The 101942-nt window shown below is 41.5% G+C and overlaps 1 protein-coding gene across 8 annotated transcripts; it reads left to right on the plus strand.

Moving 5' to 3' along the window:
• Positions 1-3891: 3891 nt before the first annotated feature.
• Positions 3892-94751, plus strand: LOC130174297 (IQ motif and SEC7 domain-containing protein 1-like). Of its 8 annotated transcripts, XM_056384000.1 has the most exons (16): positions 3892-4583; positions 21402-21431; positions 28420-28527; positions 79258-79537; positions 79872-81151; positions 81754-81915; positions 82222-82344; positions 82788-82954; positions 83283-83422; positions 84634-84663; positions 86440-86565; positions 86697-86796; positions 87046-87207; positions 87589-87765; positions 89488-89537; positions 90889-94751. In XM_056384000.1, the coding sequence occupies exons 1-16, from the start codon at positions 4324-4326 to the stop codon at positions 91423-91425; spliced, it is 3732 nt and encodes a 1243-aa protein (XP_056239975.1). In that variant the 5' UTR covers positions 3892-4323; the 3' UTR covers positions 91426-94751. The 8 variants fall into 8 exon arrangements, with proteins under 8 accessions (XP_056239975.1, XP_056239983.1, XP_056239976.1 ...); XM_056384008.1 differs by lacking the exon at positions 89488-89537 and having other exon boundaries at positions 90889-91037; XM_056384001.1 differs by lacking the exon at positions 21402-21431 and having other exon boundaries at positions 3893-4583.
• The last annotated feature ends 7191 nt before the right edge of the window (positions 94752-101942 follow it).

The following is a 101942-nucleotide window of genomic DNA, read 5'->3' on the forward strand; positions in this document are numbered from 1 at the left end:
TGTATGTTGAAAACCCCTCAAGTAGCTGCTCAGTATAGAGTGAGGTTTAACAGGATTTTTTCAGCAAACGCATTGATCACAGCGCAATAAACAAAACTATAAATGCAAGGGAAGTAGTGTGTAAATGTACAGCTCATATTTACTTTTAGAAATTGGTGAATCTATGTATTGGCACTGACTGAACTCACATGTTTCCAAAAGCCACCACACTCTTATGCATTACAAACAAACAGAGGGGATCAGGGAGGGTGTCTTATTCTCCGGCTCCCCGAGGATGTGTAAAGGTCTGCGACCACTGATCAAATATCGCCCATCTGTCTGTGACACTGCTCTGGGCTGCTGTGGTGGGTCTCAGTCACCTAGCTCATTTGTATGCCCTCAGCAGCTGCCCGCATGTCAGCAACTGCTACACAAGCTCGAGTAGGTGAGCAGACTAGACTCTGCACGACGGAATGATTTGCAAAACATCACTTGCGGTACACTTCAGGGCAGAACCCGTCTGACTTGCTTATACGGATGTTGCCTGCATTGTTTTATTTATTTTATTGTTCAAACATTAACATTTTTTTAGTAATTCTAGGATCTGTCTTAATTATGGCTGAAACTGACAATTATCTTCATTATCGATTCATCTGCAGATGCATTTTTTTTTTCTTAAATAAATGCTGAGTCTGAAATGTCAAAAAATGTTGATTACAAGTATAACATTCAGTTGATAAATGTTGTATTGCAAAGGAAAGCAGCAGATTCTTATATTTAAGCAGAAACTAAGGAATATTTTCCATTTTTGTCTGAAAAATTACAATTACTCGATTTTCATGTCGAACTACTAATTGATTAATTGCCAAATCATTTCAGCTCTAGTATTATTACTCACAGGGGTCTGTGGAAATTATGCATACAGACACATAAAACCTACAAACCTGCACTGCTGCATATAAAAATAAAACGAAAGATCCTGTGTGAGACATATACAATACCAGCCACAATCTTTACATTATTTCCCATAAGCTTCTTATTTCTCAGAGGGGGTGTGTGGCAGACAGAGCTTCAACTCATGCCTGAGAGGTGTTTTATGAGGGAGCACACGAAGACCAGCTGTGTGGCTCAGGCCATGGCCACAACAGGAGCTCGAGGGTATTCTTAAGATGTTGGCTGGCCAGGGAGAAGAAAACATGTTAACTGTTGTGTAAGGAAACACCAGCTGACTGGCTCTCCACTTCAGCAGCAGCCTCTATGAGACAGTGGCACACTATGATTTACCGCCTGCTTTAGTTGAAATGTGTGGAAATGACTGTTTTTAAATAACTCCCATCAAACGATTGTGGCATGTTGGTTTTAAACGTGACCGAACAGCATATCTATAGCTCATTAAGGCACTCGTCCATGTTAAACTAAAATGACACTCAATTTATTCTCCCCATTAAAACACACTGGTTGTATAAACCCCACCTGTCAGCCTGTCGAGCTGAGAGCCATCGTGCCATGTCCTGGGCGAAGGGAAACCGCCACTGTTCCAGATGGCTTACTGTGCTGTCAGTGGAGGGGATCAATGAGGTGGGGCATTGAATGAGACCTGACAAGAATGGTAAGGCAGCTCCCACAGGGCCTTCAGGATGGTGGGAGAAGATCTGCCTGGAAAAGCAGTCTCTGTTTCCAAGTTTGGTTCATTTGTATCACAGTTGTAATGAATTCAAATACAGTAGATCCAGAGGGGTTTTCCTTGGTTATGAAAGGTTGAGTGGTTCCTCAGGAAAGAAAAGTGTGCTATGTTACGTTGCAGTATTCATAAAAAATAAAAACATTTTTAAAAAAAAGACAAGTCAACACAAGCCTAATCAAGCACCCTCTGTGTTACTGTTTTGATTTGTTACAGGGCCACCACTGAGGAAACTCCCTAACCTATTTGGTTTTGATATTTATGACTTTAATTATGTATTATATGAACATCAGAAAATGGATTAAATTACTTTATTACCTACAGTGTTCCCTCTAGTGTGTCGGCTCAGATCCATCACACAAATATCCATGAGGTGGTTGTTGGGCTCAGCAGAGACTATTTGGCATTCTCTTGGGGGGGGGGGGACTTTTCCACTCTGCTGGTTAAATGATTGGGGACCCTCTTCAATCACAGCTGGCAAATATTTTGTAGGTGCTTCCGAGTGGTTTTGCCTCAGTGCAAATATATGAGCAAATATATGCGCGATTTCACAAAATAAATCTGTCTTGCTGGCACCCGCGCTGGCACCAGCGTATGACTGGTCAGCCACAGAATGAAAGGGAGGAGAGAGAGAGCCGCCCAGGAGCATAATGAGGACAAGTCGTATGTTTTGAAGTGGTTAATATCCTGTGGTTGCTGGCATCCCTGATCCGCAGGTCATGAGTTCCGGTAAACTCCCCAAGAGTTTGAAGCTATGTATGACTGATGGAGCTGCATGGTTTGCTTGTGTAATTGTGGACTAGAAAACAGCATCCAAGCTGGAAGGCATTCAACAGCTCACTGAAGGACACCTTCACTGGTGTGATATGTGCTGACCGTGGGCCCTTCCAGCTGAAGGATGGTCTCCTTTCCTTCTCACACTGAGGGTAGAACGTGGCGGGTTTTGCTGTCGAATGGCTCACAGTAGGGATGATGATGGTATGTGCTGTTTCTAGGGGTGGGGTTGGGGTGCATCAGAAGGCGATGGCGTTTGGCAGTGTGGACATGCAACACCTCCCTGGGACTGTTGACTGTTAATGGCTGTGTACTGTAAATCCTTCTGGGTGGCATGTCAAGCCTCTAGCAGCCCTCCTTGGCCTACTGCCATATGGATTAGGAAGCCACAGAGAAAAACCAAATGTACTCCATCTGTACTCTATGTCATTAAACCATCTCTGCCTCCACGTTAAAACAAGTTATCTCAGATCACCTGAGTGCAGGTGGGTATACCATGAAGGTATAGCCCTCTATTTCATGGACAAAGCATTCATCCTCTGTCTATTTGCACTGTAAATGCATCCAATAATGCAGAATCTCTCAACTGAACTAAAAAAAAAGAGTCTTATGGGAGAAGTGAACATTGCAATGCTGTTACAAGATACAGCAGGGCAAATGAGGCCAACTGCAGTTGAAGAGGGTATTTGTGCATTGGCTATAGCTTTAAAACTTTCCATATTTTTTAGCTCCACTAAAATCACATACAACAATATCAGTTGTCAAACATTTTAAAGCCCCATCCTCAGGGCAGGCCAGATGGAAATGAGATGGGTCACCCGTGAAACTTGAACACCGGCCTCGTTAAACCACAGAGAAGTGCTGCAGTTTGCTCACATACACCCATGGGACACTGGCTGTGCAAATCTGCAGCCTCCCGCCACACATACAGATTTGAGTCGTTTTTGGATTCAAACGCGGACACATACTGCTCCTCCTATCTATCATGATCATTTCAGCCGGCTGGTGAAATGGCTTTTCACACACAGCATAGTAAACAAGTCTGCAGGCAAAAAAAAAAAAATGCAGCACCGCTCTGTGTCTAGCAGACTGTGCAACAGCATCCAACACAGACAGACTATTAATGCAACAAAGTTGTTTTAAAAAATATATATATAATGTTTGCCATATGCGCGCGTGCACGAGTGAGAGAGAAGAGGATGCCTTCTGATGTATGAATATAGTTACAGACTACAACATGCACTAAAAATGAATGAAGATATTATGAAAAAAAAAAAAAATAGTGCTGTCTAACTCCAAACCCCCTCTTCCCTCTTCTTCTCCCTCCCTACAGCGGCTGCAGAGCCACCACATCATCACAGCGCTCAATGCGACCTGCAGATTCATAAAACTTGAAAACCCCGCCCACTTGACAGCCAGCGTCTGTTTACGAAAAGTCACGGGAGCAGCATGGAGCCAAAGGTACCTCACAGTAAATGTCATACCGTGCTGCCAACAGGGGGAACAAGCAGACTTCACAGGGAAGCGGCTACGATCCCCTCTCAGTGTTTGTCTGTCACATTTGGTTGATTGATATTTAGACGCCCGCTGACATTTGCAGCTTGATACGTGATTAGGAGCGTGTGGTGTTGTGCTGTCGGACTTCTTCTACACGCGTGTACCGGCAGTGTTTTTTTTTTTTGTTTTTTTTCCTGACTAAATTATCACCCACACCGACTTAAAACAATGGCGAGGCGTAAAAGGCGCAACCCACTGAAGTGTTGCGCTTAAACCCAGTCTGGACTGTGGACTACATACAGACCCATCTCCCCGGCTTCTGCGAGACAACAGGGAACCACACAGCACAAGAAAAAAAGAAAAGAAAAAGAGAAAAGGGCCGTCGGAGCGACATGGAAAGCCCGACCGAGAACCCTACCAGGGCTGCGGAATATCTGAAGGAGCTTAACAAGATCATCGAGACCCAGCAGGAGTTGCTGGAGAGGCAGAGGGGAAGGATAGAGGAGCTGGAGCAGCAAGTGTCCGACTTGTGCACGGAGAACGTGTGTCTGAAGGAGCAGTACCAGCGGCACCTGGCAACCTGCAGGCTGCTGCAGGGCAGCAACAGCCTGGTCACACTGGGAGCCATAAAGGAACATATCACACAGGAAAAGTAAGCCATAACAACACCTAACATTGTTTTATCACACTGACACATTCTCTGTTTAACTATATTTCCGTCACGAGTCGTTAGCAAAGTTGAAATTTGTACTTATTTAAAGTATAATTGCGAAATCAGACCCCAACTAGTGCAAGTCCAACACTGCCTCACAGTGATCCGCAGCTGCAACTAGACCGCTTTTGCATCTTTTCTTTTTACTGATGTTTGCTGATGGAAAATGGGTCGATTACAGAAAATGGGTACTGTTGAATATCACAGAGCTTTCCTGACCACATATCTGGAAACGTGCAGCTGGGAGTTTGACCATAGCTCCCACCATCAACGTGCCTGATGATGACAAACCAGCAGTTTCTCCAGATACATTTTCAGCCCAGCTTTTTTTCATTTAGCCTTTAAGTGACTGTAACTGTCAGTGTGTAAGATTGAAATATCATGAGATCCAGTGCAGTTTGAGATATGCTGCAAGTTACACACTGGGACAGATTTGTCCACAGCTGCAAGGACTAAATCTGATATAATGTGGTCTTATAAATTGTCTCTGATGATTTCTGCTTTGTCATCTTCGTTTGTATTAGTTTGATATTTGTCTGGTTCTGTAACTTGAGCAGGTTGAAGTCTGAACTATGCCTTTTCCTATATAACCCCCAGTGGTCTCAAAAGAGGATTTCATGTGCATGGACTGGCACATTAATCCATGATATATGGAATGCAATAACTACAACCTCTGGGGAAAAGGTGCATACAAAGGATAGATCCATTATGCAATTATATTTCAGGGCTGGCCCTTTCTACAGGGAGTGGGTTAAGCCCCCGAGCAGAGCTGGTAGGGCAGATGTAGTAGAGCATTATATCAGCAGTGCTGGTGAGGACCTTGATAGTCAGATGTCAGGATTACCCACCCTGGACCAGCTCTGTGTTGAAATTCACACTCTGTCAGCTGTATCTCCAAAATGCCTCAGCATGCAGACATTTAACTCAGGGTCATGTGATTGTGCTTGACCTTTGTCTCTGGGGGTCGCGTCAGTGTCATGAAGATCAGTGGCAGCAAATCCATACTGATGACTCATGGACTGTATGTCTCTGCGGTCTGATCCAGACCAGACTCATGAGATTAGGACATACTGTAACACTGACCTTTAGTGCGCTCTCTTTATAAAGCTCACTCGGGCACTTTGGAGTCTTCTGTCTGATTTCGCTGGAAAATCACTCTGTCACCATCTCTCATTTTGTATGGTCACAGTGTCTGAGCACTATTTCAGTCCAGCTCTGGTAGACTGACACAGAGGCTACTGTGGAGCCTGTAATTACCCCAGTGAACCTGATGATATATGACAGCTGTTAATAATGTAAAGGGGGGTTTATGGAGGATACAGAATTTAAAATGTCATTTAAGTGTGGTGAGTAATTTAAAGAATGCAGTGGTCTTAAGCAAGAAGATCTGCAAAGGTTCATTTTAGCATATCAAAAAAGGAATTTAAAGTCTGTACTTGGATATTAAACTTGGTCATCAATTTTTTGCCATTTACAGAGGTCAGGGACACAGTGGCAACTGAGCAGCCCAGACAGCTTTTCCCAAGTAACTTTACTTCTGGTTTTCCTTAGGAATTCCCATGAATTCCCAGGCTGGAGGTCGTCTCCTAATCTGCCTTTCTCTGCATACTTCCAAAGGGAGGTCTTAGCAGCTGCTGGGAGGTTCATTATGTTTAGCCACGCTTGTCCAATACTTTGATTTAAGGACTATAAATTTCTATCAGTCCCAACTGTACCTTGTGTTTATCGCTAATTAGCAAATGGCAGCTTGCTAAAATACTAAACTGTGATAGTGAACACTGTAAATATTAGCCTACCTTTTAAGCAGCAGCATGTTAGCATGCAATTTAGCTCAAAGCACCGCTGTGCTTAAGTACACACAGCCTCAAATAGCAGCTACCATGACTGTGGATTCTTAGTCTTGTTGATATTTGATAGACAAAATTATTTATCAAAAAGATTGTAATTAAGTTGATAATTGTTACAGAGAAGCAGTAGCTCATGTAGTCTCAGTTTAAGCCTCTCATGTGTCAGCATACGTTCAAGTCACAGAGCTAACCATCAGATTCTCTAAAAGATTATTCAGTGGTGATGTTCGACAAACGCAGAGGGTGGTTTTAAAGCACTTACTGTTGTTCTGAAGGTGCTCTCCAAATCCTAAAAAAAAAACTCCTCCTCATCTGGATGAAAATAATGTTCTGTCTTCTAAATAATAATGAAAGATTGTTGACACGTTTCCAAAATTGTGCCTCTGTTTCCAAATCAAACCAGTGGTCTGTTGGCCTTCTGGAAAGAGAATGTTTTCTCATCCACATGGTTAGAGGAGTCTTTAAAGATTCAGAGAAAACCCTCAGAACAATGAAAAACTGAGAAGGTCATTTAGAGACACAAACATCGCCATTTATTTATCTTTTAGAGAAACCGATAGTTACCTTTGTGACCTGCATGCGTGCTAATGCATGAGAGGCACAGAGTAGGGCTCTGCTCATTGCAGCTTTCAGAACAGGATCCTCCTGTGTTGAGCAGAGAAACCTCAGTTTTGGTGCTTGTTTTGAGATGAGTCCCTAACATGTCCACCTGCTCACACCTTACCTGAACAGGGCTGTCTGTTTTTTCCTTTAGTGCTTTGGACATGGAAATGTTGGCATTCAATCTGACCACAAAACAAAACTGCTGAAGAGCAGCCTAATGCAAATCAGAGAGCACGTGCCTGAATATCAACATTATCTACAGACAGCAAACAGCGACCTTGAGTTTTGTTGACATGCCAAGAATGTGGACACAGCTCTGTTTGTGCTGTCAAGCCGGTCTTTTTTCCGTCTTACCATGGTGGTTGACTTTCTATGTAACCAGGAACTGATAGCACCCACTGTAAGGAAGCAGGTGGATGCAGTGCCACTTGCATAAAGTGATATGACAATATGACAAATTCCTTAAGGACAGGGAGGTATTGTTTTTAGAATAAGATGTTAGCATCTGCTACCTCGGCTCTCCATGGGGGGGGCTAAGGTTTTTTCCTCAGACTGTCATCACCACCTCTGTAGGATTTCACACAAAACTGAGGAGACATGTTGCATATTTCCATATGAGTGCAGGGATATGTTTTACTTTATTGACCTTTGTTGGGAAATTTACCAAATGTAAGCTAGCTCTGAGCTCAAAAGGAGGTTTGAACTTCAGACCATGCTGCTGTGAGACGAGAAATGGGAACTTCTGAGTAAAGATTTTAATCTCATTATTATTATTATTACGAGGTCATTTCTTGTAATTATGAGATTGTAAGTGATATTCATGAGATACGGAATTCATAATTACAAGATAAGGTCTCCAAAATATTTTCCTTTTTATGATTGCAATGTGCATCTGTAGCTGAGCTCCTTCTGAGTGTTACACTTTTTATTAGGAGTGAAAATAAACTTGGGTTGGGATTGTGGGAAGAGGACCATTTTTATAAGGTCAAATTATGTTTTCCTTTTCTTTTTCTTTCTTGGCCTATTTATTGTCAGCTCCAAGTGACCTCACTACAGCTTTATAGCATTTCTTTTGCTTTTTTTCTTGCCAGTGCATGCAGGCTCTCATTTAGTACGTATCAGATTTATAGACGTATTGTGTTTTACTTTCAGTAGGGATCTTAATAAAGTTCCGATATCCATTTCAGTTTGAATAGAAGCTTTTATTGTTCTTTGCTTCCCTTTTCTTCTCAGTGCTTGATTGTCAGCTCATGGTAAGTGCCTGCATGCAGGAACAGCATGATTTATTTATATTAGATTTCAGTTGGCACTTGTTTAATATGTCATCATTAAGTGACATGTTGATGGAAAGAAAGGAAAAGAAAAACAGTGTAAAACTGTCATACTCTGTTCCAGAACAAGCGACAGCAGATGCATTTTTTTTTTCTGTTGAAGGATATAGCAAGATAGCAGCAAACAATCATTAGATTGTTTGCTGCTATCTTGGGCTGGCCGCAAAGAAGGCTTTTCCCTGTGTATGGTTTGTATGGCTTCTTTCCTCTCCTCTGTTTTAGAAACAAAGTGCAGAGAGCAGGAAATGTGATGCACCACTTTACAGTGGGACCTGTAGTGCCAAGTCAACAGATTCCTCTGTGAATTCTGCAGAACAGGCTCCTGGGTTACATCATTGGTCATTGGAAAACTACTTGGTGTGCACTGACCCTGATGTGGATCCATAATCTCATCCACCCAGGTGATTGTAACCCCCCCCCCCCCCCAGGGGCTGGTTGAGCAGGAAAAGCAGCAAGGGCTTCACTCTGCGTCTTACTGGATCGGTTTCTGTAAATGTAAAGCTAAAACGTCCATTCCTGTTTTCCCTGTTTCTCAAGTTTAAGTCTGTGTAAAAAGATGGTTGATGTAGCACCCAGGAAAGAATTAGCAATCACACACATATCAGGTTTCTTCTGCTCATGGCTCCTGAGTTGCCTGCCTTGTCAGCCCTTTAGTCCAGCAGGGTTTATGCTGACCACATGCAGTTTTCTCTCCTAATGGTGTTTGTTTTTAACAGCGCTCTACAGTCACTTGCATCCCTTGTGCTCACATTGGAATTAAATGACAAGTAACACAAGTTGGGGGTTGCACATTTTGGCAGCACACAGTTGTGATAAATGACTTTTCATCAGCACTCAAGTCGAGACCGACTTGATATGTTTTAGCAGATTTTCAGGACAAATGTCTGGTTTATCTGGTCAGTGAATATAATCTGTTGTAGAGTGAAAACAAAATGTCACAAATGAATCTTTGAAGAAAACTGATGAAGTCAAGATGAATGTTTTTTCTCGCATGATGCAGTGGAGGCTGGTGGTTTAATCAGACTGGAGCCACCGTGATCTGAAATTGTCCTCTGGGTTTTGGTGTGAGTGTGAGTCTGCAAGTGCTTTGCTTTCTTATCTCGGTGCTGGTGGAGGCTGCAGCTGCAGATGACAGAGCTGATGTGTCATTTTCTCTTGTTTCAAGTTTTCAGAAATGCACCAAAGGTGTATTTAGAAAAAGAAAACAGGAGTGTTATATGTGGTGTTAGATTTGAGTGTGATGGCTGTGCCAGTGTTCGTGTAGGTTGATTGATTGATTTATTTATTTATTTTTTATGCCTTCGTGCCAGCGACAGCCTTGGCCAGAGGCATTATGTTTTGGGTTATCCGTCTGTCCGTCCCATTTCTTGTGAACCCCATATCTCAGGAACACCATAAAGGAACGATCAGTTGGACTCAAGGATGAACTGATGAAAATTTGGTGGTCAATGTTCAAAGGTCCAGATCACTGTGAACTCAACAATTCATACCCTAATGATGAGGAAATACACTAAATACTTTCTTACTTACTTACTTTCTTTTATTAAATTCCTTCCTTAATTAGTTTTCAGTACATACTGTATATTGTATGAGTTTGGACAGACATGTATGTAAACTGTTGGCGGAGGCAGACTATCGTCAGGTGGTAATTCTAATCATTTAAATTCAGTATGAATCCCAGTCAGTAAAGAAGCAATATTGAATGATCAAATATTGATGGTGACAAATCATTGCTAACTCCAGCGTTCTCCCTGTTAATGCTCTAATGGAGCTATTATGAATGTTTCACTGCTTATGAATGAGCAGCAAAACTTTTCCCGTCCTTATTTGTTTTCACCAGTGTGTGTTTGTTTATTTGTTTGTCAGCAAGATTACGCAAAAAGTGCTCAACCGATTTGCACCAAACTTGGTGAAATGGTGAAGCATGGGCCAGCAAAGGACTGATTAAATTTTGGTGCTGATCTGGTTAAAGGGGCAGATCCAAGATTTATTTATTTCTTTATCACTTTCTTAAAAATTGCGTTTTAACATTTTACCATCAGTTTCTCAGAAAATAATATATGAGTCTTGATTTAGAAAAAAAAACATATATTAATGGAATCGAGATCTGTGACTGTGTACAGTTTGGTGCCAATCCAGATAATAATCTTGATCTCACAGTCACGTATCCGATTGTTTGACCTTGGCGGAGCTATGCGCTCTACTGAGTGCCAGCCAGGATGTGTGCCACAACAAGGTCTGGTTACCATTCCTGAGAATAAAAAAAAAGTTTAATATTTTTGACGAGTTAAAACATCTGAAGGATTATGCAAATAAGAGTTTTTGATGGAAGATGAAAAATGTGTTTAGTTGTATTTCGAACGGTGAGCTGGTCATGTATTTTACTGCTCTTTCTGCCTGTTCAGATGCTGTTTTGCAGCTTTTTCATTTTCATCTTTAGGAAAATCTGAATAAATTGTGTTGGGGTGACACTGACTTGATTTAAAAGTTTCACACCTAGGTCTAAAAACATCCTGAGTGAATTGCAATGTTGGATTTCACTGTGTAAACTTTGCTTCACAAGAGATCTGAAATGATTTGCCGACAGAAATCTAATCGATTTTAAGAAATTTTTTACAAAACAAATGCCAAACAGTTGATGGTTTCAGCTTCTCAAAAGTAAGGATTTGCTGCTTTTCTGTGTTTTACATTGTAGTAAGACTGAATATCTTTTGGTCTTGGACTGTCCAACTACCTGACTTAGCAAGAAATTCAAGGACGTGAACTTGGGCTATAGGTATTCGTGTTGGATCTATTGTTGCTATTTGATAGACCAAGCAAATTGGCAGATTATTTTATAATGAAAATAATTGTTAGTTGTAGTCTTACATTATGATTTCTACAGATGCAGTTAAATGTAAACATATGGAGAAAGTTGGACAACAAACAAATATGGTAAAAATCAGATGCTAAACCCAACTGGACGAACAAAGAGATGAATAAACATAAATCTAAAAAAATGAATTTATTCTTTGAAATTTTTGCATTAACTATATAGGTTCATGTTTTTGGAGGGCTACAACTGAAAATGTGATTTTACAAGGGGTTGTACTTGTGTCAATATGATATTTTGTGTATTTACACAGTACATCTCTGATGAGTGTGGAACCAAGCTAGCGGAGTTAATAGTCAGAGGGTTTAATCAATAGATATTGAGGTGTTTGATAAAGGTTCTTTTAGGTTGTCGATTTTTGGCCTATGGTGAATTATCTCTGTAAAGTCACTGGTGGTTTTAAATTGCATTCTGTATTGGTTATAGTGAGTGAGTCTTGGCTTCTCTTCTGCTTTTTGCTGCCTAAGAAAACCTCAGCTGCCCTCACTGAGTCCCCTGGATGGAGCCTGTAGACTGGAGATTGGCAAGTTCATAAATAGTTCACCCGAAGCCAGTGTAACAGCTTTAGCATGTGTTTTGGGACCCCTTGGCAGGAAATAATATCATGATGGAGAAAGCTGCCTCTTGTGGCTGGCAGCGTCCACTCATTTACCCAGCGATCTGCTGAACAATCAGTGTGCCAAACCAAATTTATGAGCACATGAACTCCCTCTCTCCAGCAAAGCCCCCTCTAATGAAATACCTCGGCTAGATTAATGTCTACACAGGGATGATTTGCATTCAGACCCACCTATAAATCTCAAGCAATGGCCAAAGACAGTTTGCAACTCGCACTCAAAATCAACTGCGGGCTGCCTTCGTCTGTAATGGACCGTCCATCCTTGCATCTCAGTGTGGCTGCAGTCTCACTGGAAAGGAGCCAGGCACTGCTGACCTCAATCAGGCCTATTAAGACAGAGTTAAGGTTGTTTTTTTTTTTTGTCCTTTGATGTAGCTGGTTGTCCCACGAGAAAAAGGATAATGATGGCTTAAATGAGCACTGTTACTTCTATCTGATGGTGATACTGGTAAAGGCCACACCAAGGGGGGTCAGATGGTACATCTTACTATGAGTCAGACAGCCATATTACGTTTAAATCACCGAACTAAAACTCTGATTTAACTTTTAATGAGCAAGAGAGCAAGGAAAAGTCCTGATAATAATTCCTGTGACATTTGATGATACTGTTTTCAAGTTACATAACATTTGCAGGATAATGCGGCTTCATTTCAGGCATGTATTTCACAAAACACTGATCTTTAGATCTTTAGATTATGATCACTCTCAGATTCCTAGTTCTCAGCTGGAAAAAAATCAAGATGGTGTGAAAGCAGAGCCCTGTGCCTCATTGCTATTCTGCCTGTATTATCTGCAAACAGGAACTTGATGGATAAACGGCCGCTTACATGTGTAACTAAGGTGCATTGATAGACATGTATGGCTTTAACTAAAGCCTCAATCCTTAAATCCTTGTCGTTGCTAAGCCATTCAGTCTAATCGTGGTTTCGTTTCAGTGTCACTGTAAACCAATATAGTTGAGCCTGATTTACATCAAAAAGGGACTTAAATGCCCCCTGTGGAGTTTGTGACTGTAGTAGTGCTAGTAGCCATGTTTTTGTGAGTGGGTCCCCTGGTTTGTTTGTCTTCATGAGGACTCGAAAGTATTTACACACACATGTGAGTGACATGATGGCTGAGGCAGAGAAAAGAGGACTGCCAGCTAATAAACATGGACGAAAAACAAGCAGAGTTCAAATATTAAAAAAAATGGCTTTACAAATGTTTTCTTAGGAAGACGATTACATTCAACATGTTTGTTAGACCTAAAGAAACACACAGTGCATTTTGGTGAGTAACAGTGACTGTCAAGAAAACTTCACATTGGGTCCCTTAAATGATGTTAAAGTTGGGGTGTTGTACACTGATAGTGGATCAGTGGTTGAATTTTACCAAAGTTGGGTTGACAAACAAACCTTAAAGGAACAGTACGACACTTTAGGCTGTCTGGCTGAGACTTAGGTCGATACCACTCTTCATGTCTGTACACTAAATATGAAGCTACAGTCAGCAGCCGGTTAGCTTAGCTCAGCAGACTAAAACACAACTTGTCATTCATTTCTCATTAAGTAAATAATATGTTATAATATGTTATAATATATTAAACAGTGAGCTTTAGAGGTGCTGTCAGATTGTGTAACCTCTGGACAGACATAGTCTTGCCATTTCCCTAATCATTCAGACTGTATGTTAAGATTAGTTTTTTTTCCACATGATAGAGAACTACATGAGAGCTTTTATTTCTCAGTTTGTTTACACAGTAAATGGGTCATGGAAACAGGCAACTTTCTGTGATAGGCATGTATAACATTACCTGAACAGTTCTCAGTTTTTCTACCTTATCAGATTGCGAGGGAAAATCCAACAGAGAACAACTCTTACATGTATTCTGTGAAGTTGAAGCACACCTTATATTTAATTTTCCCCCTTTTTTACTTAAAGTCTTAAAATTTCTTTCAACCTTCTTTTTATCAGTACAAATTGCGATCAACACTAAATCAACACATTTGGTGAGTCCACGAGGCCGAAGTACAGTCGCCTGTTCATTCTTTCTTTCTCCACAGTTGAACCAATTATCCGCCTCGCAGCTGTCAAAACCAGCTGATGCAGCAGCTGAATCGAAGGCAATTTGTAGCATAGTACCTATGGAGAACTCTTTGAAAGACTGCCACTAGTTTTCTGCCAAATAGGAGTGTGGTGTGCATGTGTGAGTGTGTGTGTGCATGTGTGAGTGTGTGTGTGTGTGTGTGTGTGTATGTGTGTGGGGATCGCTGATGAGGTGGAGGCTGAGTCAACAGCTAAACACAGATGAGGAGCTACTGCTCACACATCTTCTTAGTCATCACGGTTAGATATCAAACACAGACTTCCTCACAGTTGGCTGGGCCTTTGACAACCAGTGTTTGGGTTGAAATTTCTGTGGGAAGTGGTGTGGACTCCCAAACATTACGCTTTAGTGGTTCGCAACATCTCCTCTGCAGTTGCTGTGCTGATGCTTTTGTCTCGTTTGTGTGGGTTTCAACATAGTTGGCATATCTGACTTCATTGGACAGAGAATGACTCGCTGGTTCGACTTCATTGCCTCCTCTCGCAGTGTTTCCACAGTGGCTGCCCGTTTGCACTGCTGTTTGCGCTCCGTGTAACCCTGACTTTACAAGAGATTCCTAGAGCCGCTCTAAATCCAAGCAATATGTTCAGGAATGCAGCCAGAGTGAAAGTGAGATTTCTCTGTATCCAGCCTTCGGTGTTAGGTCAGGTGTTTGCTGCAGTAAAGGCTGGAGCGGTTTACCTGTTCGGCATGAACAAGAGCTTTAAGGATCTGAGATATAGAAGTCAGATCTTATTAAAATTGGACTATTACATTTCTGATTGTGTTTTGAAAAACAGAGACAGAGGAGACGTTGGTTATTCACTTTAGGCGTCTTGGTCAGAAATAACAGACTAATGTAACTTTAGATGTTGGATTTCACCTTGGCGTGCATAACCTATATGTGGCCAAGACAGATGAAATGTCTTTCAAATGCTCATCAATAAAGACATCGCTCCCAGCTTGACAACATCACTGATGAGTGACACAGCCAGTGTATCAATTCTTAACGGTCCAGTTCCTCTGCTGGTGCATTGCATGCTACTTGGCATTTGTTTAAACAATATACTATATTAACTTGTAGGGCAACGTTAGCTGAGGTGGGGCAATGAGAAATGAAAATGGATGAAGGAAGCAGGTGGACTGTTTTGAGCAGTTGCTCTGTGTGTGTGTGTGTGTGTGTGTGTGTGTGTGTGTGTGTGTGTGTGTGTGTGTGTGTGTGTGTGTCTGTGTCTGAAGGACTGCCACCCTCTCTTTGTGCAGGGGCAGACAGCAGTGAGGTCACGCACCAGTAACTCCTTAGAGATACACAATTTGACAGCAGCATGAGAAGCAAACCACCACAGAGGACTGGACTGACTCATTAGATCTGCTTTGCCAGACACGTTTCTGCCTGTAATTAGTTGCTGATTAATACAGATCATTTAGGTCTCAGTACTATGGACACCAGAAGAATGTAGTGCACTGAGGATCCTAACACATGATGAATGCCCTTCATTTATTCACCGGACTGAGAAAAAGCCGTAAACCAAGGGAAGAAGGCATAAAGGCACGCGTGCATGTCATCGGAGAAGCAAGAACAAAATCTACATCATGAAAAGCTGCGTGCTTTGTCTCGACTGCTGTGTTCTTTTTTAGAAAAATGTATCTTATAAAATACTGACAGTAAATATGAAATACTATACAAGAGCGTCAAGCTTCACAGTGTTCCTCTGAGGAACCTGTCAGTGTGAGTGAGCTGTTATAGCAGACCGCAAGTTCAAGTCATTGATCATTTGGTGACACTGTTGTGAATGGAGGCAAGAGCCACAAAATTGCAAGATGTGCTGTCCTTTTTTTCTCTTTTTCTTTTTTTGATAGAAAGTTTTGTAAATGCAGCGTTACTTCGGATGTGATTTATTCTTTTTCATCACAGCTTGAAGGCGTTTGTTCGCTAAAGCTTGAAGCGTTTCATGGCTGTCACGGTTGTCGCCGCATGACAAAGTATATTCAGTAAACCCAATAACTGTTTGGGTAACTTTGGAAATAACTCTGGTCTAAGCAGTTCAGTTAAGGACTCCTTGTAGTTCATAATTAGTGATGATCTTCAAGCATAGTCAGAGATGAAGTTGTGTGTCCTGATTTTTAACTTGAAGGATGGTAAGAAAAAAATATTAGGAGAAAGGTATCATTGGTTTTTGTGAACTATAATCTCCAATACACACACATACTTAAAAAAAACCCCTGTTACTTTGAAAACGTGTCATCGGTCACACATCTTGGACAAACTGTAATTACCTGATTTCCTTCTGAATTAGGAAAAGGAAATAGCCACACATGTATTTCCTTTATTGCCTTAGCACTTTGCTTTTTTTTTTCTTATTGCCTTAATAAGGGCGGTAATGTGATGAAGTGCTAGAAGCCATTTCTTCATACTCAATATTTTACAGAGAAAAACAAATAATGGGTTTATAATTACACTGATGCAGGTCTTTCCTGGGGGAGGCGTGGAAAGTAAAACAGCTTTAAGGGAAAGTGTCCAAGCCTTTATGATACACGGCACTGTGTTTGAAAAATTACAGAAATTGTTATACTAAAAATAGGCTACAAACACGTTCAGAACAGGGGAGCATGGGACAGAGGAAATCGCTGCAGCTGTGTGACCTACAGTATATATGATGTTCCAGTTCATTTGAAGCAGGGCATGAGCTATGATTAAATGAGCAGACTCGTGCATTTCTGCCGTCGTGTCCAGTTGCACTTACTCTTGCAGAAAGGCAGACTGATAAACTGAGTCAGCATTTTTTTTTTCTTTTTTTTTTTTCTTTTTTTTTTGCACTGGGTGTGTGCCCTCTGTCCGGTTTCTCTCTCACAACAGGAAACAGACTGTCCTCATTGCAACAGACTATATCTGAGCCACGGGGGGATGAAAGGGCACAAATGTATACCACACGTACACATGCACACACTAAGGTAAAGGGCAGACTGAAGACGCAGACATGACAGTAAAGACAGAAGTGTAAGATTTGGTTTAAAGAAGTTTGAGTCTTAATTCTGCCATCGGAGATCTGAGTTCTCTGTTCGCCACTGTGGGAGAAACCAATCTCACGGCTTGTGGAGGCCTTCCTGTGGAATGATACCACCAATGGGATTTGACATTTCATGCATTATTTAAAAGGCTTGCACCTGAGTGAACCTTCGGTAGCCAGTTGTGTTTCTGTGCAATGCAGAAGATAAACACTTTAACTTGCATTCTAACTTTCAATCACATATCCGTCATCATAAGGATGATAGATTCTTCTTGGATAAGGCAATAAAATGTGGAACTCATTCGTTTCATGACTAGACAAATGAGCTTTGTCTAGCCAGAAAGCCAAATTAATTAATATTTCATCAATGTGCCTGTCTCATATATTGATACATTCTGAAAGACCTGTTTCCCTTTGTTATACCAAATATATAGCAGTTTACCTCAAATCCAAAAAAGCCCAACTCCCAGAGGTCTCTTGATTCTGTTTCACTCAAAGAAGCAACTCATGCAAATTGCGGCACTGCAGGTGTCACAAATTTCAAGAATAAAAGAAGATAAGTGAAAGTAAAGTGAGTCTCTGTTGTCCCCTGCAGCTTTAACTTAACAAGCCAGTGGCTCAGAGATGGAGGGAATAATGTGATGAAATTCTGCTTGAATACCAATGACTGATGACACCTCACACTGAGTAAGATATAGCAGACTGTCCAGCTGTCTTCTGTGCAGGTGTGACATACTGTTTGCAGAATGGACCAAATATAATGTAGGCATGACCCAGATAGTAGTAGTGTAGTCGTAGTAGTAGTAGTAGTAGTAGTAAGAGTTTTGCCTTTCTTCAGGACAGAGGAGCTGTCCAGGGTTCTGACCACTTCCTCTTGGCTGTGGTTTTTGCCCTGAGGACGTTCGGCCTGCATGGCTGGGTGGGAAGCAGCTGAAAATACACACATATCATTCAAGCACAAGATTTGTGAAATATTGCTTTCGGTGTGATCATTTTTTTTTTTTTCAGTGATGCATTGTATACACAGCAATCGATAGCTTCGGTAATTGCCATCAGATCTGGACTGCAGCATGTGTGTCAATGAATCTCATCCCACCGCTGCATTATATTGACCCAGCTCTAGTTTTCAGCTGAATTCCACAGTCGTAATGGGGGTTTGCTCTAATGAAAACACCAGTGGTGTGACGTTTGTTCTGTGCTTTATGGAGTAATTAAAAGATGCTTGGAAATCTTTTGCTGATACGCCAGACAATGGGAAGCAGATTTTTAAGTGATGCAAGAGATTCTGGAGTGAAGAGAAAACAGAAAAGAAAACAAACAAGTAAAGTACCTGAGAGGAGGGGGAGAAAAATCACCCAGCCAACTGAGAATTAGCCAAAGCATTATGCAATAGAGAGGATCATTATTTCCTCATGCCAGCTCAACATGAAGCTGAACAGTACACCCCTTCTCTGAGAAGAACCTTTGCAGCTACAGCACCTACTGGTATAGTCAGTCACTGTATAGTCTTCTCACCCTGAATACCTCATTGTTTTCTTCATGTGAAAAGAGGTAACAAGGGGGCTCATAAATTTGCCCTGATGCAGCCATGCAGTCGCTTTACTGCTCCCCAGTGCTATGGTTCACAGAACAGGCTACATTTTATTTCTCTGGTGTAAAGAGTACTTCCTGTGCTGTTAGAAAGCCATTTACTGCAGGCCGTCTCTAAAAAGGGCCTGCAAAATTTCATGACAGAAATGGAGAGCGCAGAGTGTATAACAGCAAACACACACAGTCAAAGATGCATCAGACTGATGGGTTGATGTGTTTTACTAGCGCTACATGATGTGTTAAAAAAAAAAAAAAAAAAAAGATAAAATAAAAGTTTGTTGTAAAGTATGTCCCCAAAAATATCCATATATATCCAAGTAAAGTGAGCTCTGCCATTGAAACACTCAGCACTGTTGGATCGACGCTTTATTGCACCGGTGTAACGTAATAGGAAGGGCACAGGGGTACTAGTAACCTTAAATACATAAACCGTGATAGCGTGACAGTGAGACGGCATGGAAAAGTTGTGACGTGGACGGAGCCACTGGTGTTTCCCCGGTCTGAATTTCCATTTCAAACGTTTCCTTTTAATGAAATGTTACTTAACACATAAACACAGGAGTCTCTAATATAATGTTTGGATTGTCATGGCGGACATATACATATACACATACAGTGTATACAATAACTATGAGTTTTGGTTGTCGTTGCTATGGAGAAGAAGCCAGTAAGAGGTCTGAGTGAGAGCGGTAGCAAATTCAAAATGCTTCATCGTTGCAGAATAAAACACAGCCCCAGCCTGTAGTTTCTTAATCCACCCAAAATTATCTCAGAATCTGAAAAAAATATATATATATTTTTTAAGATTGTGTTTTGTGTTTTGTTTTTTAATTTTCCTCAACAATATAATATTTGGCTTCCCTCTTCATTTAGAAGTGAATGTAACATAACAACCTTGGTGACAACCATGAACTTTGGTTATTAGTTAGTCATCCCTTTTTATGTTTTTTATGTTTTTAAGACTGTCATGGCCATCTAAGCCATGGAAGTGCTCCAGCTCTGATGCGTCTAAAATTGTCTATGGGGAAAATTAATAAGACTTCCAGAATCAAAGGCACCTAGAATAGCGCTCACCTTGCAACTCCACGACCCTGAAATGGAGGCAATTAAAATGGAATTCAGCCATCATTAATTGTATTATTTACACTTGTTCTTTTCCTACGGTGAGAAGTCAAAATATTTTTCATGAAAAGGAGCTGTTTAGTTGTGATGCATGAGACGATCGTTACAGGTGATGTTTTATTGGTGTAGCGGACATCCCTGGCCTGGCATGAGTCACAAGCCATTAAAGAAGGTCATAGTAAGGACATGTAGAGTCATGGACCCAGAAATGTCACCTTCCTTACTCTTCCCACCATCAAACTATCAAATGGCTGAAATTCACAATATACAGTTTAGGACGATATCCTCCATGTGACCATACTGCCAGCATCCTACACACAAGGAATCTGACATTAAAACATCCACAATGTTGTCTTTATTATTATTATTATTATTATTATTATTATTATTATTATAATCAAAGGGCTGCTGTGTAATCCACATTCATCTTTTATTAGTTTTAGGAAACATTTATTGTGTATGTGGGTCTAAGATTTTGAATGATTATAATATGATTTCCACGTTAGCATTGTTTCTTTCTTTCATTATAAGCCTTATTAGGAGGCAAATGCGTAATTTTTGTTAGTAAACTCCAGATTAAACTATTTAAATATTCTATAGAAAATTACTAGTTTCTCCAGTCTAGACAAAGCGAGAAGAGGGATACCGCCCTTGAAATGTGCCCCAGCCCCCGGGGAAATAAAACTACTGGAATCACTTTACATTTTGCATATTTTCCCTTATTTCCTTGTTTTTGTCCATGTGTTCCTTGTTCTTTCTTTTGCCATGTGCTCCAGGTTAATTTTCCTTTGCCTACACATGAAATCTTTTACTTTTACAAGGCAAGTCAATAGCAACTGCATCAGAAGACAAAAGTGCACCAGCACATTTTTGTAACTTTTAATCATTATTATCACACTTTTGTTTTGAAGATATTTGACAGTTTTTCAGTCATCTGGTTAATGCCTTTCTCCTCTAAAGTTATCTAGTGGTGGACACAGTTGCCGATAGCTACACATTGTCTCCATGGAAACCACCCTAGAGTAAAGAAGTTCCCAGCTTCCAACACCAACTACTGCAGGTTCCGACTATGATATTAACCAATAAATTTCTTAATTATTAATTTTAAAAAATGCGTAAATTTATTATAATTAATTTATTGATTAATTAAGTTCTTCCCTTGAAGTGGGAGGTGTTGCCCTGTCAGAGGATTTTTGGCCTTTAAAACATTACATTGGACTGCAAGATATTGAGAGGGGTTTTCAATGTTGCGTCCTGCCTTGTTTTCTTATGTATCCGTCACAGTAATTTCTCTTTATCCACCGCTGCTAACTGTGGCTTCAAAGATGGCCATAGAGTTTAATCAGCACCAAACCAATAAAGAAAGCTGTTTGTGTCTGTAAGGATGAGATGCTTTGTATTTCTAATAAGCACCGCGTTGGCAGAGGAGACATTTTTGACACGCTCAGAATATCAATGTAGATATATCTGAATGTCACATTTAAATTGTTGCAGTCTTTTTACGAGAGCAGTTTGATCTGCTTCAATGTGCCAAACAGCTAAATTTGGCTGCTGTAATGTAGTTGCTGAATCAAGTGATGGTGGTCAGCGAGTTGTTTTATATTACTGTACATGTCATTAGCTTCGTTACGGCCGTACTGCAGCATCCTTGTTTCTAACTGCTCAACAAAATCTTTGAACCAGTGTTTTTCTGTCTTCCAGGTCTGAATGTGACACATCCAGAATGGTCAGGTATGTCCAGCTTGAATAATATACTCCCTCCTTGTACTGCCTTCATCTGCTCTGGATTGTACATCTGCCTGTTATTATTCTCCCTTAAAAGTCAAACTGCTTGAGAAAATACTTTGGTGAAGACATGGTGTTATGTAAGTCTTTTGATTTGAGTGCATAAAGCTGAATAACCAAGGATCATAGTGCTATTCAGAGTGAGCTTTTCCTCTCTGTCAAGGATTGAGGAAGGCCTGATGTGTTGCCTGTTGTTGGAGTTCGTGGAGGAAATGATGAGATTTTATGTCACGTAGAGTCCAAGGTCACATTCCACCGTTGTTAACTTGTTGGCTGCGTGAATTTTTGTGGCTGGAGATTTGTAGGGGTGTGTCTGCTGACAGAGTTAAGATGTGGGCTGGTTGGAAACTGTAAAGTGAATCCATCATGGCTGAGTTGAGGAATACGGCTTGCATGTAGAGAGAGTTGATGTGCTTCTCTCAACTGGTAAACACACCCCTTATCTGCAGCTTCTCTCTTTAGGGATGCCTCGCCGTGGGATCCAAACAGCCTCTTCCTCTGCCTCTGTCGCACTGTGTATTAAGGACCCGACAGTGTCTAGACAAGTTGAAGAGAGTGCAGCAAAGCCTGTCCTGTGTTTTAGTGAAAGTTTTCCAGGCCATGCTTGTTCTTTCCTTAGGTGCTCCGCTGTCTGTGCTGCTCCCCAAGCCGCTTTCTCTTCTGCTCTAAATGTCCCATTACAAATTTGAAGCAAATCTACAGGGTCACAGCCTGGAGATGTGTGTCAGTCTTTGTCTTTGTACCATCCCAGTAAATGTGTGTGTGAGTGAGTGTGTGTGCATACAAGAGTGAGAGATGTAAAGTGAACTCAGTAGCATTACCACCAACAGTAGTGTGCCGTGAAAAGGGGAAAAAAAAAAAAACTGCCACAGAAAATAGGTTATATCAAAATTTAATATGTACTGTATGAAATCAGTTCAATAAAAAGATCTCATCAGTTTTTAACACTCAGTTACGGTGTTATGGGACTGCCAAATATAAACGCACTCAAAACAGCTGAATGATGTAATGAATGTTATTTGAAGATTTTAAAAGTTGGAGAGTGTTTTCAGTTACAAAACTTTGCCTCCGGTGAAATTGCTTGTGGACAATAGAGGGATTTTCTGAAATACTAAACAATTCAGCTTTCAGTAATGTAAGTCCTGAAGTGTTCTTTCACACTGGCAAATCTTAAACATGAGGCTTGCACAATCAGTTTCACTGCTATCACTGGCGTTCAGTCTTACTCTGCAGCTCCCAGTGTTTATAACTGAAAACAGTCAAAAAGTATATATTGGAAAACATGATCAACAAGAAAAAACTGTTCTTTTCCTGTCCTTTTTTTTGACTCAGTTTGTGCATCATGATGTGTCTGACACCCATGGAGGTCACTTAATGATTATTAGGATTTTTGTTATGTTTAGACCATTATCATCAATGGGTTCTTTAGTTAGTAAAACAAATAAATTCCAAGATTCAAGTCTTCAGGACAAGTCGCATTTCTAAGATAGAAATATCTATTATCATTTATTCTAATGCACAGAACATTATTTGGGGGTATTTTCTTTTCCCTGCATGAACAGATGTGATATAGAGTATGTAGACATCATCAGAAGATCTTGGGATCATCATATGTATTTTTTTCTGTATCTCTCAGCCCTAGTGCTGCTGCTGATGGTAGAATCTAAAAGCATAGAAACAGAAATGGAGGGCAAAGCTTCAGAGGCAAACAATCCCATCTCTCCAAAATTGATGCTTTGATGTGGTCGGAAACCTCCCAAACGGCTGCAGCGTTCTGTGTGCCGTCCTTGGTTGTGAATTTGGCCACCGCTCCTAGAGCCTTCCCTTCATTAATATGAAGCTGGTATGCCAGGACTGTTACTGTGCTAACTGTATGGGCTGAGGTTCAGTCTTCAAGTGTCACAGTTTGGATCATGTGACTCGATGGCAGCTTCATACACGGGTTGGATGCAAAAGCGGTGACATCTTTGACTTGAACTGTTGATTGCTGACAGACGGTGATGGCACTGATCCTGCACATCAGTGGAAAGACAAAGTGGTGACGCTGTAGAAAAGTTAGGCTGCTCAATATTTGACCCACCACCACAAGGACAAGAAGCACAGCAGTGAGAGCTCGCTGCAAATCAGCAAAGTGGCTCCTCAACAATAGTCCATACTATACTATTCATACTATAAAAAAACTGGCCCATATATTCAAGAAATACACTAATAACCTGACAAGTGCTCCAACACTGTGTTTTGAAGTTTTATAGAGGCAAAGAAAGGTCATAAGGATTTAAATCTTATGAGGAACTGAATACCTAATTGTGAAATATAGGCACAGCTGAACACTTCATACTTTATTCAATATCATTGAATTTATAGCAGTGAAATATTCCAATTAATTTGCGTGGTTTGAATTTCCCTCTTTGAAATTTCAGAAAGCTGATGTTAAGCATTATTTATTTATTTATTTATTTATTTACTATTCTATGCTGTTAAACTGTTCACTGTAGTATAATCCAGTAAGATTTAGTTAGTAATTTTCAGATCTAAAATTCAAGTCAAGTTTTAAAAAAAAGAAAATTTGCTCAAATTGGATTTGTGAAATTCAGACACAAAAACACGAAAATAATAAAAAAATTCCACCTTGAATAGCCGGGCTATCAACAATAAGCAAATAAGCAATCAAGCGTAAATGGAGTCAGTCAGATTTCTGTCCGATCAGTTTACGTTCTGTCAATCATGCGTTCCAATGGAAAGAAGTTCAGATTAGCGCGTGAAAATCCTGGACACTCGAATTTCGAAGTGGCAAAACTTGAAATGATCTGGGAATTTCAAGTTCAGATAGATGAGTTTCAAAGTGAAATAATTCAATGCTATGGTTTTAAATTTCAATGTTAATGTATTCAGTTGTAAATTTCACAATTAGGTATTCAGTTGCTTATAAAATTCAAATTATTATGGCCTCTCTATACTATGCTTCACTGAATGGAGCAGTTAGCCTCAGTGAAAACTTACTGCCTCTAATGCTTTCCCAATGATGTGGATACAGGCTAGCATATCTCTGTGTAAATATTCAGCAGCATCTCTTTAGCATGAAGCAGTAGCCAGTTTGAAATTACTGTGACTGTTACTGTGAATTTCTGTCACATGGTTTATCTTGGCACCGAGTTCCCTTTTGTATCGGAGCTGAGAGCTGTTTAAAATCGCTGCAACTGCCAGCACAGCACTCAGCTGACAACACACGGCAGACTTACAGTCACTTACATCTCTCACCCTGTTAATATGCCACACCATGACACAACTGAGCCCGGCTGTTCTAAAATTTTGTGTGTTACATGGCTTGGTAGGTTTCATTATCATTAATAATGGAAAAGCCACTGAACTTGGCACAGACGCTATAAATAAATAAGCCCTGCTCCCGAAGGATTTCTTTGCACTGGTTTGATAGAAGTGTGTGTGTGTCTGTGTCTGTGTGTTGAGAGAGAGAGAGAGATAAAGATTGGCCCTGTCTGTGATTGGGGGGGTTATTCTCATACACACTCCATGGCTAATGAGAGAGGAATAACAACATGGCGGTGTTTAATTGGTCTGCTCTTCTGTTATCAGAATGGATGGCTTCATTCAGATGTGATTAGAACCTGGGTGAGATAGGCAGGAAAGCAGGCACTCAACAGCCTCACTGACCTGCTTTTATTGGATTGTTCTTCAGTGAATGTCTGATGATAAGATGTTCTCCCACTCCCTGATGCACTCTGTATAGCACTCATTCATAAAGCCAGACTAGCACATGACAAAAAGCCTACAGCTGAGGAGTAGTCTGACACTTTATTACACCAATTGCTATGCGAGTGGAGGTTGAGAGTGCTCTTGTCTGCTGCTGAACAGTTTTTGAAAGTCCATTTGTGTTATTTACACCTGTTTACTTGTTCCTGGTGAGCTTATGTATTGTGATGGATGGGAGTCGTTTCATTTGGAGTGGCTGGCTACAGAGTAGCTAATTGAAAATTCATGTGGTTTGCAATGGTATATCCATGACTGCACACTGCGCACACTTTTTTTTAATTTTTTAAATTGAACATGTTTGGTCCGACGCATACGAAGGCCAGAGCAGCTTGTCAAAGAACTGCAGTATAGTGACTGACTGAAGGTATTCTGGAGAGCTTCTGCAGCTTTTATTTCCTAATAAAAATCCACAGAGAGTTGGGGAAACAGAGAGGCAGGGATTATAAAGCCCCCTGCAGTATTGTTGAGGTGACAATGAAGAGGGTAAAGCTGGGCTGTTGTTGTTGAGGTTAAAACCTATCTCAGAATGTGTCTCTAAAGAACTCTAATAAGCAAAGTGTTTCCAATCAATTTAAACATTAATTCAGGCCAACTTGTCATCATATTTACAGCAAAAGGATTGTGGGATCATTTATAAAGCACAATGACACGCTACAGGAATTACCAAATGCTTTTAAATGGAAGCAAAGAGGCTGTACTCATGCGACATCTTTTGCTTCTAACAGATGAGGTATTTTCTGAAATAGCTATGGAGCTGCACTTTTCTACCTGTAGGCAGGACATTTCTCTAAAACCGCACAATGTGTGGACTGAACTGTGTTTAATTCACACAGAAATCTAACTTAGAAAGAGCCGGCCGGTCCTCTGGTGCAGCGACAGTACGTGTCAGACCAGCTGAGCTGATATTTGTCTGCAGGGATGCGCAGTGACAGTGCTGTGTTCCAGGACCGGCCTAGTGCTGTCTTTCACCCTCAGCCTGCGCTCTCCGGAGGGATCACACAAACCTATCATCTTCTCTTGTGTCCTTCACCATCTCTTGTTGCTATGGATTGCGATGCTAAACTTCAATGAGTGGGACCGACCCTGCTATCTTTGTGCTTGTGCGAGTCCCTTTTGACTGAGCAGACTGCATTTCAGGTGTTCTTTCAATCGGGGCATTGTACAGAAAACAACTTCCCTCCACAGGAATTGAGCAAAACGCAGCATGACTGTGCGGTGTTTGGCGAAACAAAGCAAAGACAATGAGTGACATGGTTTTAAAGTCGTAGAATATCTATCCCTTGTGAAAAAGAACTGACATTTTTTTTAATAAACTGTGGGTGTCTGTGCATGAGTCATTGAACTGACAGGTCTTGAACAAGGCCTGACACTCTGCAGCACTGTCACAGTAACTAATGGCAGAAAATTCTGACTAATTCAAGGTTCACAGTTCCCAACTCAGCCAGAGCAGAGACATTAGCATTTTTGAAATTAATAATTCATTATGCCGAAACAGCAGCAAATAGCAGCAGCCATGACACAATTAGCCACTGATATTACGCAGGGCCTCAGTGCAGGGTTTTCACACAGGGGCTGAGTGTGTCAAAGAATGAAGTATAATTATATTTTTTGGTACAAATGCTTTTATAAAGTGTACAACTGTAATTTAAAGGATGAAGTCAAGTCCTATGTATATTTGAAATATGGTTTTATTTGGCTGGACAATTAGTTATTCCTTTTAACATAAATACGTGCATAGTTTGACTGTAGGACTATCATTACACGCTTGATGGCGCTCTGTATTGAGCCAGATGTAGCATTATGTTTTTGATGAAGACCTCATTCCCTGAGAGTAATGGGTAGGTTGTTGGTGTTTGACTGCAAGTTGATAGCCTGAGAAATGTGCCTGGCCTGTCGTGGGACAGCTGGCCCAAAGGTGGCACGGCTCAGTGAAAACCTTAACAAACAACAGATGAGAAAGAAATGTCTCTGCTGAAATGGTATCCAGTGGAAGGAGATGAGAAATTTCTGAACAATCAGGAGGATCAGAGCAGGACAAAACAGCTTTAACTGCAGTACACTGACCACAAAGTATGAAGTCGCACAGGCACTACAAATAAACCAACCACATGTGTAACCTTTACTTTTCTCTGGTCATTTCTTTGTAGCATATTTACATCTATCGAGCTACTTTTTACAAGTGGCCTTTTTCTTTCTATGTGTTTCTTTGCACCTGCCACTGGTTACAGAATCAAAAAACATAAACGGTTATGTTTGGAAACAAAATTGTGTATGGTAACATATTAAATGTATATTTATCAGGATATACAACTTAATAGTTTCTCAAAATAGCACATGCATGCACTTAATTGTAATTAAATGTAAAGTTGTTGCTAGCACATAAAATATATATGCTTACAGTGCGTTAATCATGAATGAACATACAATTAAGTACAATTTAGGTTACACATGAGCTTTGTAAAAAATATCACTCAAACCATTTACCTTATAAAAAAGGAATGAAATTTTAAAGGAGCTATTTTTAAGTTTTGCTATTGCTACGAAAAAGAAGCAAAACAAGAGGGTTGCTTGGCAAAAAAGTTTAAGTTTGATGCTGAACTCAAACATTTCTTCTAGACTGTTAAGTAATTAGCGGTTAATGCTAACGTTGGCTACATAGCAATACGAAAACAACTAATAAATAACACATCTAAATACATCTGAAATGTATTAAAACCAACAGGAAATACACATTAAAATCACACGACCACTGATCTGGTCTTTTAAGTATATTTTACTACTTTAAAAGCTCAGCTCAGCTTTACTTTCATGTATCATTAGTAATATTGTGTGTTGTTTAAGACCCTTGATACAGTTTTTCTCTCTTGTAAAGACTGCTGTGGAACTAAAAGGAAGTTACAACTCAGAATTTTATATCAATTTGATATGAGATGATTTGCCACATTATTATTTAATTATGATACAGCACTGTTGTAAAATTGTGAAAAAAAAAAACTGAGGTAAAAACACCAAAGTCACAAACACCCAGTGGGAACCCTCCGAGGGAAAATGGATGATTTTCATTCAGAGCAGTCGCTTCACATTGAAAGGTTTCTTTAATATCTGCCCTTGTATGTCAACAGTCTGAGAAGTTTGCCTTGGTGTAATACGTTTTGTCCTTCTGTAGGAGACATGCCTCCCTGCCTGTCGAAGTCACAGAGAATCCTGGGAGGGTGGTGTCTGCAGGCTGCAGAAGAGTCGTCCCCTGCCGCAAGTGGAAGTCGGCTTCCTTTGGGTACAGTAAGATGTTATCTTTACGATTACGTCCGTAATGTTTACTTTGTCCCATGAGCACCTCAGCATTTCCCGCACTAGGTCAGAGAAATGTTTTCCTTGTCTTGCTCTGGCCTTGTTAATGTTTAAAAGTCAGCTCTTGTCAGTCCCCTGCTAATTAGCCTTTGTGTGGCAGATGTATTGGTCGTAACAGCTCGACAGTTGCAAACTTTGCTGCGTCCTAATGTTCTGAGTCTTAAGCAGCTGTTCTACAATCAGCAGCTTTTTTATGACACAGCAGTTTTGGCTGCGGCAATGTTGTTTTCCTGACGTGTACAATGAACTCCGGCGGCCAAATGCACTGCAAGAAGAGATCATTTAGCCTTGCCTTAATGAAACATAATGAAATATGATCCCTGCGAATATGAGCCTTCATTGCTGCTCACCCATTACCCTGTGCTGAGCTTGGAGCTTGAGACATCCTCTCTACAAACGAGGAGAGATGAGCACTCAGTCGCATCGCTGGGACAGACTTAGGGGGCTTCAAAAGGCTGGAGAGAGTTTCAAAGACGCCTCCTACTGCTGTGTGCTTCATCATCAAAAAGCAAAGTGTGCCTAATCCATAGCCCACTTTTGGCTCATGTGCAGCCCAAAAATAAATCCCGGTGCATGGTGGGAACATGTTCTATTTTTAAAGAGCAGTGTTCCGAAGTTTTTGAAGAGTAGAAACATCTGTGGGTTGTTTTTGGACTTTGGTAACGTTGCAGAATTGAGGAATTTGCCATTTCTCGCTGATTAATGCCTCACTCATTTGTGCTCTCTCTATTTGTCTCAGAGTGATTGTTGCTCTGTAAGTAATTTTCAAGCACAGCTGAAAGCTAATAGCTTAAATGGATCATGACTGTAAACAAGATGATGGCTGTGATCAGAGGTTGATTGCTTTCCTCTCCAGCTCAGCAGCATTGTTTGCTCCTGTTTAGTCTCACACAGGCACACTGTTGCAATCCGCTAATTGCCAAATGATGACAGTGCAAGTGAACATGCCCCCCTCCCCAATCAACTACCTGATCATTTTGACTTTCAGAATTAATTTATTATTCCTGAGCTCCAGAGGTAATCATTAAATTAGAATAGTTCATTTCTGTTGATCTTTCCCTTTATTTGGAGAATATTCTGTGTCAAACACTAGTGGCAATTTAATCTTTATCTTTGTCTTGCTCATACTGTACGTTTCTGTAGAAATAGAAGGATGACAGTGCCCTCAACGCAAGGATCACACACACATGGAAACACACACTCGCACTCATAAGAAATATTAAATTATTGGGCTGAAAGAAAATGTTTTGCATCACTACATAACTCAAGCTGAAAGCAAATATTTATGATAAAGGCCTTGGTTACAGCTGTTTTTTGTCATGTTTGACTCATTATTGTGCATCATTTCCTTTGGCAAGACAGGAAGCTCACTTGACATAACATTACAAAGGTCCTGGGCCATATTTCAACCCAGGATGTTGTAGTTCTATGCTGTGCACTGTAGACCACTGAGTCGCGAGAAAACAACATTTTTCACATCATATCTGAGGACAAATGCCAAAAAGTGTTGGGTAATTATTCTCCACTGAAGCAGTGTGGCTGTGTGAGACTCTCTGTGAGTGATTGATCTCTGTGGTTGTATTTTTGTTTTTGTGGCACTAAAAGGAAGGGAGGAAGTGAAATATTAATTATTATGCCATTTGCGAGGTGCTGCGCCATGCCCTGCAGTAGTCTGAATCACTCCACTTGTTTTTAGATGTTCTGAATGAGCATATTGGAAAAATTTGAAACTTTAATTATAGGACGTGTTTGCGGTTGTAGCGTTATTCGGTAGAAACGTCTATCTTAAAAAAGAAAGTGTGACTTGCATTTTAGTCATTGCAGCCCAGTTATTCTTAAGCCTGCGTTATTTTCAGACATTGGTGAGATGCGGTCATCGTCTAAAAGGTTCAGTAATTCCTGCAGACTTTTGGAAACTGAGTTAAAGAAGGAATTGGGAATTAATGGAGTAACTTTTGGTGTTGAAGCAGGGTTGTTCACAGAGACTGGCTCACTCAATGTGCTTAATGCCAGAGCTGGGGCGATCTCGGGGGACAACCAGTCACACTCGGAGCAAGCACAGCGGCTGCTAGATGTAATAGCAAAAGCATACCCCAGGGATTGACTTCAATAGTTGCTTCTATTATATATTTTTCTTCACCTCTCTTTCCTTGTGTCAGCCCCTGTGCCTCAAGACCAATTTCCTGTTTATTTGTTTGCTGGGATCTGGGCAGTGGCTCATTAAGAGTGGTAGCTGATGTGACCGCTCACCTACACACTGTGTAATACTGTAGGTGCCCGAGCAGTCACTCTCTCTCCTCTCTGCGTTACTAAGTTTGGTTAGACTTTGGATGATTTTTGTACCTGTCCACACACTATACATATTGCTGATGAGCTGACTACACACTTAATTTACTTAATGGAGTCATGTGTGGTCTCCACATATTGTCCTTCCTCTGAGCCGGGATGTGACATCCTTGGTTGTGTTCATCTTGTATTACTCTGTACCTGGTCTTTCTTGCAGTCCACCTCTTTTCTCTGCCTCCTGTCCCAGCAACAAAACAGTCCCTTGCAGGGGCAGCATTTAATCAGCTATAGTGCTACACAGACACTGTAATAGCTTTAGATTTTATAGCTTATTTCCCAGGCCTGAACATGCATATATGAGTCAATGTAGTTAACTAATGATGCAGTTGTTGGACCGCTGGTTATGATGTTCCTGCCACTGAGCCTGCTAAGCAGAGGGAGCGTAGAGTAAATGAGCTCAGAACAACAAAAACAATAAGCCCACAAACCATTTACTTCACTACCACTAGAGTTGAAGAGCCAGCTCAGCCAAAGGTCTGGAGCACAAGAAGAAACTTTATTTTCATGTTATAGTTCTGTACAAAACCCCTCCAAACACATATAGTGCAGTAATCGCAGAAAAAAGATGATTAAAATCAAAGGGAAGTCTATTTTTTTTCTCTTTTGGTTTAGCAAGCTTTAATGCAAAAATGTGCTTGTCATGTTATAGATTTGTATCTGTCTTACTTGCAAATGTACTGGACCTGATGATTAGCTGTTATTCTGTTTAATTTCTCCATTTATTGCTTAGTCCATGAAATATCAAAAAGGTGATGCCTTCAGATGTCTTGTTTTTGATCAACCAACAGTCCAAAATGTTACCTGAATTAAATATGGCAAACAGCAGCAAATCTCTATTTTTCCTCATATAAACAACAACAATTTTTTAACAACAATGAGGCAATTATCACAACAGACTAACTGTTTTAGCTAGCTTCATTTAATTGACGGAATTGCATGTTTTATAAAAAAAAAAAGAAAAGAAAAAAAGAAAAAAAGGTTTGCCTAAACTGTGACTCTAACCCTGGTCCAGATGGTAGTGGAAAAAAATTTAGGGATGAAATTCCATTGGCTGCGGGATTCAGCACCTTGGACAGCGAAATGTTTCTGTTAATGTGACTCCAAGGTTTCACACATGAGTTAAAACTGTTACCATCAGCCAGTTAAATTACTGAGACGTAACAGGTTAGATGCTGCCTCCAGTGCAATAGAATATCTGAACCAGAACAGAGGTGGGAGATTATCTGACCTCTGTCAGAATAACCCACATCAAATCAGCAAATGCGTGCCTCAAGGTGTTTAATGTCTTTCCATTCTCAACTCGCTCGCACAGTCAATCAGCAGCTGGCAATAAAGCTGAGCCTTTAGAGCCCAGAGCAGAGAGGCGAAAATCCCTGCAAAATAAAATGTGAAGCATAAAAGAGGTAAATGTTAAGAAGGTGAATAAAGTGGAAGAATGTGAATTACTTTAAGATATGAATTATAAAGCAGATACTTTAATACTTTAGTTGCCATTAGGTACCAAAATGGCTCAACTGGCAGTATATGTAAAAGAAGTGAAAATGGCTTCTTGATCTGCTCCACTCCATCTGTAGTGCACACAATCAGAATAAAACAGTTACATATACACGAGCACATGTAAAAGAACGAATAGCAATAGTTTAATTAGAGTCAGAAATGTCTAACTATATGCATATGACCTTAATGTAAACAAATCTGTCATTTGTTATGTTAGTATGGCAAACAATTAGCTCATTCAAGGACATATTCAGTGTGAGGTTTTGATCTCACATTCTGAAACACATTAAGGAGAGTAAAGTGATTGCTCGGTTTAGACTGCGTATAAATCCAGAAGAAACTCCCGCCAGGAAACTGTAGTTCCATCAAACCAGATGCATGTGTCACCGTTGTACGCCACAGGAGTCTTGTCTGTGGGGTTTTGTTTTTGAGTTTGTTTATGTCCATGTGCAGCTTGCTTATCTACTTTGTTTCTAATTTTTCTCATTATCGATTAATCAGCCAACCATTGGGAAATGTCCATCACATTTTCCCGCACTGCTTGCTGTCCAACTTACAGTCCAGAATACATTTTGGCCAATATAAGGTCACTGCAAATATATCAGTATCGGCATTTATGTCAGCCGATAAGTAACAAGAAATTACATTCAACACATACATTACATAGTTTGTTCACCAGTGAGCACTAACATGTTGTTTTTTCACCTGTAAAATGTCCCACTCAGCACAATTCTTAAAAAATAAAAAAAAATTTAAAAAACATCACAAATCTGATAGAATCATAAAGATTGTTGTTTATGTTAAGAACAGTTGCTATTGGCTAATGTAAATATCAATATCAGTTGCAGTCACAAACAGTATTGCTCGGTGTGACGACCCCCTCTAAGCAGACCTCTCGCTGAAGGTGCCTGATGGGTGGAGCCGGTCGTCACGGAGATTCAACGCACCTGGTCTAGCTGGTGGCAGTCAGCCAGCCTCTCCCTCTCCCTCTCCCTCCCTCCCTCCCTCTCGCTCCCTCCTTCTCTCTCCTCTCTCTCTCTCTCTCTCTCTCTCTCTCTCTCTCTCTCTATCTCTCTCTCTCTCTCTCCCCTCTCCCCTCAGGCTTTCATCCTCTTTGGTTTTGTAGTTTGTTTGTTTGTCTTTAGATTAGTTTCCATTTAATTTAGATAAAAATTGGCTTATTTTTAGTTAGTACTCATGTGTGGTCTTCCCTCCTTTGTCCAGCCTTGTGCCGGGTTGTGACAAATCTGGGGCTAATCACACTCGGGCTTTTAAATAGATTAACTCAGCTTTAAAACATTGCTAAACTCAACAAATGGGGCAGAATGATATTCCCAAATTAGGTTGCAGAGGCTCCAGCTGGGTTTTCTCTGACTGGCAAATATATAAATATATACAGAGCTTTACATAGCTACCCAACCCAGCTCTCTTCTTTTGGAGGCTGTACGCTATAACTACTGAAGATAACATCAACATTACAACTGATAATGAAGTCATTTTTTTGTTCTTTGTCCTTTTATATTCCACCCTTCTCTTTCAGTGCCGATTATTTTCCATTGCCTTTCTCTTCCATCGTCCCCCATACTGCTGTGTAGGAGTCCATTATAAAAGGAAACCCTCTGTGAAAAATATCCCTTGTTTTTTGTGGCTGTTGTATTGCAAGTGGTTTTGTGGTTCTTTGGTTTCAACTGCTGTCCTGCTCTTATTATCCTCACATGACTGTTGTGTGTAGAGCGCTCTGCTGCAGCGAGAGGTGAGAGCAGGAAGGGTGTTTATGTCCGGTTGAGATAGTGAAAGTGGAGCAGTCAGCCAGGCCAATAGAGATGCAGAATTGCAGCTTATTGTGAGAGAGGGGTAATTGCTCTGTACGGTTTACAGAGGGGTAAAGAATCCCAATTTATCTGAGGGCATGTGGCTGCAACTCGAAAGAAAATGGCACAAAAGCAGTTTTATATGACCAGCTCTGACGTAGGAATTTAGATCTTAATCAATAGAGGAAAAACAAGTTACTTTATCTTTGGCAGTTCCTCAGTAATAACAACCGCATGAACAAAAAGCATGTTTTAACTGACTGGGGTACTGCCTGTGCAGTAGCTGCTGTGTTCATTGCCTGCAGCTGTCTTCTAGTTCAATCCTGTCCAGAGTTAAGACCTCTCTGCGCTGATCAAGCCCAGCTCAAGGCTGAATGAGTGCTTTTAAATACCCAAGATGCTCTCCCTCTCCTTTTTTCCTCTCTTCGCGCCTGTCTTTTGATTCCTTTTTTTTTTTTTTCTCCAGATATTCTCTTTCTTCTTCCACTCAATAAAAAAACCATCTGCTGCTCTGTATTCTCTGTTAATTGTACTGCTGCCTGTCTTGGCCAGGACACCCTCCCGAAAGAGATTTTTAATTCCAATGTCATTTTTTCTGGTTAAACCAAGGTTTCACCTTTTCTCGCTTTGTTTGTCTCTGTAATTAAAAATATTAATTAACAGACACAGGAAGGGGCTTTAGGGAAGGTAAAGGTAAGGCTGGGCGGTCATGGTGTAGCGTAAATCTTTCTACAAGTGTTAAACACCGACCCCCCCCCCCTTTTTAAAGCCCCCATGGTATTACCAAAAGGTCATTAAGCTCCAAATATTGCACTGGTGTATTTATTAGTGTTCTGGGTTCTGATGTGACCATTAGAACAGATCTGGACCAGGAGCCCCATTTCATGTATAAATAATTCAGATGCTTTATGATCTTCATTATGGTGAATGACTATTTCAGAACGGAACCTGTGATTATCTCCGGGCCCTCTAATAATACCGCTGCAGAGCCTGTATTGATTCATGGCAATGGCCTGCCTTCCCAGGACCACAGACTCCCAGCCTGCCTGCTACAAACAGCCTGCGTGTTATCGGCTGACGGTTAGAGGCAGGAAGGCAGCTCGTGAAGCTGTGATCTTGCCGCAGGGGTGAAGAGGCTGGACAAGTGACACACGCAGCAGAAATGGAGAAGTATTACCGTATGTAGGTTCTTAGACCTGAATGGCCGCTGTCGTGTGTATTCCACTGCAGCATTCCCTCTCTGCACGGCCTCGACAATATCCGAGGTCATTTAGAAGAGGGCTTAACGACACAGTTAACATTTATTGTATGTGGCAGCCACCAGTCCTTGGTAAATGAAGGAGCAGTTGTTGTGTGGAAGAGTTAGTGTTAGTTTAAAAAAAAAAACCTGCAATAAAAGTGCCTTCCGCCTCCCATAAAATTCAGCCAGTTGTATGAATTCTTTCTTTATTGGCCCCTTTTTATTTACTGCTGTTATTATTGTAAAGTTTTGATTTCACCAGATGGGAAATTGCAACTGCACAATGATTTTTAATAGGCCTATGAAACACAGGGCCCACTTCCATAATGTGTTTGAACTCTTGGGAAAGCTCTCGGTTGTCTTTGAAGTTCCCAGCTTCTGTTTCGTCATCACATTCTCTAAGAGTTAATTACAGGCTCCTTGCTGCGCTATGAAGCTGGATCACTGGAAACACACAGTTTTGAATCTGGCTTGCACACAGGCCATGTGGCTTATGATAAGTTGCTTTGACTCTAAGTAACGGAGGAGAATGTGAGGCTCTTTGTACTGTGTGCCTTTCACTTCGCTCAGTTGTGCTGTTGATCCTTTTTTTGGCCGAGAGAGAAAAATGCATGAATGTGTGTATTTGCATGCGTAGCTGTTCCTGTGTTTGTGTGTGAGACTTCATTGTTTTGCACATAAACAGTTTCAAGGGATCATGACACACTACAATAAAGACTGGCCAGCATTCAGTTGTTAGAGTGTTGGCTGTGTTTCATATGTATTTTGACTCCCGGTGCCATTTAAGGATTCTAGATACATTTAAATTCATACTGGACCAAAATGTATCACTGATGATATGATACCCAGTCACATTTAAGGGTTTCAGACTGTTACTCAAAACTGTGCTTTTGGCATTTTCTACTTTATAAACGTAATTGATTATTTGAGAAAAAAAAGGAATAATTATATGTTGCAGGCTCACACGCACAAGAGGACGTCATGTAATAAACCTGAGTAAAGAAGAATATACTGTTCACATTTATGTGGAAGAAAACATCTGATGATAAATTCCGATGATGTTACAATCCTCAAGGTCTGCCACCGCTTCGACTTGTGAAGACCTTACCAAACGTATTGTTTTCCTCAGATAATATTCTCTTCGGTTTATTCAGTGCTTATTGAAAGGCAAGAGCTGTGAATCAGAATGGAAGCACAAGATTATCTTGACTCTGTACGAAGCCATAATAACCAACATGTCCTTTGACGCACTGTTCTCACTGCGACGAACACACATCACACTAGCAGCTGCAAACTTAAACCCTTGAATCACACATCTCCCAGTAATCGGCCATGACATTATCTATGATACGGTCACGGCTGAAGGCTGTGCACACTTGTGAAGTATTTGTCAATCTTGAATCTTAAGGTGTTGAACAGCAGCTTGATTATTAGAAAGTGTGTATGTTTGTGCTCCTCTTTGGAAAGGCAGCATTTTGTGTTTCAGTCAAGGTTGAGTAAGTGCAATGTGCCTGTGGTCAATGTATCCCTTCAGCGGTAATGAAAAGATACCCAGATGTCTAGCGACAGAGCACAGGTGTTACATTTCACGACAAAATCGTGTGTGACATGAGTGTGATTTTGAAAGCCTTTATGTGATACAAGCGCAACCGAAGCCCCTCCACCGTTTGCACCTCCAGCAAACAGTGCTTTCCTTTCACTCTCTTACCCATTGCCACGTTCCCTGCTAAATTAGATATAGTGAGAGATTAGTGATACTCTCTCACATAGCTTATCCTTTCATCAGCTCCATGCCACAGTAATATCAGGCAAAAGGGCCTCCGAGTGCTTCAGATCTCTCCCATCGGTCCGAGAGGAGGCATTTGCAATTCCACAGCTGCATCGCCGGTCGGATCGAGCAGAGGGAGAGCCCACAGCGATGAGGTGTGGAAGCAGGGAGTCACAAACTTTTCCCCAGGAAATATCACTGGAGAGCATGATCGCTTGTTCTCAGCTGCTTTTTCAGCTCTAGTACTCAAGAGGAGGGATTTGTCTGTGTATATGTGAGGATATAATGATATACAAGATGCTGCTGCTGCTGCTGAATGTGTGATCTATTTGCGTGTGGAGGGTGTAATCTTCTGAGAGCGAGGAGCAGAAAGTGCAGATGACATAGGGATTAGATTGTGAGAATAGAAATGTCTTTTTTTTTTCTTTCTTCATGGGCCATAATGAGAATAAATGAGACATGCACGAGCGGCGCAACCTGCTCAAGGAGCTCTGGACTTGCTTTTCATTATGCCTTTGTATGTGTGACATTGCATATTGATGGCATAATAAATACTAAATCACCATCTCATTGGCATTGACTTAAAATTCACAAACAATACACTGGAAAATACACATTTAGTTTTTTTTGCTTCTCTGTACTGTATGAGTCAAGAGGATGCGTTAAGGGAATAAAGATAAATTACTTATCATTACAGCACAGAACAGTGGGGCAGAAACCCAGGCATTGATAAGGCAAGTTGATGGAGACAAGACGATATACCTGACAATAATCTGAGACCCCTGACGGTCGGGCATGCTGGCTAGAATTATCATTATCACTGACAGAGCGATAATAAACATATAGGGTGACAGTGTAATGGTTGGCCCAAAAGAGATAAAATTATCCAATATTGCCATCGAAAGAAAAGAAACTTTAGTGTAGTTCCCACTTGATTATTTCTTCTTTCCAACCACATTTATCATCTCACAGCTCTTCAGATTGTTTTTGTTTTTGAAGGGAGCCTGATCCCATCGTTGGGAACTTCACATCAGCATTACTGACATCAGCTTATCAAGAAGTCTAAACTTGTGCGATGGCAGAGGAGAGCATCAGCGGAGGCCTGAGGGGTCAAGAACCCGCTCTGTCTGTACTTCACAGTTCGAGGCAGAGAGAGAGAAAGCTCTTTGTTTGGCCTGCTATGAAAAGCTCGTCTGTCTTCTGCCTCTGATGTTCTCAGGCTTGAGGCCAAGTCAGTGACAGAAGGAGCCTTTTGCACAGCGCCATGCCCTCTGCCAGAGAGCTACAGAGAGGCTGTGCTGCGTTGGTACATGGAAAACCAGCAGGGAAAGTAAACCTCTCACCTCTCATCTCCAGAGCAGAGCGTATAGAGGTCACTAATCGCTGGGGAGTTCAGTTTTTCCAGCTGCTGACACCAAGAGGAGTGCTTAGAAAAATGTTTTTTTGTGGAACGAAAACTTTATATGTGTATTTTTAAACAGAGCCAGTTACTGAAAAGTGAACACAACAAAGCTGAAATAACTGTGGCTGACATGGGGTGTGATGTTTTTCATTTGAGCTATATTTCCGTTGTGATACGGCACATACACAGCACACGTTTGGGTTAGTTCACCGGAACTTGTGTCGTGTCTTAATTCTGCATATGTATTGCATGGCGTATGATTAATGTTGCTGAAGTGAGTGTGGAACATGCGCTTTTCCTCACTTGCTCTGTCACATGTGGCCTAACAATAACCCTCCTGAGGGAGATGTTTTCCCATCGTCTTTAATAGTATCGATCACCTCAGCGCGGCGTGTGCTCATTCAGAAGAGGTGATGCACTGCCATCTTGTGGTGTGCAGCTTCTAGTGCTGTAGTGAATACAACACACTCTCTCTCAGCTAAGGACAAAATAACACTTCCTGCTGTCGGGCGCAGACACTTCCACCACTACTGTTGTTCCTACATATTGTGCAGACGCATGCAAAACGCTGCACCCTGAACATACGGCTTCTTATCGGGTTCGAGCTTGATAAGATCCAAGAGGGCTAGCCAGTAAGAATGCACTTTCATGGGAATAAAGTGCTGCATCAGTTACCAGAATGTCAAGTGTAAAGAACATGGTGTTTTGTGACCTTTAACAGCTGCACATTTCTTTATCTGTCCGAATATCAGCCAAGGCAACTCAGCACAGACTGACAAGCCAATTCAGGGGGTCTCTTTATTTTCTTTTTATCTTTATTTTTTGTTTTTGTTTTTGGCTCTTCCATTTGTCCCCTCTTTATACAGAAGCAGCCAAACCAGTGTTTAGTCTAAGATGGTGCTGTAGTGCAGTAGAGCTGCAACAAGTAGTCAGTAATTGATTTGTTGATCAACTAAAAATTAATGCAGTTATTCTAATAATGGATTAGTCATTTCACTCATTTTTCAAGCAAGATCGCCAAACATCCTCTGGTTCCAGCTTTGCAAATGTGATCATTTGTTTTTTGCTTTTTTTTTTCAGTAAATTTAGTTTAAAAGTGTAAAGGTTTTACACTGTCCGTCAGACAAAACAAAATGGAGATGCCATTTTTTTCCCCCACAAATAAAAAAAATTTAAGAAAGAAAAACATCATCATTTTTCTGTGACTCGAATCTATAAATGTCAGGAAGTACTAAAAAAAATGAAATTACTCACATTGCAAGGGGACATGTTTTTTCTTGTCCCACCAACAATCTAAAATCCAAAATTAATCAATTTACTATCATAGAAGACTTGGAAAACCATTTAAGAATCTGGAATTAGTTCATTTTTAATTTTATGTCATTCGACTAATTGATAAATTGTTTCAGCTCTAATGTAAGAACATCAGTAAATCTTAGCTCTGCCCTTTTGATTTCTTTTCTCAGCTGGTTAAGATCCTTCTCCACTGACTGTTGGCACTCTGCTGCCATCTCCACTAAGCTTATTAGACTGCTTTCCTCATGTCCAGAAAATGGGGGCTCGCTATTTAAGTTCTGCAGTTGACTCCTTCTTCAAGGAGACAGGCATGAGGCAATTAGGTTGTAACTCATCATTTCCTGTGACAGAGACGGCTTTCTATACTGTACTGTATGTACGTGTGTCTGTGCTGCTGGGCCGGAAAGCCTTCTGCACGCAGTCCTGCACCAAATCCTACTGCTATAGTCCAACAGCCCCCATCATGCACCAGGGCCAGCAGGATTAAAAGGGGCCATATGGTGACAGAGGAGAGCGTGGAGGTTGGCACAAGAAGGCCAACGTATGCAATATTTGTACATCTAAAAGGCCACATAGCAGCATGCACTGATGTGTGCAGGGCCACACTAGGCCACAAAATAAAATGGCATCTTAAACGTTTACTTCAGTGTAATTGTGTGAATGCTTGTGTTTCTTCTGTGTGTGTGTGTGTACGTGTGTGTACGCGTGTTTAGGCATCAAAGTCTGTGCTTTTCTGTTGAAAAACGTATTGCTGAAACCATGAATTTAAGGTTATTTGTCAATTTGAAAGCGTATCTTGCTCACCGCTCTGCTGCTCCATCCGTGTGTGTGCCCTGATTGCTAACACTCTGCTTGGGGTTTTGCCAATACACACTCGGCGTATGTGGACAGAATGGAGCTCACCGTTGGCCCAGTCAGAGCCCCCCCCCCCCACAACCTTTCGCCGTGCATGAACACACAAACACACATGGTGAACATTTCCAGAAGAAGGACGCAGATTAGTCAACAGACAACCTGCAGGTTAAATTACATACCAGGCTTTGGTAGAATTGTCCTTGAGTTTAACTGGAACATCTCACTCATTAATTGTCTTTGCCGCCCTGTTAAGGAATGAGGAGTTAACGGGTCTTATTGTTTAAAGGTCCGCTAGTTAGTGTCTGCAAGCTTTAGTCCAGCCATTGAAAATGTCGAGCTGATATGTCAAACCCGAAGTTTGTCCTTACAGTCATTAAAATGAGGGTGTATCTTCCTGCCAACGTGAACGGTCTTTGTACATTTTGAGATATTTTTTGTAAGAAGTGGATTTCATGGCCTGAAGGGTGGTGCAGAGAGGGAAAGCTCACCGAGTCCCCAAATTGGAAAGGGGTTATCTCAGAAAACACAAAACTGGCCAGTCAATATGAGTTGATGGATGGTGACGGAGTCAAAAAAAAATATGCAGGCTTTCCGTACACGTACAAAAATGCACACGCTGCACAATTAAAAGTTGATGGGAAGAAGCGCTCGTGCTCAAAGGCCACATAGCCAGTGTAATTGCAATGAGATGACACACCGACACAATTAGCCACTACCTAAGTTCATTAACAAAAAGACAAAGGTCTGACAGTCACCTTGGCGTTAACACTCGATACATCGACAGCGCTGTGTGCCATCAAGTCTGCCTGGGATGAAACGCATCCTCCCCTGGAGACTGTAAGATGTCAGCCCAGGGTTCCTGCCTCTAGCCTTGTGTTTGTGTTTGTGTTTGTGTGTGTGTGTGTGTGTGTGTGTGTGTGTGTGTGTGTGTGTGTGTGTGTGTGTGTGTGTGTGTGTGTGAGCGTGTGTGTGTGTGGCTTTATAAACTCTTGATGAGAGCTCTCCTGCCTGTTTACCGTCCTGCTTTGGATGCTATTACCTGGTGAAAGTGTCAACAATAGTAGCATCCATTGTAACTGTAAGGAGCCATAACATACTGTACAGCATCTACAGTTTCATTTTGACCCATTTGAATTAATGAAGATGAACATGAAATCTTCAATAATGTTGCTTTTTTTCTACTTAAAATTTCACTTTTTTTGGTTTTGGAACCACTAGTGTGATGCAATGTGTGTGCAAGCCACATAGTTACTATTTTACTTACTTTGTGTGTCTGGCGATATAAAGAGCAGAACTATAGAAGGACAGTTTGTAACTCCTTTACCATATGACTTCCAGCTGATTACTCGTGACATATTTATTCGCACCCATTATCTCACCTGTGTCTTAGTTCTGTAGTGTTTCTTTTTTCTGCAGACATAAATAACCCGAGCCACGCAGCATCTTTAGCTGTTTGCATTTGTCGTTTGAGTGGGAAAGCCTTGTGTGTTTTTGAGAGACACTACAGAGAAAAGTGCATTGATTCCAGAAGAGAGGAAGATGGAGAGGGTGGGTGTGTGTGTGTGTGTGTGTGTGTGTGTTAGGGGGGGTGTGTGGGGGGGGGGGTTGAATATGTGAGAAGAAGAAAAATGGGAAAGGAGTGAGAGAGAGAAGGAGAGGAGAGAGGGAGTGAAAACAAAATGGGAGGGAGGTTGGAGAGAAGGCATGATAATGAGCCCTACCTCTGACACATCCTCCTGTTTCTATGGAGACCAAGGAGCCAATCATGTGGCCCTGCTGAGGACTGTACTACTGAGAGCAGATAAGAGGGTGGAGAGAGGCATACGCAGATGCTTCTGTGTTTATGAGAGGCAACTAAAATCTCCCAGCAGCTCTCCTGCCAGTTGTGTCCTCTTGCTTTTATTTTGAAGTGGCGGCTCGCCCCCCTGGCACTGACACTAGTAAAGAATTACCCACCATCAACCAGGCTTTAAAACAGAGGCTTCTCACCAGTGACAGCTCCTCTATCTTCTGGGCTCTATGACACTCCCTACCCCACCAACCCCCTTCCTCCGCTTCCTCCGCTTCCTCCATCACCATCACCAGCTTCTCTCAACCCCCCCCCCCCCCCCCACCAGCCGCCAGCCTCTTGGACGCTCCTCGTTACATCACACGCACTTCTCTGTGGCAGCCCGTGTTTGTGACTGGGAGGGAGAGGGAGAGTGAATGCGAGGGAGCCTGTGTGCGCACGCCGTCCCATCGTCGAGTCCCATTGACCAGAATACAGGATGGACAAACCAAGCGTGTGGCGCGCCGTGGTGAGCAGCACGGACCCCAGGCGAACACGAGACCCCGGGTCCCACTCGAGCAGACCGGGCTCTGCCATGGGTTACCGGCTGTACGACATGTGAGTAGCATGTTCAGTGTGAGCGGTGTTGGGCAGGCAGACAGGCGGGCTCGCCACCCTGGGCGGCACTGGTGGAGCTCCCATTCATGGAGACAGCAGTCGAGTGGGAGGAAGTGGTGGTGGAAAACACGGTGTCTACCTCTCCAGTGTCTATGCTGAGTCACCTATGGCATCCAGACATTGTTCTGTGCTCTCATGTTCCCTTCCTGTGCTCCTAGTAAACAACGTTTCTCTCCTGGGGAGGGGTGGCGAGATTTGTTTGTGTGAATGAGATGCTCCGATTTCTACAAGATCAATTAATACCATGTGTCTTCATTCAAAGTGATAGAACCAGAGTGTTTTTTGTTTTTTTTTATTCATTTATTTGAGAGCGTTGCATTATGACTGAAATCACAACAGAGTCATGTGAGCGATGGTTTTAGAGCCTCGGGCGGCTGAGGGGAAAATGACTCAATTCTGGATGATGCTGTGACAGTTTCTTACAGGGCACATGAGTTCCTCGCAGCTTTTGCCATACATTTGTGGGTGTTCTTGTGTGTGATTGGTACAATGTGTGTGTGTGTGTGTGTGTGTGTGTGTGTGTGTGTGTGTGTGTGTGTGTGTGTGTGTGTGTGTGTGAGTGTGTGTGTGTGTGTGTAAAATGCGGCTGGTTCTGGGCTGTTATTTTTGGGATAGCGATGAGTCCTACATTTTGTGTGTGGAAACCTTGCATCTCCTCTCCTTCAGTAAATCATGAGTCAGTTCTGCTGGGAGGAAAGAAAAGACTAAATTATGTCTTGTTTTTTCTTTTGTTTCTTTGTTTTTTGGAGTCATGTTAGGGTTTGTATTTTTGGTACAGTGTTGTACATGAATTTTCTGCACACATTCTGTCCTTACCCAGTACACAGCACCATCAGCATTTGGCTGAATAAGCATTCTTCTGCCTTATTTCTCCGCAGAGGCACATTTAAGTTTGTCCCCCTTGTTGTAGTGTGTGTCGTCTGCATCACACTGGACCCCCTGATTCCTTTACATCTCTGTAAGTGTAACCGTGTACGTGAACACTTTTTTTCACACATTTACTTACCAGCTGGTGCATAACGTTGAAGCTGAATTACCCTGTCATGTCATGATCTAATACCATACATGGGGATCAGTCATCTTAATGAATATGAGACCTTCACGGGTCTCCACTGAGTCCTTCACAGGCAATCTCCCACTGCCATTCACTGGTTTAAATCTCTGCCTTGTTTCTGTGTGTGCGACACACAGTAATGCAATGAATATAGTCCTCGGATTCTCAAGTTGCTTTAGTGTACCACTAATTATAATTTTGTTACATGATTGATTCTGTTTTTGTTGTTGCATAATAGGCAGTTGAACATTTCCATCTGTCTGTGGTTCTGGAGATAGTGGCTGATTTATTTCCACCCTGTTTCCTCACAGCCTCAGTCCAAGGAAAGCTTCAACCACAGAAAGTCACGTGACCGGGCCGAGGGCCAGGGTTCAGGAAGGTGAAAGCTTAGTGCAAATCAATGACTTTGTGAAACGTTCATTCGTTAGTTGTTGTTAAAGGACAGAGGAGATGTGCTGCAGACTGACACGAGTATGTTGCTTTTTTTTTTTTTTTTGTCGGTTTGTCAAACGGACCGAAACTCCCAGTGTCTGGTCAGTACTCCTTTTGATTAGGATCTGGAGCTGAGATGAGTCTTTTCTCTTGTAAATGTCATTTCATCATCACTGGCAGCCCCCAGTCCCTCTGGAATCCTAATGCTGTGCCTACGACTCTGGAAGGCCAAGAGCAGGACGTCCTGAGTGTGGCCTTTAAAGATACACATCACTGCTCTGGCCTCAAGGGATGCAGAGGTTGCCTTGGGTTGAATACTCTAAAGTAAAGTCAGGTGTATTGTGTTCAGTTTAGCACCGTAGAATTTGTTGTATATTTTGCATGCAAGTGAAGCTGATGATGAAGCAACGGAGGCATTTACTGTAAGTAATCAAACCGTGTCTGTTAATGTGCCGTCATGTGTGTTAGGCCATCTGACAGAGAGTTTAGGGAACTGGTTGTCATACAGTTTACTGGTGCAGAGAGACTGTACAGCTGGGCCTCACAGCAGGAGGGAGCGCACTGTATGTTAACACTGCATAAAACAAAATAATCACATTTGGTGCAAAAACAAGATTTTTAACCGCAATATATTTTGTGAAATAGAACAAAAAAAAAAAAAAAAGATTTGAATTGCAAAATCTGGTTTTGCCTGACTGATTCTCCTTGTGTCCTGGATGCGTAGACACTTCATGCACTTCACTGCATCAGTATTTCTGCCCAGCCTTGTTGTTCAGTAGTTGTTAACCTGGCTTGGCTCATGAAAAAGTAATACCTGCTTTCTAATAATATACTAATGTTTGTTATTCCATATCATGAAAGATGTGTATTGGAGTTTAGATGTGTACATCTCTTTTGAAACCAGATACTTGGTAAACCTGTTGTCCATGACATTGCTATCCAGGAGGTTTGATCTTTGTGCATGGATTATTTTTATGGGATTTATGATCACATTTCTGTTCTCACTGCACACTGAATACATACTGTAACACTACACAGACAAGGTGGCTAATAAACATCAATGGGTTTTACCCTTCATTTAGATAATGTCACGCATTCTCAGAGGGCGTTCATGCCATAAAGCCGTTACAAATTTCCTATTATTGGCTGAGAGGTTCTTAATGCGATGGCCCTGTTTAAGTGACGCCAGCTCTGATGGAAAAAAAGTGAGTGCGTCACCGGAGCTGTAAGGCACCGACAGCACATTCCTACACTTTGAGCCCGAGCCTTTGACAGCAGAGTGTGTGAGGACAAAGACAACTGCTAGCTCCGAATGTGCCTCCATTTGAGAGAGCAACTGCAGGATGCATCGGTGCTATTACATAAGACAACAACTGCATACAGTGCATGGCATTGCCAGCAACATGGGTTGGCATAGAACATGCTGTCAGTTCATATAGCATCAGTGGATGGGGGCGTAATGCTACAGAGCAGGAAGTGAGTCACTTAAAGCAGGGATACATGCTGGATCTATGTAAAGGCCTGTCATCATAATAACCCTTTAATTTTTCACTTGTCTAGTTACAGTAACTGTCCGCTGCCGTAAATGACGACAGGCATTCTGTAAAATGGACATAATTACGGGAATTACAACACCATGGTTTTTAGTTCAGTTATTATCCCAAGCACTGTGTAGCGTATTTATCGATCAACTGCTTGATCCCTCTCCTGCTCCTCCATCACTGACGTTCAGAGACGAACAGAACTCACAGATTTCAGAATCATAGATCATGAATGGATAAGTAAGGATTACACGAGGGTCACGAATCACCTCGCTGAGGTGTTTTGACATTGCAAGAGTAAAACGAGCTCTGGTAGTAAAGCAGCTTACTGTACCATTTTCCCCCACCCGGGCTACAGTGGCATTTTGGCTTTTGCCAAAATAGCACAAACTTGGCGAAGGCGAGCTCGGTCAGCTCTGAAGGCTGTCATTTGCACACTAAAAACGTCAGCAGCTGGACATCTGTAGGCTGGCACCGAGTTGGCTGATTTTGCAGCTGGAGCCGTGTCGGCCATGTGTAAGGATTATCAAACCAACGGCATCTGTTGGGCTCTCGAGGGCACATCTCAGTGAGTTCAAGTTTCTTCAGGGGAGAAACTAGTGCTGATGCATCCGTGGTTTGAAACAGCCCATAATAAGCCCCTGCCTTTGCCAATAGCAGCATCAGAAGCGACAGCACGGAGGAGAGTTGGTTGCATCAGAGAAGGATGCATCTCCAGAACATTTTGTTCCTCTGGCAAAAATAAAAACAGATATGAGGATATGTTTATATGCAACAATGTTATATAATAACAAGCAAACCGAGATATCACCGAGCGTGTTATCTGGCGTATTTATTCTTATTTCCACGGATTTAGATTCACTGTTTCATATATGAAATAAGCTGTCTCTGCAGAGTGCATATGGAATGACTCATGCTTATACAGTATATTCTTTCTATGCATGTTTTTTTTTTTTTGCTGTCATGACTCTGGCCTTTCTGCATGTGCTGTGTTTGCTTACTTCGTACGAGACATGCTGATCCTGTCAGGGATTTAAATGGTGAATCATAGCAATGTGACTTAGTTAGAAGCCTGTACACATAATTCGACAAGCCATATCATTCTTTTGATTATTAAACAAGATACGATCTTCCTCTATATTTCACAGGGCACTTGAGCCGTGTACTTTTTGGCAAATACTTCCGGCTCTGTTGGACATGTGCACCGTGCTGGTGGTCCCAGGTCTAAGGGTACCCTCTTTGACAGGGGAGACAGCGTTCCTCATCAGTTCTGCCTTCAGGTTTGAAAGGCCTTAAAGTAGCTGTCAGAGACTGAAGACTGTGGGATCCACCTCCAACCAGTCACAGAGGATGTTTTGCCCCCCCCCCCCCCCCCCCCCCCGTTTTGTTCTCTTTTTCTTTGCCTTGCTGTTTGTCTCTGCTTGTGCTTTCTCCTCTAATACAAAGCCAAAGCTGGAGGAGTGAGTCTGCTGTTATTATGAATCTCTCCCCTCCTTGTCCTCCCTGTCTCTTTCTTTCTTTCTCTCTTCTTGGTTTTGTCTCCTCACCCTCCTTCTCTTGTGTTTCATCCTTCTTTCCCCCTCCCCTCCACCTATCTTCTGCATGATTGCTTTCAGGCTGGCGGCTACACAGCTGTACTGTACAGTCTGTGTGATACAAGAGCTTGTGCTCATTCGAACTGTGCAAACTTTCATGTAAGATGATCTCCCTAGAACTCCTCTGTAAAATGATATTATCTGCCCTGTAGCTTAAACTAACATGCGACTGAGATGCTCTTGTGCGTCTGTGCCTCCCTCTTTGCCAATATTGGTATCTCCCTGCTCACTGCAGGAATTTGGTTTTTATCCCAAACAGAAGAGGAGGCGTAACCGTGTGTCACATCAGATCGGCACATATGCAAAGAGTTGAAATCTGACAGTAAGAATCAGTCTCATAAGCCACACATTCAACTGCATTTTCCATTTAGCAGCTATAAACTCTGTTTAATGATCTACAATCTTTTTGTGTAAACATGTCCAAGTGAGCCAGTAGAGGTCTGAGGTCTGCCATTTATTGAATGCCTCTCTGATGCAGCATGAATCAGAAATAAATGAATTTCCATCATGTGGTGTGTTGATGTGCTCTGAGTGAATCAGCATGCCTGTCAGACTCCTCATTCCCCTCAATCACATCATCTCATTGGCCGATGAGCTCTGAAAGCAATGGAAGCTACTCCAATCTACCACCAGGGGGTGAACTTTTCTAACACATCCTCTCAGAAAGGCTGTCCTTCACACAGACATTATTATGAGCTCATGTTCTATCGTGTACTTAGTGAAATCCTAGTTATCATGATGTCTTGATGGATTTTTAGTGCAGCGTACGTTTTAGTTTTTCCTCTATAATCTAAGAAGGTTATTATTATATCCTCTGCTGTCTTCACATATCTTCTTAGGTCCCCTTTTTTGAATGGATCAGTTCTCATGCAGGATAAACCAACGGTTAATGTCCTTGTGGGCAGGATGGAAACCCTGCAAACAAGTCAATCTTAAGGTCCACCCATCACAGGCATCTTCTTGCATGTCTGTACAATGTTTTGCATCTTTGCTGCATTATGCAGAGTGTTTTACAACCTGAATGGGACTCCCTCTCCACTCCTCTCCATTCAGCTCCATCATACAGTTGACCAGAAGATTTTCCGCAGCAGGCCACTTTTAGTGTTTATTGACTGTACATCTCCCACTCAGAGCAGGCCATGATGAAATCCTTGGGGCAGCTTATCAGTGATTGACTGGGTCAGTCGTAGGGAGAAGTGGACTCCCTGCTCTGTGATGCTCGATATCTGTCCGTGTCAGTGCACTACAGTACAATGCAGCAACAACAGGGAGACAATAAGTGCTTGTCCCGAGGCTTTTCACATGAGGTCATTTATTCAGATTGATGGCTGAGCAGATATGATTTTCTGTGTTTTATAGCCTTTTGATCTCTGAGGGAGTGTAGATTCATATTGATCCACCTGCACTGCAGCGGGGGATTTTTAGTCGGGAAGACAGGAAATATTTGTCTTATTTTTTTTGTATCCTTACTCTGCCTTTTTGTAATAGTTTTGCCTTAAAAATACATCCTTGGTAGCTTTATGCAACCCATTTGATAACTGACCTTGACTCTGACCTCTACACATCTCACAACTCTGACATTGGTTTTCAGGGTTTGTACTGACATCACAAAGGCCTGGGAAGAGCATCTGAAATAAGGGGAGTCCTGGTGGGAGGCACTTAACCATGTAATCATGTCGCTGTAATGTCTCAGATATGAATCCGTCGACTATCCTTTACGCTCATCTCTTCCTCCCATGTTTTCTTTTGCTCCCCACTCTTACATATTTCCAAAAATAAAAGAACTGATCGTGAGTAATCTGTCGCTGCAAACACAGCACCTCTGTCAAACACTAAAAAACGCTGCAGGTAATTAATCACACCAAGCAAAACTTAGGTGTAGGGTGGAGACCTGCATTGTGATAAGTGGAGAGAAAGTTCATTAAGCAGGCAGTTCTGCGCTCACACACACACACACACACACGCACACACACACACACACACACACACACACAAACACACCAGTTCACCACACGTATGGACATGCCAGTTGCATGCCATGTAGAAACAATCTATCTACTCATTAAATCTGATCCTGTTGTGCTTGTATACGCAGTCTCTCTCAGCTCTTTATCCTATAAAAACAAATAATGGCCTGTCATGTGCACTCGAATCAGAGACATCTGCGTTTAATGCCAGTTAGCGCTGAAGTAATTGCTCTTCTTTGCCTTTGACAGACTCTAATTCTGCTCACAGAACCAGTGGGGTTTTCACCCACACTCACCACTAAAGGCAACTTCACATGAATTAGAAAGAGGGAACTAAAAGGGTTCTCCATCTGGCGTGACCCACATGAGGAACAACAAGCATAATATGCGTTTGAAAGCATTGGGAAATGTGTTTTTTTTTGTAAGTGTAGTTGCTTATCTTTCAACTGTGGCCTTAATTGTGGTTGGTGGATATTATCTCCAGCGTTAGCCCCTATCTCTAAATATTATCTGATATAATCTGTGCGAACTTCTCTGAAATTCTGAGCGCAGAAAGTTAAACAAAGATAATCACACTTGTTATGTAGGGAGAATTTGTCTCGGAAAAGCTATTTTTCATCAAGGCAAATTGAGATGAAGAGCACAGATAAAAGACTCCGTCAGTGTGTGGTCATTTTCTGTGAGATGGGTTTAAATCAGGAGGCCCGAGTTGTGACAAAAGGCAGATGAATGGTGTGTAGATTAATTAATTCCTCGGTGTCCCTGCTGTTCACACAGTATAGCCTTTGTGCTGCTCTGGCCTTTCTATATCTTGGCTTGGGAAAACAGAGGAAGCGCATATTGTGCCAGGAGGTGTATGTGAAAAGAGTCATGCGGAGATGACTTGTCAGACGAAACAGATCTAACCATACCAATTAGTGTGTTAATGTGTAAATATGCACACACATTAATGCATGTTTGTCTATTTGTGTCATTGTGTATGCATAGCCGAGTCTGCTTGTTTGTGTAAATATGCAGCATTTTCAGTGTTTGTGTGTTTGGACACTGACAGAGGCTGAATATTGATGAGAGGCCCCTCCACACCCCTTTCCCATGACTGCTGGGACTGGGTGGCACTGCAGTGTGGCACTGCATCTCAGCCAGAGAAAGAGCAGCACTGTGCTTGTGTTCAAATGCAAAACCCCCCTTTACCAAGAAAAGACAGCAACAGCTTGTGTTTAAGTCTTATAGCCTTGCTAAGCACTGCAGCTCATTCCGACATGTTTCTAATGAGGACACACACTTCTTTGATTCAGGTAGAACACACTTCCCTTCTTATGCACAGGAACAGAAATATATCCCTGTACCATTCCTGTCCCGGCCTAACTATTTAATTCAGTTCATGAATCACGCTATTGACCGTAAATGAGCATTTGCTCAAGCAATCTGCAGTTGTAGGCTATTTTTCTTTAATGCTTCCATGACCTTGATGAGTCAAACAAAGCAGCGTTTACTCTCCTTTACTAGACATTGACAAAACATGAGAGCACTTCAAGCCCATATTTATTTGAACAAAGCATGTGAATAAACTCATGTGGTCATACAACATTGCAGCAGCCCCTCCCCGCTGAAAGGCCGACCAATCACAGGCAGCCCTGCTAGGCTTCCATTTGAAGCTTCAGTAGTATGGTAGTGTTGCCCAGCAACCAGAATCGGCACATTTCTGGGAGGTCCTGTGTGGATGGCAGCAGCTGTAAGAGGGAAGCAGAGAGAGTAAGAGGGAGAGGATCAGGAGAAGGGGACAGAGATAGTAGGAGAGAAGGTTCAGGATTTCACGGGAGGAAGGAGAGAAGGAGGGAGGAGGAGGGATGGGGTTAGGCTGAAACTAAGAGTGAGAGAAAAGATCCAGGCTCTCCTCCACTCATGAGAAAGTTTGTGCTTACAGTAAGAGGAGGAGACAGAAGAGGAGGCCTTTAATGATCCCTGTTGCGTCTGCGCCTGTTCAAACAGAGATGAGCGAGTTTTGGAGGATTCCTCCTCGTCTCGGCGCTCCCACACATTCCACTACCTGTGCCTGCTGGAGCGGTGCAGAGCCTTCGGATGTAGCCATGATGTCTCAGAGGATCCTGGGCTGACGCACTGTGTGGAGGGACCGGCACAGAGGACAGACTGACTGACCTGGATAGGAGCTAAAACGGAGCCGAAGCAGCCAATATAGAGCTTATTTTTGGGAGGTGGATCCCGAGCATTAATACTGGGTCCAGATCAATCCTATAGAGGGTTCTTGCCAGGCCTGGCTTTCTGGGTTGGTGATGACTGAGACAGGTCCAGGAGTGATGTGGTTGTTCTGGGCGGGTTAAAACCACTCAGGGTGTCGTCCAGCGGCAGTGGCAAGGCTGGAGCTCCAGAGGAGGACAGATCCGACATCCATGCAAAGGGATTCACTGGCTGAAGAAATGAGCAGGGTCCTGTGCTTCTGGTGCCATGGTGCCTTTTAATGTCGTTGGATTCCTCTGCTTTTCTGCCCTGTTGATTGTCTGAGCTGAGGATGTGGAAGTTTAAAGCATTTTGCCTAGATTACTGGCATGTGCTGTGTTTGCACCCACACAACAACTTTTACAAGAGGTACGTCTTTAAAACTGGTGGCACTGTGCCGCCACGTTTGGCTTCGATAATTTCTCAGACTTCTTTTGCTGCTAATTATCACAGAGCGCTGTCGGTTTGTTGATGCTGCTTCCTGTGTTGGAGTGCTCCTAACGTTAAGCAATCAGTTTGTTTTAAAACAGACTGTGGAATGACTTCATCAAGCATGGCTGTTTGATGGAGTAGCTGTTGTGGTGCTCAGCTCTGCACGCTGACATACTGGCTGACAGAGAGAGAGAGAGAGAGACATTACTCAGGAGTGCGTGAGCTGGCTGAGCCATTATCGATTTACTTAGAGAGAACCGGGTTACGGCTGTTATTTTGCAGAAGCACTTGGTTAAGTAACTTGGCGCTCCGAATGATCTTGTTTGTGTCGGTTGTCTGTTTAGCGTTGGCACCGCTGAAAACAACAAGATGAGCTGGCTCTGACTGAATTCATTCATCTCTGTCCCACTGGGACAGAGATGAATGAATTCAGACCTTTCCTCGTTCACCTTTCACCCACTGCATAATCTACGCCTGATCACCGAGTCTAGCTCCACGGCTCACATCAAGTTTGGCATCTGGAATCGATAGTTTATGAATCTATAATGTGTTTTGGGATTTAGTCTTCTTTCACCGCAACAAGCCGATCATGTAATCAGATTTGATTTAATGGCTTTTGGTGATACTTCAAACCTGAACCACAGCATTAAATCAGGAGGATGCAAAATCTACTGTTTAACAGCTGGAAGACCGTTGGTTCCCTTTTTTTTTTTGAACGCAACTTATTAGAGGTTTCAACACTTGCTTCTAGGTATGTTAAAAAAGGTGCGCACTCCTCTTTCACACTCTCACTCTCTCACACTGTGTAAATTACTCACCCCACCCCCCTGCTGCTGTGTTGAGACCATAAAAAACTCATGTGTTTTACTGCCTATCACGACACAGAGATCTGATGCTCCACATTCCGTACACTCATCAAACTGAGATGCACATTGAGCTGGTTAGCACAAAACAACTTATCTATTGAACATCTAAAGAAAAGCACAGAGGTGAATGATAAAGGTGCTTTAATGTTTGGGTGGTCTTCACTGTTGGCTTAATTTACCCTCTGTCTGATGCTCTGTAATCTCACATCTGTATTTCAAGCTGCAATTTCAGCTTCAGAGGACTGTAGTTCTTCAGAATTGCTACTTTCCTCTTATACAACATAATTTAGATACCAGGTTTTTGGAGTTGTACAGACAAGAGCTGCAGTATTCTTGGTTCCATTATCTTCCTGCTACATCAGAGAGATTTAAACCGGTTGTGTTTTCAGAGGTTTCCTCCGTGCACATGCCGCCAGGATGTGTGACAATCAGAGACACCTGCCTTCTGTCACAGCTCTATATGCTAATGCATGCACACATATATAAACATAGTTTGTCATAAGCATTAACATTCTGAAGGTGAGGATACAGTATGTCCATGATTCATTAATAATGCATCACAGATTTAGCTGGCAACTCTTCTTTGAACGTAGGCTTGAGGGAATCCCCCCAGCTGTAGGTGCTATACCTCATGACCAAACGACTGTGGTATTATAACCATCCTTTCAGTCAGATTTTATTTTTTTATTTTTGAGCTTTTCAAATCCCAGACTTAAAGTGTGTGGTTTACGTATTTCTAAATAATTAACTAAATCTTTTTCTAACTGCTGCTAACAGCTGATGTCAGTCTATGACTCACTGGCCTTTCGACATATTTAGGACTATTGTTGATTTTTTTTTTCCACACACTGCAAGCGACTCATTGCGTGTCTAATCTAACCAAGTTACTGGAATATCCTGGTCATTGGGCGTAACTCATTACATTGCTCTGGCTTCGATGTAACATATTCAGATTGTGTCCCAGGACTGGGGCTGTGTTGTTAAAGCGAGGTCAGTGTAGTAACTCGAAACAGCCTCTCCCAGCTGCTGAACTGGGGTTCACCCTCCCTCCTGCGTGGCCTTCCCACTGTGAACAGTGTGATTGTTGGACATGGGTCCAAGTATTACCATACACACAGGGAGTGAGAGCTCCCTTATGCTCTCTCTATCTATCTCTATCTCTCTCTCTCCCTCTTTCTCTCTCTCTTTTTAAAGTGACTTTTACATAAATAAGCACACATCAAACGCACAACATAGGCCCTGCCCATCAGCACTGGGAGCATGCATCATGGGAGCACCAGATGAGTGAAAGATTGCATTGGACGGCACAAAAAGGAACAAAAGGGAAGGGGTGTCTGCAGAGAGGAGAAAGAGGACTGGTGTGTGGTTCGTTGTGGGTGGAGAGCTTTTGTTAAGAAGAGGGATGATTTTCTTCTGCTATACGTACGGGGCCTTTACCTTACTTGGTCATCAGGCTGCTTGCTAGCAGCCCAACATAAACTAGGGCAGGGAGAACTTCGAAAAAGGCACAGACAAAGTAACTTTAGCAGCAAAAGAATGAACTTCTTTGTGGGTTTTGTATGGAAAGTGAAGGATGTGGGGTGTAATTTGTGGTTGAGAAGGGAGTGAGCACAGACTGTACTTCTTCTGGCTCTTTTTAGGGGGAGTTACTGCAGTTTTGTGTTTTTGAAACTTTTTTGAAACTTCCTTTTGGTGCCATGTGCATTTTTTTCGGGCATGTCTGATGCCTCCAGTGATGTCACTGCCGTGTGGAATGCGATGTGGAAGTACTGCATTTCCAGCCGAACTATAAGGTAGGAGACCATCTGGCATGAACCAGTTTGGATGGCAGTGGCCTGCAGTATAAGTGGTGGTTGTCTTTCCGACTGACCGCAGCAGTCTGTGCAGATATTTCTGACGTCTGACTGATCAAATAACATTCCTGTCTATATGCTCAAGCTTGGTGGTTTCCTCTCTAGGACCATGGAAATATATTATCACTAGTGCACAGCTGAACGAGGCAGACAGGCAACAATAAAGACATTTTCAAGGTCTTTCAGGGCAGTCTACTTTATCAAGGACATTGGTAATAAAGACTTAACAATAATCTTTCCATTCTTTTTTGTCATTTAAGCCTTATTATCTTCTTATCTTTGACTTCCCATGGATGACTACAGCAGGAATGTCGTCTGACATACACTATTTAAATCTCTTTGTGAATGAACACAGGAACTTTGACATGGATAACCATTACCTAAAGATCTTCTTTCTTCCTTATATTACTCCATACGAAGTCCATAGACCTGTTCATTTTGTCTCTGTACCTTTCTGCTGCATGTACGTACATTCAGCCTGTGATCTGCTAAGAAATTCAGTCTCTCTTCCAACACCCCTGTAACTGAAACAATGTTGACTTTTTCAAACCTACAGGCCTTTTATGGAATCTGTCTGGTTTTTTCTCTAAACTGCTTTTTTACTGTTTTGTTTTTTTTTGGTTTTGTTTCTCTTGGATCAAATTTTAATTTCTCCCTACTGGCAGGCAAGGCAAATATACAGGGAGGTTCTTCATCATTAGTCATTATTCCAGTCACCCACCCAAATATTCTTACATAGAAATTGAAACATTATCACCAACATCTCTATTTCTCATCCGATAAAGATTCCAATTCTTCAACTCAAAGAGTCTGTTGATATCGAATACCGCTCCTGAACAGGGGATTTCTTTTTCCCCAAATATAAAATCTGTATACACGACCCCACTGCGAGGGAACATGAAGCCACTAAAACTCAGCAGCATAGGGTGGAAAAACAAACTCTTATAATGACATAGATAAAGAAACTTTATTTGAATGCAGATCGGTCACATCTGGCAGATAAGGGATCTATGGAATAAGGTCAGTGTGGGCCCGTGATACCGGTCCGGCAGATTGGATTGGCTCGTCCCTAAATGTAAACAAACATTTTAGATTATGATCTCTTTAAATTGAGTTGTGACTGAGATACTGTATATACTGAGCAGGACATTTTAGAGTTGATATCTCTGTGATATGCCCATACATTACTGCAGTCAGTGACTGTCCAAACTGAACTCCTCCTTACTCATCCAGTCCTTTGTTCCCTGCCGCCCCATCACCACCCCTGCTGTCTGTCCTTTTATATCCCCCCTCCCCACTCGCTTTGCTGATGGAACATGTGGAAACAAACAAACAAATGACAGAAAAAAGGCGGCGAGGATAGTTGGAAACATCCTGAATGTTACTAACCCGCCAAGTCTTAACTGTGACAAAAGGGTTAATGCTAACCTGCTAAATATCTGAGAGGTTAAAGTAACAGGGCGACTCATGTACGTCTGACTGTGGCAGGGATCCTGTGGCAGTGACACCGTAGACATTAGGGTACATTTGATCTGAGTCTGGGTCTGTGTCAGAGAATGCGACAAACAGAGCATTACTTATTTAATGTGTGTGGATCTGGAGCTTGTCACCGGTGCCTCCTCGTCCCACACTGGATATCCATGGGACGGGGCACGGGTGGAAGCGATGAAGAGTCTTCATCTGAATGAACTGGCATGTTAAACACCTCCTGACAGACCCGCGCTGCTCCGTGATAGGTAAATGGCTCCAACAGGACTTCATTCTGGGCACACTGGCATAAATCGGTGTTGGCCCTGAACTGGAGCTAGCGCTGGAGAGTAGGCGATTCAACATAAATCAAATGAGAGCAGCTACTGACCCCTCTGTTGGCTCCCTGTTTTGGTACGCTGGCTATATGACAAGTGAGGTCTTTTTTTGGGGGGGGAGTTGGGAGGAACTGCTTGTAATGGAAAAGTAGCAACCTGCCAAAGCGAGCTTGCAGTTCCACTGTGGTGAGTGAAAAAATACTCTCCGGGGTGGAAAAGCTTAGACGTGTCTAGGATGGAAGCCGTATTCTGGTCAGAAATGTCAGGATGATGGAGATGTGAAGAGGCTGTTATAGTAGTTCATGAGCTGCAGTTAACCATAACAGAGAAGGCTTCTAGAATTGGTGCTGAATAGATTAAAGTTTATAATAATGTTACTTTTTCTGATTATAGTATTGTGGACCACAGTCACACAGACGAGTGCTGAGCCTGACTCTGGGTGATCATAGTTCATTCATCATATTTCTGGTCACCTGTTTGTAAATTTTATTTTGGCACTTCTGCTTGTCCAAATGCTTAAACGAGTGGAAAATAAGTTTACACGGCAGCAATCTGTATCCTCGGGCTATTTCCATGGGCTGGCTTTCACAGAGGGATGCATCATTATGGATGATTTATTTTTTTTTTTTTATCAGTGCCCATGACCAGAAAAATAGCTTGGTATGCCTTTGTGCTTTGGTTTTTTTGAGGTTTCTTCATATGTGCAGGCTTTTTCTGATCTATGCTTAAGTTGCAGTCAGTGTCCACACACCACTGAATAATTTACACTCGTGTTTCTCCCAGAGGGACATCAGCACCGTGTGAGCAGATATTTGGTTCTCTTCTTTATATTACCTTTCTGTGATAGTTTGGCTACCTTGTTTTGCTGAGAGGACATTTGAACATGACATTAATAAATGGGATGCTGTGGTGTGGCCATAAGGGAAAGGCTTGAGAATAAACTCCAGTCTCACTGTCTCCTCATCCCCTCCAGTGCTGCAGGGTTGCAACATTATGGGAGAATGTATTTGGGAGCATTGGCTGTGCTGCAGTATCTACACTGCACATTTTAAGCTGTGCAGCTTTTGAAATGCTAATCATCTGAGGAAGCCAGTTTGTTTACTCTAATGCTCAAGAATGCCACCCTGTAGAGAGGGTGCTTTTCATGTTCAGGGTGTTTACTGAGGCGTCTGATGAGCAAAATTCTCACAGTAGAAATAAAAATACGTTAGGAAAAATTGTCATGTTTCGGCAATGTCTCCCCCATTCTTCCTTTTTATATACATTATGTGTATGATTAAAGCAGGGCCAAAATATGTGTTGCTTTCTGCTCTGCTCTGTGTGATGGGGGGGGGGGGACTGTGAAAGCTCTGAGGGAAACACAGCTCCCGTTTCTTTCTGTCTTTTTCTACTTTTGATGACATATTCCTTTGCATCTCTTCACAGCGCCTGCCTGGAGAATAATGAGGGTGTGTGCTGCATTAACTTATGTAATGGCGAGCGAGAGGAGGGGTAGGATGGGGCGGTGGGAGGGGGGTGGGGGGTGGGTGGCAGGGCAGTGAAGGAGGAGGGGGAGAAGAGAAGAGTGATGAGCTCATGCTGCTGCACTGCAGCTCTTGCATACACGCTCTGCACCTTGTGGTCTTGATGCCATGTGCACACTCCTGCACATGCACAGATGCGTACGCACAGTTTGCGTGCATGCAATCGTCGGTGTATTGATTGAGTCACATACAAATCTGTATGCACATGCAGACACAGGCTAAAAGAGAGCAGCCCGTTATTGCATAATTAGAACCTAATTTAGCTGCAGAATCTGGAGGCTGGCATGCACGTCTTCATATCTCTATCGTTACTCTTGCTCAGTGCTTTGCTGTGAATGAGAATTGGTGTGCGCACGCTGTCCTTTACCTGCATTGCTGTAGATACAGAGAGCTGATGCCAAGCTGTGAACAAGCCGAGCCTCCAGAGCTCAGGTTGGTAATTGCTACTAATCCACAAACTCTTTTCTGCGACAAAGCAGACCCTCATTATCCAGAGTGTGTTTTGATTTATGTCAGAAATGAGCGAGGTGGGGTAGGGTCAAGGGATGGGGGAGTTGATAATGGCACAACAGAGCATTTACTCTATAAAAACAGAGTGGTCCCTTCGGGGGCTTTCCACTCTGCCTCTGCCTGCAATGAATAGATGAATAAATGGATAAAATACTGCTCTTGGCAGAAGACTAAACATTAGAACGCCATTGTCCAAGATTCCTGATGCTAATATCATAAGCACATGGATCATTTGTAGCACAACTGAGATCCTTCTCATCCATATATTATCTCTGCCTGTCTCTGTTATTTAAGGCTGATTAAAAGCTGAATTTTACATTTTCTCATCTATTAATATTTGATCATGAACGGAATTGTTTTGCATGCATTGTGTGGGCACATGACTTGTGAAATTAGCACACGTCCCTGCATGAGAGTGAAATAACCATGCTGTCAGGGAGGCTGAGACTGTGCCTGGTAAACAGTCATTAAAGTTAAATGTTTATCCTGATTGGACTAATTGCTCTGGGCTATGTGTGTGTAAGGACTTTGTTTTTTTTTTTGTTTTTTTTTTTGTTTTTTTTTTCTGTATATACACAAACATTTATATCTTCATCTATGGTACGGACAATGCATTTATTTTTATTTTTTCTGTCAGCCTTAGCCGTTGCCTTGACAACTGGCCTTGGAGATCTGTGCACGTGCATGCAGTTTTGATAACTACTGCTTTCAATCTATGAGGCACTGTCCACAGAGACGCATCTAGCGTCGGCATCACTCAGGTTCCCATGGTCACATGACTTTTTTTTCTCTCCTTTCTCAGTGACATCATTCACAAAGGTTCATTTGTTTTATACAGATATTTTTATTGTTGATTTTCTTTTCCCCCCTTTATACTGCAATTAGTCTGACTATAGAAAATGATAATTACCAATCCGATTATTACTACTAATAGTAGTAGTATGGTGGGGAAAGATGTGTTTTAAACTGACTGTAGGTTGTCGGGGCTTATTACCCAGAGAGATAGTGCCTTTCAAAGTAAGGGCCACTCAAGGCTGGAATTGAAGAGTCATCTCTGACAAATGAGTCTAAGAGATCAAACCTGTCCCGTCATACAGACCCGGACATGTCGGCCTGCAGCTTAAATGAGCTCCCTGGGGAACCACAGAATAAAGTTCCTCTCCCTCCCTATTTGTAGCCCTCACTCTCACTCCTGTCTCTGCACCCCCCCCCCCCCCCCTTTTTTTATGACAATAACCCTCCCACTGCTGCTCTACTTTACATCAACTTGTTTCCTTGCTCTCTCATGATAAAGGCGAGTGGGAGTCTTTTGATCAGTCATATATCCCTAAACCTCTACATCAGTGTTGACTGTACACCAGCGCCATCTGTTGGTAGAGAGCAGTCAGGGCAGAGAGCAGAGAGAAGATCTCCTGTGACTACTCGGATAGAGGTCTTATGTTAATCTCCCTCCCACTGAGTGGATAGTCCACAGCTCTGGCTCCATTCTTCATAAAGAAACTGTTGCTCATCGGAGTCGTCTGCGTGTTAATGGCTACTCACTCAATGATTTGGGCGATCCGCTGTGAGTAAGTCAAGGGCAGAGAGCTAAGAAATTAAACAATGGGAGATATTTTAAGTCAAATAAATGAGCAGCACTGAATTCCACTGTGATCCACTGGCAAGTGGAGAGAAGACAAATGAAGGCAGATGGGGGCTCTCGCCTGGTCTGGAGTCCCACAGAGGCGGCTGCAGCCTTGTAGTCTGTTTCCCTGGCTTTTCTCCCAGATAGCTGCTACAGACATTTACTGCCAAGGTTTACCTAATAACGATTTTTACCTGGAAGCGAAAAGTATTATTATTTTTTAGTAGAATGACTCACAAATCTCTGGTTCCTGTCCTGAAATTATTCTTCTATTCACAGAGCAACAACAAAAAAAAAAGTATCTGGCTCACATATAGAAAGCCACACCACCAAGAGTGAGTTCATTTCTGAGAATCTCTGCTCTTTTTTTGTTTGTTTTTATCAACATGTTTTTCTCAGCTGTGGCTAACTGGACAGAACCGGCCTGAGCAGGACACCAAAGCAGAGGAAACACGGAGAGTTTTGCAGGACAGCAACCTTAGATTTACTCACAGATACAGTGTTACATGCATGCACATACAGCTCAGCATGAAACGCCACACACACACACACACACACACACACACACACACACACACATTTCTTTCCCTGAATAAGATAAATATACTGTATGTTAACAGTAAATGATTTTTCACCTGGTTATGATCGTCTATTGACATTTAAACATGTGAAGTGAACATGAATAGCATTTCCATTTCTCTTCAGATTTAAAGAGGTTGTTAGATGAACTGTTATCTAACTACATTTCAGTTTGTGCTCTGGCTGTCTGAGGATGTGTTCTGGTTGAGGGCTCAGATTCCCCCCTCGGCAGCGACATGTGTCCTGAAGAGGGAGGAGGGAACAAAAAAATAAAAACAATCGGTGACCTTGCAGAGCTGCAACACGCAGGCTCCGGACGTGTCCTCACTGAACCACAGACATCAACACAGCAGCTGAATAAATGACCACAGACAAGGGTAGAGAGGCATGTTGGGGGTGAGAGTGAGGAGACGGCATAAAGCGAAGAGGAGGGAAAGAGATAGACTAATGAACGAGAAAGTGAGAGATTCAAAGAAAGAGTGAGGCTGTGAGGGACACAGCTGAGTGAGCCAGGGGGAGGGTGTGCTCTGTGTGAGGAGAGCCTCCTCTTTTCATTGACGTTTAGGGGAATGTGCTGATTAGCGGAGAGTAAATCAGTCAGATGGAGGTTCCCGGTCTCCTGCGCCTGACGGAGCCAGTGTAGCTTTCCAGTAACCACGACCACCTTACCTCTCTGTGAAGAGCAGTAGAAATCTGTCATCAGAGCCTGGATCAAGTTTCATACAGTATGGGACAACCCAGAGACAGATGTGCGGAGGTAGGTGGGCCCTCCTCTGAAATTGTGTGTGTGTGTGTGTGTGTGAGTGTGAGATCTCTCTGGCCATGGAGTGCAGGTTCATATGGGTTCTGTAGCACAGACAAAGCAGCTGTTTACACTGTCAGACACTGCAGGTGTGTGGTGAGCTGGTGTGCATGCATGACAGTGATGCTCAAATGATGAGACGGAAAAGGAATTACAAGCAGTTTGGATCTTTTTTTTTTTAAATGTCATTTATGAAGCAAAATGGCAACTGTATAACCAAGTTTAGTTGAAGATGGAAAGAAAAAGCAGCCGTACACGAGAGATGAATAGAATTAAAGGGTGGATGACTGTGTGAGTGTATTTGTATGGAAAGTGTGCAGCATAAAGCCGTCGATGCTTGTACACTGGAGCGCCAGTGCCGCTGCTCTGTAATCTGATGTCACATGCACACTGATGCACAGTGCCAGGAGGGGGGGGGGAGTGGAAGAGTTGTTTATGTTTATTAATGTTTCTAATTTGGAATCAACATACATCTTTATCAAGGTACATTTGAGCAAACGTGTGTGATTTGCCAGCCACTGTGTAAAACACAGACCCCCCCCCCAAGGCTGTTTAGCCCTCAGCTCCTCCTGCTTTCTGTGCCTCTGGACTGTTCAGGCCCCCATTTCTCATCCCAACATGTTTCTGATTCACAACACATTCCTGCTTGATTGTCCTGCTCATGTCAAGCATCCTGTTGACATCTTTTCAATGAAACCTATAAGCAGGAGCCCTGCTGATCTGTTTTCCCCCCGTTTGTTCATTAGGAGCTTGTGTGTTCAGTCCACCACTTGGACCTGCTCTCATTAGACCTGTTAACGGAACGGATGGCTCGGCGAGGCCATCATTAGAGCCTATTAGGTGCACAGAGCGTCAGAGCGTGAGACGGTTTCTTCCTCATCAGTCATACTGTACGTGAGAATGGCGGCTAGAGAGTACAGAGCTGCACTGTGCTGAGTGTGTGCACAGTTTGCACGCTCTTTACATCACATGCAACTCACCCCTTGTTCTCTGTCCTTCCCTCAGTCCATTTCTATCACCCACCCCCATCTCGTCCTTCTCTGCCCTGTGTTTACACTCCATCATGTCACATGTTATCTTGTCGTCCTGGTGCAGAACGTTGCTGAGTTACGTTTTGCGGTACAGCAAATAGAAGGCAGAATTCCCCTCTGGGGTCATTAAGCACAGTGCGGCAGCTATGAATCTCAATAGCTTTTTATTACACAGAATTCCTCTGTGTTTCATCATTAAATGCAAAGTAATGGGAAAAACGGTGATCCGACGGCTTCTCTGGATACGCTGTTCATTATTCTGTGTCGTGTCCACATGGGAAAGCTGCTTTAACGAAGACGCCGAGGCCCAAGCATCTCCGGAAAGCATCTTAACCTTATGCGGAACAGATGTTTACGTGCTTGAAACAGGAGCTCCAGCAGACTATACAGTGAACCTGTCACACTCAGACTGGGCTTTACTTTGAGCTCTTGGTGCTCAGCCCCAAACACGTGAACAGATAATACAAGGAAAAGGATCTCATCCTGTTATCAGAGTTGGTTTGAGGATGTTACTGTGTTGCTGACTCCCTCTGAAAGTGCTCCTCCCAGCTGTCACTGCAATATTTTTGTAGCACGTTGTACAGTTTACTGAAGGTTTAAGTGAGGCTGCTGACCTTGTGTACTCAGTGGACTTGTTGAACAGCTAGGGAAGTATCTGAAAGGCTGATATAAACTGTAAGACATATTGTTCATCTTATTAGCTGCATATTATAAATATGTGATGTGATGTAAACTCCAAACAGCAGACTTGAAAGGGTAAGGTTTACAGCACATTACCTGAGGTAGACCTGCGGTAGAGCAGATGTAAAACAGCGTAAGGCTGCTCTTTCCCGTAGATTAAATATTCCTTTTTCCACATAGTTATTGCTTCACCCAAGTTCTGCCAAGCCAATATATCAAATGTGGAAAAAAGATGAAGGCCAAGTGAACTCCGGGAATTGTAGACTGTAACTTTACTGTAGAAGTGGTTTGAGGAAACAGGCTCCACCAAAAGAGAAAACATTCTCATATGGGTCTGTGTTGATCTTTACGTCAGTCACAGATTACCATATGGGTGTGAGAATTACTCCCGGCTGATACAACCGCCTGCTTTTGAGTGACACCTCAGGCTGTTGGGAAGTTCAGTTGATTAACATGACAGAATTAGGCCGGTATTCATTCAATCAAAAGAGCCCAAAACCAGCATGTTCAAACACATCCGTCTCCTGGCTGCACCCTGCGACTTCTCAGGCACATCTGTAGGATCCCAGAAAAGGGGAGGTAGAAAAACATCCTCTCTGCCCTCTGATATTTCCACATCCTTGTCCAAGCGCCATTCATTTTGGAAGTGGGTGCAATGAAAAAGCAAGAATAAGTTTCACTTGTGAAAAAGACATGAGTATCAGCAGTCACTGCTTTTAGTATTTCTCGCACTGACAACACCTTAATCACTTTTCTTTAGACTGACGTATCTTGACGTGATTAGAGTTTGTGATACATAGAACCGGCTGCGTAAAGGAGCGGTTTGTTATCCTGTGAGCTCAGAGAGCTGGGACAGGGGCCTCATAAGTTACTGAGGGGCTATAGATCGATGGGCCCTGCAGCCTGCAGAGCCCTGGGCTTTCAGTCAATAAAACAGTAAGCTTTATGGAGCATACATCAAACCTCCAAGGATATAACCAAGGCAGCACACTGATTCATTCCACATTTGAAATTCATTTCTCTGAATTAGTTTTTTGTTGTTTTTTTTAATTGTTTTTTTTTTTTAAATTAGACTCCTCTGATCAGGTCTGGTGTGTTGCAAGCAAAACAGTTGAATGCTCTCCTCTCTGGCTCACTCCTGAAGGACTTGTGTGTTTAATGAGTTCCAATTTGTGCTCAGGACCGTCCAATAAGCTTTGGTGGTGTGTGAATTAAATGAAAGCCAAACAGCATTAGCTGCTGTCAGGTAGTTTGTCATCGAGATGGCGAATGAATCCATATGCTCCTTTGTAACCCTCTCTTCTTGTAAACGGCTTGGCACTGTCTCAAGCGAGAGGTTATGGGAGGCATTGAGACAAATGAAACAATAAACACAGCGCCGTGTGACTCCTCCTCAAACGGGTCGTTATCATGAGTTTGAGTCTGCTTGTTATTCTCAGAAACTGCCTCTCGCTCTGTAAAGCCAGGCTTCACGTCCGACCTCGCCTGCCTGAATGGGGCGTATGTTGAAATATAAGATCTGCTGACTTGCACCCACCAGGTCTTGGGGAAATGTGGTATGAATGGAACTTGCACACTCAGGATATCTTGTTCCAGTGGAATATGTCAACATGAATCCATTTCTCAGCACTCTCGTGACCTGCACAAAAGGTTCCATCAGCTTCCTTTTTACATTCCCGAAGAAGAAGAATGTAGATGGAGCATGACGGCTTTATCTCTGTGCTTTTGTTCTGTGATTGATTGCTTCCTGGTTGTCTGTGTTACTTTGCAAGAAAAATTATTCACTGGTAATTTTTCCTCTTTTTTTTTTTCTTTAAAAACTAGTGCCTTAGGCTCATTGTTAACCTCCCAAAACTTTGACATGCATGTGTGGTGGAGACACAAACAAGAGTGATGAGATTCATGAATTATTTCTTTTTTAATTCGGCTTTCATTGTTTAGGTGCTTTCAACTGTGGCTCTCAATTAATATTTAAATAGAACTGATCAAGTTTTCATTGCCGCTGGGCAAAGTTCTCATCACATGTAAACTGATCCTGAGTTTTCTGTTGTTCATTCTTTGATGACTTGGTCTGGAGAGTGGAGGATGTTTCCTGCTTGGATGTGCAAAAAAAAAGGGGAGTGGGGGGTGGGGGGGACTAACAGTCAGTATTTCCTTTGACAAATGGGATCCTGATGCAGCAGTTTCACATTCACTTACTGAGATTCACTATTGGTCAGACAAAAAAAAAATATGGAAAACATTATTACTTGATGAACAAATAGTGACAACCAAATCGATATGAGAAATATTTCTAATCTGTGTAGTCTGATTTCATTATTAACTGTGATATGTTTAAATTGATGAAATGATTTGAATCACAAGCCTGAAATGAGGTTTGTCTTTATTGTAATGGCTCTTCCATGTTGAAATCCATCATGTTCTTATTGTGTCTTCAGGTGACTGAACAGCATTTGAGAAGCAGATCATAATACTTGTGGCTGCCTTTACTTTCCCACATCTGTATTCAGTCTGCCAGTTTTGGGCGCTTTCTCCTAAAATAACATTATGTTTCCTGAATGATTCTGTCACTGTCAGCCTAATGAGGGCCATTAAAATGAAATACGTTTAGTGCTTTAGCTTCCAAGTGGAGCAGGAATTGAAAGAAAACTTTCGAATTGTTCATGATGCTGAAATCACACGACAATTCACCCAACAAGAAAACAACAAATATCATTAGGCAGAGTGTGACATATTGACACATCTCATCGCTACAGGGCAGCCCCTGTTGTTTAGTCACTGTGTTTTTCCCCCGAATCAAAGACTGAAAAGTCAGACATGAGAAAGGCTGCCTTTATACACATAGCCAACACAAACAATGGCCTGTGCCAGTGTAGACGGCCGAGCCGGGAGGCGCTCCTCGGGGCTCAATGGCCGTAGTGTTTCTGCTGTGGGCTTTGGGATGCCACGGCGGCACCGTCAGCTTTGCCAGGGTAGGGCGGCAGAGCACGGCAAGTACCTGGAGTCCTGGCTGTGGAGTGCAGGGCTGAAGGAAGGCGAAGCGAAGTGAACTTGTGCTAAATTGATTAGACAGCTGTGTGTGGAGAGGTGAGTAGTGGAGGAATGTAAGCCTTCGCAGTCTGAGTATTGTAGGAATGTAAAGGTTTTGATCTGTGCTTCCTCCCTTCATCTGTTTCTTCTCAACCTTAATCCCTCATCTCTGTCAGAATATTGAGGCGCAGAGTGTGGTTCTGCTGTATAGACAAGTATGCATCTATAGCTGATGCTGAATCACTACTTTAAGAAATCAAAATCTTGTGCAATTAACATGTCTGTCTTACTAGAAACTTAGTTATACTAGAGTCAGATCTAAATGATAACACCATTTCACGCTTGGCTGCTAATGAGATCGTGTGAGGTTTTTTTTTTTTTTTTTGAATGACTGAGCAACACAACATGTTGAAGATGATCAGCTGTTTATCTGATGCAGTGATGCAGTTGACAATGAATGGAATCTGATTGAAACAGCAATTATTGTCATTGTAAACCTTCCAGTCAATTTACCCAGTTCAATGATGTCATTTAGCTCATGGCTCCAAATTGATTGCATTGCCAGGCACACAAACACGTCCAAACACAGACACACATAATTATTTTAGGAACATGTCTGGTTTATGTCAAAGGATAGATATGTTTCATTTATTATTCCCCTGGATTAGGCTGATGGATGGCTCCTGGAAATCAGTTCTGGAAATAGGGCAGCAGAGAGACGCGATTTTAAAGCATTTGGCTGATGTTATATGCAAATTGTGAGTCTGTCAGATGATTGATCGGCCACTATGGTGCTGTTTGGTAAGGAAGCAGATGCTTTAGGAAGGTTATGATTGAAAAGTGATGGAGACATCTGAATATTTTCTTGTACTTTGTATTCTAAAATGTGAAAATTTACATAGTTATTGCAGAATTTGTTGATGTGCAATTGCTTGTACTGCAGGCTGCATAGTTATTTGCATTCGTTTTAGCATTAAATGAAATTAAAGGAAAATATACACATGTACTTGAAAATATACATAATATATTATGCACAAATATAATGATTTTTTGAGGTAATTTGTACAATTGACAATGAAGAAGAGTGATGTAGGAGTGCATGTACAGCGGAGGACTTTCTTTGTGTGCCTTGAGACAGGTGTGAGTCTGACACTGCCTTAAATAGATTATTGCCACGACCCCACCCCCACGTCCCAGCCAATGTCTCCCAACCAGAAAAAGCTGGTTTGTTGCGTCCCGGTGCCTTTGAATAACCCAGCCACCTTCCCGACTTGCAGCCACGACAAACATGTCTGACCTCAGTTGTCCTAAATGACATCAGTGCCACATGCCCCCACCCACCCCCAGGCCTTGTGTGCATCTCCAAGGGAACACGTAGTGTCATTTCTAACCAGTGGGTGGCACTGTCACTCTGAAAGCTCGCTGTGTGGACTGGGTCTCATCATATGAGGTCTCTGTCAGGTCTGTTTTGTCGGGTCTGGCTGTCGCGTCACGGTCCTGTGACCATCCTGCCGACCACAAGTATTTATACCCGCTGTGGCCTTTGTCACATTTACAGTCCAGGCTGCTCTGGGCACTAAGCATTGGAGACACTGTCTAAGTCTAGCACTGTTTTCCAGCTGACCTCAAAATTTCACGGTGTCATCCGAAAAGCGCTGTACATCGATCTGCCACAAAGGAACAGATAATGAGATGAAATCAGCAGGGCATTCAGTGGCCATTTTTTTGTGTGTGTTTTCTCCCTCTTGTTCTTCAGAGTATTGTTCATCTCTCACACTGAGTGTTTACCAGAGTGTGTCTCCTCACATGGGTCTATTTTTAGCATGGGAGAATTGTGCTGTAGTGTGTTTCTGTGCAGGGGAGGGGCGATGGTGAAGGGCTTCAGAGAAATATGGTATCTGGTAATGGAGTGAAATGAAAAGAAAATATTGTAAATGGACAAACAGGGCCGGCTTCTAATAATGGTAACACTACGAAATACATGACCTCTATCTGCCTTTTATAGAGAGTGAGAGGGTGATAGCGTATGCATGCAATCAGGAGAAGTACGCCTTTGTAGTCCTGTGTTTGCCATGGTTCCATGAAATGTATTTTTTTTTATAGAGCTGCGTACACAGAGAGGAGTGCACAAACATGTGGTGGAGTTGTAAAGTAAGTGTATGTTTGGTTTCCATCGTAAGGGTGTCATTTTATTTTCATGCATTTTCTCTGCCCACTCAGTTGTTTTGAGGACGGGAGAAAATGGAGGAGAAAATGCAGAGGAACAAGTCACGAGATGCCCACATTCATATTTTTGGGCAGTTTAGCGTCTCCACCCCACCTGACTGGCATATGTCTTTGGAATGTGAGAGGAAACCAGAGGAAACCCACGCAAACACAGAAGGGTGAACATGCAAAAACTCCACCCAGGAAAGACTGAGGAGCAAGTCCAGATCCCTCTTGCCCCAGGTGCTACTTAAATGCTGACGATTTAATACCTAACCCTTTAATACTGGTGATAAACCTGTGATTCAAAACAGTAAAATATTTGGTTAAATATCTGCCCGTTCAATGCAATGCTACAGCCAAGAGAGGGTTAGCTTAGCTTAACATAAGAGTGGAAGCTGCAGGGAAATGGTCGCCTTAGGTCGTCCTAGGGTAAAAAAAAAAACCTGCCAGCACCTCAAAATAACTGTCAAATCGACCATTTGTGGGTTCAGGGGGAGGTATGCGGTGGACTGTTTTTTTTTCTATGGCTGTTTTGGACAGTGACATCCCAGCTGACTGTCCAGTTTTTCTGCAAACCTAAGCTAACTGTCTCCTGGCTGCAGTTTTATATTTAGTATACAGTCATGAGAGTGGTATCAATCTTCTCATCTTACTCTTCACAAGAAATAAAATGAGTGAAAGTCCCAAAATGTCAAACTACTCTTTTCAAGAATACGTTTACGAGCCTTCAGTCCTGACCAGGCGTTCAACACCAGCTTTTCCGCTATTTGACAGTTTTCAGTTTGACACGTTTCAGTCTTTCCGTGTGTCTGGACAAACTGATTGTTTCTGTCTGTATTGGAATTACTCAGAGATGAACAGGAGAAAAGAGAAAAGCCTCTCAGCCATCACTTGCCACTGATGAACTTTGATCATTCCCATAGGATCCCACAGGCAACACATCTGCTCTAGCTTTGCTGCCAGGATGTGATGAGCAGTGGCACCATATCCTTTAATTACTCTCATTTCAGCTCTATTTATACATCTGCTGCCAGATCCTTCTTATGTACAGAAATTCTTTGTTCCTGAGAATTTACAGGGAAAATGTGTTTTTTTTTCTTTGTTTTTTTTCCTATCTATACAAAGTGCTCTGTGTTCACAAAGCTATGCCGGGCCACTACATCTCATTTAGTATACTGTTGTATCAAACTATGACATCAGCCCGTTCTAATTGTTTCCAGACCAGGCAAGGGCTTAGTTTTCGTTTTATTTTCCATTTCTTAGCGCAGGTCTCAGTTGCTCAGCATCCAGTAAAAAAGCAGATAATGAGTAACGGTGCATGATGTCATGTAGACGGAGCACACGGGCGCCAAAATCTTGTGACCAACTTTCCAGGAAGTTATCACTTTCCTCTGTCATTTCCTCTGCTGTCTTTTCCTCTGCTCTGTCTTTTTTCATTCCCTCTGCAATGGGAAAATCGAAGTTTTCCTGTTCTTCCGATAATGTTCAGGTACTACATCTGTGGGAATGCACCTGATAAAGGCATTTGCGTGTGGCTGACCTGCGGATGACTCTTTGGCCTTGTCCCAAGTGTAATAGATCTGACTTTCTTTACTCTACAACAAGAAGGAAGAGGAAAAGAAGGGAAGGTACTGAAACTAAATGATGGGGGGAGGGGCTTAAACACAGAGACACCATATGTATTGAGTTGAAGAAATGGCGTTTTATGAGCGCAGAGTGGGCCTCTGCTTGGAATTCTCAATGACATCATTGTGGAGCAGAGCGCTGTGCAGCCAGGAGTCAGGAGATGGAGAGGGCCTTCACTCAGCCAGGGCGATTAGACCGGAGCGTAACACTAGAGGAGGAAGAGAGAGACATTGAGACAAGCAGACAGATAATTACACAACCTTATTAAGTGTCGTTAAGTTTGTGAAAACTTTTACAACTTTTTTTTTTTTTTTTTTTTTTTTTTTAACCTGGAATCCAACTCATTTGATCATTTCAGCAGAGCTCTCCTTGATGCTTAACCAGATGCTGCCCTTGAGCCTCATACTGAAACAATCATGACAGGCATGGGGTTTTGAAAGTATCACATGCTTACCTTCGAAATGAGACCGTGATATTGCTTCATATCTAATTCCCAAACAAATAAACTCCAGTTAGACACTCCCTGTGGTCTGATAGCAAAACGAAGAATGCACTGGGGCTAATATCTAATATCATGCACACATTTCAAAATCTAAATGCCTGCCTTCATCTGCACCTCGGGTGATGACAAAGTTTAACAAAATGATCGCGATAATGAGGATGCCAGTTTTATTAAAGCGGGTGTCTTAAATGGCTTCTGTTCCCTATTTTTTTTGTTTTTGTTTACAGACACTCAGGAACAAATGGATTTCAGTAAGACTGGAGAGTGATTGCGTGATAGTTGAGCTCTGTAAGTTGAGTCAAGTGTCTGCAGCTCTTTGAGGCATTAGCAGCTGTAGTCACCAGAGTACAGGGCCAAGGTCTCCAACTGAAATAGATCAGTTGGCCGGTCACTGCCTGTCTGCCTTTCTGCAGTGCATATAATGATTCTGCCTGAGTCACACATGGCAAGTAAGTCTGTGCATATCCCCTTCTGTGATTCATGCCACATGTTAAGATATGCAAACTTTTTTTTTTTCCTTTCAGTAACTCTTTGCTTTTTCTTTGTCTTTCAATCTGCATCTTTCGCTCGAAGGCCCAGATGAAAACAGTCCAGAGAAGGTGATCATTTTAAGGGTTCAGGCCTTTAATTAGGGGACATCAACGTCTCCTTCCAGAGACTGGTGTGTGAGTGTGTCTGTAGATGATTGGTGTCCCTGTAAACTGGCTCCATGTGGGAGCCATTCTCCTCTGTTTCCTGTGCCTGTTGTCATTAGATAGAAAATACCTTTGACTTGGGGGCAGTTTACCCCAACCCCCTCCTCTCAGAGGGGTGATTAGTCTCTGGCCTGTAGAAACAACACTGTGAAGTCCTGAGACAAGACATCGTCAATTCAGGGTCTGCTGCAAAGTGGGGAGCTGGATGGGAGTCCTGGTGGGCTTAGCAATGATGCTACAGTATGGGTGGCAGCTTAGCAGTATAGCATTATCTGTGAAATTAAACAAAGCTGATTTGAAGTAGGTTGAAAATAAAAGGGCGAGAGGAGGACAACCTCTGCGCTGCAGCAGCAGAAAGGCGCAGAATCCTCTCTGGGTCTTTTCTTAGAGCCCATCTTAACAGTCACTTCTCAGCCCTGAAAGGCTCTATTAATAGAGGTGCTCTCGTGTATTTGCCATCTCTACCCACTATGTCCTTTTTCTTCTGTATAAAAAAAACAAGAGTAACAAAAGGTACCTCTGACATTCAAATACTCCCAAACCCTCTTTCCTCCAGCACTATCTCTTCTTTATGCCAGACTCCCCTTACTTTGTCCTTTATACCTGTTTCTCCATTCCTTTATCTACTATACCTATATGTACCAAACTGGATCAAGCTGTCACTCTCTTCCCCCTCCCTCCTCTCTGGGCTTTTAGCGCCTAGCTTTATCTTTCATTCCTAGCCATGCTGTCTCGAGCTCTCCCTTTTCATGTTTTCACATTCTCTGATAAAATGGCTGAAAAATTTAATTTTCTTTTCTATGTCACTCACTCCAGGGTCATTTGTGTGCCTCCTCCTTTGCACGATTAATGTTGTGCAGGAGGTATTTCATCCCCTTCTCTCTCTTTCTACCCAGCTACAGAGCCACCACGCTCTCACACCCTCTCTCCCCTGCACCCCGCCCCCTTCCATACGGCTCAGGGCCTGGCAGAAACCCACACTCCCGTCTCTGAGCCTCCGCCCCCCCTTATACTCCTACTAGCCCGGCGCACCGAGGACAGAAAGGAAGAAAGAGAAAAAGAAAGAGCCCCACTTGTCTGTCAGAGATTACAGACTGCCACTAACCGACCATCCACGCCTACCATCCATAGGAAGCTGCTTTCTCAAGGCAAAGAAATGGGAATGTCTGTGAGGAGCAGAGAGCTACAAGCTATAGTAGATGGCAGTTCTGTGATCTGTATGTCTGTTAGAGAAACCTTTTAGGCAGCAATGGGGACTGGTGAGTGGGACCACTAATGTTTGGAGTACATCGTCTTGTGAGTGCCGGGCAGCATGTGGTGTTTGCAGTGTAATTCAGAGAAGACCCAGTCACTGCTGGAGCTGGAGCTGAATGGCTGGTAAGAGTAATAGGAGAGTGTAAAATGCGAGTGTGTTTATTGTGTGTGTGTGTGTGTGTGTGTGTGTGTGTGTGTGTGTGTGTGTGTGTGTGTGTGCGCACGTTGTCATTGGTTGAGGTTACACCAAGCTGCAAGAGCTCATAAGGCTTTGTTTAATAAACAGCAGAGAGACGGTACATGCGTGCTTCTGAAAAGAGCACGACTCACACACTGTATTAAATGGCTTCTTATGTTTGTTTGGTTTGTTTTGGGTTTTTTCTGGCATAATCCACACTTGAAGATGACAGGATTAATGTGAAACTTCAAGCAAAGTCATGAGGATCAGGAATTTTAAAGTGGGGTCTGCCATTTCGACTTTGACGCCCTTACAATGGAAAACAGATCACGTCTCCCTCTCTGAGTCACTGCATGTGTGTGTGCTATCATGGTGTGTTTAGTCTTACTGTACAGAATCCATGTGTGAGTTGGATTCCCCCCCCCCCAACACCTCCCACCCCCCTACTGCTCAGTTGAAGGGCATTCCTGCGGTGTGTCGTGGCCCTCCCGCTTACTGGCTGTGACTGTGTGGTTTTTCATAGTCCGATCTTCAAGGGCAGGTGCTGAGTGCGGAGGAGAGTTCAATTATTCATTACTGAGAGATAATGACAGCAGCTCTGTTGTAGTTGTTGTTGTTGTTGTTGTGTTGAGTCTTGACAGGAGGGAGGAGGGGGAGGAGGAAGGGGGGATGCTTTGACTCAGACAGAATGAGGCCTGGCAGTTAACAAGGGAGTAATATTGATTTCTGATTACTTTAATTAACAAGTATGTGGATGGCATTAACAAAACATCAGTCAACTGCTCATCACACGTGCGTAGCATCTGTGCTACGCTAACAAAGCTTAAGTCATCTTGGAAAACTGTGCAAAGCTGTGCAACTTGATTATGAATCAGCTTATGATCACTGTTAATAAGCATAACAATCAATAATCAGCAGACTTCATGTAGTAAAAATGTGGTGACTTTCATTTATCCATCAAAATGTTAAGACTGCCAATGACCCTGAATAGGTTGTGATAGTCGGGGGTGACTAAAGGTAAACTAAATCAAATACCATTGTGATTGCACATTACTTTGCTATTTAAGATGTAATAATAGGGGCAAAGGTTAGAGCTTTTATAAGCAAGTCGAAGCCGTTCAGCACACTGTTGTACATACAGATACATTTAAGTACTGTGAGTTTCAGCTGGGTGGCTTTGCTTTGATAACTGATGTGTCTCTGGCCAGTTTGCATTAGATGCAAGGTGACAGCCTCTGATTTACAGGGACACCAGAGTCCTACAGCTCTCAAACCTAACTATATAACTTACAGTAGTTACCATGACTCACCCGTGAGTCTTACGAGGCTCCAGTCGACTGTCTGCTGTCTGCTACAAACTCTCAAGAGTGATTCTGTCAGTCTGCCGGCCAGCTGAGCTTTCCAGTTTGCAGCTGTGTCAGACAGTAAATCCCCGACCTGCTCCTCGCTGTCTTTTTATTGCTGTTACAAAATCATCCATAAGTTTGGTTATTGGTGCTGAAATGGCCGATACATCTGAGTGTTTACTGGCAGGTTTACCTTTTAATGCTGGACTTCATTAACATGTTACTGTGTGGTCTCCTAACCTCACATCTGTATTTATGAGCTCTCTCTGAGAGAGAGCAAACATCTGCTTTTGTTGTGTTTGGAGCACATGTTGTCGGTGGATTTGGATCGAGAATTTTGATTATGGAAGTCGTGTTCGATTTGATCGGAAAGGTCAGGTCACTGGGTATGTTTGCATACACACATACAAAAAAAAACATAAAGTTTAGCAAGGAAATAGATGCCTCTTCATACCCCGCCTCCTCAACTTCATAGAACAGATCTGACTTACTTAGCAACCATGTCGGGTCCTCCAATTCAATACTGACAATGCAAGAGACTGTAATATGTTGCTCGAGCATCATTTCTTTCAAACATACGTTTTCTGTCTACATGCTCACACTTCCATGAATTGGTAAAGTAATTGGGTTCAAAATAAATCGAGCCACAGTAATTTGATTGTTCTGCATCCTTTAACCAGAAAAAGGCAATTTCATTTTACGTTTACTTAAATGTTTACCAAATCAGATTATTGCCAGAATTGAGGAGTAACCAGGTTACTGTTACATGCATGTAAGTGCATTGCTTGTTGGAGGATATGTCTACGTATATCCAGCATATTTCTCATTTTAATGGTATTTAGAGTTCACAGGTGAATGGGGAATTCAATTATGCTCTCTTAAACTTATATAAACAAACCAAAAAAAAAAACATCTTAAAATTTGTGGATTCTGTGCCGTCGTTTGGGAGTTATGTTAGTTCCACACTGCAGCTTTCTCTTCCTCCGTAGCTCCAGCCTGCACTTCATTAGCCTTGTTCTATTCCCAGAACTCCTGTAGATGTGACTCCTCTTTTCCGGGACGGAGGAATGTTTCTCCCCCAGGTCCGACTGATGGAATGGGTTGAGGCCTGGACAGGGGCCTGGGCCTGTTTGTTCAGGATGTGTTGAGAGGGAAGAAGGGAGGAAAGAGAGATGGTCGATCCCCCGCCCCCCTCACCCCCTTTACTCCCCAACTCAACCCCCCAAATCCCTGGATCCCATGGCTGAAAATCACTGCCAGCTGAGCTGACATGCTTATCCATGCCTACATCGGAACTAACGGGGGCTCCTGGTGGATAAAGAACCAGACGGAGGGACAGACATCGTTAGCTTGCAGTTGCTATTATAGTGAGGTCATATTTCAAGGGCTGAACTGTCACCACCAGGAAGCAGTCTTGAGACAGCCGTCATTGCTTCATCCAACAACAGCGGCTCTGAGTTCTGTCTGAGCCATGTGTTGAAACGCCTCCTCTGTGCAATAATGTCACGTAACGTCCTGCTCCGCTGCAGTTCACTCCCTCTCTTTTCCCTTTCAAAATCCATTACAGCTTAAAACATCAGCCCTTAAAATGCTCCTCTCTCTTCCCTTTTTTTCCCCTTTTTTTCCCGCCATCATGAGCAACTGACCTCACCCTGTGGAGTAATTCAGTGACCTCAGAGCAAAAAGTACTGCAGCACTTATTCCCACTGTACGCCCACAATCTGAGTCTGGATGTTTGGTTGGTAGAAAGTGAAGCAGAAAGAACAAAATGGATGGAAAGATGCTGGCTTCAGGTCTCAGTGGGGAAAGGCAAAACCTGTACTTACTTACTTACTTACTTGCCCTTAACTTAAAAATATCAGTATAAAAAAATTAAATAAAATAACAACATACAGGACATACAGGAGAGCAAACCTCAGAGGAACACTGTGGTAGTTATTAAAAGCAGCTTGTAGTTTATTGTGTTTTCATTTATTTAATACAGACTCATTCTCATTCCCACCGCTACATTGCCATATGGGATAAATTGAAACATTAATTTATTTTGGTTCATAAATAATTACAAGCAATTAAGCAAAACAATGGAAAGGCAATTACCCCCAACAAAATAGTTCAGTAGAAAACAAAACAACATAATGAAACTGAGTATCCGCAGCCACGCTAGCTGCTCTGTGAGGCTGTATTTAGACAGCTCTGCTTTGAGGTAAATCTCTAAGCAGACAGACAGTGCATGACTAAAAATGTTTACACCGACTGAACACAGCACAACCTATTTGGCATCAAAAGCAAAGAGCAAACAAAAAGTTACAATACTGTACTGAGCTTTACAAGTGCCAAATTTTTATTTCTGATTAAATTCCTTTTAGCATTTAAATATGCAAAGTGTGCTACATGTTTTCACTTCCTCTGTTTCATAAATGTGACTCTTAAACTGAAATTTAATTCAATATTTTTGAACGTTTCTTTTCCTCTCAAGTCCTAGGCTATAGGATTTTTTTCATTTTAATATGAACATACTCCCTTTCATCATCACTTTATCCAGGCCAGTAATCAAAATTCTAATGAAGAAATCACAAAACCAAAAAAAAAAAAAAATTACCACCGGCTGTATCCTGGTGCTGTGACAGCATGCAAGGTGTGACTTTTAACTCCAGGGACGGCGGCTTCACAGTTTGCCGTGACAGATGGTTGGGGAGATTCGTCCCAGTCGCGATTATGCAATGGAGGATGATTTTCAGTGTGTTGTGCAAGGTTTTATGTTGGTCCAGCAGCATGAAGGCCTTCTCTTTTGGCTGCTCGGTTGTTAAGTGCTGGTCCCTACTTTCAAACATTGTGTGTAGCTGTTGCCCCGAGGGAGTCAGTGAGCATTTGCTTACCATGTGTGTCACCGTGGCCTTGACTGACACTGAATGGGTCATCTCCTCTCTGACAGAGGAGGCCACTTCCTGTGATGCACAAGAGCTCACTCTGCTGCAGCATTTGGTTGAATTAAAAACCTGCGCTTTCTGAGAACATAATAATATTTCCATTTGCATCCAAGCACCATCTTAGCTGTTGGAATCAGATTAAAGATTTTCTGGATGCTGTCGATCTTAATAATTGGTGGGAGTTTTGGCACAACATTTTTTTAATATTTCACCCTCAAATGTTTGGTTGAAAAGCCTTTTTTGGAGAAGAGGTTATTCTCTCAAGTATTTTTGTTGGTCTAGAAAATTGATGTGTCTGAGTCCATGAGTCACATGCGGTAACTTTTTATTTGTATTTAATTTATATTACATTTTTATAATACATTTACACTGTTACACAGGAATCAGCAGACCGAAGGGGACAAGTTGCAGCAAATTAGATTCAAATATACAAAATGACAAGTATGCACTGTAGCATATAGTGGCAGGTTACATGCCTGAGCCTGATATTTTAACTAGGCGTTTAGTAATCATGGCTGTAAATAACTTTTGTAAACATTTTGTTGGCATGCTGTGCTGAGTTAGGTTGCTAATCAGTAAATATATATTCAGTTAAGAGCAAAACATGACATGAGAAACTTACAAAAAATTCAGTTTGAACTTTTGACCATAGTTCCACTTTTTTTTTCACTCCGCACTGTTTGCTGTCAAGCTGTATGTTGATTGGAGGCTGTCTAATGAAGGAAGTGGATTGTGTACACTGTATGGGTGTGTCGAGTCACAGTTCAAACACATTAGTCTGCCAGAGAACGGTGAATGCACTGTACCGTGAAGGAGAAGAAATATAAGTATAACGTTAGTTACTGAGCAGGTGGGCACCACAAACACCCACATCTTAGCTATTTCTGAGGGACTGCTGAAATTGTGTTTGCTGTGTCCTTCTTCTCCAAACTGGACTTTGTATCGTGTATTGGAACAGTGTGTCGTCGCTCCGGCAAACATGATGCAACTCCCATCGGTCACTGATTGGCTCATAATGTCGCATAAACTTTAGTTTCCTGGAGGAGCCTGTGTACTCTGGACTTAACTTGGCTGACAGAATGGTGGACAAGATATGGAGGAAGAGCTGGCAATTTATAGAAAATAGAAGGTCTTTTCGCAATAAGAAACCCTCTAGTAAAACGGCAGAATGTAAGAGTGAGTGAGTAACCTCTTGTTTTCTTTTTCACATTAATTGTGTAAGAGGGAATTTCTGGAAGACGACAGACAAACATCAGGATGTTATCAATACTTGGAGAGTGTTTACGTGGCGTTTGAATTTTCTGCCTGTAGCGCAGCAAAATCTATGGCAGACTGTCATTATTACAAAGATACTGAGCAGCATTAGGCAGCTTACAGTTGAATGAAATGTGGGTACTGTATATCATGAAGGTTAAGAATCAGCACATCCCAGCTTCACTCATTTACACACTCAGTTCACTTGTGTAATGCCATACTCATATATTCTGTAACAGAGACTCAACTACTGATTTAAAGACTTGCTGTTATAAAAGCTTAGGCCATAAGTCCCTGAACTTAAGCTACTTTTCAATCTGACATCCATCATAAGATGGATATGAAAGACAGTTGCAATTAATCTGATGATACTTGAATTCTCATTGTTTAACGCTCTTATTATGAAGATGAAATCTCTAACCATCACTCTGCTCTCTCACTGCAGTGTGGAAGGGGATGGACGGTCCAATGAGAGCGGCCCTTCCCTGGACGGTGGAGCCAGCTATGGCCAGGGCCCGGTGACTCACGGCTCGGCCATCAGCCCCGACCGATTTGACAGCCCGCTTTACAGCCACGGGGTCCAGCCCGGGCCTCAGAGGCCCCGTCGGCCCAAGCTTCAGCACTCACAGTCCATCCTCCGTAAACAGGCTGAGGAGGAGGCCATCAAGCGGTCGCGCTCGCTCTCTGAGAGCTATGAGCTCTCTGCTGACCTCCAGGACAAACAGGTATTCCAAAGCAGCCATGCTGAATAGTTTGTTTTGGAGTTGGTCAAAGTCTTTCATGTTCTCACGACACTAGATTAAAAGTGCTATATGCAATTTTTTACTTGAAATACCATAAATAGTGTGTGGGTTGCTTATCACCAACCCAGCTGTGTGAGATTATTGAATAGAGAAGTTTTATTGTTGGATTGTCACAGACCCACTGACAACTGGGTGAAACAAATTATCAGTAACATCCAGGAGGATGACTTTATAGACCATCTACAGTTAAGAAAAACAATTAAATTTTCCATGGGTGTCACAGTTTCACAGTTGAATCACTCCGTCCTCTCTCCAGGTGGAGATGCTGGAGCGTAAATATGGTGGACGATTCATAACTCGGCATGCAGCCCGCACCATCCAGACAGCCTTCCGCCAGTATCAGATGAACAAGAACTTTGAACGTCTCAGGAGCTCTATGTCTGAGAACCGTATGTCCAGACGCATTGTTCTCTCCAACATGCGGATGCAGCTCTCATTTGAGGGCCCCGAGAAAGTGCACAGCTCCTATTTCGAAGGCAGGCAGGTGTCCATGACGGAGGACGGCACCCCGCTGTCCATGGTGCAGTCTGAATGTGGAGATATAGAGGTTCACCAACAGGCCAACATGGCATCTCACCCACCTCCGCAGAGTGACCTGACGGATGCCATCACGGAGCTGGAGGACGCCTTTTCCCGGCAGGTCAAATCTCTGGCTGAGTCGATAGATGATGCACTGAACTGTCGCAGCCTTCAGGGGGACGAGGGGCCTGACCCCGAGGCCATGGGCTGCTCTGAGGTGGAGAGGGAAGTGCCCTATCAGGTGAAGTCCCACCGCAGGGCAGCTGGACGCATGCACGATGAAACGATGGCATCATATAGCGATGTTACTCTGTTCATCGACGAGGAGGACATGTCCCCCTCTATCGCTCTGTCGAGGTCAGGGGACCAACCTTCCAGCACAGAATCAGACTTGCGGTTGCGGTCAGTCAACTCCTCCCAGGAGTACTGGCCTATTGACCCTAAAGATGAGGGTCGTGACACAGACACAAGCTGCCGCAGCACTCCTTCTCTGGAGTGCCAAGAGCAGCGTCTTAGAATGGACCATCTTCCTTTGTTGACCATTGAACCTCCTAGTGACAGCTCTGTAGAGCTCAGTGACCGGTCCGACCGAGGCTCTGTCAAGCGGCCGCCCGTGTACGAACCCCACGGCCACATCGTAACGTCATCCCAGGCGAGCCCTAAACACATTTCCCACGGACCCCCACCACGAGCTCCCTCCCGTGACGATGACGCACCCCTGCGCCACCGCCACCGCCAGCTGGAAAGCCATCTCGCCATTAACGGCTCAGCAAACAGACAGAGCAAGTCAGAATCCGACTTCTCTGACGGGGACAACGACAGCATCAACAGCACATCCAACTCTAACGACACCATCAACTGCAGCTCCGAGTCCTCGTCGAGGGACAGCCTACGAGAGCAGACGCTCAGCAAGCAGACCTACCACAAAGAGACTCGCAACAGCTGGGACTCGCCCATCTTCAGTAATGATGTTATACGCAAGAGACACTACCGCATCGGCCTGAATCTCTTCAACAAGTAGGTACTCGGCTCTGACGGAGCAGGTGCTTGATCAGTGTGTTTGGAGTGATTAATGTCTCAGTTAGGGGACAAGATGTTAGAGGAGCCTCTTGGACAAATCATTCGCTCACTAGGTGTTGACCTATAAACTGTAATCAGCAGCATTCATATCAAATCCAAAGATATTTTGAAAGATATTTGCATGGAAGAAGAAACTAGGAGCATAACATTGATTAATGAGACTGTAGTGTAACGTTTTTTTTCTCTCTTATACAACTGAAATTGCACCAGCTTTGTTTTATTCTTGCCAGAGAAACCTCTTTTCTTAATCAATGAAAACAAACTTTAATTGAAACTGACACGACAACATGTGAATGACGTCAGCGATGAGAGATTTGGACAGATTGTTTTATGGCTGTGGTCATATTTCACTAACTTTGGTGCAATGCAGCTCAACTTACATCTTTCACTAACAATTATAAATCACTTTATTTTGTATATCCATTTGTGCCAATTATTTTGAGAACTTAATGAACAGTTAAGAGATCATTTTTGAAAATCTTGACCACCATCTAAATACCAGAAAATTAAAGACATGCTGGACATGATGGATTTTTCAGGAAGCCAGAGAAGGGCATCCAGTACCTGACTGAGAGGGGATTCATCCCTGACACACCGGTCGGTGTTGCTCACTTCCTGCTGCAGAGGAAGGGGCTGAGCAGGCAGATGATTGGAGAATTCCTGGGCAATCGACAGAAACAGTTCAACAGAGATGTTTTAGAGTAAGTATTTTTTATTTTCCCCACACGTTGTCCCTAAACTTCAGTAGAGTTCGATAAAAGTGATCAGAGGAAAGACCAAAATTATTAAATGAAAATTAGTGTAAATATACAGGATCCTTGTCCACATGCACATTCCAAAACACAGAAAGACAGTATATACTTTTATAAACACTGAGTGTCCTCCATGGGAGAATCTATGCCAGCTAAGCCTTGTAAGATAAGACAGAATTGGTGATGAGCGGAAAAAAAGATGTATGTATTTTTGTGTTTCATTTTCCTTTCAACATCTGTCTGCTTCTGTACCAGCTGTGTGGTGGATGAAATGGACTTCCAGGGCATGGAGCTGGACGAGGCCCTCAGGAAATTTCAGAACCACATCCGTGTCCAGGGCGAGGCCCAGAAGGTGGAGCGGCTCATCGAAGCTTTCAGGTGCGATGACTCACTCACAGCTGACTTTTCAACACACTGACGATAGAAAAACTGTCATGAAGTGTTGATTATCAGAGATCAGAGTTTTAGGAAAGAAAATAGTGATTCTGCGGTCATACTTACGTATCCTTGAAATGCAATATGTCTGCTGCCTGTTGGTGGAGGAAGCTTGCTAACCCAGAGCCTTTTATTAAACCACACAGTTCCTGACGACATACTGTATTTTCATACTGTATTTACTGCTTGTTTTCCTGACAGCTGTGTTGTCTAGCTAATTGCTTGTACATAAAGAGAACCAGTTCTAGCATCACTTCTGCTTTTCTCAAGCAATGTGCAAAACATTTCCTCACTGTGTGCACAATTCATCCGTGTGTGTTTTGTAATCGAAGTTCGGTCGCAAGTGGAAGGTTTGCTCACGTTGCTCTCCCCTCCCGTGTCTCCAGCCAGCGCTACTGCATCTGTAATCCCACAGTGGTGCGACAGTTTAGGAACCCTGACACCATCTTCATCCTGGCCTTTGCCATCATCCTCCTCAACACTGACATGTACAGCCCCAACGTAAAGCCCGAGAGGAAGATGAAGCTGGAGGACTTCATCAAGAATTTGAGAGGTAATAAAAACAGACTAATGTGAAGATATTATATTTACTCATATTTTAAAATGTGCCACATGTGAAACTCACTCACAGGATATACTTAACATAATATTTGCATACACCTCTAAATTTCACCTCAGGACATATTAGTCATGTACTGGAAAATTTGAGTGCCACCTGCAGTTAAATGATTAGCTTCATTAATTCCTCCTCTCACTTTCCTGTATTTCAAATTAAACCATTTCCCATTTTCCCAATTCTGATCTACTGATACAGCAGCTCCATTTTAATGCAACCTCTGACTTTCACATGGTAACTCATCTCCTCACTCCCTCTGTCCCAGGTGTGGACGACGGAGAGGACATCCCCAGGGAGACTCTGGTCGGTATCTATGAGAGGATCCGTAAGCGAGAGCTCAAGACCAATGAAGACCACGTCTCGCAGGTGCAGAAGGTTGAGAAGCTCATCGTGGGAAAGAAACCGGTGAGTAATGTTTTTTTATGTGTTCTACAAAATTCACTAAAAACACCCGTTGGATCTCTTATTTTATCATTTTCATCACAGGGCATGACTCCAGGCATGAGGTGTCTTTGGCTCAGGAAATGCATACAGTGTTGAATATTCTTTAGTCAGTACTTACACAGCTATATATATATCTTCCCAGAATCACTTTTTATACACAACAATGCCGCTACTCTCCTGATTCTCTAACTCCAAATATAGATAGATTCAGTCAGAGGGAGATTAAGGAAGTCTTTTGTACCTTTGGGTATTGCTGTGCGAATAGGGATTCACGCCTGGGCTTAGACCTTCACGCTGGTGGTTTTAACACACCCAAAGCCCTTGAGCAATGTCGCCCTGTGCTGCAGTCCCATGAAAAATGGGCACATGCTGCCACCTTTCTACATTATAGTCCGCAGCATATTTTAGAGGGAGAAGTAGTTGCAGTGTTTGAACACTGCAATGCCAACCACTGTTTAACCGACCAGCATATGTAACATTGCAATAACCCATCGATTCTGTAATTATTAAGTCAGTTTATATTAAAACTGAACCCGAGCTATTATCACATTTAGTTCTGACTGTGCTCCTGCCCCTCAGGAGCGGGGAAGCAGCATTTCATGCAGTATTCTGCAGGTAATGATGTTTCTCTCGTGTGTGAAGGTTAAAAGTGTGATTAACCTATGCAGCCTCAGGGAGAGGCTTGTCTTGTTTCAGTCTGTTTCCAGTAGGCTGGAATCTCTTCTGCTCTGCCAGTAATAATTGAATGTATTGAAAAATGATCCCTCGTCACCATTTAGCAGCAGAATTCAAAGCCCAGGTGGTTAAAGCTCTTTAACATTAAAAAAAAAAAACACACATTGAAATACCTCCCCATAATAATCTGGTCCACTGGTGCTGCACACAGTGAGCTTCTAGAAAAGGATCCCTCCACAGTTCTCATTCCAGCATCATTATAGACTCCCTCGAGTCTGGCAGCAAAGAAAAACGCCAACTTGTATACAGAAGTGATGAGGGTGCATGCCTCTTAATGGCCACTTCGGTAGGCTAAAGGTGTACAGCCTGTAAGGAGAAATCCTTACATGGGCTCATTAATAAGAGTGATTACATTTTGTCATGCTATCGGAGGCAATAGTATAAATAATCTAAACATAACAGCTGCATATAACATTATCTTTGTCTTCTGTTTTTAGATCGGATCACTCCATCACGGCCTGGGATGTGTAAGTAGACTAAATAAACATCAGTCATTCTATATTTGATCATTTTTCCTTCGTCATTTTACTCTATGTGCACAGCTTTCTGCCTCTGTCCATGGACATTGCAGTTAATGCACATCACGCTGGTAGTTTTAGAGTCAGATTACCTACAAAGGCAAGAATGTTTGGCCCCCTCCGAAGCTTCACATCTGTTATGGAGAGATGAGCAGTCATTGCTGGACCCTGTCGACAGAATGGGCAGACATGAACTCTTAGGCAGCGTTTAGAGAGTCTGTGCTCAGCAGGGTGCACGCCACACTGATGCCTCTCTCTTACGCAATATACTGCATTTGGCCTATTTGTGTGGAGATGATTAGTAATTTTTAAATCTCTCTCAAAAGTTTGAGTTAGCTCTGTTAGCATTTGCTTCCTTTGCATCACATACATTATATAGTACTCGCCATCAGTACTTCTTTTTGACTTGTTTTCTTGTGTGTCAGGGCACCTCAGAGTTCTCATTAATAGTGTAACAGTTTACATCAGTGCATAGGGTAATCTATATAACGATGAAAGTAACTATAGCAACAGTACTTATGCTTCATGCTGGTGAAAAAAACTTAATGTGTTAAAAGTGACGACAAACAACATGGATTTTGTTTATTTGGTTTCTCATTATTTGTGCTAATACTCTTCCTACTACTCCTTTACATTATAAAATATACAATACACAGGAAAATAATAAAGACGGCCTATTTTTCTGCAGCGAGTCGTCATGGTATTCACATGGCAAGGTTTCCTGATTATACATCTTCCTGCTTCTCGTTTCAGTCTTCATTGCCAACTGGTTTTTTTATATGAGATCATGTATTGTTGCTCATGCATTAAATCATTTGCGGTAACACATCATCCCACATATAGCGTCACTCCTTGTTCTATTACAACTCAACAGTTTTCCCTTGAGTCTTGATCTAATTATTGTTGTGCTGATTTTTGAATAGAAATGCTCTTACTCTCAGGATTCATGTGGTCTGCTTATGAACAGCGAAAGAGAATGAATTACATCTTTAAAGGATAAAGATGGCGATATTTTATATTTTTGTTATTGTCACCAAATCCAAAGACAAAACAACAATGCGTTAGTCAGTCTATCAATAATACTTTCCTAACTTGTCATTGGATCTCAACTTCCAGCCTTCCCAGTCCCACTGGAGACGTGAATCTTTTAAAAACTGGGCCTGAGTATACACTTTATATTCAGTTTCTTCAATTTGTTAAAACAGCTGTCCACTGTAGTTTTTAGCTAGCGTTACTCTGTCTGAAGTAAAGTGCATCTGTGCATTTGTTTAGTACTGTTTACAGCAGCGGGACCAAGTGTCTGAGATCAACTCAAAATCATCTAAAGACCATGTTTAGAAGGAAATGTCGCCCAGTGCAATGATATGACTCACTGATGCGTTTTTAACCATTTTTGGAGGCACAGAGGACTGAGCCATTTCACACTTTGGCAACACAGACAATACTTGTGAGCAGGATCAGTTCCTTGTTGGCTCATTATTTCACGGTACACACTAATTCAACAGGAGTATCCAAATATCAGCACATCTCCCCATACATCACTCTGGATCTGCGATGAATGCAAAACACATAGGTGGAATAACTTAATCATCCTTTGGCTGCACCTTCCTCAAATTCTGCTCAGGGGGAAAAAGTGACTTTTGTTACTTTTTATCTTGTGGACTGAGGCCATAATAACCTCTGAAGTGTTGCTATCTGTGCTCTTTTTTTTGTTATTCTTTGTAGGTGCTGTCACTGCCCCATCGCCGGCTGGTGTGTTATTGCCGCCTGTTTGAAGTGCCAGACCCCAACAAGCTTCAGAAGCTGGGCCTGCATCAGCGGGAGATCTTCCTGTTCAATGACCTCCTAGTGGTAAAAGTCCTTTTCCACCTCTCCTCTCCTCTCCTCTCCTCTCCTCTCCTCTCCTCTCCTCTCCTCTCCTCTCCTCTCCTCTCCTCTCCTCTCCTCTCCCTTTAGACCAACCTTTCTCTGCATTATTTCAGGTAACCAAGATTTTCCAGAAAAAGAAGAACTCAGTGACGTACAGCTTCAGACAGTCCTTCTCTCTGTACGGGATGCAAGTCATGCTGTTTGAAAATCAGTGTAAGTGATGCAGGGCGTATTCTTTTTTTTTTTTCATTTTCTATAGCATGTTAGCTGACAGTGTTTACATCACAGGGTTTGATTTATCACAGTAACACATCTAGCCCAAATGGGGAAGTCAATCCGATGGGCTGTGACATTGTTTATACTCTACGAACTTCAGACAGATTCATCCAATATGTTTTAACTTGGTTTTGATCAATGGCCCTTGTTTAAAGTTCTCTCCCTCTCTGTTTGCCATCGCCCCAGATTACCCAAATGGAATCAGACTTACATCAGCGATACCAGGTGCGGACATCAAAGTCCTCATCAACTTTAACGCGCCCAACCCCCAGGACCGCAAGAAGTTCACTGATGACCTACGAGAGTCCATTGCCGAGGTCCAGGAAATGGAGAAATACAGAATAGAGTGTGAGCTGCCCTTTTCTTTTACTCCCATCCCCCTCTTACCCTGTCTACCTCAGGCTGTATAAAGTAGAAGGGTATGGTCCTCATTACTCAACTGTGGCAGTTTACGAGGCAGAATGTTTACAGAGTTCACAGGATGGCGAGCTAAAGAGAGACCCTTTTTTTTTTTTTTTTTTTTTTTTGGACATTCAAAAGGCAATTCAGCTGTGACCTGAAAGCAGGATGTTGGAAATTATGTAGATCAGTAGTGGACGTTCATGAGTTTCAGACAAACCAAAGGTGGCTGAATACATCACAGAGAAGCTTTAAAGTCAGTTCTCTGGTCAGAGTGAGCTGCAAAACCACTGCCACTTATCTCAGTCTTTCCTTGGCTCCTTTCCACAGCTGAGCTGGAGAAGCAGAAGGGGGTGGTGAGGCCCAGCATGTCGCAGAGCTCCGGTCTGAAGAAGGAAGCTGGCAACGGGAGCATGAACCGCGCCAGTCTGGATGACACCTATGCCATGGGAGAGGGCCTGAAGAGGAGCGCCCTCAGCAGCTCCCTGCGAGACCTCTCCGAAGCAGGTACAGCCAAAATGTCTTTGTCTGTTTAACCAGCCGGTTCTTTCATGGAGAAGTGTTCTCCTTCTGTCATCCGCCTCTCTGTGATGACACCAAGGGGATAAAAAAATAGCAAAATGTTGTTTCACGGCACCATACATTGATTTCAGAGTTCTCCCCTTTTAAATCCACTATCTAACTCACTCATGACTGGATAGCTTGGTCTAGACAGTGTACTTTGTTTTCAAGAGACTTAAGGTGTTGCTGCACCGTTTTACAATCCAAAGACTGAATACAGACCTATTTGAGAAGAGGCTAATTGTTGAGAAAGTTGAGATCGATTTTTTCTAGATCTGTCTTCTCAGTGATGAATGAAATTGATGGGCAGTTGTCACCCCTGATCATTTGGATGAGTTTACATTACATTCCCATTCATGTTTTTATCGTCACTTTTTTATTTTTATTTTTTTTTACTCAGCACTTCCGCATTCTTAAGTTTGTTTTTATCCAAACACATTTCACGATAATATTATGTTTTACTCAAAAACCATGTGGCATTTCCTCTCATGTATATTTGTGAACCAAACAAATCAGTGCTGATGTTTACCATTCTTAAGCAGCAACAAGATCAAGATTTAGTTTCAGTCTTGGTGTTAACAGTCATTTCACATCCATGAATATCAGTGTTTAACACAGCCGCTGTGTCTCTGAAGCAAGAATACATTTTCATTCATTACAGATAACAGCTTTGTGAAGTTATTGGGTGATTAACTTGATAACAAAATGAAATCCAGTCAGGGGTCTGCCTCACTGATACTTGCTTTGTTCTTATGATCACTTCTTCAATGGGAAATGATAGGTCAGACAGTGAAGCAGTCTGTAGAAGTTTCCTCCGCCCTCCTGTCTCCTGTGGTTTTTTTTCCGACACAGGATGTGGCATGTTAGTGGGGTCATTTTTGTTAAGTGTTTTCATTTTGTTTTGTTTTTTCCTGCCATACTCCATTTCATGTGTATTTACTGTGTTTTTTTTCTCCATACACATCAGGTATTTTCCTGTTTATGTGTGATTATTGGTCATGTATCATTGGCTGAGTGTGCCTAACAACGGCAAAAGTGCTCTGTTCGCCCTCAGACCTGTATATGCCTGTACATCCCATGTGCAACAACCACTGTATTGCTTTTGATGTGTCTCCTCCTTTGTGACTGTCACTGAGACTGGCTACCTTAGACCCCTTCAGAAAATCTACATCTGGTGGCAACATTAAGAACGAGTTGTCATAATTTTATCAAGAGAAAAAATCTGGGAAAGAAATTTGTGTAGGCATCAACCCTGAGCAAAGTTTTTATAAGTATCCCGCAATCTTTTGGTAAAACATTTTCCTGGTCTTAAAAAAAAAAAGATCGTCCAGGAAAACATATTTGCTGAGAAAATGCATTCAAAATTTTTTAGAGCCGCCAGTACGAAGTGCGTTTTAAAACTTAACCCACTGAAATTTCAATGCAGCTTTAGTTTCCAACCTGAGTGAAGATGTGACTTCACTGCACAGTTAGCCACAGTACCACCTGTCACCCACCACACTCCCAGACCTGAACGCCCTCTCCCCCTTCCCGCCCATATTTGGACCTTTACTCACAGTCACAATCCATTGCACTGCCCCCTACGGGACGGGTGGGCGGCCTAAACGTCTGTAGTTGATCCAGGAGTTCTGTCGATCTCTAATCTGTGGTATTGCATGTCTCGGGCAGGCAAGCGGGGGCGTCGCAGCAGTGCAGGATCACTAGACAGCAATATGGAAGTAAGTTTGAAGCAGCTGGTATCCAAGCTACTCTCTATGTGATGATGTGCACTGTGAAAACACACCATTTATTTTTGGTCTTACACCTTTGCTTCATAGACTCAGTCCATTTGTTTGGATCATTTATTTTTCTTCCTGGGATGCCTTATAACCTGCTTGCCTCAGTTAGTGTGCATGCGTGGGTTGCCTGCCTCTGATCGTGCCCCTTTTTTGGAAGCCAGAGATCTCCTGTTTTGGTCATTGGTTATATGACCGATATACACTTTATCTTCAAACAAGCATGACTCTACTAATCCCTCCTCTAATCCTTCCCCTTGTCGCCTGTCTCTGTCTTTCATTCAATCACATCCAAGCGGTTTTCATTTGGTTCTTCTTCTCTGTGGCAGGGTGGTAGCTCTGTGAGACTCTAGAAAACAGTACAACTCTCCTGCAGCCCCTCTCCCTGTCCGGGTCTTTCTTTTCTTTTCTTTTTTTCTCTTATCCACAACTTCTCTTAAATGCTGTAAGGTTCAGGGAGGAACGTAGCCTTCATAGTCAGAGTTCTACAGATGGGTTTCACACGGACCTCTACAGATGTGGATTTCATTCATTCATCTTTCACTCATTTCATGTGTCCATGAGTTCATGTGTTGGGTTGAAGTCTGGGACCCTGAAAATTTCATTCTGCTTTCAAAGTCGTCGTATGGTCTTTCTCCAGTCTTAGATGAAGCATGTGCCAAAGCAGGGAAAAGATTTTTTTTTTGTAGGAGAATTCATTCCTGGTTAGTGAGTAGTGTTGGACCAGAGCAGGGGGGAAAGTGTCCAGGCCTGTTGTGAGGTCTGCACACAAGAGCTTAGTTCCTTCTGCCCTCTGACGTCTGGTTGAATGCTAATGTGTGGATGATGAGTTTGCCTGTCACATCCTCTGCATGTGGAAACTATGCCTCCATTGATTATAACATGTTGCATGTGTGACTCTTAGAGGGTTTGGCACACTGACTGACTGCAATGAAGATGAAATGTTGTCTTTTCTGCCCTTGTTGATGTCTCTAATGGTAATAACTCTTGTTACAGATTTACTGTTTCAGGCCAGTTAGCTCCTTAAACAACAGAGCTCCTTTGAATACAGGCTCCTTTCATCGGGAAGTGTTTGCCCAAGCTGAAATATTCTTAGTGTTGCTGCTGCCTATCATGACAACATTTTTAGTTTCTCATTTGCATGCCCTATAACATTTTGCTACTTGTTTACCTAAAATAAGACAAGTGTGAATTCATCCTGCTGGTGCCTTGCAGCTGTAGTTTAGTAGCTGTTGTGCAGTAGCACTCGCACAGTATCTGACGGACATGCTGTTGCCTTGTTTCCTTCCTGCAGGGGTCCATCATTAGCAGTCCACACACACGCCGGAGAGCCACCACGCCGCGTGAGGGCGCACCCCGCAGCCATCCCTCCATCCCTAACTCAGCATCGACTTCCATCCTCGGGTCGCTCTTTGGCAGCAAGCGAGGCAAACCGCCATCCCAGAGCCACCCCCCTTACCCTCCAGCCGGCCACCCCACCCTCATATCCCATAAGCCTCACCCGACAAACCTACACCACACAGCACAGGCGGTGCACGCAGTGCAAGCCCAACACCAAGGTCATCACCCCCAGTACTGCCAAGTCCCGCAGAACCCACCGCCTTACCACCACCACCACCACTACCACCCCCCTCCCCACACGCAGTACCACCAGCACCCAGCCTACACCTCACATGCACACCAACACGCCCATTCACAGCACAGCCATTACAGCCAGCATTCCCATCACACATCACACTCCCAGCACGGTACCCACCACCACAGTCAGCAAGCGGGTTCAGCACCTGGCGGACCCAAACCCAAACACAGTGGCATCAGCACCGTAGTGTGATGCTCCTAACACAGAGAGGAGGAAGCGTGGAGGGGACTGAATGAAGGAGGGACAATTGCTTACACCAAAGGGACTGACAGCATAACTCTATGGCCTGTCCACTGTGTTTTACTGCTGCTGTGATGGAAACCAATCACACGCAGTCACCTTTTTCACCTCGAGGTCCAACAAATATGCAGGATGGAAATCGGACTCAAATCTTCCACTAGGGGCCTTTTACTAGTTTGCCTGATCATGGGCTTGGCCCTGTCAGGGTTTTGGGTTGGGGGTGCGGGGGGGGGGGGGTTCTGTACAGGAAGATGCTCTTTGTTTTCCACACACACATACACACACACACACACACACACACACACACACACACACACACACACACACACACACAAACACACACACACCACCCGGCCGTGTCGGCTGAAGAGAAAATGGGTTTTTCTCACCAAGTCGCTCCCCACTGCTTCACCCCCTCAATAGCCTGTCTTACCTTCATGTAATCAGGAGGGAAGACGACCTGAGACGAGAACATGGCTGACTTGTTTTCTCTGTCACAGTGATGGCATAATTTCTTGTGCACAGCCTTTTTCGGAAGTCAACTCTCAACTCTTTGGTTTGCAGATCCTCCCATCATACGAATGCTATTTGTTGTTGCCTCCCGTAGAGCTCATATGTAGTGAAGAACCTAGGTATAATCATTTCACACTAACTTAAATCAAAGGACAGGTAAACAACTCTGAGTCAACCATCTCAGTCATAGTAGTTCTAGTGCTGTATTTACTGTAGATGACAGCTATATGTGTTGTCTCCTAGCTCTCATAAATAAATGTGCCAATTATTAATGCATAATCTATTTAGTCAAGACTTCATGTACAGTATATATTGTGCGTAAAGTAATTTGTAACATTATACTTACAATTATTATTATCAGCAAAAATGAATTTTATCAGTATTATACTGACTCTGTGGTAACGGGATGTAGATCTGAAAGGAGTGAACTCCCATTCAGTCCAGCCTATAATCTATTCTGGAATTCTTGCCTTTCAAATGGATCAGACGGAGCCTCTGGATGGCAGCTGTTGCATATGGGCCTCGGAAATTGCTGTGCTGTCGCAGCTGAGGCCTCGAAGCCGACTTCCTGTCAACTCTCACAAATGATAAACTGGGCTGATTGGTTGTTTTAATCTCAGCTTACGTCTCGCACTGTGGCTGTTTAAACTAAAAAAAAAAAAAAAAAGTAACGAAGATCAAGAGTGAAAAGACACTCTGCAGCTCAGTTCATGTTATAGATGGACCCACAGAACGTGTTGAACATGTCAGAGTCTGTTGCCTTTAGCATATACAACAGCTGCTCTCTCCTGACTCCGCAAATCAAAAACAATAATACCTTTCAAATCTTCTTTTGCCTTGTTTAGTATATTTTTTTTATTCACCAACGAGGTTTGGTGAGTGAATAAAATCGGTTCTTACATAGTGAAGTATTTTTTTCATCGTTTTTCTATCATGTGTGCAATATCTTTGTACTGATTTTGTACATTAAGAACAAGCAAGGTGTCCCTCCAATTTGTGCGTTTTTCATGTTGCATCATTATTTATTTATTTTCTTTTTTTTGTTTTTGACCCCCTGTCAGAGTCTTTCAGTAAATTAATGTGTGGCTGTCCTCGTGGTCTTACGAGCGGTACAGACTTGGAGTTCAGTAGAATGTCTAGTGAGTGATATTTTTTTTGTTTTGTTTTGTTATTTTTGCATGTAATGTTATTGATGTGAGGCTATCCTCTGCACATTGTATAACAAAATCAGTGTTACCATAGCAAGTTTAAGTGCAATCATGTTCAGAAAACGCAGACTTGTACTTAAGAGTGGAGATAAGTCTGTTATCTTGTTGTCCAGGATGAGATTCAGGTGAAAAAAAAATATCTTTTTTCATTTAAGAATATATAAATACTTACTTATACAGTTCACAGTAGAAAGAGGAATGTGTGTATATATTTTAATAAAAAGGAATATGCTTCTCTTTGGGCTGAACAGAAATATTTTGCTGGATAAGCACATATGAAAGAACACTTTCATTTTTTTCAGGAAATGCAGTTATAATATACAAAATGCAAACTGAACAAAGGAACTGGGTATATGTAAAGAATAACTTTCTACATTCTACAAATAAGAGTCTATTTAGTGTGTAAATTAGTGACGGTAATCTGTTTGTCCCAATATTCAGGTTGTAAATGTATTTTAACATTCACAAAGAAAACCATCGCCATAAGTCAGGCTTACTCTCACACATTAACAAAGAAGGTTCAGATGGCAGACATATCACATGTGGGACATTAATGATCAGCTGAATGTGTGCTTCCATTGTTTCCATTTTTTTTTACTACAGTTCTGAAATCTTGGGATGATGTAAAACCGAGGAATCTGTTTCTGTTATTTTAGTGTGTGTTGTAGTGCTTCCAGTGTCTACAGTCATTCTTTGTGAGAAAGTACCCCAACAATGCACTGCATGGATCTGATGCATCATGTGTCCTATTCACTGTGAGCTGATGGGATAGAAAAAAAAAAATCAGCCTATAAATTTTGACTTCTGCTTTGGTTTTGACTCATTTGGACTTTTCCTGATGTTGACGTGTTCTTGTTGTTTCATGTTAGGCTGGTAGTTATTAAAGCTCAGCATGCATTTCATCAACAAAGCCATTGTGTAAATTACAAACATAAAGAACATTGCACTTCTGTTGCTGAGGGCTCTCATCGTGTAAATATGGGATTTTGATGTGTAAACTGAAACTGTGTGGTAGGAGGGTTTATCTTTATGAAGCTGTAAAGGGACCAAGACAAGGGGCTGTACATAATGTGTATATGATCAGTACTCTATTCTGATATCTGCAGTCAAGATCAGGATGTATATACATCACCTCATAGATGGATGTGAGGGGTGATATATGAACATATCGATTGTCTCAGCCTCCAGCTGTCGGGAATTGACATTTGCTGTAGAAATAAAAAAAAAAATGACTGTTAGAAAGTTTGTTGCCATTTACATCCAGCTCTCTTTTCATACATGCAACCCCCCCCCACACACACACACACACACAAACACATACATACTGTACACGCGGACACACGTACACACATCCTGCTGCAAGCTGTTCAGTGTGGCGTGAGACACATTTTTAAAAAAAAAAAAAAAAAAAAAAAAAGGAAAGACAAGAACGGCCTCATTTATATGTGCATTCTGTTTGTACAGTGAGTAGTGAGTCAGTAAAGACCCCAGTTATTGTAAAACTTCAACTGTGACAATGTTGAGAACGCAAAATAAATGAATATATGACTTATGGTACGCATGTGTTGTTTTTGCTCTGCTGTGTTTTAACCATTCACTACACACTACTTTATCTCATCAAGTAAAATTGTTTTTATTCCCTTCTTTTTCTTTGTATACTGTATTTCCCATTAGAGCCTTATCTTTAGGCTCTCATATCTTCCACTTCCAGGCTCCAACAATACTTTTCCACTAGTGTTAGAGCATTTCCTACGGGGGACAGGCTACAAAATGAAAAAGAAAATCTGTGGCATTACACCACCTATGGGTGAAAAGAGATTCTGCCACACAGTTCCTCCATGGATCACCTAAACTTACCTTTAAGATTTAAACCCATTCTCTGAAGCTGTGGAAGTGTGGCTCTTTTTTACTTGGATCTCTGGTATTCTGCCTCAATATACAGTATGTCCATTCTGCTTTTGTATCTCAAAATTTCCATGAAAAAACTTTTTTTTTCTTTTGACATTCAGAAATGCCAATAAGCAAATATAATATATGTACATTTGTTGAATCTACATGTATGAAATTTGTTTACATATGAAGTAAAATCATATATGTATATACATTATGGCCTAAATATGTAAAAATTACATGCGAAACCTGTTGGAAATTAGAACAATATCATATTTGACATGTATATCTAGATAATATATCATAAGTTTATATTATAGACATACTGTATGTTACATAAATATATATCTATCCAAGCCTGTAAATATATATTCATTATATATGTAAATATAAAAGATAGATGTGTATGGTTAAATTTAATAGGACGATTTTAAGAAAATCATATACAAAGATATAGAATTTAAATAATCATTTTGTTTTAATAAAGTTGCATTTTACTATGAGTTATAAATGTATATATTCATATATCCAGAGGATGTGTCATGAAAATATATCCTCTTATACATGACACATATGAAAATGTAAAATCACTCTTGATATAGGGACAAATCTGTCATATATATGCCATAAGTCATAGTATAGTAAGGCATGAAAACGTCATGATATAGTAAGGCATAAAAAGTCATAGCATAGTAAGGTGTTACATTCCCCCGCCATAGGTGAATGTAGTTGTGTGTTGTGGGTAGGGATGCAATCTATGCTTCTCTGGAGGTGCTGCAGGACTCACCCCTAGATCTTCCCTGCTTTTTGGTGGAACTACAGCAGATTAATCAATCAATGGGCTATATAAGGGACTGAGGAGCTGCATTTCATCATCTCTCTGCCATGCTACCTGTTGCCTGCCCTCTACCTGTCTGTGTGATTTGTGAATGCACGTTCTGTGCCTGCCAGTACTTTTTATTTGGTAAATTTGTTTAAGTTTTTGACTAAGAAGAAACAGCCAAGAAGCCTGTAGGGGAGAGTTGCCATTTTATTTTAATCCACTTTTTCTACTGTTTTTTGAGATTGTCAGGGAGGTCAGTATTTTAACCTTTTCTTTTGTTAGTATGATCATTCTGTTGGTTATTTTGGCCTTGGCTCTTTCTGACATTGTACTGTGCCTCAGGTTGGAAATAAACCTTTCAAATCCTGAACCTTGTGACTCATCAAATTCTTCATCTAGTTTTATGTTACTCCCATTTCCCCTGGACCTACTTGGGGTCATAACATGAAGTAAAAAAGTCATAAAAACGTCATAGTACATTGAGACATTAAAATGTAATGGTAGAGTAAGAGATAAAGATGTCATACTATGATATAGAATGCAAAGTCATAGTATAGTGAGGCATAAAATGTCATGAAAATGTCAGAGTATAATAAGGCAAAAAAACACAATGGTATAGTAAGCTATAAAATAAAAAACCTCCTTGATTAGTGAGGCAAAGAATGTCATAAAAATATCATAGAAGCCTATAGTAAGACATAAAATTTCATAAGAACGAGTATATAGTATATTAAGGCATAAAATTATAAAAAAAAGTCATAGTATATTATGGCATAAAAATGGTAAAAAAAAACAAACATCATAGTATAGTATGGTATAAAATTGTCTAAAAAGTCATAGTATGGTATGGATTAAAATCTCATAGTATATTATGGCATAAAAATGTCAAAAAAACATTGTAGTATTGTATGGCATGAAATTTTCAAAAAACGTCATAGTATACTTTAACATAAAATGGTGAAAAAACGTCATAGTATAGTTTTAACATAAAAATGTCTAAAAACGTCAAAGCATGGTATGGATTAAAACATAATAGTATAGTATGGCATAAAATTATCAAAAAACGTCATAGTATAGTATGGATTAAAACTTCGTAGTATGGTAAGACATGAAAACATCAAAAAACATAATTCTATATAGTATGGTGTAAAATTGACTAAAAAATTCATAGTATAGTTTAACATAAAATCGTCAAAAATGAAATCGTCAAAAAATATGGCGTAAAATTGACACTAAACATCATAGTATAGAAAGGCACAAAAATGTCAAAAAACCATCATAGTATAGTAAGGTATAAAATTGTCTAAAACGTCATAGTATAGTATGGCATGAAATTGTCAAAAAACCATCATAGTATAGTAAGGTATAAAATTGTCTAAAACGTCATAGTATAGTATGGATTAAACAGCAAAAAACGTCATAGTATAGTATGGATTAAACAGCAAAAAACGTCATAGTATAGTAAATCATAAGACATCATACTAAATTAAGGAATTACAGTTGGCAAACATAACATAACACGCGTGTTTAAGGACTGTGAGAGGAAACCAGATTGCTCTAAGAGAACCCATGCAGACACAAGAAGAACATGCAAACCACTAACAGAACAGCCCCAGACTGGGCTTGAACCCACAACCTTCTCATTAGTATGCAAAAGCTCTAAACACTGCACTACTAACATTCCTTACAACCAAGATATTGTGTGTCAGCTATAAAAAATTCATAATATAGTAATGCATAAAATGTCAAAAAAAGTCATGGTGTAGTAAGGCTTAAAATTATCAAAAAAACATCATAGTATAGTATGGCATGAAATTGTCAAAAAACCTCATGGTATAGTATGGATTAAAACGTCATTGTATAGTATGGATTAAAATGTCATAGTATAGTAAGGCATAAAATTGTTAAAAAAAAACGTCATAGTATAGAATGGCATAAAATTCTCAAAAGACGTCATAGTATAATATGGATTAACGTGTCATAGTATAGTATGGCATAAAAAGTCAAAAAACGTCATAGTATAGTATGGATAAAAATGTTATAGTTTAGTATGGCATAAGACGTTAAATAACGTCATAGTATAGTATGGCAACATATGTCATAGTATAGTAAGGCATAAAACTTCAAAAAACATCATAGTATAGTAAGGCAAAAAATTATCAAAATAAGGCATAGTATAGTAAGACATTAAAATGGCAAAAAACATCATAGTATAGTATGGCATAAAATTGTCAAAAAACGTCATAATATAGTATGGCATGAAATTGTCAAAAGACATCATAGTATAGTAAGGCACAAAATTGTCGAAAAATCTCATAGTATAGTAAAGCATAAAAATGGCAAAAAACGTCATGTCATAGTTTGGCAAAAATGTCATAGTATGGTAAGGCATAAAACCTTAGAAAACTTAATATTACAGTGAGGCAAAAAATTGTCAGAAAACGTCATAGTATAGTAAAGCATAAAAATGGCAAAAAACGTCATAGTATAGTAAGGCGTAAAAATGGCAAAAAACGTCATAGTATAGTATCATATGAAATTGTCAAAAGACATCATAGGATTGGTATGGATTAAAACATCAAAAAACCTCATGGTATAGTATGGCATAAAACGTCAAATAACGTCATAGTATAGTTTGGCATGAAATTGTCAAAAATCATCATAGTATAGTATTGATTAAAACGTCGTTGTATAGTATTGCATAAAAAATCACAAAACGTCATAGTATACTAAGGCATAAGATTGTTAAAAACGTCATAATATAGTATTTAATGAAATTGTCAAAAAACGTCATAGTATAGTAAAGCATAAAAATGGCAAAAAACATCATATCATAGTTTGGCAAAAATGTCATAGTATAGTAAGGCATAAAACCTCAAAAAACGTAATAATATAGTAATGCATAAAATTGGCAAGAAACGTCATAGTATAGTATGGATTAAAACGTCATAATATAGTATGTCATAAAATTGTCAAAAAACGTCATATTATAGTAAGGCATAAAACCTCAAAAAACGTTGTATTACAGTAAGGCAAAAAATGTCAAAAAACGTCATAATATATTATGGCATGAAATTGTCAAAAAACGTCATAGTATATTGTATGGCAACATATGTCATAGTATAGTAAGGCATAAAACCTCAAAAAACATCATATTATAATAATGCATAAAACCTAAAAAAAAAAGTCACAGTATAGTAAGGCAAGAAATTGTCAAAAAACGTCATAGTATAGCATGGCAAAAAATTTCATAGTATAGTAAGGCATAAAACCTCAAAAAACGTCATATTACAGTGAGGCAAAAAATTGTCAGAAACGTCATAGTATAGTATGGCATAAAAATTGTCAAATAATGTCATAGTCTAGTAAGGCGTAAAAATGTCAAAAAACGTCATAGTATAATATGGCAAAAAATGTCAAAAAACGTCATAATATATTATGGCATAAAATTGTCAAAAAATGTCATAGTATAGTAAGGCACAAAATTGTCGAAAAATCTCATAGTATAGTAAAGCATAAAAATGGCAAAAAACGTCATAGTATAGTATATGAAATTGTCAAAAAAGTCATAGTATAGTAAGGCATAAAACCTCAGAAAACGTAATAATATAGTAATGCATAAAATTGTCAAAAGACGTCATAGTATAGTATTGCATAAAAATTGTCAAATAATGTCATAGTCTAGTAAGACGTAAAAATGGCAAAAAAACGTCATAGTATAGTATGGTAAAAAATGTCATACTATAGTAAGGCATAAAACCTCAAAAAACGTCGTATTACAGTAAGGCATGAAATTGTCAAAAAACGTCATAATATATTATGGCATGAAATTGTCAAAAAACGTCATAGTATAGTATGGCATGAAATTTGCGAAAAACATCATAGTATAGTATGGCAACATATGTCATAGTATAGTAAGGCATAAAACCTCAAAAAACATCATATTATAGTAATGCATAAAACCTCAAAAAACGTCATATTACAGTGAGGCAAAAAATTGTCAGAAAACGTCAAAGTATAGTATGGCATAAAAATTGTCAAATAATGTCATAGTCTAGTAAGGCGTAAAAATGGCAAAAAACGTCATAGTATAGTATAGCAAAAAATGGCAAAAAAGGTCATAGTATAGCATGGCAAAAAATTTCATAGTCTAGTAAGGCAAAAAATGTCAAAAAACGTCATGATATATTATGGCATGAAATTATCAAAAAACGTCATGGTATAGTATGGCAACATATGTCATAGTATAGTAAGGCATAAAACTTCAAAAGACATCATAGTATAATAAGGCACAAAATTGTCGAAAAATGTCATAGTATAGTAAAGCATAAAAATGGCAAAAAACGTCATATCATAGTTTGGCAAAAATGTCATAGTATAGTATGGCGACATATGTCATAGTATAGTAAGGCATAAAACTTCAAAAAACATCATATTATAGTAAGGCATAAAACCTCAAAAAACGTCACATTACAGTAAGGCGTAAAAATGGCAAAAAACGTCATAGTATAGTATAGCAAAAAATGGCAAAAAAGGTCATGATATATTATGGCATGAAATTGTCAAAATACGTCATACTATAGTATGGCATAAAGCATCAAAAAACGACATAGTATAGTATATGAAATTGTCAAAAGACGTCATAGTATAGTATGGCATAAAACATAAAAAAACGTGATAGTATAGAATGGCATAAAGCATCAAAAAACATCATAGTATAGTATATGAAATTGTCAAAAGACGTCATAGTATAGTATGGCATAAAACATCAAATAATGTCATAGTATAGTATGGCATAAAATCGTCTAAAATGTCATGGTATAGTAAGGCATAAAACGTCATAGTATAGTAAGGCATAAAATTCTCAAAAAAAGTCATAATATATTATGGCATGAAATTGTCAAAAAACGTCATAGTATAGTATGGCAACATATGTCATAATATAGTAAGGCATAAAACCTCAAAAAACATCACATTACAGTAAGGCATAAAACGTCATAGTATAGTAAGGCATGAAATTTTCTGAAATGTCATAGTATAGTACGAGAAAATATGTCATATTATAGTAAGGCATAAAATTCTCAAAAAAACCTCATAGTATATTATGGCATAAAATTGTCAAAAAAGGTCATGGTATAGTATGGCAAAAAATTTCATAGTATAGTAAGGCATAAAATTCTCAAAAAAACATCATAATATATTATGGCATGAAATTGTCAAAAAACGTCATAGTATAGTATGACAATGAATGTCATAGTATAGCAAGGCATAAAACCTCAAAAAATGTCATAGTATAGTAAGGCAAAAAATTGTCAAAAAAGGTCATAGTATAGTATGGCATAAAAATTGTCAAATAATGTCCTAGTATAGTATGGCAAAAAAAATTCCTATTATAGTAAGGCATAAAACCTCAAACAATCATATTACAGTAAAGCATAAAAATTGTCAAGAAACGTCATAATTTAGTATGGCATGAAATTTTCAAAAAACGTCATAGTATAGTATGGCACAAAATTGTCAAAAAGCGTCATAGTATAGTATTGCATGAAATTGTCAAAAAACGTCGTAGTGTAGTATGGCAACATATGTCATAGTATAGTAAGGCATAAAATTGTCAAAAAATGTCATAATGTAGTATGGCATGAAATTTTCAAAAAACGTCATAGTATAGTATGGCAAAAAATGTCATAATATAGTATGGCATAAAATTCTCAAAAAGATTTCATAGTATAGTATGGTATATAATTGTCAAACAACGTCATAGTATAGTATGGCATAAAAATTGTCAAATAATGTCATAGTATAGTATGGCAAAAAATTTCATAGTATAGTAAGGCATAAAACCTCAAACAATCATATTACAGTAAAGCATAAAAATTGTCAAAAAACGTCATAATATGGTATGGCATAAAATTGTCAAAAATGTCATAGTATAGTATGGCGACATATGTCATAGTATAGTAAGGCATAAAACTTCAAAAAACATCATATTATAGTAAGGCATAAAACCTCAAAAAACGTCACATTACAGTAAG

The sequence above is a fragment of the Seriola aureovittata genome, chromosome 9, assembly GCF_021018895.1.
Source record: "Seriola aureovittata isolate HTS-2021-v1 ecotype China chromosome 9, ASM2101889v1, whole genome shotgun sequence".
Taxonomy (NCBI): Eukaryota; Metazoa; Chordata; class Actinopteri; order Carangiformes; family Carangidae; genus Seriola; species Seriola aureovittata.

Coding starts and splice junctions, on each gene's coding strand:
- LOC130174297 (XM_056384000.1), top strand. CDS start 4,324: ATGGAAAGCCCGACCGAGAACCCTACCAGGGCTGCGGAATATCTGAAG. Junction 81,152..81,753: donor GGCCTGAATCTCTTCAACAA/GTAGGTACTCGG, acceptor TGGATTTTTCAG/GAAGCCAGAGAAGGGCATCC. Junction 86,797..87,045: donor CATGCTGTTTGAAAATCAGT/GTAAGTGATGCA, acceptor CCATCGCCCCAG/ATTACCCAAATGGAATCAGA.